General features: G+C 43.4%; 2 protein-coding genes across 5 annotated transcripts; one reads left to right on the top strand and one right to left on the bottom strand.

The window, feature by feature from the left end:
• Positions 1-12,614: 12,614 nt before the first annotated feature.
• Positions 12,615-72,306, top strand: pla2g15 (phospholipase A2, group XV). Of its 2 annotated transcripts, XM_072279426.1 has the most exons (7): positions 12,615-13,180; positions 34,656-34,812; positions 45,790-45,908; positions 61,223-61,321; positions 66,824-67,048; positions 69,434-69,546; positions 69,643-72,306. In XM_072279426.1, exons 1-7 carry the CDS (start codon positions 12,886-12,888, stop codon positions 69,952-69,954), a joined length of 1,320 nt encoding a protein of 439 aa, XP_072135527.1. In that variant the 5' UTR covers positions 12,615-12,885; the 3' UTR covers positions 69,955-72,306. The 2 variants fall into 2 exon arrangements, with proteins under 2 accessions (XP_072135527.1, XP_072135526.1); XM_072279425.1 differs by having other exon boundaries at positions 12,619-13,180; positions 69,434-72,306.
• An 8,138-nt stretch (positions 72,307-80,444) lies between these two features.
• Positions 80,445-116,797, bottom strand: usb1 (U6 snRNA biogenesis 1). 3 transcript variants are annotated; one of them, XR_011889237.1, is made up of 9 exons: positions 116,614-116,797; positions 116,234-116,385; positions 108,335-108,518; positions 107,003-107,056; positions 103,677-103,782; positions 98,209-98,289; positions 88,604-88,814; positions 82,960-83,425; positions 80,445-80,663 (listed from the first exon to the last, which is right to left on the bottom strand). XR_011889237.1 is itself a non-coding variant. In XM_072279427.1 (7 exons), the coding sequence occupies exons 1-7, from the start codon at positions 116,724-116,726 to the stop codon at positions 88,710-88,712; spliced, it is 795 nt and encodes a 264-aa protein (XP_072135528.1). In that variant the 5' UTR covers positions 116,727-116,797; the 3' UTR covers positions 87,804-88,709. The 3 variants fall into 3 exon arrangements, 1 of the variants encoding a protein (XP_072135528.1); XR_011889236.1 differs by lacking the exon at positions 80,445-80,663 and having other exon boundaries at positions 82,295-83,425; XM_072279427.1 differs by lacking the exons at positions 80,445-80,663; positions 82,960-83,425 and having other exon boundaries at positions 87,804-88,814.
• Positions 116,798-121,896: the final 5,099 nt, after the last annotated feature.

Here is a 121,896-nt window from a genome sequence, read left to right as displayed (position 1 = left end):
AGAGGGGATCAGGGATCCTTCCCTCAGAAGGGAGCTCCACAGATTCGTGCGGGACTACCCTGAGTCCTCAATGATAGAAGTGAGAGGGGAGGCTCGTCTGTGGCTCGTAGAAGAGCCCCTGGGAAATAAAAAGTCTGGAAAGTCAAAGTGCAGCAGAGGTCAGGCACAGTGCTCGATTCTTAAAGCTCAGGAATCAGAGTCTGTCACTCTAGATGACGTCCTTAAAGTGGTCACAGAGCAGGGCAAAGCCCTTTGTGAATTTTCAAAGGCTCATACAGGCAACCATGAATGATTTAGTCTTCCAAATCATGCTTGTGTACTTGGATGATATTCTGGTGTATTCACAGACCTTCCAGGAACACTTGGAGAGGCTCAACACTGTGCTTAAGTGCCTCCAGGAGACTGGTCTGAAGGCAAAATTGGAGAAGTGTCATTTTCTGCAGTCAGAGGTTGAGTTCTTAGGATACCAGATATCAGCCAAGAGGACAGGCACCGATCCTGAGAAGGTCTCAGCTGTTCAGCAGTGGCCAGTACCCTCGACAGTTAAGGACTTAAGATCGTTTCTTGGCTTTTGCGGTGATCATCGACGATTCATTCAGGGATTCTCAAAGGTTGCAGGTCCATCGCATGATGTAGTGAATTTGTGTACTAATGTAGGGAGTCCCAGTAAAACAAACCGGCTGTTACAACAGTCTTGGACGGAAGAATGTCAAACTGCCTTTGACTTGCTCAAAGAGAAACTGACCAGTCCCCCCATCCTTGGCTTTGCCGATTTCTCCCAGCCCTTTATAGTGAAGACAGATGCCAGCAATCATGGGCTAGGAGCTGTGTTCTACCAACAGCAGGGAGGAGGAAAGAGGGCTATTGCCTATGCAAGCCGGCGATTAAGGAATGCCGAAAAGAATGATAGGAATTATAGCAGCATGAAATTGGAGCTGCTTGCACTTAAGTGGGCTGTAGTGGAGAAGTTTTGTGGATACTTGTTGGGTCCTAAATTCACTGTAATCACTGACAATAACCCCCTATGCCACTTGAAAACTGCCAAGTTGGGAGCAGTGGAACAGAGTTGGATCTCACAGCTGTCAGTGTTTGACTTCGATGTCCAGTATCGTCCGGGTCGTAGCAATACTGTGGCTGATGCACTCTCTAGGCAGCCATTTGCAGGCGAGCCTGAGCCTGTCTCAGAGGATACGGAGTTTGATGGGGCTGTGGCGATCTGTAGTTTGATCAATCGCGGCACTGCCCTTGACCCGGCACTGGTTACCGCTGGTTCTAACAGCTGTGGGGTTAAGCAGATTCAAGCCTGGGAAGCTGGTACTACTGAGGTAAGTGGTCTGACGCAAGGGAACACTCCAACCCTCCCAGGTTACTCTAATGGGGACTTGTGTACTTTTCAGCAGCAAGACCCTGTGTTAGGTGTCCTAAGAGACTTATGGGATCAGGAAAGAAAGCTCAGTGGCCAGGAGCGTAAAACTCTGCCTAAGCCTGTTTTGTCTCTGTTAAAGCACTGGGACAGTATCAGGGAGCGTAAAGGGTTACTCTATAGGGTAGTTGAGGATGAGAAGCTTGGGGAGTGTTACCAGCTTCTGGTACCTAACAGTTTGAGGAGCAAAGTGTTAGAGTATGTACATGACTCTATGGGCCATCAAGGCATAGAATGTACTCTGCAGTTGTTGAGAAGCCGATGTTTTTGGGTGGGCATGCACGAGGATGTGGCACAGTGGGTCAAAAATTGTCCACGTTGTGTACTAACTAAGATGCCGCAGCCCAGGATCCGCCCCCCCATGAAGTAATTTCCAGTTTCTAGGCCGCTTGAAGTTGTAGCGGTAGATTTCACGGTGTTGGAGCCGGCAAGTGATGGGCGTGAGATTGTCTTAGTAGTCTCGGACGTTTTCACTAAATTCACCCAAGCATTTCCGACTCGGGATCAAAAGGCGGATACCACAGCAAGGGTGCTCTTGAGGGAATGGTTCATGAAGTACGGTCTTCCTGAGAGGTTGCATCCTGACCAGGGCCGTAACTTCGAAAGTGAGATCATAGCGAAGCTGTGCAAGCTGTACGGGGTAAAGAAAAGCCGTACCACACCTCATCATCCTACTGGAAACGCGCAGTGTGAGCGTTTCAACAGGACGGTGCATGATTTGTTGCGTACGTTGCCTCCAGAAAAGAAGTACAGATGGCCAGAACATCTACCCGAGTTGGTGTATGCATATAATGCGACACCTCACGCCACCACCGGGTACTCACCTTACTATCTGTTGTTTGGGGTGGATCCCCACTTGCCCGTGGATGCTCTGCTGGGGCAAGAACAGATGGTGGACCGGAAACATGACTGGCTAGCTGTACACCAGAGCCGACTGAGGGATGCGCACACCAGAGCAAAAGAATACTCTGAACAGAAGGCGGCAGAACGCATTGCCTGGAAGGAGGACAAAGTGTACTGTCCCAAAGTTGATGTCGATGCGCTGATTTACTTGAGGAACAGACCATTAGGCCATAATAAGATCCAGGATGCTTGGAACTCAACCGTCTACAGGTTGGTAGAGGACTGGGCAACACATACACTGTGGAACCTTGGGAGGGTGGGCCTAGCAAGAGGGTGAACAGGGTAGACATCAGGCCCTGTGAGAACCATCCCACTCCAGCTACCCAAAGGATACTGCAAACTCCAGTAACTCAGGCCAGCTCACCCCTGGGGCATGAATCAGATTCTGAGGATTCAGAGAATGGTGTGATAGTGGTAGGAGATATGTCAGAACAGGGTGTACAGAGTCTTGACCCTAGCCTAGACAGCACATCTTCCGAAAATATGACACCTTCTCGAACTGAGACGGGGGAGCCGACGACGGCTAATGCAGGGGCAGAGGTCGGTAGCCCTCTTGTAGCAGCACCCCACAGGAGTAAACGAGTAAATGCTGGGCAGCACCCCAACCCACATCGTGAACCAAGATCAGTCCTTGATGAGGTCTCCATAAGACCGGCAGCAGTGTCTGAGATACTGGCTGGTCTCAGTTCAGTTCTCTTTAGAGAATCAGTTAAGAAGGTTAAAAGTACCCTTGTAGTGAGCCAGTAATCGAGGATGATTACTGGAATGCAGGGGACAATGTAACCTGGTGACCGTTGGATCTTATTCAGTATTGTTAAAAGTGTACTTAGGCATCCATCCGGGTAATGCTAGAATAGTTGTCTGTGTCTTTAAGGGGAGACGGTGATGTCATTATGCATGGGTGGGATAGTGGGGAGACCATTTTGTTTCTGCTGAAGACGTGGTAGGGCGTTAGAATTGGGTTCCTCCCAGAGTGTGCTGGGCATGGTGAGGAAAGGTGAGCATTAATTGACAGTATCCATGTGAATTCGTCTATGCTTGTTGGCGGATCGAGAATATCGGTAGTTTGACATGTTTTACATGTGGATGCTTTAGATTTTCTCGAGTAAATGACTCAATGCTGGATCGCGTGGCTTTTGCAAATTTCCTTACCGGTCAAGTAGGTCAGTCTTCCTGTAATTTAACTACCAGGCAATACCTTGTAAAAGTTGTGCCAAAGTGTACCTTTTGTCTAACTTTATTGTATGGGGACTGATTGTGCATGTAACCACGTAACGTGAATGTTTAGTCTCTGTTCGGAAGTTCAGCACGTGTGTACGTCTTAGATGAGATGTATTCGCTTACATTTTTCACTGCTATGTATAAGATGCAGGGTGGGTGGGATTCTAATGTTGTTTGTATTGTGTTCCTTCGGAATTGCCACTACCATATTAGTACCGTATTAGTTCTGGTATTTTTATACTGCATATGCAATCCTGTCCATACACAAGGGTGTGAATCGGAAGTTAAAACTGAGATTGTAACGGCAAGAACTGGTTGTAAATTCGTTTGTTTTGTTTCGCGACCCTCTTCTGGCACTTAAACATCTAAAACAGATAAAGGAATTATAACACGAAAGAAGTCTTTCTTGTCCTGAGTGTGTACTTTTCCCCAGGCTAGATCCGCCAACAATCATAAACGAATTCACATGGATATTGTCAATTAATGCTCACCTTTCCTCACCATGCCCAGCACACTCTGGGAGGAACCCAATTCCAACATCTTACCACATCTTTAGCAGAAAGTAAAATGGTCTCCCCACTATCCCACGCGTGCGTAATGACATCACAGTCTCCCCTTAAAGGCACAGAAAACTATTCTAGCATTACCTGGCTGGATGCCTAAGTACACTTTTAACAATACTGAATAAGATCCAATGGTCACCCGGTTACATTTATAAAAGTTGAATGCTTACTTTCTACATACAGTCAAACCCTTATATTTGCAAGTTATTTATGTTTACTACATTTGTTAATTGCTACATATTACTGTATAGCCTGAATTGAGATGTTGCGATTTTCAAATCTTGGCCTTCGATGGCTTCATGTGTTTTAGATTCAGAAATGGATACTTAGCAGCACTGCAGAGATTAAAAAGTATGGGACCTCATTTGATTGATATTGTAAGCAATCATATTCTTTCAATTCTCCTATCAACCAAAACAACTATAGGGAAGAGAAAAAGTAAGCCAGCCCCAACACAACAAATTCATCCTTCAGTCATATGCTGTTCTACAAATCGAAGCTTACGGTAAAGTCTGTGAAATCCCACAGATGAATAAATTGTACAGATTTGAGTTATTTTATTACCTGACATCACAAATTACTTGTTTACTTCAGTCTATAAAATTTGCACTAGGGAAAAAATTTCAAGCTGTTGATAGCAGCTCCATTTAACATCACTGCCATAAGGTGGGCGTTGGAGTAGACTCAAATGCAAGACACAGACACTGAAGTACTAGGAACAGGACTTGACTAGAGAACTAGAGTTAGGGATGGGACTGGATGCAGACTAGGAGCTGGAACAAGAACACAGACTTGGGCTAGGACTGGACTAGGAAAGCGGGACCTGGACGAGGAACTAGGAACTTGGAACCTGGACAAGGACTCCAAGCCAGAGAATGGACAAGAGCCTGATACCTGGGTCTCTTGACTCAGGCCCGGACCACGGATCTAGGCGAGGACATGACAAGGCTTGGGTTCCTCGAGGCGAGGACAAGACGAGGCTTGGGTTCCTCGAGGCGAGGACATGATGAGGCTTGGGTTCGGACTCCGAGCCAGAGACTGGACAAGGACCCAGAACCTGGGTCTTGACTCAGGCTTGGACTCCAGAACTAGGCGAAGGCATGACGTGGTCTTGGGAAACAGGAACCTCGGACCACAAAGCTGGAAGCCTTGACTTGGTCGAGGGAGAGACAGGAACGCAGAGCCTTGGTCAAGGGAGAGACGGGAACGCAGGGACATGGAACACAGAGCCGGGACCCCTCCTTGGGAACAGGACGTAGGGCCGTGATTCATACACAGAATGCTGAACACGACGAGACAGTTCCCAACAGTAGGTAGCGGCAAACGGTTGGACCTACCTAGTGAAGGCGTGGACACAGAGACAGTTCAAAACAACGATAGACAGTTCCTTATCTTGCTCCGGCAGTTGAACTTGACAGCAGTGCAGGTGGGACTTGAGGCAGAACTTGGCTTGGCTACAATCTGCCAAGAACATTCCTATAAGGAATGACAGTGAGGTACATTGAAAATATGCCTTACATTTAAGCAAATATCTTAAAATCAGTAGTATTACATGGCCCTGGTGCTTTTTTATGGATGTCAAAATCTATACAATATAGGAAAGCATATTAATTTTAATATTAGTGAAGATAAGCAAGGATCTGAAATCAATTTTAATTGTTTGGCTTTTGCCAAGTCAACCACCTATGTGAAACCCTTTTCAAAGCTTTACTGTATTTCCCTTAGCTGTGTCCAGATCAAGGAGATTGGTAATTAGGTCACACAATTAAATATCTGTTTAGCCCAAGCGGGCAGTTCAGCATCACATCCCCTTGCATCTCTTTCTCCAGGTTCAAATAATCAATAAAAGCCACTTTATTCTCATTTTTGACTAAATATTGAAGCGATCTACTTTCCCAAAACTTCTGTTAGGAAACAGCACTTACTGTAGGTTAGGGGTTGGGAGTGAAGAAGGGCTTTGTTCGTGGATGTTGACAGAAGACAACAAATAAACAAGACACAGCTGAGAAGGCAGAAACTCACACCACTGAACTGATCAGACAAAGGTTAAGTGGTCCAGATAACATGGACTCAATTAAGCAGATTTCGCTATTTTTTTTGCTGAAACTGATTTGTAATTGCTAATCAATTTTAAATATAAGCTTTATCAGGAAAATGAATCATATCCAGTGTGTTCATTGCTGATGTAGACCTTCTTGTTCTCTGCTTATGACTTTACACCACTAACAATGCCAGTCAGCTTCTGCTGGTGAATTCACAGGCATTGAAGACCTGGCAAAGCAGTATCAGGTGTGGTGATATGCCACATCCAGGGGTGATCTGAGATAGTCCCCACCAAGAAAATGTTTAATTTTGTCACTTCACTTGGTTTATTTTGAATAAATTTTAATAAACTTATTTTCTTCATAAAGGGTAGCACAGTGATACTGATAGTTGAGCTGCTAACTACCAGCTCCAGTGACGAGGATTTAATCTGACATAAGACCATAAGATTCAGGAGCAGAATTAGGCCATTTGGCCTATTGAATCTGCCCCACCTTTTCACCATGACTGATCCAATTTCCCTCTCAGCCCCAATCTCCTGCCTTCTCCCCGTATCCCTTCATGCCCTGACCAATCAAGAATCTAGTATGTTAAATATACATAAAGACTTGGCCTCCACAGCTGCCTGTGGCAAAGAATTCCACAGATCCACCACTCTTCTGCTAAAGAGATTCCTCTTCATCTTTGTTCTAAAAGGATGCCCCTTTATTCTGAAGCTGTGTCCTCTAATCTCCCACCATAGGAAATGTCCTCTCCACATCCACTCTAACAAGGCCTTTCATCATTCAATAGGTTCAATGTGGTCATCCCTCAATCTTCTGAATTATAGTGAATACAGGCCCAGAGCCATCAAACGTTCTTCATATAAGCCATTCAATCCTCCTTTGAACCCTCTCCAGTTTCAGCGCATCCTTTCTAAGGGGTCCAAACCTGCTCACAATACTCCAAGTGAGGACTCACCAGTGCTTTATAAAGTCTCAACATTACATCCTTGCTTTTATATTCTAGTCCTCTTGAAATGAATGCGAACATTGCATTTGCCTTCCTTACCGCAGGCTCAACCTGCAAATTAACCCTTAGGGAATCCTGCACAGCTGGTGCAAATTCCACACAAATTGCACATTCTTCCTACTTTCTGTGATTCCTTCCATGTCTCAAAATATGAGAATTGGTTAAGTTAATTATCTGCAGTATAATTGTCCCTACTGTGTGAGTAGGTGGCAGTGTGTGGAATCTAAATTTTGCACCCCCCCCCCCCTTACTGCAATTCTCCAGACTGTCTGTGCCTCTTCAAAATCTAGTACTATCTTCCTTTCAGTTCATTACAGATCTACGTGCAAGCTTGGAAACTGTGTCGTGAACACATGGGTCCATATCATTAAAACATATTAAGAAAATCACTAGCCTGGTACCAGCCCCATTTCCCTTCATCTGAAAATTATCTTCCACTATTAATTTTAAAGCAAAGTCTAATAAAAGATCACTTAAACTCATCATTAATATTTTTTATCTCTCCTGAAATACCATTGAGTATCCACAGTATTTTCTGTTTTCTTTCATTGGTACTCTCAGCTCATATTGTTAGTTACTTACTGCCCATGACACCACTGGAGTTCAGGGCAGTTATGAAGATCCTTCATCTCTGACGGTGTTCAGGGCTTCCTTCATCATGTCAATAGCTTCCTCTTGGTTTTCACTACCGTCAGTCATGCAAGTCCCGGGTAGGGTCTCAGGTATGCCATTGCACTGAGATGTAGGATTCTCCATTGCTGTTTCCATAACAATTTTGTTTCACCAGTCAGGGTTGTTAGAAGCTGGAGGACTGGTGGACCGCTCGTAGTCTGGCCTCTACCCTTTGACCTGTTTGGCATGGGTGACCCTGCCAAGAGCCAAAGTGTAAACCCCCTTGGCTCCAGCCAACATAGCCCTCCAGGTCATTGAGGCACACAACAAAGTTGTGGTCCTCTTGGAGGTCCATTTTTTCATGGCCTCTTTTATTCCATGGTCTTCACGCTCCATATCAAGCCCATTATACGATACTGAAGCAAACAAAAATACTGAAGTAGTTTTGCATTTATAGGAGCCTGTATTTGTATGGCACTTTACTCAATCTAAGGACATCCAACAGCGCTTTACATCACTTTTGTAAGTGGCAATAAATTCTACATAAATTTTCATTGGCTCAAATAGAAATTAGTATTGTTTGCAATGTACATTTTCCGAACATTAACGCAATGGCCCCAGAAAAGTCACAATATAGAAAGAAGTCACGGGGATGGGGGGGGGGTGTTAGCAGGAAATTGAGGGAATTCATGTTTAACTATTCTGTTGGAATCATTAACACGAGGAAATCTGCAGATGCTGGAAATTCAAGCAACACACACAAAAAATGCTGGTGAACGCAGCAGGCCAGGCAGCATCTATGGGAAGAGCTACAGTCGATGTTTTGGGCTGAGACCCTTCATCAGGACTAACTGAAAGAAGAGATAGTAAGGGATTTGAAAGTGGGAGGAGGAAGGGGAGATCCAAAATGACAGGAGAAGACAGGAGGGGGAGGGATGGAGCTAAGAGCTGGAAAGTTGATCGGCAAAAGGGATACGAGGCTGGAGAAGGGAGAGGATCATGGGATGGGAGGCCTAGGGAGAAAGAAAGGCGGGGGGAAGCCCAGAGGATGGGCAAGGAGTATAGTGAGAGGGACAGAGGGAGAAAAAAGAGAGGGAAAAATAAATAAACAAACAAACAAATAAATAAATAAATAAATAAGGGATGGGTACGAAGGGGAGGTGAGGCATTATCAGAACTTAAAGAAGTCAATGATCATGCCATCGGGTTGGAGGCTACCCAGACGGAATATAAGGTGTTGTTCCTCCAACCTGAGTTTACAGTAGAGGAGGCCGTGGATAGACGTATCAGAATGGGAATGGGACGTGGAATTAAAATGTGTGGCCACTGGGAGATCCTGCTTTCTCTGGCGGACAGAGCGTAGGTGTTCAGCAAAACGGTCTCCCAGTCTGTGTTGGGTCTCGCCAATATATAGAAGGCTGCATTGGGAGCACCGGACACAGTATATCACTCCAGCCGTCTTACAGGTGAAGTATCGTCTCACCTGGAAGGACTGTCTGGGACCCTGAATGGTAGTGAGGGAGGAAGTGTACGGGCATGTGTAGCACTTGTTCTGCTTACAAGGATAAGTGCCTGGAGGGAGATCAGTGGGAAGGGATTGGGGGGGGGGGGAGAACGAATGGACAAGGGAGTCGTGTAGGGAGTGATGGAAGGAAAGCTCCTTTCTTTAAAAAAGGAGGACATCTCCTTCGTCCTGGAATGAAAAGCCTCATCCTGAGAGCAGATGCGGCGGAGACAGAGGAATTGTGAGAAGGGGGTGGCATTTTTGCAAGAGACAGGGTGGGAAGAGGGATAGTCCAGATAGCTGTGAGAGGCAGTAGGCTCATAGTAGACATCAGTAGATAAGCTGTCTCCAGAGATCGAGACAGAAAGATCATGAAAGGGGAGGGAGGTGTCGGAAATGGACCAGGTAAACTTGAGGGCAGGGTGAAAGTTGGAGGCAAAGTTAAGGAAGCAGCGCCAATGCAGTCGTCGATTTAGCAAAGGAAAAGTGGGGGACAGATTGGATTGATCCACAAAGCCGGGAAGGAGAAAGGGGCTTCCCTTCCTCCACCATCAACTCTGCTCTCAAACGCATCTCTCCCACTTCACGCATATCTGCTCTCACCCAATCCTCCCACCACCCCATCAGAAATGGGGTTGCCCTTGTCCTCACCTACCACCCCACCAACCTCCGGGTCCAACATATAATTCTCCATAACTTCCGCCACCTCCAACGGGATCCCACCACTAAGCACATCTTTCCTTCCCCCCCTTTCTGCTTTCCGCAGGGATCACTCCCTACGCAACTCCCTTGTCCATTTGTCCGCCCCCATCCCTTCCCACCGATCTCCCTCCCGGCACTTATCCATGTAAGTGGAACAAGTGCTACACATGCCCTTACACTTCCTCCCTCACCACCATTCAGGGCCCCAGACAGTCCTTCCAGGTGAGGCGACATTTCACCTGTGAGTTGGCTGGGGTGATATACTGTGTCCGGTGCTCCCGATGCAGCCTTCTATATATTGGCGAGACCCGGCACAGGCTGGGAAAGAGCTTCGCTGAACACCTATGCTCTGTCCGCTAGAGAAAGCAGGATCTCCCAGTGGCCACACATTTTAATTCCACGTCTCATTCCCATTCTGACATGTCTATCCACGGCCTCCTCTACTGTAAAGATGAAGCCACACTCAGGTTGGAGGAACAACACCTTATATTCCGTCTGGGTAGCCTCCAACCTGATGGCATGAACATTGACTTCTCTAACTTCTGCTAATGCCCCACCTCCCCTTCGTAACCCATCCCTTATTTATTTATTTATTTATTATTATCTTTTTTCCCTCTCTTTTTTCTCCCTCTGTCCCTCTCACTATACTCCTTGCCCACCCTCTGGGCTCCCCCTCCCCCTTTCTTTCTCCCTGGGCCTCCTGTCCCATGATCCTCTCATATCCCTTTTGCCAATCAACTTTCCAGCTCTTGGCTCCATCCCTCCCCCTCCTGTCTTCTCCTGTCATTTTGGATCTCCCCCTCCCCCTCTCAAATCTCTTACAATCTCTTCTTTCAGTTTGCAGATGTCCCACCCTGCAAAAACTCATTTCAGGGAGGTAGCACCATCAATTTGCAGGAGACTCCTGGAACTTCCAGGAGAGGTGGGATGTCTGCACTGTAGCTCCTTAGCAGCTAGCCAGGTAGTTTAAATAGTGTTAGCTATGCTAATTAACAAATGACACCTGTTAAACTCACCTCAACATGTCTTTTACAGTCTTAACCCACCATGGGCAATAGAAAAGTCACTGTTGCGAACAGTGCAGTGAGCAACACTGTCATTATTTTTAACCCCTATTAGGCAGGGGTACACTCTAGTGTAGTCTGGGGTGACGTACATTTTATATTTTCTTTTTTTGGAACACTCTGCCGTGGCACATTCTCGCTCTTTGTCTCTCTCTTGCTCTCTCGTGGTCGCTCTCGCTCTCTCTCGTGCTCTCTCTCTCAAGAAAATTGATTTGCGGGATATTGTATATAATTGCGGGCATCAGAGAGCCACTATTAAGATACAGGAGACTCCCGGAACTTCTGGGAGAGGTGGGATGTCTGAGTTGGTCCTGACGAAGGGTCTTGGCCCAAAACGTGGACTGTACCTCTTCCTATAGATGCTGCCTGGCCTGCTGCGTTCACCAGCATTTTTTATGTGTGTTGTCTGTTGTAATCATTTGAGGTTTTTATTGGAAGAATGGATGACAAACCAGTTAATGTGGTGTGCTTGGACCTTTGGAAGATCTCTAATAAGGTGCCACACAAGATGTGATTAAAGAAGATAACAGTGCACAGTGTTGGAGAGTAATACATTGGACGGATTGAGCAATGGCCTGAAACCAGATAGGATTAAATGTGAGTTAGCAGCTTGTGACCAGTGGGTTGTAAATAAGAACCCAGGTAAAAACCAGCAGCAGAAGGTCACTGGACCCCTCAAGCCTTCCCTGCCATTCAATAGAATCTCAGCTGATCTAGCCCAGGCCTCATCCTATCTGTGCCAGCACCCTCAATTTCCCAACTTCTCAAAAATATAATAATAAAGTTCTGAGAAAGCATCTTTGTTCTGAAGCATTAACTGTGTCTTATTCCGCAGGCTAAGTGTTTCCCTGCATTTTCTACTTCTCAAAGTTATAAATAAATTCTATTATCAACATACATACATGTCACGATATACAGTACAACCCCGAGATTCATCTTCTTGTGGGTCAGCATCCCCAACAAGTCTACAGAATAGTAACTATAATAGAATCAAAGAACGACCTAGAAATTTAAAGTTACTAACCCTCACCACCTCTGATGAGGACTGGCTCATGGATCCTAGTTTTCCTTCTCCTAAAGTCTAAAATCAGCTCCTTGGTCTTGCTGACCAGTGCATATTTTCACTAACCATAAGCCTGTTTGCTCTCTTTTCATTTATGACCAAGATTTTGTCACCAGGAATATTAACTCTTTCTTTCTACAGATCTGTCTGACCAGCATTTTATGGCTTTGTAAGAGATTCAGATTAATTTATTGTCACATACGCCAACGTGCAATGACGTACCTTGCAGGCATGTAACCGTGTACTTTGACCATTTCTACTATTAGTTGTGTTCCTTGGTGAAAGAAGCGTTTCGGTTTACTGTATATTCTGTTCACCGACCAAGCCAGATTCTCAATTTAAGAGACAAGAGGCTGCAGATGCCAGAATCCAGAGCAACACGCAAAACGCTGGAGGTCAGGCAGCATCCAGGAAATGGCCTGCTGACATTTTAGGTTTGGGTGAAGGGTGGTCAGTACCGAAGGCCGGCGGATATGCTAGCTCTTGCCTTCACGGTTTTCGTATTAGCTACCTTCCCCGTGTCTTTGGAGGGTCTCCGCCCGAAACGTGAGCTGCCGGTTTCTCTCCGCAGACGCTGCCTGACCCGCTGAGTTCCTCCCGCGCGTTGAGGGTTGCTCCCGTCTCTTTGTTAGTTTGCTCAGCGCCGACGCCGGCGCCGACACCGACACCGGCCCGGGGGCGGCGCCGGCGCCACGCAGCGCTCCACTTTCGATTGATAAGGCCTGGCGACGTTACACGGCGCCTTGCTGTGTAAGCAGCCAAGCGTGGTGTTTGTGATGGCCGGGCCGGGCCGAGCCACAGAGCGGCCGGAGAGTGGAGCGGCTTCCTCGGAGCTCGGCGTTAGCCCCAGTCTACCTGGCGTGCTCCTCCACCGGCCCGGGCCCCGGCCGCTGCTCGCTCCCTGCTTCAGCTGCCTGAGTGATGAGAGCCGGGCAATGATCCCCAACCTCTGCCTCTTCCTCTCCGTGCTGGCGGCTGCCTTCCCCGCCGTCCTCTCCTCCGCCTTCCGCTACGGGGACAAGTTACCTTCGCGGCGCCTTTTGAATGCGACCCGACCGCCCGTCGTGCTGGGTGAGTGGAGCTTGGACTGCGGCTTCTGAATTTTCAATGTGTCAGGACCGGTCCCTCAAAGTAGCTGAGTTTATCAAATAAAACCAACCGCCGTCTGTTTATTTATTTTTTAAACTTTAGCTCTGAGCTGCTTTTTTCTTTTTTAACGTGTCGCGAGATTGAGTTTGGTAGATAACTTCCCTGGTGTTATTTGGATATTTGAGGCATGGTGTCTGACCGAACGCTCCAGCCTTCAGTGTGTTGTTTTCGTAACACTTACGTTGGATGTTTCTGGAGTTGTGTCACCGTTTCCAGTAATATTGTTGTAGTGCTTTTTCCCCTCGGCTCTGTGCGGACACTGGAGGCTGATCGGGTTGTCTGTACCGTCGTGGGGGCTCGCCTTTCCAAACGTTATGCTGTGATATAACAGCTGGGCTTTTATCGGCACTGGTCCAAGGGAGTAGCGGCTCCCCCGTGCTTGTGATCTCGCTCATTTCCTCAACTCCCTAGTGCGTTTAAAGTTCTAGGTACATTTTATTATCAAAGTACATATGGTACCATATGCAACCCTGAGATTCATTTTCTTGTGGGTATAACGTTTACAAGGGTTTCTAGAAGTACGAACCCTGTGTTTGTTTTATTTACTTTCCCAAGTACTTTACGGGATAGTGTGAGGCGGCGGTGGGGACGAATTTGCACCGAGTATTCTGTCAGACTTGGGTTTTCCCAGTGAGCACCTCTCACCTGTCTGAACACGAGAGTATAGGTCTGGTTTGTGTAATCTCCCCTTTCATAACAAACGTGCCATCCCAGGAATCGACTACATAATTAGTGATGGGGCTCCTCCAGCAGTTTCCAGGTCCCATGACTCGATTTAACGCTGTTTGGATTCTGGATGAGTCCCGACGTGCTTTGCAATCAGTCACCGTGGTAATGGAGCAAAATGGGAATAGTCGCACTAAGGGACTACAGTCATCGATGTACACTTTTGGTGGTCTTTCTCAGGAGATAAATTGGTCATGACATTGAAGTAATGTCCTGAGACTGAAATATGATAGGACAATTGTAATCCTCTATCAACTGATTCACTACCTCTATTTGGGGGAGATAACCTTGTGCCCTTACCCAGACAGCAGTGTCTGGAGCCAGGTATCATGGTCTCAAAACGAGGAGTCAGCCACCTGGGACAGAATTGTGAAGAAACTTCGGCACTGCATAGAAATGCAGTGGAGGCTCTTTTGCTGGGTATATTCTAGAGTTGGGGTGCCCAACCTTTTTTATGCCATGGAGGCTTACCATTAACCAAGGAGACTGAGGACCCAGGCTGGGAGCCCCTGTTCTAGAGAGAACAATAAACAGATCTCTTAGATTGCCAGTGAATCAGCAATGTGAGGTTGGTGCAGGAGAGTAGAACTAAGATTGAAGATTAGATGTGATGCTATTGAATGGACACAGTTGCAATGGGTTTAGTTGCCCAATTCCATTATTTCTTGTGTTTGTAACCATCCTTACCCATGGCTTGACAAGATACTTGTCTTGGGGGCAACTTAAATTGGACAATAAATGCTGATTGAATTGGTGCTGCCCCCATCAGTGATGCCCTGATTACATGGATGTCTTAAGCTAAACTACTAAGCCACATGCCGCTTATTCCAACTGCACTTTCTGTCCATTTATCAAATATTACCTTTGGACACTGTGTACAACGATCTTTAGTCTGCAGCTTATTGAATACATTCTGAAAATCCAAGTAAGTCTTCATCTATTAGCTTGCCATTGTCTACTGTGCTAGCTACGTCCTCAGCAAAATCTCGTATTAGATTTCACTTTCATAGGATTGTGATGACAGTGCACTGGGGATGCATGGAGAAATTAAAACTTGCCAGCTTTTTATGGGGACGTGTATGTGCCTTCATCTTGTAATGTTTGGAAATATAACGTTTGAATATAGGTCCATGATCTTGCATCATAGATTTTATTTAGATGATGCTTCTCCGTGCCTTCTGACTTTCCACACGCTGTTGCTCACACTGATCGCATTGTGACTTCCTTACATCTGTTGTCACTTCCCTACTAATAGATTCCAACTTTTTTCTGACACCTGCTGTCAGGCCAACCTGTTTCTGTGGTTGGATCCTGATACTTTTGTGATTCAAAGGCTCTTCGGAAATCAAGAATGAGGCTTAAGACTTGTTGCTTACAGCTACTTTATTAAATGCGACAAGAATGGAAAAACAAATGAGAGAGCAGAGAGAACAAGGAAAAAAAAACAGCCATCTCAGACCAGAGATAACAAAACCTCCAGTAATAACAATTAACCTCTAAAACAGGGGTAGGCAATCTTAAGCACAAATGATTTTCTAGCATGTGTTATTCATTAATTTGAGGCAAAACATAACTAGATGTATTTAAATGGATAGTTCCCATATTTCAAGTTTTTTATGGCATTTATCTGGCCCACCATCCACTTATTAATATGCGATCCAGCCCACAGAGGCAAAAAGTTTGCTGACCCCTGCTCTAAAAGATCCAGATTCAAGTTGCATGACACCTGGTACTGAAAACTGAGAAGTTTTGAGAAAAGTATAGAAACAACTATACCATAATTATTAGAAAATTCACTGAACAATTATATGTGTATACTTGTAGGTTATATATAAAAATACAAGCAAGCATAGAAAAGCTAAACTCTAAGAAAAATAGTAATTCTACACTGCCATTCCAACAATGTCTTGCCTTGCCTTCTTGAAAAGCAGTAAAATTTTTGTATGCGTGGGATACTCCAACATTTTGGAAGATCATCACTGTGTCCACCATCTCTACTTTTCAATAGTGCAACTTTTTTCTTCATTTTTATGAATTATTTAAAAACCTCCACCTTCATTAGACCCCCGGTTAAAGTTCTTTAACCATGATGTATTCCATAAAAGCACCTCGGCTGGCCACTTCCCTATTTCCTATTTTGAGTGATACTGCCAACATATCCACAAGTACTTTTTCAACTTCATGTTATACTGTGATGCATTATCTAATGGACAAGTGCCAGGTGCTTACTGTAAGCTTGGCTGGGCAATCAGTGGACTTTATCTCATGAGGCAGAAGCTTGTGGGTAGAGTTTGTATACTTATTTAAGTTTGACTGTTGGTGCAAGTCATCTGCTAAATATAAACAGAAATTAGTGAAAAATCGGTAAGTGCAGAACTATCTTGAAGTCATCTGTTTTGTGTCAGTGACCCAGCAGGACTGGAGCACCTCATTCAGAATGACATGCCAACTTGGGCAGTGTCATGTAGACTGATACCTCATCTTTCTGATGAGATTTTAATTGCTTCTCTAAAGACGCCTGGGTGAATGTTAAAAAAATTGTAGTCCCCTTTTTTCCTTTTTTTTTTTGAAGAGCAGCAACAAACTTTTCTTGTTGCAACACATTTGTCTTTTGAACTGGGCCAGAGAGAGCATAGAAACTGGCCAAAGTTGCTGAATGTGGGGACTGGTATGCAGATTGACCAGAATATCCGGCTGCATTGCAAGAGTAGTTATATGTTTCAGAAATGATTAATTAGTTCTAAATCAGAATTAATATCACTGGCATATATTGTGGAATTTTTTAACTTTATAGCAGCAGTACAATGAAATACATGATGAATAAATACCAGGAAAAGCTGTGTTACATATATATAATAGCTAAGTTAAAATAAGTGCAAAAAAGCAGAAATAAAATGTAGTAGGGTAGTGTTCATGGGTTCGATGTCCATTTAGAAACCAAATGGCAGAGGGGAAGAAACTACTCCTGAATCTCTGAGAGTGTGCCTTCAGGCTTCTGTACCTCCTTCACAGCGGTGACGGTGTGAAGAGAGCATGTTCTGGGTGGTGGGGATCTTTAATGATGGACGCTGCCTTCCTAAAGCACTGCTCCTTGAAGATGTCTTGGATATCACAGAGGCTGGTACCCATGATGGAGCTGACTAATTTTATAAGTTTCTGCAACTTATTTTTGATCTTGTGCAGAAGATCCCACCCTATACCAGACAGTGATGGAGCCAGTCAGAATGCTCTCCACAGTACCTTTTTGTAGAAGTTTTTGAGCGTTTTAGTTAACAAACCAAATCTCATCAAACCCCTAATGAAACATAGCCGTTGGCTTGCTGCCTTTGTAGCTGCATCAATATGTTACGTCCAGATTAGGTCGTCAGAGGTATTAGAACATAGAATAGTACAGCACAGTACAGGCCCTTTGGCCCACAATGTTGTGCCGACCTTCAAACCCTGCCTCCCATATAAGCCTCCACCTTAAATTCCTCCATATACCTATCTAGTAATCTCTTAAACTTCACTAGTGTATCTGCCTCCACCACTGATTCAGGCAGTGCATTCCATGCACCCACCAACCACTCTCTGAGTAAAAAACCTTCCTCTAATATCACCCTTGAACTTCCCATCCCTTACCTTAAAGCCATGCCCTCTTGTATTGAGCAGTGGTGCCCTAGGGAAGAGACGCTGGCTATCCACTCTTATTATCTCTCTTATTCCTCTTATTATCTTGTACACCTCTATCATGTCTCCTCTCATCCTCCTCCTCTCCAAAGAGTAAAGCCCAAGCTCCCTTAATCTCTGATCATAATGCATACTCTCTAAACCAGGCAGCATCCTGGTAAATCTCCTCTGTACCCCTTCCAATGCTTCCACATCCTTCCTATAGTGAGGCGACCAGAACTGGACACAGTACTCCAAGTGTGGCCGAACCAGATTTTTATAGAGCTGCATCATTACGTCGCGACTCTTCAACTCTAGCCCTCGACCTATGAAAGCTAACATCCCATAAGCTTTCTTAACTACCCTATCTACCTGTGAGGCAACTTTCAGGGATCTGTGGACATGTACCCCCAGATCCCTCTGCTCCTCCACACTACCAAGTATCCTGCCATTTACTTTGTACTCTGCCTTGGAGTTTGTCCTTCCAAAGTGTACCACCTCACACTTCTCCGGGTTGAACTCCATCTGCCACTTCTCAGCCCACTTCTGCATCCTATCAATGTTTCTCTGCAATCTTCAACAATCCTCTACACTATCTACAGCACCACCAACCTTTGTGTTGTCTGCAAACTTGCCGACCCACCCTTCTACCCTCACATCCAGGTCGTTAATAAAAATCACGAAAGGTAGAGGTCCCAGAACAGATCCTTGTGGGACACCACTAGTCACAATCCTCCAATCTAAATGTACTCCCTCCACCACCACCCTCTGCCTTCTGCGGGCAAGCCAATTCTGAATCTACCTGGCCAAACTTCCCTGGATCCCACGCCTTCTGACTTTCTGAATAAACCTACTGTGTGGAACCTTGTCAAATGCCTTACTAAAATCCATATAGATCACATCCACTGCACTACCCTCATCTATATGCCTGGTCACTTCCTCAAAGAACTCTATCAGGCTTGTTAGACACAATCTGCCCTTCACAAAGCCATGCTGACCGTCCCTGATCAGACCATGATTCTCTAAATGCCTAGAGATCCTATCTCTAAGAATCTTTTCCAACAGCTTTCCCACCACAGACGTAAGGCTCACTGGTGTATAATTACGCGGACTATCCCTACTACCTTTTTTGAACAAGGAGACAACATTCGCCTCCCTCCAATCCTCCGGTACCATTCCCGTGGAAAACGAGGACATAAAGATCCCAGCCAGAGGCTCAGCAATCTCTTCCCTCGCCTCATGGAGTAGCCTGGGGAATATTCTGTCAGGCCCCGGGGACTTATCTGTCCTAATGTATTTTAATAACTCCAACACCTCCTCTCCCTTAATATCAACATGCTCCAGAACATCAACCTCACTCATATTGTCCTCACCATCATCAAGTTCCCTCTCATTGGTGAATACCAAAGAGAAGTATTCATTGAGGACCTCGCTCACTTCCACAGCCTCCAGGCACATCTTCCCACCTTTATCTCTAATCGGTCCTACCTTCACTCCTGTCATCCTTTTGTTCTTCACATAATTGAAGAATGCCTTGGGGTTTTCCTTTACCCTACTCACCAAGGCCCTCTCATGCCCCCTTCTTGCTCTTCTCAGCCCCTTCCTAAGCTCCTTTCTTGCTTCCCTATATTCCTCAATAGTCCCATCTGATCCTTGCTTCCTAAACCTCATGTATGCTGCCTTCTTCCACCTGACTAGATTTTCCACCTCACTTGTCACCCATGGTTCCTTCACCCTACCATTCTTTATCTTCCTCACCGGGACAAATTTATCCCTAACATCCTGCAAGAGATCCCTAAACATCGACATGTCCATAGTACATTTCCCTGCGAAAACATCATCCCAATTCACACCCGCAAGTTCTAGCCTTATAGCCTCATAATTTACCCTTCCCCAATTAAAAATTTTCCTGTTCTCTCTGATTCTATCCTTTTCCATGATAATGCTAAAGGCCAGGGAGCGGTGGTCACTATCCCCCAGATGCTCACCCACTGAGAGATCTGTGACCTGACCCGGTTCATTACCTAGTATTAGATCTAGTATGGCATTCCCCCTAGTCGACCTGTCCACATACTGTGACAGGAATCCGTCCTGGACACACTTAACAAACTCTGCCCCATCTAAACCCTTGGAACTAATCAGGTGCCAATCAATATTAGGGAAGTTAAAGTCACCCATGATAGCAACCCTGTTATTTTTGCACCTTTCCAAAATCTGCCTCCCAATCTGCTCCTCGGTATCTCTGCTGCTACCAAGGGGCCTATAGAATACCCCCAATAGAGTAACTGCTCCCTTCCTGTTCCTGACTTCCACCCATACTGACTCAAAAGAGGATTCTGCTACATTACCCACCCTTTCTGTGGCTGTAATAGTATCCCTGACAGTAATGCCACCCCTCCTCCCCTTTCCCCCCCCTATCCCTTTTAGAGCACTGAAATCCAGGAATATTGAGAATCCATTCCTGCCCTGGTGCCAGCCAAGTCTCTGTAATGGCCACTACATCATAATTCCATGTATGTATCCAAGCTCTCAGTTCATCACCTTTGTTCCTGATGCTTCTTGCATTGAGGTACACACATTTCAGCCCTTCTACCTTACTACCTTTACACCGTTTATTCTGCTTCTCTTTCCTCAAAGTCTCTCTATATGTTAGATCTGGCTTTACTCCATGCACTTCTTTCACTGCTCTATCGCTCCGGGTCCCAGAAACTTGAAATTGCTCACTCTCTCCACTTCTGATCCCTCTGAGGATTGGTTTGTGTTCCCTCATCTTGCCATTCCAGAAGGCCAAACTTTATGACACAATTTGGCACACAGTGATTCTGATGACAAGCCAAGTGGATCAAGTCTTGCTTAGATTTAATGGTGTTTGGAGAAAGGCTATTTCATTAAGAGAAAGGACTAATATTGATGTTTTTCACGTTAGGATAACAGCTGGGTATTTTTCACTGAATTGTCAGCAGAATATATTTAAAAAGAATTTTGAATATGAAACATCTTGCTGTGTGAAATTTGTGGTCATATTGTGGATGAAGTGCTGTTACTTTGTCCTCTTGCAGCTTTGCTACATTTATAAGTGCCAGGAAGAAGTGGAGAAAGCATTTTACATTTCCTTTTGAATTATTCTCAAGCAGGTTGACTTGTGTTGCTGCCTTTCTGTTTCCCAGTTTCTGCTACCCTTTGCAAATTTAACATTCCTTTTTTTTTTTGTTGCCGTGAGGGGGATTAGTTCTGGGAATTAAATGTCTCTGCTACATAGGTGTCCAGTGCCACTGTCAATCAGAAAGCATGTACTCACCAGAGAGGAAGTGGTTTCAAGGATGCTGGGTATGCTCTGAGGAGAGAGTTGAGTAGACTAGGGCAGTACGCTCCAGAGGTTAGTCTTAAGAGTTATACAACACGCTCCCAGATCCTTTGGCTCAACTTGTCCCCGCTGATCAAGTGACCCACAAAGATCATATCAAAAAATTCTTAAAGGGTGTGAGGAGCTCATTGTCTTTGCTGCCTGAGAGCTGAGGATAAGAGACCACAGTGAGAAGATGTAGGCTGTTTAGGATTGAGATGAGAGAAGCATCTTCAGTTGAAGGGTTTTTGAATTTGGACTCCTCTACCCTGGAGCTCAGTGGGAATTGACACTGAGGTGGAAGAACAGACAGGATCTGTTCTTGCAGGCTGGCATGAAAGACAGAGATGGCTGACTATTGCCCCATGTCCTTAAATAGTCTTGCTTTAATGGCAAGTAATACTACGACGTTATTATACTTGAACAGCAAAGAAATCCCAGTTTGCTCCCTTTTTTATTAAAAAAAAGTTAACCTTGATGAATTGGCACAAAAGAAGATGGCTTCAATGTCTTACAGCTTGTTCATCATAAAATAGTGTCAATGAGCTAATCCTCCTGCCATTCCTGCCATACAAAATCCTTTGCAGGGATTTTGTACCCTAGCTGAGTGAAGTTGCAAATTAGTATTGAATCAAATTTATGAATACTGTTAATATAATTTCGGCATCCATTAGTTTTGGAGAGTCTTCACTCTCCAGGGTGCAGGCCTGGGCAGGGTTGTATGGAAGACCGGCAGTTGCCCATGCTGCAAGTCTCTCCTCTCCACGACACCAACGTTGTCCAAGGGAAGGGCAAGGGCCGATACAGCTTGGTACCAGTGTCATCGCAGAGCACTGTGTGGTTAAGTGCCTTGCTCAAGGACACAACACGCTGTCTTGGCTGGGGCTTGAACTCATGACCTTCAGATCACTAGTCAAATGCTTTAACCGTTTGGCCACGTGTCCAATATAATATTGTTGGATTTATCAGGGATCTTGCATCCTAATTGGGTAGGTGGGAGCAAAGCCAATATATACCTGTTGAGTAAAATAGTGAGGTGAAGGATGGGTGGAAGCCAGTAATGTGGAGTGAGGCAATTAAATGGATGTTTAGAGAAACGATTTGATATAACAGCAGGAAACTGCTGTTGATCCAGCTAAAGGAGAAAAGGACTTGTTAGGTGGAATGTTATATCCAAACCTTTTGCAAAATCTTTGTATGCAACTTTGGATTGTGAGACCATAAGACATAGAAGCAGAATTAGGCCATTCAGCTCATCGAGTCTGCCCTGCCATTCCCTCAGGGCTGATTTGTTATCCCGCTCAACATCTAGCCTGTCCAATCCCTTTAGGATTTTATACGTTTCAATCAGATCCCCCCTCAATCTTCTAAATTCCAATGAGTATAAGCGTAGTTCATCCAGTCTTTCATCATATGAAAGTCTTGCCATCCCAGGAATCAATCTGGTGAACCTTTGTACTCCCTCTATGGCAAGGATGTCTTTCCTCAGATTAGGGGACCAAATCTGCACACAATACTCCAGGTGTGGTCTCACCAAGGCCTTGTACAACTGCAGTAGTACCTCCCTGCTCCTGTACTCGAATCCTCTTGCTATAAATGCCAGCATAGCATTCGCCTTTTTCACCGCCTGCTGTACCTGCATGCCCACTTTCAATGACTGGTGTATAATGACACCCAGGTCTTGTTACACCTCCCCTTTTCCTAATCGGCCACCATTCAGATAATAATCTGTTTTCCTGTTTTTGCCACCAAAGTGGATAACTTCACATTTATCCACATTAAATTGCATCTGCTATGAATTTGCCCACTCACCTAACCTATCTAAGTCACCCTGCATCCTCTTAGCATCCTCCTCACAGCTAACACTGCCACCCAGCTTTGTGTAATCTGCAAACTCGGAGATGCTGCATTTAATTCCCTCATCCAAGTCATTAATATATATTGTAAACAACTGGGGTCCCAGCACTGAGCCTTGCGGTACCCCACTAGTCACTGCCTGCCATTCTGAAAAGGTCCCGTTTATTCCCACTCTTTGCTTCCTGTCTGCCAACCAATTCTCTATCCACATCAATACCTTACCCCCAATACCGTGTGCTTTAAGTTTGCACACCAATCTCCTGTGTGGGACCTTGTCAAAAGCCTTTTGAAAATCCAAATATACCACATCCACTGGTTTCCCCCTATCCACTCTACTAGTTACGTCCTCAAAAAATTCTATGAGATTCGTCAGACATGATTTTCCTTTCACAAATCCATGCTGACTTTGTCCGATGATTTCACCGCTTTCCAAATGTGCTGTTATCACATCTTTGATAACTGACTCTAGCAGTTTCCCTACCACCGATGTTAGGCTAACCAGTCTATAATTCCCTGGTTTCTCTCTCCCTCCTTTTTTTAAAAAGTGGGGTTACATTAGCCACCCCTGGTGAGAGAAAGAGAGAGATATAGAGCACGAGGTATATATAGACAGAGATTTGCTAGCTAAATCATAAAGACAAGAGATTCTGCAGATGCTGGAAATCCAGAACAACACACACAAAATACTGGAAGAACTCAACAGACCAGGTAGCATCTATGAAGAGGAATAAATATTCGACATTTTGGGCCAAGTCCTGATGAAGGGTCTGTTTATTCCTCTCCATAGATAATGCCTGACCTACTGAGGTCCTCCAGCATTTTGTGTGTGATGCCAGCTAAGTTGCTGCTTCTTGCCTATTCAGAAGTTGATGTAAGCCATCCAATTTTTTGGAGAAGAAAATTGCTATTTATCTTGGTACCTTTATAGATGATGGATAACCCAAACATTGTCCAGCTCGTCATTCGCTCTTCCAGGAAACTGAGCAGATTGTTGCAAGTTAACTTTGCTAACAATTTGTTGGGAAGTATGGCAGTTCCACAGGGAATTTCTGTCATATACCCTAATGTCGAGAAGTTCCAGATTCCCAAGTCTCTGACTTGCCGGGTAGGCTTCAATGATTTCTAGGATACTTGTATCACATAGCATTGCTTGCTATTCCCCACATTTAGCAGAACGCCTTGCTGCTGTACCTGTGTCTAGTCTGCGCTGATGTTGTATAGCGAATCCTCTCCTCTGAAGTCATGGGGAGATGTGTTTGCATCAGTGATTTAATTCTTTAAAATTTTTCCATTTGGTTAAGAAATTTTTTAATAAGTTCCAAATGTTTTTCAAAGTTCTGATGGTGAGCAAAGTCTGGGGTGGGGCTTTGCCTACAATTTCCCAGCTATTGCGTTTGTGGAGTGGTTTCGAAAGTGATTGCTGTACATCACACAGTGTCAGGAGGGTGGGGCTTCTCTACTTTGTATTTAGTATCCAAGTTTTCAGTCTGCAACAGGCAAGTTCTGCATTTTCCTGTGTGTCTGCTGCAAGCCTGGGTACTTCAGTAAACTGTTAACCAGAAATTTATTTTTACTGGTGTTGATTGGGGAGTGAATAACAGCCAGGATGCCCAGAGCAATCCTTCCCTCTCTATCAGGAAGTCTTTTACTTCCACTCAAGAGGCCAGGCAGAGTCTTGGTTTAGAGTTCCATTCCAGAGATGGCTGCACCCACAGTACATGTGATGGTCACTCCTTACTGCCCTGAGGTGGGAGTCTGGAATGGAATCTTGTGCTCAGAGTCCGCGGCCTTTCTGCTCCACTGAAAGTGAACTGGGCCCCAACTATAGTTGACCTTGGGTACAAAGTTAACTTCCCAGCAGATCTGCAAGTGATATTTTGCATAAAATGGAAATACGTAAGAGATTTTTTGTTATAAGGACTAGACTGAAGCACAGGGGGATGAGGCCTCCTCTGCCTACCACCTTGTTAGTGAGTGTACCGTCAGTTGGAAATAAGATCGACGATCTCCGGGGAAGACTGTTATATCAGAGGCCGATCTCAATTGTTCATTGCATTGAGACTTGGTTAGCATTAAACATGCGGATGCAGCTATCCAACCAGAAGGCTTTAATATTTTCAGAGCGGCTCAAACCTCGAATTCTGGTAAGGAAAGGGGTGATGGCGTATGCTTTTTAGTCAATTCTCGTTGGTGCACAGACACTGGGGTTATGTCGAATTCTTGATCCCCTGACTTGTAACAACTAACGATTAAATGTAGACCATTCTGTTTGCCTCAGGAGTTCTCATCCGTTGTCCTGACTGCAGTTTACATACCACCAGCGGTTGATTATAAGCAAGCACTTGTGAAAATGCACGATGCTATCTATAAACAAGAAACAGCCATCCCGGTGCATTTCAAATTATAGTCGATGACTTTAACCTGGCCTGTCGGAAGAAAAGGCTGCCCAATTATCACCAGCATGGAACCTGTTCACCAGAGGTCCCTGCACACCAGGCCACTGCTACACTACGATAAGGAATGCCTATCGTTCCTCCTCGAGACTGCACTTTGGCAAGTTGGGTCATTTAGCTGTACTCCTGCTACCTGCATTCAGACAGAGCCCAAACAGCAAAGCTCCAGAGATGAAGGCAAGCAGAGGTGGTGGTGGGAGGCCGAGGAACGGTGACAGGACAGTGGACGGGACCATGTTCACAGACTCGTCTGAGGACTTGAATGACCACACCAGGGTCCTTACAGACTTTATTAAAACAGCTGTAGATGAGTGTGACCCCATAAAATCACTCGGGGTTTTCCCCAATCAGAAGACCTGGATGAACAATGAAATCCGAAACCTGCTGAGAGCGAGATTAGAGGCATTCAAGTCTGCAGATCAAGAATACTACAAGAGGTGCAGGTGTGATCTCCAGAAAGCCATCTCTCGGGCAAAGTGGAGTTTCCAGACTAGACTGGAATCAATGAGGGATGCTGGACAGCTGTGACAGGGTTTGAATGCCAAAACCTCCTACAAAGCTAAGTCTTGTGACATAGCGGATAGCAGAGCTTTGCTTCCAGATGAGCTCAATGCCTTCTATGCTCACTTTGACCACCAGAACAGGGAAGAACCACTGTGCACCCCAGTGTTTCCCGAAGACCCTTTGGTCTCAGTATCTGAAGGTGATGTGCGGAATGCCTTTAAGAGAGTGAATCCAAGGAAAGCATCTGTTCAGGACGTAATACCTGGCTGAGTATTCAAGACCTGTGTCGACTAACTGGCTGGTGTGTTCACAGATATCTTCAGCCTCTCGCTCCAGTGGTGTGTGGTACCCGTCTGCTTCAAGCAGGCTTCAATAGTATCAGTACCCAAGAAGAGCATTGTAACGTATCTAAACGTCTATCGCCCTGTGGCACTTGCATCCGCAGTGTTGAATAGTTTTGAGAGTCTGGTGTTGAATCATATCAGCTTCTGTCTGAATGGTGTCTGGGATTCCATTCCAGTTCACCTACTGAAGCAACAAATCCACAGCAGATGCTTTCTCATTGGCTCTTTGCACAACCCTGGAGCATCTGAACAGCAAAGATGCATACATCAGAATGTTCTTTATTGATTACAGCTTGGCATTTAACACCATCATCCCCTCAAAACTTATCAGTAAACTCCCAAGACCTGGGCCTCAATACCCCCTTGTGCAATTATATCCTGGACTTCCTCACTTGTAGACCCCAGTCAGTTCGGATTGGCAAACACCTTCTCCACAATCTCCATCAGCACAGGTGCACCAGAGGGCTGTGTGCTTAGCTCCCTGCTCTAATTGCTTTACACCTATGACTGTGGCCAAGTACAGATCCAACACCATACAAGTTTGCTGACAACACCACTGCTGTGGGCTGTATCAAAGGGGGTGATGAATCAGCATACGTGAGGGAGATTGAAAACTTGACTGAGTGATATAATAATAACAACAACCTCTCACTCAGTGTCAATAAGACCAAGGAACTAATTGTAGACTTCAGGAGAGGGAAACCAGAGGTCCATGAGTAATCAACAGAGGATCAGAGGTGGAGAGGGTCAGTAACTCTAAATATTTAGGTATCACCATATCTGAGGAATTGTCCTGGACCCATCATATAAATATTATTGCAAAGAAAGCACAACAGCGCCTCTACTTCCTCAGGAGTCTGCAGAGGTTCAGCATATCATCAAAAACCTTGGCAAACTTCTATAGATATGTGATAGAAGGTGTGCTGACTGGCTGCATTATGGGCTGGTATGGGAACACCAATCCCTTGTGAGTGGAAAATCATACAAAAGGTAGTGGATTCAGCCCAGTACATCACGGGCAAAACCCTTCCAACTATTGAGCACACCCGCATGAAATGTTGCCATGGAAAAGCAGCATCCATCATCAAAGATCCTCACCACTCAGGCCATGCTCTTTTCTTGCTGCTGTCATCAGGTAGAAGGTAGAAGTGTCTCAGGACTCACACCACCATGTTCAAGAATGTTTACAACCCCTCAATCATCAGGCTCTTGAACAAAAGGAGATAACTACGCTCATTTAAGAACTCTGTTATATTGTTATTTCATGCTCGTAATTTATTGCTATTTGTTTATATCTGCATTTGCAGTGTGTTTACAGTTCCTGATGTTTACAGTTATTGTTCTATAGATTTGATAAGTATGCTCGCAGAAGAATCACCTCAGGGTTGTATGTGGTGATATGGATGTACTCTGATAATAAATTTTACTTTGAACTTTGAACAAATTGAGGTAAAGGTCCAAAAGGAGTTGAAATGCCTTTCCTGCTCTGTGTACAAACTCATCATCAGTAATGGTTGAGGAGCATAATTAAAGGAACATGGGGAAAAATGATTCTTAGCTTAGCCCACTGAGGCTGGGTGTTGATTTCTGTGTGGAAATCTCTAGCAGGGGCTTTAAGAGACTTCCTTTGTGAACTGTGTTAATACTGAGACTTAATTACTTTCAGTCATTTATACCCCAGAATTACCAGAAGCCAATGAACTTATCCAGACTTTTTCTCGATTTGACCTTTGCCAGCAATGCAACTCAAACATTCACTTAGTTTCAATAACACAGATGTCAATACCTTGCCTAGTCTGTAGAAGCTGGCCAGCTGAGTCGTTCCAATCCACCCTGGTTTGTGAAGCAAGTGGTTTGTTTTGAGATGGAGTCAGAACGGAGGAGTTTCTGTGCCCGTCCCACCTAAACTGGGAGCGAGGTCTGATCGATCCAGGCATGGGACCAATTTAGAAGGGTCGGGTACGAGCTGGAATGTGGCAGTGGGGTGCGGGCCCATAGCATATCGATGTGACAGGGCCCAGGTCCTAGTGCAAGGGAAGTAACCCATCAAATGCTGGACCAGATGGATTGAAAAGGCATTCTGTTGGGACGGAAGGTGTGGGTCGGGCCAGTTCTGTTCATTGCTCCATGACGCTTTCTGCGCTCTTCACAGCACTGAACCTGTGAGCCTGCTCCAGGCCTCACGTCTGCGAGCTTCCCAGTGATTTGCTGTGCTTTGTGATGATCTGAAGCTGAGGCTGTGGGCTTCGCGTCTCTGGACTCACTTTCGTTCTCAATGCTGCTGCTTGCTTTTATTGTTTGCATGATTTGTGGGTTTCTTCCCTCTCTCTGTGCACTGCGTGTTTGTTGGTCTTTTTTAAATGGGTTCTTTCAGCTTTCTTGTGGCTGTCTGTTGGGAGCTGAAACTCAAGGTTGTATAATTTATACATACTGTGATAATAAATGTACTTTAAACTTTAAACCACTTCAAGAAGCTCCATTTTGTCTGCTGACTCGTCGTTCGACTTTTGTCTGATCAAACTGAAGAATTCCTGGGATCTGTGCTTTTGAGATTAGAGTCAGAAGGGGTTGCTCAAACATTGAACCTCTGGAAAATGTAGACGGATCTCTCTGATTGACTGTGATTTAGGCAGAATATTTTTAAATTTGCAAGATTAAGACTGTATGTCTTTAAATATTTCAATTTTAATCCACAAAATTAGGATTGGGTGAGTCAGCTATCAAAAACTTTATAAAATTTAATGTCAGAATATGAATTATAAATGTGGGTAAAAGGTAATACAACCCTGGTCTGACTCCTTTCTGACAAAGTATTAATGAATTATGGTTACTTGCATTGGGAATATTGTATTGTCACCTGTGAAGTACAAGGTAAAGTGATTTTAATGATTGCATTCTGCCAAAAATACATCGAGTCTGTAGTGGTTACTTGAAAACAAACCAAAACCGCTGAGAGACTGAGTACGACAGCTGACACTGTGTGACCCACCCAAAGTAACTAAGTTCCAAGTCAAAAAAAGTGCATTTGATCCTTTATTACGAACCCAGCAAAGACAGACAATCTTGTAGAGATAAAAAGCTAACAAAACTAAATTAGCGATATACTGAAAATAACGTAGTTAGGGTTCTTATTAGCATAACTAAGTGGACAACAAAAAATTACCATTCCCCCGGCTCATCCTCTTTCAACTAGGCTAAACTAAGACAAAGTGTGAATATGTAACTGTACTCGTTTGCTTCTACCATACCCCAACGCACGTGACAAATTACCCATGATAAACACACAACGCAAAGTACAATCCAGATAGGAAATAAATGTGCGGCTCCAGCAGGCTCATTGTCTGGTAACGTGCCAGCTTTATGCACTGCATGACCAGTGAGCCGAGGTTCAGTTAGAAGCACTAATTCCTCTGAGGTATTCAAGTTCCATAATCTCCAGCAGTGTTGAGAGTGCCATTTATTGCATGAAATAATGGACCATCAGCTCTCTTGGCAGATGGAGAAGATACCATGATTCTGTTGAAGGAAAGGGCAGGGGAGCTTCAGCAAGTGATCCTTCAGTGTCACAAACAACAGGAATTCTGCAGATGCTGGAAATTCAAGCAACACACACAGCAACTTTGTGTGCCTGGCGTGCTGCGTTCACCAGCAACTTTGATATGTGCATCCCATTCCCATTCTGACATGTCCATCCACGGCCTCCTCTACTGTAAAGATGAAGCCACACTCAGGTTGGAGGAACAACACCTTATATTCTGTCTGGGTAGCCTCCAACCTGATGGCATGATCATCGACTTCTCTAACTTCCGCTAAGGCCCCACCTCCCCCTCGTACCCCATCTGTTATGTATTTTTATACACACATTCTTTCTCTCACTCTCCTTTTTCTCCCTCTGTCCCTCTGACTATACCCCTTGCCCATCCTCTGGTTCCCCCCCACCTTGTCTTTCTCCCTGGGCCTCCTGTTCCATGATCCTCTCATATCCCTTTTGCCAATCACCGGTCCAGCTCTTGGCTCTGTCCCTCCCCCTCCTGTCTTCTCCTATCGTTTTGGATCTCCCCCTCCCCCTCCCACTTTCAAATCTCTTACTAACTCTTCCTTCAGTTAGTCCTGACGAAGGGTCTCAGCCTGGAATGTCGACTGTACCTCTTCCTAGAGATGCTGCCTGGCCTGCTGCGTTCACCAGCAACTTTGATGTGTGTTGCTTCAGTGTCACAGACAGATTACACTGGCCAAAGAAGACTTTGCTTCCTGAATACTTTTGGGTATAACTAATGGGGTTTTGGACTGCTGATCATGAAAATCACCATGAAATTTCCCTATTATGCACCATTTTTTAAAAAAATCAACTATATTTGTTATTTCAATTCATAATTCCAGTCGGCATATGTGATGCCAAGATTAAGGAAGGCAATTTTGTTGGTCTTCAAATCAAATAGGTCATTATTGGCAGGCAATTTGAAGAATTTTTAGTGGGACTGGGGAAAATCGCATGGAAGACATTCAAGGATGTTGTTGAAAATGTTCTTGGCAATGACAGAGTGCCAAACTACGTGCAGTTGGTTGACAATGTGCTTCAAGCATACAAAACCATGAAGTGCAACATGTCACCAAAGATTCAGTTTCTACATTTCCATTTAGACTTTTGCCCTGCAAATCTTGGCACCATCAGTGACGAGCAGGGTGAAAAGTTTCACCAGGACATTGCAGTCATGTAGAAACGGTATCAGGGCAACCAAAATACATCAATGCTGGCTGATTATTGTTGGACACTTAAGTGAGAAGCCTCAAACACCAAGTACAAACAAAAATTATCAACAAAACATTTTTGCTTAGTTGAACTTTTGCCAAGTGTCAGTGCCATTATGCAATCAAACGCATTATATTGAATAAAAGTTAATTGTTTCTCCAAATTCCTAGGTCATACAAGTAGTCTGAAATTATATTTGTGCTCAGCTTCACATGGTCGATCATAAACAAAAAAAAAAATTCTGTGGAAGCAACATTTTCCAAAAAAAACTCTGTAGTCCAGTGTTATTGGGTCTTCATCGCATTGCAATTGAGTGCTGTTCCCTCACGATTCAAGATGATATGCTGTCATTCTTCAGTACATAAGTGTAAAGAAGACTGAAATGATTGTTACTTCAGATCAGATGCAACATTAAAAACAAAATAAACATAAAGAACACAATAAAAAACAAAAAAACTATAAAAGTGAATCCTATAAAACTGTTGTATATCACAGTTATGACTGCTGTGTACAATGTACATAAAGTGACATTGTATGAAGGGAAGTTTTGGGGTGGGGGGGAAATTAATGGGTGGAGGTGTTAATCAGCCTGCCAGCTTGGGGGAAGTAACTTTTTGTCTAGTGGTCCTGGTGGCTCAATTACAATAGTGACTTATCTTTAAATTTAAATTACAAACGTAGATTAGATTCAACTTTCTTGTCATTGTGCCGAGTATAGATACAAAGCCAATGAAATGCAGTTAGCATCTAACCAGAAATGCAAAGAATATTGTTATTTACAAAATAACTGTGAATAAAAAGTAAGTGCTACAGCACACAAATATAAAAGTACTGAGACAGTACAATATGGGTGCAATACTGCTTAGCGCTGTGATGAGAGGTTCAGCAGGGTCACAGCCTCAGGGAAGAAGCTCTTCCTGTGCCTGCTGGAGCGGGAGCGGAGGCTCCTGTAGCACCTACCAGATGGGAGGAGAGTAAAAAGTCCATGGTTAGGGTAAGATGCATCTGTGATAATGCTTTTCGCCCTGCCCAGGCAGCGTTTATGGTAGATGTTCTCGATAGTGGGCAAGTGGGTGCTGATAATCCGCTGGGCAGTTTTCACCACACGCTGGAGCGCTTTGCGGTCCGATACGGGACAGTTGCCATACCACACTGAGATGCAGTTGGTGAGTATGCCGTTAGTGGTACAGCGGTAAAAGTCCGTCAGTATCCTGGGACAGAGGTGAGCTTTCTTGATGCTCCGCTGGAAATAAAGGCGCTGTTGCGCCTTTTTGACTAAGATGGAGGAGTTCAGGGACCAAGTGAGATCCTCGGAAATGTGGACACCAAGGAATTTGAAGCTTGATACGTGCTCCACTACAGCTCCGTTGATGTACATGGGGATGTGAGTGTGGCTCCTAGCATGCCTGAAGTCCACAGTGATCTCCTTGGTTTTCCGGGTGTTGAGGGCCAGGTTGTTGTCGGAACACCAAGCGGCCAGATGCTGGACCTTGTCCCTGTAAGCCATCTTCATTGACTGAAATGTGCTTTGAGAAATCCTGAAGTTGTAAAAGGCACTGTATATGATTTTTTTACTTCCAGGATATTTAAATGAAACTAATTTTAAGTTCTCCAAGTAAGAATTTGAAATTGGGATTGTAAGGTTTTCCATCCCTGAGTGTTGTTTGTTTAGTGACATAATCAGCATCGCGCTATCTACCTGTGGCCACAAGAACAGGTAGCTGCCCTGCTGGAGCACTGTTGTGACTCAGCTATCCAACTCCACCATTCTGTCCACCTGCTGCACCAGCTTAGCCATAGTCATACTTTATTGATCCCGGGGGAAATGGGTTTTCATTACAGTTGCACCATAAATAATAAATAGTAATAAAACCATAAATAGTTAAATTGTAATATGTAAATTATGCCAGGAAGTAAGTCCAGGACCAGCCTATAGGCTCAGGGTGTCTGACCCTCCAAGGGAGGAGTTGTAAAGTTTGATGGCCACAGGCAGGAATGACTTCCTATGACGCTCTGTGTTGCATCTCGGTGGAATGAGTCTCTGGCTGAATGTACTCCTGTGCCCACCCAGTACGTTATGTAGTGGATGGGAGACATTGTACAAGATGGTATGCAACTTGGACAGCATCGTCTTTTCAGACACCACTGAGAGAGTCCAGTTCCATCCCCACAACATCACTGGCCTTATGAATGAGTTTGTTGATTCTGTTGGTGTCTGCCACCCTCAGCCTGCTGCCCCAGCACACAACAGCAAACATGATAGCACTGGCCAACACAGATTCGTAGAACATCCTCAGCATCGTCCGGCAGATGTTAAAGGACCTCAGTCTCCTCAGGAAATAGAGATGGCTCTGACCCTTCTTGTAGACAGCCTCTGTGTTCTTAGACCAGTCCAGTTTATTGTCAACTCGTATCCCCAGGTATTTGTAATCCTCCTCCATGTCCACACTGGCCCCCTGGATGGAAACAGGGGTCACTGGTACCTTAGCTCTCCTCAGGTCTATCACCAGCTCCTTAGTCTTTTTCATACTAAGCTGCAGATAATTCTGCTCACACCATGTGACAAATTTTCCTACTGTAGACCTGTACTTAGCCTCATCTCCCTTGCTGATGCATCCAACTATGGCAGAGTCATCAGAAAACTTCTGAAGATGACAAGACTGTGCAGTAGTTGAAGTCCAAGGTGTAAATGGTGAAGAGAAGGGGAGACAAGACAGTCCCCTGTGGAGCCCCAGTGCCACTTGCCAACTTGCCAACATGTTTGTGACAGTTCGTCCTGAACCTGGACCCTGGTCTCTCCAGCGGCTCCCAAAACACACTGGCATGTATAAGTAGCACATGGAGCTGGAGAAATTCAGTGGTGAGGGGTCCCTTCACTGAGATCCCAGACGCATCCTTACAATGCTAAAATCTCAACCAGAACTCTTATTATTAATTATTATTATTATTATTATTATTATCTTAGCTCAAGCTGGTAAAGCCTGGGGTATGGGCACAGTCATTTCTCAATTGTTGGTAACTTTCGGACTATTCTAGCATACTGTTCATAGAGATGAATTCATTACAACAGTGCATTGAGGTAGTTCAAGTTAAAACAGTGCAGAATGAAGTATATAAGTTACGGGGAAAGTGCAAGGTCAGAATGAGGTAGATTGTGAGCTATTCCAGTACTCTGGAGAAAGGGTGACGAAGACACCTTCCCAAGCAGCCAGTTCAAGATGGTGCTGCTGAAGCCCAGCGACTATCATCTTCGGCCAATAACACAAAAGAAACAACTAAACACGATCACAGCAAACTATAGCCTGTAACTTCCCTTTGGACTTGGATGCTGCAGAATTGAGTGGAGGCACATCCCGGGCCTGACCCCGACAGCGGGGAAAGACCCGAGGTTCAATCAATTTAAGCGCCTGGTTGAATTGGAAAGGTTGGATGAGGCCATGTTAAATCCAAAATGGATAAAAATTTGTGTTTATAATCACTATCAGTGGTCTCCCAATTGTACGTCAGCACATGCTGAGGTTGCCTCACGTGGCTCTATAATGAGTAGACCAAAGTGAGAATGATTTTGCTACAACAGTGGGCTCTGGGTGCTGTGATCGGAGGAGGCAGGGAAAGCTGGCCTCTGAAGACTTGAGGTGTTGGCTGTGAGTCTCGGGCAGGTTCCCCTTCCACTCTGTGTCAGTGTCTTTGCACTTTTGGGCAGAGTGAGTGAGCTGATTGCTGTGCAATTGATTCGATTCTTGGGTTGTAACTTTGTCTTGGAATTCGGCAGTTCCAGGTGACCTGGGAAACCAGCTGGAGGCCAAGCTGAACAAGCCTAGCGTGGTTCACTACCTGTGTGCAAAGAAAACCGAGGATTACTTCACTCTGTGGCTGAACCTTGAGCTGCTTCTGCCTTACGCCATTGACTGCTGGATCGACAATATGAGGTAAGGGGTCAAAAAGTACTCCGCATAATCAGAATGTGCTCCGTGCTGCCAAATTCACAAGGCTGGCCAGACATGGTATCATTTTCAGTTCCTCCTGGGAAGAATGATACTGTCTAGGAAGCTGGTTTCTTATTGACCACAAGACATGGGAGGCGTTTGGCCCGTCGCATCTGCTCCATCATTTCATCGTGACTGATTTATTATCTGTCTTTACCCCATTCTCCTGCCCTCTCCCTGTAACCTCTGATATCCTTACTAAACAAGAACCTATCAACTCATTGACTGGACCTCCACTGCCATCTATGGCAATAAATTCCACAGATTCAGCAGCTTCTGGTTAAAGAAATCTCTCTTCATCCCTGTTCTGAAGGGTCGTCCTTCCCTTCGGAGGCTGTGCCCTCTGGTCCCAGACTCTCCCATTACAGGAAACATCCTCTCCATGTCCACTCCATCTCGGCCTTTCAATATTCAGTAGATTTCAATAAGATCTCTCCTCATTCTTCTAAGCTTCAGCGAATACGGGCCCAAAGCCTTTACACACTCCTCATTCATTAACCCTTTCATTCCCAGGAATTTTCTTGTAAACCTCCTTTGGACTCTCCAATACTTCCTTAGATAAGAGACCCAAGACTGCTCACAGCTGGTTTAGTGTGTGACTAATCTCAGGTTAACTGAGGTGCTTCTTCAAAGAAGCAACATGCTTGGGCAAATAAAATAAACGAGCTGCTGGAGGAGTGTAGCATTTGTGGAGGGAAATGGACAGTCGACATTTCGGATCAAGACCCTGGAAGGGAATAGGGAGATGGCCAGTATATAGACGTGATGGGGAGGAATGGGGCAAGAAATGGCAAGCGAGGGGTGGTAGATTGGCAGGTGGGGGAGGAACGGGTGGAGGTAGCCACAGGCTGGGCAGTGAGGGATAGAGGTGATAAAGGGCTGCAGATTCTAGAATCTGGTAAGAAAGGAAAGTGAGGAGCGACCTTATAGGGGGATGGTTAGGTGAGCAGGGAAACAGTGACGGGAGTGGAATTCATGGGAATTTGAGGAACAGATTTGCAGAGCGATCACAGACTGTCACAAGAAACACAAGAGCGTGATAGCAACGCACACAATGCTGGAGGAACTCGGCAGGCCACGCAGCATCGATGGGGGATAAAAGTAAACAAGTCGAAGTTTCGGGCCGAGACTTCATCAGGGATGGGGGGGAGAAAGATGAAGAAGATGGGGGAGGGGAGGAGAAGTAGAAGGTGGTAGCTACCTATCACCTACCACCTTGTGCTTCTTCCTCCCCTCCCCTCCCCTCCTTCTTTATTCCAGTCCTGCCCAAGGATCTCAGCCCAAAACGTCAACTGTACTCATTTCCATAGATGCTGCCTGATTTGCGAGTTCCTCCAGCATTTTGTGTGTTTTGCTCAGACTTCCGGCATCTGCAGATTTTCTCAAGACTGGGATAGTAGGTGATTTTAACTTTCGCGTATTGACTGGGACTCCAATACTATAAGTAGGGCGGATGGGAAAGAGTTTGTCAAATGTATTCACGAAAGTTTCCTTAGAAGTTCCAAATAGAGGGCGTGTGATACTAGATCTCCTATTAGGAAATGAGACGGGACAGGTGACACAGGTTTGTGTAGGGGAACACTCTAGTGATCATATTGCTATTAGTTTCAAGGTTACTATGGAAAAAGATAGATTTGATCCATAAGATATAGCCGCAGAATTAGGCCATTTGGCCCATCAAGTCTGCTTCGCCATTTCATCATGGCTGATCCATTTTTCCTCTCAGCCCCAGTCTCCTGCCTCCCCCGTCTCCCCCCCACCCCCGTATCCCTTCATGCCCTGACCAATCCAGAATCTATCAACCTCTACCTTAAATATACATAAAGCCTAGGCCTCCACAGCTGCCTGTGACGAAGAATTCCACAGGCAGAGTATGGAGTTGTATGTTCCTGTCAGAATAAAAGGCAAGGGTAATGGGTTTTATGGAACCTTGGGTTTTCAGGAGGCATTAAGACCCTGGTTAAGAAAAAGAAGTTGCAAGCAGGAACAAAGGAGTTTCTTAAGGAGTATAAGAAATGCAAGAGAACACTTATTTTTTAAAAAAAGGAAATCAGGAGGGCTAGAAGAAGGCATGAAGTTGCCCTAGCAGACAAGGTAAAGTTGAATCCTAACGGCTTCTACAGATATATTAAGAGCAAAAGGATAGCAAGGGACAAAGGTCCTCTAGAAGAGCAGTGTGGTAATCTATGCATGGAGCTGAAAGAGATGGGGGAGATCTTAAATGGATTTTGTGCATCTGTATTTGCTCAGGAGTCTGTAGATGTGAGGCAAAGCAGCAGCCAACAGTGAGGTCATGGACCCTTTACAGATGTCAGTGGAGGGGGTGTTTTCTCTCTTGAGGCAAATTGGGATGAATAATTCCTCAGGGCTTGACAAGGTGTTGCCTTGGACTCTTTGGGAGGCAAGTGCAGAATTTGCAAGGGCACTAGCAGAGATATCACCTTTTAGGACAGAATATGGATTGTTTTGTTTCTTGCTTTTCCTCACCAGCAGTCTCCTGCTACACCCTGTCTGGGTGTACTTGCCCATGTAGGTTTGGTTCACAATAGCCTCAATCATTCAGCCCAAACTGGGGCTATCCATCTGTCATCTCCCAGACCACCTCAACAGGACATAGCTGGAACAACCCAGTATCGTTAACCTGATTAATGCTGGTACATTTCATTGCTGTGGCCATTAACCTCTAAATTTGTTTTTGTGTTTATATTTGATTAATTGGCACTAACTGGACAAACATGCTTCCTTCTGTCTATTTTCCTTTTGGATCTTGAGTCTGGGTCAGACCCCAGATCTTCTGAGGCGCTTCCCCCAGTACAGCTAATTGCAAGAATACACCTTACTTAACTAGTACTTTTCATGACCTTAGGAGAACCAAACCAGTTGAGAATTGTTTCTGAGAGGTGAGAATTTTCCCTCTCTAAATGCCGTCGAGAAGGTGCAGGGAGCTGCTGCCTAAATCTGCTGCAGTCCTTTGAACGAAGGTAGCCCCACAGCGCTGTAGGACTTCCAGAAATGATGGGCTGAGGGGAAGCTGTAGGTGGTGGTGTTCCCATGTGCCTGGATTTTTTTTCTTTCTTGGCTGGAGAGGTCGTGGGTTTGGGAGGTGCGTGGTGTCAGGGGAGCAAACTGCAGTGCATTTTGTAGCGGAAGATGGCAGCATTGCAGTTAGCATCTTGCTGTTACAACATCAGCTGTAAGATCAGGGTTCAGATCCCACCGCTGTCCGTAAACAGTTGTATGTACTCCCCATGACCACAGAGATTTCCTCCAGGTGCTTCAGTTTCCTCCCACATTCAAAGGGCGTACTGTTCAGGTGGGTGAGTTGTGAGCATGCTATGTTAGTGCTGGAAGTGTGGCGACTCAGCACAATTCTCACTGATCTGATTTGTCGAAGATGATGCATTTCACTAATTGCAAGCTGAACTTCAATCTTTAAAGGGATTAGCTTTATTTGTCACATACTGTGTAATATTGAAACACACAGTGACAAATTGGCGACAAATCAGATCAGTAAGGATTGTGCTGGGCAGCCTGCAAGCTTCACAACACTTCAGGCGCCACAATAGCATGCCCACAAGAGACTGCATTCACTGAAATCTGGAGCAAAAAGCAATTTTCTGGGAGCATTCAGCTGGTGAGATGAGGGTTGGTCAGTGCTTTGGGTCAGCTTAGCAACCAACGTGTACACAACAAGGTCCCATATCAAAAATATGGTAATAATCAGTTAACTGGGATTGCACAGGAATCTTGCTGTGTCATAGTCATAGTCATACTTTATTGATCCCAGGGGAAATTGGTTTTCGTTACAGTTGCACCATAAATAATAAATAGTAATAAAACCATAAATAGTTAAATAGTAATATGTAAATTATGCCAGTAAATTATGAAATAAATCCAGGACCAGCCTATCGGCTCAGGGTGTCTGACCCTCCAAGGGAGGAGTTGTAAAGTTTGATGGCCACAGGCAGGAATGACTTCCTATGACGCTCTGTGTTGCATCTCGGTGGAATGAGTCTCTGGCTGAATGTACTCCTGTGCCCACCCAGTACGTTATGTAGTGGATGGGAGACATTGTCCAAGATGGCATGCAACTGAGACAGCATCCTCTTTTCAGACACCACCGTCAGAGAGTCCAGTTCCATCCCCACAACATCACTGGCCTTATGAATGAGTTTGTTGATTCTGTTGGTGTCTGCTACCCTCAGCCTGCTGCCCCAGCACACAACAGCAAACATGATAGCACTGGCCACCACAGACTCGTAGAACATCCTCAGCATCGTCCGGCAAATGTTAAAGGACCTCAGTCTCCTCAGGAAATAGAGGTGGCTCTGATCCTTCTTGTAGACAGCCTCAGTGTTCTTTGATCAGTCCAGTTTATTGTCAATTCGTATCCCCAGGTATTTGTAATCCTCCACCATGTCCACACTGACCCCCTGGATGGAAGCAGGGGTCACCGGTACCTTAGCTCTCCTCAGGTCTACCACCAGCTCCTTAGTCTTTTTCACATTAAGCTGCAGATAAGCTGTGGCATAATTGCTCACCCAAATGTCACCATGCGCTTGGGGAAAGCAACTTATTGACTGTGAGGGTTTTATAATTAGTGATGTGGCCCATCCACAGTGTTAATGTTAGGGCAGACCACCACTGTCGTCAGTTATCAAAATTAGGGATTGGCACCTTGCTGATTCGCATAGATGTGGTGTGTCTTCACCATTGTCTATCTTAAAATCTGTTGCTATGCTGTGGAGATGTACTCAGTGGCCACTTAGATAGATATACCTTGTACATCTTGGCCACACACACAAAATGCTGGAGGAATTCAGCAGGCCAGGCAGCATCTACGGAAAAGAGTACAGTCGATCTTTTGGGCCGAGACCCTCCATCAGGACTGGAAGAGGGGAAGTCAGAGTGAGAGGGGAAGTCAGAGTCAGTGGTGAGAGGGAGAGGAAGAAGTACAAGGTGGTGGGCGATAGGTGAAACCGGGAGGGGGGGAGTGGTAAAGTAAAAAGCTGGGAAATTGATTGGTGAAAGAGAGAGAGCTGGAGAAAGCGGGGGAGCTCTGATGTGAAAGGATAGAAGACCATGGAAGAGGAAGTAGGAGGAGCACCAGAGGGAGGTGATGGGCAGATAAGGAAATAAGGTGAGGCGGGGGGGAAGAAACAGAAATGGGGAATGGTGAAGGAGAGGAGGGTGTGCAGTTACCGGAAGTCTGAAAAATTGATGTTCATGCAATCAGGTTGAGATCCCCACCTTAAAAATTAATATTTTGCTTCTGCATCATTTACAAGTGAGTTTTGTTCAGTGAAGCTTACAGAGCAGCCAGCTGCCTTACTGCTGTGATTCTCCGGGGCGACCTTCTCCTGCAGCTCCGACTGCACGATTAGTGTACACCTGCTCATCCATGCAAGTATCTCATCAGCCAATCATGTGGCAGCAACTCAATGCATAAAAGCATGCAGACACGGTCAAGAGTTTCAGTTGATGTTCGGACCAAACTTCAGAATGGGGAATGGGGAAGAAATGTGATCTAAGTGACTTTCTCCATGGAATGATTATTGGTGCCGGATGGGGTGCTTTGAGTATCTCAAACTGCTGATCTCCCTGGAATTTTCACGCACAACAGTCTCTGGAGTTTACAGGCAGTGGTGCGGATAAACAAAACAGCCATTGAGCAGCAGTTCTGTGGGTGAAAATGCCTTGTTATGAGAGGTCAGAGGTGAATGGATAGACTGATTCACGCTGCCAGGAAAACAACAGTAACTCACGTGATCGCGCATTACAACAGTGGTGTGCAGTAGAGTACCTCTTAATGCAGAATAGGTCGATTCCTGAAGTGGATGGGCAGCAGTAGAAGACAATGAACATGCACTCAGTGTATACAACATCCTCCTGAGTGTAGTCACTGTGTAAATGCATCTCAAGCACAGTTCTTCAAGTATGAGCAGCACTTAACATAAGTAAGTGTTTTAATTTACACTTATAAACACCCACTGATGCTTTGCTAATGAATATTAACAAACTATTTTCCACTCTTACTCGAATTAAGCCAGTTTTCTCTCTTTACATCAAAGGAATGTGTACTTTATGAAACCAGATTCTTGGCATATATTAAATTTCTTCTCCATAGGAACCAGAATAATAGACATTCTACAGCAGAGGGAATCTGAATGTGTAATGCAGTCAATCCCTTAATGTGCCCCTGTCATAAAAATTAATATTTTGATTCTGCATTATTTACGAGTGGGTTGTGTTCAGTGAAGCTTACAGAGCAGCCAGCTGCCATACTGCTCTGATTCTCCAAAGTGACCTTCTCCCATAGCTCCGACTGCACGATTAGTGTACACCATTATCGATAGGCCAGGTCTTCCCAGTTGGAGCTAATAGGGTAATGAAACCAGTCATGCTATTGCTAGGTTTATCTTTCGAAGTCATGGTAAAGATATAAAACAAGACTGTTTATTCACAAGACCTGTATTGATATAACTCCTGATTGTCATGTGGCTTGTCACATGCTTCAGTGATAAGCAAGTTTTGCAAAGGAAGTTGAGGCTTATCCGGCCACGAACATACCAAATGTTTATCATCTGTCAAATAGAGAAACTGAATGGAATTAACAGGCTGAACATTGACACAAAGAGTTTCTTGGCAGTAACAAAGTAAGGGAAGGCCCTGGGTTACGGTTCATGGAGCACTAAAACACAGAAACAGGCCCTTCAGCATGTCTAATCTATGCCAAACTATTAATCTACCTAGTCCCAGCGACCTGCGCCCAGACCATGGGCCTCCATACCTCTACAATCCATGTACCAATCCTAATTTCTGTTAAACGGTGAACTCAACCCCACATGCACCATTTGCACTAGGAGCTCGTTCCACACTCTCACCGTCCTCTGTGTAAAGAAGTTCTCCTTCATATTCTCCTTAAACATTTCACCTTTCACTCTTAACCCATGACCTCTAGTTCTGGTCTCACCCATGCTCAGTGGATAAAGCCTGCTTGCATTTACCCCATCTGTACCCTTCATAATTTTGTATATCTCTGTCAGATCTTCCTCATTCTCCTACACTCCAGGGAATAAAGTTCTAAGCTATTCAAACTTTCCCTATAACTCAGGTCCTCAAGTCCCGGTAGCATCTTTGTAAATTTTCTCTGAACCTTGTCAATCTTACTGGTATTGTTCCTATAGGTAGATGACCAGAACTGTACACAATATTCCAAGTTGGGCCTCACTAATGTCTTGTACAACTTCAACACAGCATCCCAACTCCTGTACTCAGTACTTTGGTGTATGAAGGCCAATGTGCCAAAAGCTCTTTTTATGGTTTGAGCAAGGTTGTGAGATTCTCTAGGTATTTTTTTTACCCCGGAGGCAGTCAGTGTTAGGCGGATATTGTTTTCTCTCTGTTTCCCTAAGTAAGTGAGACCTGGTTGCAAATACTGGTCTGGCAAAATAAAACTTGTTTTGGAAAAATGGAAAAAATTGTGACTACAATTTTACAAATGATAAAGGAAGGCCTGGTTGCAACAAGGCTCAGGCAATAGTCATTGTTACCAAGGGAGAGTCCCAGCAGTCCATTGATACTCATGATCAAATTTCCCACCTTTGACCAGTCGTGGAAACAATGTGGTTAACATAATATATAGTCAGCAAATGACTCATCTCTTCACTCCCAGCAGTGTTCACACCAAACCACAAGACACCAACCAATGTGTTAGAACTTCCTATACTTACAGCTGGATAAGTGCAGCCCTGTTATTATGTGAGGCTCGACACTATCAAAACAGGCAGTTTGCTTGTTTCAGGATTCACCCCATTACACAAGTGGCCACTCTGCAACCACCAGTGCAGTAAACATCTCCAACCACCCAGACTCTGCACCCTGAAGGACATAGCTGGCAGCCTCGTGAGAAGGGCTCAGCACAAAAGTCTCTAAATCATCGACTATCCTGGCATTGAATTCTTGTCCCTTCATCACCAGAGACAAAAAGAAGAGGAGTTTGGAGAGGGTTACTTTCATTATTCTGGGACTTTCTATTTAATATCACTTTGAGAGGACCTTGGCCATGTGTACTTGAGCAGTTCAAGGCAGTATCAGCACCATCTTCCCTAGGCAGTGAGGGAGATGCAGTCGATGTTAGCCATTGGTCTGTGCCTTTCTGGTTAGTAATATGGGGAGGAGGGACCACATGCGCATTTGAAGTGGGTTTTAAAGAGCAGCTTTGCATCAGAGACTTTGGTGGCAGAGTTTCTGGGGAATTGGACCAAGGCTGCCAAAGTTGGAAGAAAGTGTGGATTATTCAGAAACCAGAGTCGGAGGGGTGCAGGGTCATAGATGAAGTGCTGGGGTAAGTTAGTTATAGGGAAGTGGCATCACCATGGTGAGGTTTAAATACCAACAAGGCACCAAAATGAGTGGTGGACTAGGTTTCCATGTAGGTTGGTGGGGAGGGACACGGTGGGCAAACTGGGTTTGGTACAAGGCACCTGCCCGTAATGGCCTGACCAGAGTGACTGATGAACCAGCTGCATAAAGAATAACTGCTGGGGAAAATATCAGATGGTTTAGGGCTCTGCAGAGGTGAGATTTGTTGGGAACAGGAAATGAGCTCTGTAACCAGTTCCTCTAAGTGAGCATATGAGGAGATCAGAGGAAATGATGAAAGACAATAGTTACCACTCGGCATCAGAGTTCTGCACTGTTGTTTATGTGATTAAGGGTAGCGATATTGCATTATCTGGTAAAGGATATAAGGAAACATCCCTACGAGGAAGAGGAATAACTCATTCTTTTCTTGCTCTATTGAAGCCTTGATGTGATTGAGCCCATTGTATCAACCCACAGGAAGGGTGAATGAACGATACGTTAACAGCCAAGCTGATGATTGTGCAGAGCCAAAGGGAAAGGGGTGATCTACTAAAAGTTGCCCAGATGTCTTGGGCCAAGTATCTGTAGAACAGTCCGTAGAAACTAGCAAACAGTGAGAATTTGGAATTTAAACAGGGAGAAAAGAAATGATGTTTAGGGCTGTCGAGTTTAAAAGATAAATCTGGATTTGTGGAGCACGTTCCACTATTTCTGGGCATCCCAGGTATGTCTGCCAGGCTACAGTGGTACTCTCCTTGTCTGGGGGTCTGATGGTGGGATTGAAGTTGGAGCTCTAGATTTCTAGCATCTGCAGGGTCTCTTTTGTCCAGAAATTAATTTCCTCTTTGATGCAGGTTTCATGGGCTGGCTGACATGTTCTCTGTATTAATTTTGTAGCCAGTAAAGGTGGAAATTTGGTGAAAGAAGCTGCTGAGTTACTGTGAAGCAAGCAAGAGTGGGGTTTTGTGACAAACTGTGGCTTAACATTCATTGAGCAACCCAATGATGCCTTTTGTTTCAAAATAAGTTACTAGTTAGGTTGGAACAGTTAACTGTAAGTGATTTACTGCAATTATTGCACATTTAAAAACTGCAGTGTGTGGCAAACCAAGCTCATTTTTTTAAAAATATAAGACCTACCTGTATATGGATTTTTCAAATTTATGCTTGATGTCAATGCAACATGATGTGAACTTTTACTCCTGGGCTGTGACAACCACGCAGAAGATTTTGCCAGTGGTAGGGCCTCAACTGGATAAACTTGCAACCTGATGAGAAGTTCCAAATCATAAAGACATCACCACATAAATCTTGTGTACTGCACCAAACCGTGTAAATAAGATGCAAGTTTCAAGCTTCTCACTGGGAGAATGACTTGGGTGTCGTAGAACATAATTTCTGAAAGTTTTTGACTTGTAAATTGAGTTTCTCACAAAAGCAGGTACAGAGACGTTCGGCAGGGTAGCACAGTAGTCAGCACAAAGCTTTACGGTGACAGCGACCCAGGTTCAATTACCGCAGCTCCTATAAAGAGTTTGTACGTTCTCCCCGTGACGACATGGGTTTCCTCTGGGTGCTCCAGTTTCCTCCCACAGTCTAAAGACCTACTATTTGGTAGGTTAATTGGTCATTGTAAATTGCCTTGTGATCGAGCTAGGGTTAAATCGGGGGTTGCTGAGTGACATGACTCAAAAGGCTGTGTTGTAGCTCAAGATAAATAAAGAAATGATCAAATATAAAGTTGTTCACTGTCCCATGTTGCTCTCTGCTTAAACTTCACTAAACTGAGAAGATAGAGTAAACAGGTTTTTGAGGCTATTTGAATGAAGTATTTTGAGGCAAATTATTCCACAGTCTTTTTTAAAATTGATCCTTTAAGTTCAGATGGCTTAATTACAAACTCTACTGGAGGCAGCTTCCAGGGAGTGTTAGTTTACCAATAATATTATCTCCCTTAATGTGTTTTTGACACATTAAACCAATCTCCATAGGGGTAGAATATGATGGTGTCAGTAAGGATATCCTGTCTTCTGCTTGTTAATGCCCTCTTCCAGGCGTCAGAAGATGTTAGCTTATGTAACTGCCAAATGAATGTAACCATGTATCCTTTGATATGCAGTTTTCAAGTACAATATCGCATTTTTGATGAGGGGCAAGTTCTGATAGAGCTATTGTGATAAAGGCCAAAAGGATGAAATTCTGTCTGACTGAATCCTGAAGCTTACTGCTCAAAAGAACTGAAGGTGACTTTTAAATTGAAATGGCTGACAGTTCATGCTGACTGACATTTAATGGCTAACATGCACCTTTAGCAGTTTAGCTCCATTAGCGTGAGAATTTGCCTTCTAAAGCGAGTGAGCCAATGCCCTTAATGTCAACCCGAGTCTTGGGTGGTGACAGGTTTTCCATCTGCATGTTGGGCAAAGGTCCAACTCTGACAGTCTGAGTGTCAAAGCAGGGTTTAAAGGCTTCAGAACTATTGGTGTCTGCAGGCAGGGGTTAAGTGAGGAGGCAACTGGAAAAAGCAAATAATTTTTTTTTTTTGGTTTGTAGGCTTGTTTACAACACAACAACAAAAAAAACAGAAACGCCACCTGGAGTTGACGTGAGAATTCCCGGATTCGGGAAAACCTACCCACTGGAATTCCTGGATCCCAGCAAAAGAACTGTGGGTAAGTCCAGTTCAATGTGGATTGAGGGATCGATGCATCAGCCATTAATGTTTCAGACAGGGGTTCTAAATTACCCATTCAGGATCTATTGGAGAGCATAATTTGCCAGGGTTTGTAGAAAGCAAAAGGCCTGGAACAAGATTTTCTCAGTAAGTACGTTTAATGTCAGAAATGTATACAACTATACATCCTGAAATTCTTTTTCTTCGTAAACATCCACGAAAACAGAGGAGTGCCCCAAAGAATGAATGACAGTTAAACGTTAGAATCCCAAACGCCCCCCCAGCTCCTCCCTCCCGCACACAAGCAGCAGCAAGGCAACAACTACCCTCCACCAGCATAAAAGCATTAGCGCCCTCCACCGAGCACTCAAACATGTAGCAAAGCATCAGTAAAGACACAGATTTGCAGTACCCCAAAAACTACTCATTCACCTGATAACTCAACATACCACAGGCTCTCTCTCCCCCGAAGGAGGGAAAAAGGGGTGTCCTTGTTTCGCAGTTGGGGGGGGGGGGGCATGACAAACAACGACGTTAAAAGTTTGTTGCGTTGCTTTTTTCCAAGTTCTGTGCCCAGAGAGTCAACCCCAAGGCTCCGGTCTCTGGACACATAACCTGCTACTCCCAATGTTCCATGTTCTCCCGTGATGCCTCGGTCAGGGGCACTGGCTTCAAATCAGCATGTCTCCAGAGCCAGGAAAATCTGGCACCCTGATGGCATGCTAGTCTTCCAGGCTGCATCCTTGGGATATCAAAAAGCAGCCAGCCATGAGGCCCTGAGAGCAGGTCCCATTCTGTAAAGAACAGGAGTCAGAGTGTAACTCCAGGTCAGGGTCTTCAAAGGAAGCTTGAAAAGAGATATCAAAGATGGAAATAGAACTGTTTCCGAAGATGCAAGCAAATGAGTCGCCGTTTAGCGCCATCTTAACTTTGCTCCGCCCTCCAATGACACATTTTCTTAAAGCTTTTCTACAATATCATTTTGGCCAGATGTTGGCATTAGTTGGGATTTCTCAAGGACAAAAAGGGTAAGCTATAGTTGGAGCAGCAAATGGATTTATCGTTGCCCAGTGGAGTGCTCAGGTTAACTTGTACACGGACACATCTTTGCTCATGTGCTTGTGTGTTAGATGTGAATGAAAGGTGTCAGGAAGCAGCCAAAATCCTTGCATGCTGCAAAACTTTTCTCTGGAAGAGGCTGCGTAACTTCAAAACTTTCCACTGTCGTTTCCAAGTTCTGTTTCTTGCTGCTGCTTTAGGGGAATGTGTGACACCCCGTAGAATTGTTTGCAGCATTGTCCCAGAGGTCACAGAAATCGCCATATGGTGTTCTAGTACGTTTTGTGGATAGACTGAGAGAGGCAGAAAAAATGGCCCCAAGGTACAGGGAAGGAGGGGAACACGAAGCTATTGTGAATGCAGAGTAGCATTTAAAAATAGTTCCTCTCAAAGCCAGGGAAATACTTGAAAGGTCACTCCGGTTTAAGATGGCGCTGGTGAGATATGGTGACACTTTACTGGCAGCAAACAGATCTACTACTCAACTACTCACATCATTTCTGGACAACAGCCACTGCGTTCAGTAGCCTGTATCTTCCCTTGCAGACTTGTGCTTTTGAACCACTTGGCAGTTTTGCGGTGTTCTGAGGGAATTCAGTGAACTGGAGTCTTGAAGGTGCAGCAGTGAGGCGGGTGTGGGCCAAATCGAGGTGGCACGGCCTGGGTTCGAGCGAAGAGTGAGCCAGTGTTTGGCAGGGTTAGATTGAAAAGGGTTTGGAAGTGAGGGACAGGCTAGCTACTCCATGAGCTTTACTCATCTTTGTGCTGAATTGATGCTCTGAGGTTGCCCACAGCAATGAACAGGCTTCGTGGCTATGGACTCACTTTCATAAACTTTAGTTCTGAGTTTTATTTGTTCGCTTTTTATTGTTTGCATGATTTGTTCCTTTTTCCGCACATTGAGTGTTTGACAGTCTTTTTTTTTATGGGTTCTATTGGGTTTCTTTGATTTCTGGCTGCCTGAAAGAAAACACATTTCAAGGTTGTAGATATACTTTAAATTTTGAGCTTTGAACTTTGAAATTAAGACAATTAACCTAGACCACATGGTTCTCAAACGGCAGTGATCTGTTTGGTCATTCTTGAGGAAATCGATATTGGTCAAGTTTCGCAAAAGCCGTTGATGCTTATCTTTTAATAGTGCCACAATCGTTCATCTACTGTATCTGCTGTTCCTAATGTGGCCTCCTCTACATCAATGAGATCCAATGTAGATTGGGGACCACTTCATCCAGTGCCTTCACTTTGTCTGCCATAAGGCCATTCTCAGGTTGGGGGGGCAGCCCCTCATATTCCATCTGGGTAGCCTCCAATCTGATAGCATGAAGGTCAATTTCTCTAACTCTGGGTAATTGCCTCCCTCTCCCCTTTTTCTACACATCTCTTATCCTTCTCATCACTTGCCTATCATCACATAACAGCACATTTGGAAAGCGGTGAAATCATCGGACAAAGTCAGCATGGATTTGTGAAAGGAAAATCATGTCTGACGAATCTCATAGAATTTTTTGAGGATGTAACTAGTAGAGTGGATAGGGGAGAACCAGTGGATGTGGTATATTTGGATTTTCAAAAGGCTTTTGACAAGGTCCCACACAGGAGATTAGTGTGCAAACCTAAAGCACACGGTATTGGGGGTAAGGTATTGATGTGGATGGAGGATTGGTTAGCAGACAGGAAGCAAAGAGTGGGAATAAACAGGACCTTTTCAGAATAGCAGGCGGTGACTAGTGGGGTACCGCAAGGCTCAGTGTTGAGACCCCAGTTGTTTACAATATATATTAATGACTTGGATGAGGGAATTAAATGCAGCATCTCCAAGTTTGCGGATGACACGAAACTGGGTGGCAGTGTTAGCTGTGAGGAGGATGCTAAGAGGATGCAGAGTGACTTGGATAGGTTGGGTGAGTGGGCAAATTCATGGCAGATGCAATTTAATGTGGATAAATGTGAAGTTATCTACCTTGGTGGCAAAAATAGGAAAACAGATTATTATCTGAATGGTGGCCGATTAGGAAAAGGGGAGGTGCAACGAGACCTGGGTGTCATTATACACCAGTCGTTGAAAGTGGGCATGCAGGTACAGCAGGCGGTGAAAAAGGCGAATGCTATGCTGGCATTTATAGCAAGAAGATTCGAGTACAGGAGCAGGGAGGTACTACTGCAGTTGTACAAGGCCTTGGTGAGACCACACCTGGAGTATTGTGTGCAGTTTTGGTCCCCTAATCTGAGGAAAGACAGCCTTGCCATAGAGGGAGTACAAAGAACGTTCACCAGATTGATTCCTGGGATGGCAGGACTTTCATATGAAGAAAGACTGGATGAACTAGGCTTGTACTCATTGGAATTTAGAAGATTGAGGGGGGATCTGATTGAAACGTATGAAATCCTAAAGGGATTGGACAGGCTAGATGCAGGAAGATTGTTCCCGATGTTGGGGAAGTCCAGAACAAGGGGTCACAGTTTGAGGATAAAGGGGAAGCCTTTTAGGACCGAGATTAGGAAAAACTTCTTCACACAGAGAATGGTGAATCTGTGGAATTCTCTGCCACAGGAAACAGTTGAGGCCAGTTCATTGGCTATATTTAAGAGGGAGTTAGATATGGCCCTTGTGACTACGGGGATCAGGGGGTATGGAGGGAAGGCTGGGGCGGGGTTCTGAGTTGGATGATCAGCCATGATCATAATAAATGGCGGTGCAGGCTCGAAGGGCCGAATGGCCTACTCCTGCACCTATTTTCTATGTTTCTATGTTTCTATTTCCCTCTGCTCCTCCTCCTTCCCCTTCTCCCATAGTCCACTCTCCAATCAGATTCCTCCTTCATTCCTTTGCCACTTCCCCCTCCCACACCTATTCACCTTCCCCCTCACTTGATCTCACCTATCACCTGCCAGTTTGTACTCCTTCCCCTCCCCCTTCTTTTCCAGTCCTGATGAAAGGTCCTGGCCCAAAACGTCAACTGTTTATTCCAGCGGTCCCCAACCACCAGGCCACGGACCGGTACCGGGCCGCAGAGCATGCGCTACCAGGCCGCGAGGAAGCGATATGATTTGGCGCTATGAGTCACCTGCACTTTTCCTCATTCCCTGTCACGCGCACTGTTGAGCTTGAATGCACGCGAGGTCATTACCCTCACGTCATCCATGTCAACACAGGAAGAAGATCAACTCCTCGAGCTTGCAAATGACGGTGGGTTGAAAAGTATGTTTGACATACCATCTCTGCTGGCATTCTGGATCAAAGTCGAGGCTAAATATCCTGAGATAGCCACGAAAGCACTGAAAACGTTGCTTCCATTTCCAACATATCTCTGCAATGAATGCAACGAAAACTAAATTGCAGAATAGACTGGACATAAGGAATCCCCTTCGAGTATCACTGTCTCCCATCACCCCTCGATGGCACCGTCTTGTTGCAGGAAAACAAGCCCAGGGCTCCCACTGATTCAGAATATTGGTGTGTTGCAATGATCTTATAGGTTCATACGGAGAAAATTTGCACTGGTGTGTTTAATATCCAAACGTTACTTAAAATGCTATGATGCTATTGACTGGTAAGTGACTTATATAACCATATAACAATTACAGCACTGAAACAGGCCATCTCGGCCGTTCTAGTCTGTGCCGAACGCTACTCTCACCTAGTTCCACCGACCTGCACTCAGCCCATAGCCCTCCATTCCTTTCCTGTCCATATACCTATCCAATTTTTCTTTAAATGATAATATCGAACCTGCCTGTACCACTCTTACTGGAAGTTCGTTCAACATTTACTTCAAGCTCCCCTGGCCTCCGCTGATAATTGACTTATCGCTGTATTCATGCGAGGAAAATATGCGCTGTGTGTTTAATATTAAATTCGTTAGATAAACCCTTTTAGAAACGAAATGTGAGTGCACTAGCCACTTATCACCTAAATTCCGGTGGTGATTAACAGTGCCGCCCCCCCCCCCCGAACAGAATCGCCAGAAACGATTTGTAGAAAAAAATCGGCAGGTACACGCATGTGCACTGGTGCCCGCGCAAGGCTTCATGGTCATTGTAGTCTTTCTCGGGGTAAACACAACGTATTTGACTGTTACTCTTGTCCGTTGGCAACCCTACCCACCACCACATTCCACCCCCCCCCCCCCCCCCCACTGGTCAGCCGGTCCGCAAGAATATTGTCAATATTAAACCGGTCCGCAGTGCAAAAAAGGTTGGGGACCCCGGGTTTATTCCCCTCCACAGATGCTGCCTGACCTGCTGAATTCCTCTAGCATTTTGTGTGTTGCTCACCTTCCCCTTCACTGAGGGGGCAGGGGCTTAGTTCAATGATCTTGTTTGAAAATTGGACCTTTATTAACATGGTAGTTAAGTTACTGGATCAGCAATCCATTGGCCGGGTCTGATAATATAGGAACATCAAACCTCAACGTATTCTGGGAGTGGGTGGGAGGGGAAAAGGTCACCATTAATCAACATTAATGGTGCAACATTAATCAGCCAGGTCATAACAAAAAACCCACCTGACTCACTTACGTTTTTAGTGCTACCTGTACTTAGCCTGATCTGTTGAGGACTTCCGATTTGCAGCTCAATGCCTTTGGAATGTGGGAGGGAATGAGAGCCACCCAGTCACAGGGAAGAACCTGCTGTCCTCACAGATAGCAATGGCGCTGTAATAGTGTTACGGTGACCACTACCTAACTGTGCTGCCCTATGACAGTGGGGCCAAGCAAACCTGGGTTTACACACATTTACCTGTTTAGAAAGAGTAACTTGTATTTCACATCCCTGGGGGTTATTAATGAACTCAAGCAGGCTGACTGCTGAAGAACCAGGCGGGAGTGCCAACAGCATCAGTGTGCCATTAAATCCAGTAGTTTCACTTTTAAAAATTATTTCAAAAATGTACTTTATTCATATTATAATAGATAGGATTGGTAAACACATTTCTCTACATGCAATGAAATGTTCAGTAGGGCCCTAGACTATGCTCATTCCCCACAGAGTTTCTGTAGTGGCTACACCAAACTTTAGTCCCCCTCTCAGCATGGACGCCTGCCCTCTGGAGTATGCCAGCTGGCAGCATTCACTGGCACTGGAAAGCCAGTGGGCTTCGGGCAGACCGAAGCGTGCCTTGTGCCAAGCTGCTGATCTTCCAGCGACAGACGTTTGTCTCGGTGTGTATCCCAGGTCCCAGCACCGTCTGTTATGCAGCTGCTCAGGGCGAGTCTCAAGTAGAACCATTACATTCTTTTCCAGACCTCCTTGCTAAATGTACCATCTACAAGGAGGGGGACGATCCACAGCCATCTCAAAGGCAGCATCCTTCAAGAGCGAGGCTCGTGAAAGATCTGATAGGGAGGGCCACTTTCACTAACAGCCCGTCTCCCAGTGAGGTTATGGTGCCTGTTTGAGTTCTGGTAACAGGAATTCTGCCAAATGCCTGTTCAGGGAACCATCCCACAGGATTCACCAACTCTTCTTCCTTTTCATACTGACTACTGCCTGGTGCCTTTAAAATGTTTTGCGTATATAAATTGTCCCTATGCGTACTTTTGGTCAGTGACCCAATCTCCCAGTCTGAGCCAGATTTAGCCTGCTGATACTCTTGTGAGGAGCACGGAGTTATTTTGCCACACTGGCATCACTGTGTAAATGCACAATATATCCATGCAAACCGTTGGAAGAATTGATTTGACAACCGTTGGTGTTTAGCCAGTGTAGTTGCTTTCCTATTGAAATAATTTCCTAGCCGAGATGCCTGGAGCGCCATGATGTGGAGGAAAAATCCTGAGCTTCTGATGAGTCATGAGCTTGTGACAAGTTAAGCTTTCCTGGGACGTGACCCACAGCTCCAGCAAGCCTGCAAATTAACATCAAAAAGGCAGCTGAGCCCATGAGTCCTGTCAGAAGGCATCAAAGACTTTGTTTCCAGTTGAATGAGATAAAAGGGCTGTATCAACACCAATCTTTGCACATTGATTCGACCCACTGAAGAACAGGCTGCCCTTTCTCCCAAGTGCTAACTCATTGAAGCTGCTACTCAGATAGGTATTTTGGAGCCAGTGATAGATGGTATGGATGGATTGAAGGGAAAGCTGGATAGTACGAGGGAGAGGGAAATGGTGTTATGCCAAGTAAAGTGAAGCACAAATACAACATTGATCAGGATATACGGGTTGCTTCAGTGTTGTATATTCCATGTGGTCATGCTCTCTCTGCGTTCCTACGATAGATCCTTAGACTGTGCATTTCCTGGCCTTGCTTGTGGGTTTGTTCAATGTGGGGTTTGCACCAGCTCGAGAATTCAGTAGTTACCAGTTGGTATAAATCAAGCACTACACTTGTCATCTTGTAAACACTCTCTAGTCTTGGATCAAGTTTCTGAGAAAGGAGAAGTCCTTTTTCATGCTTGGGGTGTGAAAGTGTTGTGCAGGCAAGGAAGAACTTCTGAAATGCAGCCATTGTCATCACGTAGGAAATGCAGCAACCACCTGAAGAGCAAGCTGCTGGAACTGATAATCTGAGGTCCACATTTTTCTTTTAAAACATTATTGGCAGAAGGATCTATGTTGTCCATGACACAGAGAATAATTCTCTTCTGTTTTATAGAACCCTGGGATCTTACACCCACATGAAAATGTATTGAGCCACTTTTTAATGCGTTATTTGGGAGGTGGCATGTGGAAATGAAGTAATTCTTAGTATTGCATCATAATAATCCCTTGGGCACTCGGCAAAAGCCTATTAAAAAGAAGCAAGGTGTAAGAGGAATGGCCACACTTCTGCTCAACAGGCTTGGGCAAGCGCAGGCAGAGGTTGTAAGTAAGTTCCTAGTAAGTATTTTTTCTCACTCTCTGTTTGTCTGCTGGTACCTGCCTTGTGCACTGAGAATGGGTCCAGAGTTAGTGGTATATTCTTTATGTGGGAACTCTGTCCAGTCTCCTTAATAACTACATCTGCGTGGAGCTTATCAAGCTGCAGATCCTTAGACACCATGCTAAGGAGCTGAGCTGCAGCTTGATGACCTTTGGCTCACTGGAGAATGAGGAGGTGTTGGACTGGAGCTCGCGGGAACGTAGTCAACCCTGTGTTGTAGGAGGCCAGGTACCAAGGTGGCAGTCAGGAGGGGGAAAGGGAATAGACAAGTAGTGCAGAGTACCCCTGTGGGCGTTCCCCTCAATAATAATAAACCAATTTGGATGCTGTTGGGGAGGATGACCTGCTGGAGGAAGTCTCAGTAACTGGGTCTCTGGCACTGAGTTTGCCTCTGTGGCTTGGAAGGGAGGGCTGAGAAGCAGAGTACAGTAGTGATAGGGATTCTGTAGTTAAGGGAGTGGACTGGAGGAGACACCCAGACGGTGTGGTGCCTCCCAGGTGCCAGGGTCAGGGATGTCTCAGATCAGGTCCACAGCATTTTAAGGTGGAGGGTGAGCAGCCAGATGTCACAGTACATATTGGTACCAATGACATGGGTAGGAAATGGGAGGAGGTCCTGAAGAGAGAATATAGGGAGTTGGGTAGAAAGCCGAAAAGCAGGACTTCCAGAGTAGTAATCTCTGGATTGCCGTCTGTATCATGTGCCAGGGAGGATAAGAATAGAATGATTTGGCAGATGAATGTGTGGCTGAGGGGTTGGCGCAGGCAGTAGGGTTTCAGATTTCTGGATCATTGGGATCTCTTCTGGGAAAGGTATGACCTGTACAAAAAGGACTGGTTAAACCTGAACCCAAGGGGGACCAATATCCTTATAGTCATATTTTCTAGAGCTGTTGGCGAGAGTTTAAACTAATTTAGCGGGGGGGGCGGGGGTGGGAACCAGAGTGATAGGGTGGAGGATGGGGCAGTTGGTATACAAGTAGTTGCAGTGTGTACCGAGACTGTGAGGAAGGACAGGCAGATAATAGAGAACAATTCCAGTCAATGGGATAAGTTGAAGTGTGGCATGGGGTCAAAATCAAAAAGGGTGACGAATACAGAACTAAAGGTGTGGTATTTGAATGCACACAGTATACGGAATAAGGTGGATGATCTTGTAGCGCATAGAAACTGGCAGATAAAATGTTGTGGCCGTCACTGAGTTGTAGCTGAAAAAAGAGTTGGAGCTTAATGTCCAAGGATACGCATTGGATCAAAAGGACAGGTTTCAATACAGGGGGTGAGGTGGCTGTTGGTTAAAAATTAAACCAAATCCTTAGAAAGAGGTGACACAGGGTAGGAAGATGTAGAATCCTTGCGGGTACAGTTAAGAAACTGCAAGGGTAAAAAGACCTTGATGGGAGTTGTATACAGCCTGCAAACTGCAACCAAGATGTGAGATACAAGTTACAACAGGAGATAGAAATGGGCAATATTATAGTCATGGGGGATTCCAGTATCCAGATACATTGGTAAAATCAGGTTGGTCTGGATTCCAGAAGAAAGAATTTGTAGAACACCCACAAAATGCCATTTTAGAGCAGCTTGTGGTTGAATTCCACAATTGTGGTTGAAAGGCAATTCTGGATTGGATGGTGTGTAATGAACCAGATTTGATTAAGGAGCTTAAGGTAGAAGAAGCCTTAGGAAGCAGTGATCATAATATGATAGAATTCACCTTGCAGTTTGAGAGGAAGTCAGGTGTAACAGTGTTATAATGGAGTAAAGGGAATTACAGAGGCATGAGAGAGGAGCTTTCAAAGTTGATTGTCAGAGGACATTAGCAGGAATGATGGCAGCTGGAGTTTCTGGGGGCAATTGAGAAGGTGCAGGATTGCTAGATCCCAAAGAAAAACATATTCTAAAGGTAGGATGATACTATGGCTGACTAGAGAAGTCAAAGGCAGCATAAAAGGAAGAGGGGCGTATAATATAATAAAAATTAGTAACAAGGTAGAGGATTGGGAAGCTTTTTAGGAAAAAAAAACACAACAAAAGGCAACTTTAAAATAAGAAGCCATAGAGAGAGAAAACATGAAATGTGAAGGTGCTGAGATACATCCTAGGATGCGCTGGGATGTATTATCAGATACTCTAGCCGTGGCTGGGTCACCTGGGCAAATCAGGCTTTGGCTTGTTTCCCAGCAGCATTGGTCCATGGGTCACATCTCTTGATCCATAGCCAGCTGGAGGCTCGCTCAGCAGCCTCTATGACAGTCCTGATATCTCTTCTCTTTGCAGCCCCCTGCCCCATGTCGCCAAGGAGAGAGTAGGTTCTGCACAGCGAGCAACCAGCAAAACCTCTATTTCCCACCTTTAAAGCTTGCATCATGCCCTCCACCCCTCTCTCTGGCATTGCTCTACCAACTCTCTTATGCTCAAACACCTCTTCAATTCAGTCCTCCCAAGAAACTCAGCTCTGCCATAACCACCTGCTTTGAAGTTTCTATCAGAATGCCTTGGGGATGATGAAGCAAAGAAGTCAGGGACTTTGACTCTTGCCAAGGTCGAATTTCAGTTGCCAGTCTGACGCCATGGCGAACAAGCCTGCTGGTGATCTGGGCTGAACTTGATGTGCTGGGATTCTGCCTACCAGATGTCGAACCAGGAGATCTTCTGCTTCAGTATACCTTCCCACCTTGTCCAAGCTCCCTGCTGCCCCATTGCTACCATCCTGGTGGTACATGACAGCTACTTGCACCTCTTCCTGGATCATTTTGTGTCTGTCCCTGCCCAAGGCCCTGTCAAAGTGGGTTGAAGGGAACTGCCCAGCCCTGCCTGATCAGACATTACTGTCCCTACCAGATCCCTGTACCTCTGACATGATTCATCCATCTCCACTGTGCCCTTGGCCTTCCACTTCCTACCTGCTCAGACCTCACTGCCTGCTGACGAGACTTTGGGGTCGCTGGAATCTGTACCGGGGCAATTCCTTTGTGTTGGAAACCATAAACTCCTCATTCAGGCTGCTGAACGGAAGCTACAGTTTGTACCTCTTCCCGGAGACAGCAGTACTGCTCGGGCTACATGGGCGGTCCAGCCATCTTCGAAGGCGGCCATTGACTTTTCTTTCAAAAGCCTCAACTGTTGACATGACTACATCATGTACCAGCATGGGCCAGAGGAATTCGAGGAGGATTCCGTGCTGGTAAATCCAGGCCTTGAATTTGCCAGGTAGGCTTGACTTGTCCATTCTGGTGAGCCAGACTTCTAACTAGGTGGTTTTCTGGATGGCAGCCGCATCTCTTAGGCTGCAGTCAAAGACCTTCCCCAGGCTCTTGACTGGTTTCTCAGAGATGGATGGGATTGCTATACCGTTCAAGGAGAAATGGAACTTGCCTGTGAGTCTGCCTTTCTTCAACACCGGAGACATGGATTTCTCTGGCCTAAAGCTCACCCTTGCCCATGCGATGAGCCTCTGGAGGATCCACCTACAGCCTACGGCTGATGTAGTTGTCACCGTGAGGTCATCCATGAAGGCTCTGATTGGGGGCTGCCTCATGCCACTTAGACCCTCTACACTCCACTTCAGCTACCTAAACCAGCTTAATCATGGTCAGGGAGAAGACAGTCACTGAAGTTGTACATCTGATTATAATACCCTTCTTGAGCCAGTTCCTGAGGAGACTCTAAACCTGAGGTTCCTGTAGTGGTCCAGGATGAGGTCCTTTCTCTTTCACAGAACATGAAGTTGGTTCAGCATGATCTCTATGAGCTTATGTGGTAATGACCCATACCTGTTGGCAAGTCCTAGCCATAGTACAACTCAGTCTCCCTTTCCTTTGTGCACTTCCCTGATCAGCTGGGAATCCACCCCTGTGTGTTTCAGGCACCCCGGCACTCCGGGAGTCCCTCCTTTCTGTACAGATGTATCAATGTAGGCTGTTTTGAGGAGAAATTCAGTCAGGTGATGGAAACAATACTGAAAAATATCTTCCCTCCCACACTGAGCAGCGAGATAGATTTAAACTGCTCAGTGCCCTTGAAGTTCTCCTCAGTGGGGATCCAGACTCCTTCTGCACTGGGCTGTGAACTTTCCCCAATGCCAGATAACACCAAGGAGTTTCCAAAGTAGCTGGAAGATCTTAGGGTAAACTAACAAATAATATAAAAGAGGATACCAACAGATTTTTTTCCAGATATATAAAGACCAAGAAGAAAAGTGAGAGTGGATATCAAACCACTGGAAAATGATACTGGAGAGGTAGTAGTGGGAGAAAAAGAAACGGCAGGTGAACTTGCTGAGTATTTTGCATCCGTTTTCGTTGTGGATGACACTAGCAGTATGCCAGAATTGAGAGTATTGGAGGCAGAAGTGAGTGTGGTTGCTATCACAAAGGAGAGGGTGCTCAAGAAGCTGAAAGGTCTCAAGGTAAATAAGTCAGATGAACTACACCCCAGGGTTTTGAAAGAGGTGGCTGAAGAGATTATAGACGTATTAGTCCTGATCTTTCAACACTCATTGGATTCTGGAACGGTTCTGGAGGACTGGAAAATTGCAAATGTCACTCCATTCTTTAAGAAGGGAGGGAGGCAGACAACACAACAGCAAACATGATAGCACTGGCCATCACAGACTCATAGAACATCCTCAGCATCGTTTGGCAGATGTTAAAGGACCTCAGTCTCCTCAGGAAATAGAGATGGCTCCGACCCTTCTTGTAGACAGCCTCAGTGTTCTTTGACCAGTCCAGTTTATTGTCAATTCGTATCCCCAGGTATTTCTAATCCTCCACCATGTCCACACTGACCCCCTGGATGGAAACAGGGGTCACCGGTACCTTAGCTCTCCTCAGGTCTACCACCAGCTCCTTAGTCTTTTTCACATTAAGCTGCAGATAATTCTGCTCACACCATGTGACAAAGTTTCCTACCGTAGCCCAAGACCAAGGAGAGTCCGTGGATGTTGTGTACTTGGATTTTCAGAAGTCCTTTGAGAGCACATAAGGCTGCTTAACGAGATGATAATGCATGGTATTCCAAGGAATAAAGGTGTAGACTATTTTCTAAAAGGGGATAAAATTTAAAAATCAGAGGTGCAAATGGGCTTGGGGGTTCTTGTGCAGGATTCCCTAAAGGTTAACTTGCAGGTTGAGTCAGTAGTAAGGAAGGTAAATGCAATGTCAACATTGATTTTGAGAGGACTAGAGTACGAGGGGTGACTGATAAGTTCATGGCCTAAGGTAGAAGGAGAAAAGTTATTAACTTCAAATTTTCTGCATAATCACTCAAAGAGTTGAACTGCACGTGCATCTAACGAGAGCGGTATAACTCATCTCCTTCTACCTTAGGCCACGAGCTTATCAATTGCCCCTGCTGTGGACCACCTGGAGGTCCAAGACGTTCTCGTTACATGCACGTACAGTTCAACTCTTTGAGTGATAATGCAGAAAGTTTGAAGTTAATAACTCATCTCCGTCTACCTTAGGCTATGAACTTATCAATCACCCCTGCTGTGGCCCACTTCTACAAAGAAGGGATCCGTATGCTCCACGACCGCTGGACTAAGTGTGTACATGTAGGAGAGGACTATGTTGAAAAATTAATGTGCTAGGTTTCCTTCTACCTTAGGCCACAAACTTATCAATCACCCCTCGTACAAGAGCAAGGATGTCATACTGAGGCTACATAATACATTAGTCAGACCGCACCTGGAGTACTGTAAGCAGTTTTGTCCACTTATCTAAGAAAAGATGTGCTGGCATTGGAGAGGATCCGGAGGAGGCTTACGAGAATGATTCTGGAAATGAAAGGCTTAACAACTGAGGATTGTTTCATGGCTCTGGGTTTGTACTCACTGGAGTTGAGAAGAATAAGGTGGAATCTTTTGAAACAAAAGTATTGAAGGACCTAGCTAGAGTGGATGTGGAGAAGATGTTTCCTATACTGGGTAAGTCTAGGACCAGAGGGCACAGCCTCAGAATAGAGGGACATCTACTAAGAACAGAGATGGGGAGGAATTTCTTTAGTTAGTGGGTGGTGAATCTGAGGAATTAATTGCCACAGATGGCTGTGGAGGCCAAGTCACTGGCTATATGTAAAGCAGAGGTTGATAGGTTCTTGATTCGTCAGAGCATCAAAGGTTACAAGGGGAAAGCAGGAGAATGGGGTTGAGGGGGATAGTAAATCTGCACGAAGGAATGACAGACCAGACTCAGTGGGCTGTATGGCCTAATTCTATTCCCCTGTCTTATGGTCTTGAGTGACTAATAGCAATGGTTTATTTGGAGATTGAGACTATGGGGATATTTAAGAAGCAGCGAAGGCCCTTGCAGCAAATTCTTCCCTTTTACTATGTTTCCCATCCTCCCTCGTGCCATTGGATGTCTCCATCATAACTGCACTAAGTGGTTTGAAATCATCTTTATCCTTTCCCACCCTGACTATCCCTCCCTTGCCTGATCTCTCAGCATCAGACTTAAAGATTTCCTTTATTTGTCACATGTACATCAAAATATTGAAACATGCAATGAAATGGGTCATTAGCATCCCATCAAATCAGTGAGAATGTGCTGGGAGGAAAACAGTAAGTGTCACCACGCTTCTAGTGCCAACATAGCAAAACCACAACTGTGTGTCTTTGGAATGCGGGAGGGAACCCATGCAGTCATGGGGAAAATGTACAAACTCCTTCCAGGCTAGCGTGGGAATTGAACCCCGACTGGTGATTGCTGGTGCTGTGTAGGTAGTGGTCTAGTATTGGAGGGCAAAGATTCAACATCAGTGGAAAAAATTTAAAGGGCATCTGATGGACAACCTTTTCCCACTGGAACTATCTGACAGAGGAAGTGGTAGAGTTTGGGACAACTAGTTGAAAGACATTTGGCAGCAAAGTTTTAGTGGAAAATAGCCAAATGCAGACAAGTTTGGACTAGTGCCGGCAGGCACCGGGGTCGGCATGGACAAGTTGGGCTCAAAGGCCCATTTCTGTGCTGTATAATTCTGACTCTGAAATTTGGGAAGTTTGTAATCCCCTACTGGACTCGATGAAGAGCCCATCTGCACCCTGGGATCAGCATTTTGCTGACAGAAAGGAAGGACTTCAGCTTGCAGTTCGGAGTCCCAAGGTTCCACAGAGTTCTTTGGGTTCAAGGAGGCCTGCTGGCTTTTGAGCAGAAGACAGAGATCCATGATGGGGCCCTTATCGGATCGCCATCTTCAGCTGTTTAATTCTGTGTTAAAACTGGTTTATCTTTTTGTGTTCCACAATTAATTTTATCTTCTCGTTCTTGCTGAGCTTCTACTTTGTGGGCAAGAAGAGAGAGAACTGCACGGAAGTCACTGTGCACTGCAGAGGACGTTCATTCTTCTCAGCTCAGCCTAACGTTATTTTTCACTTGTCTGCAGGGATTTATTTCTATACTCTGGTGAAGTACATGGTAGATTGGGGCTACCTCAGAGATGAAAAAGTCCGTGGCGCTCCATATGACTGGCGACGAGCACCCAGTAAGTGAAACCTTTGAATTCAGATTATTATATATTCTGGGGGGAGGGATGTTCATTACTGCTATGGCCTCGCTTCATAGTCATACTTTATTGATCCCGGGGGAAATTGGTTTTTGTTACAGTTGCACCATAAATAATTAAATAGTAATAAAACCATAAATAGTTAAGTAGCAATATGTAAATTATGCCAGGAAATAAGCTTGAGTGGGAAATGTCCCATGTGATCAGAGTGGTGGCTCAGTGATGAGTAGATGTGTGATTTATCCAAACCTGATCTTGGTGATTTCTTCCAGAGCTATGCTGGATGAATAACAAGCACTTCCCTGACCCTTGAGCAGCATTAGTGGTCTGATTTATTTAAAAAAATTACAAAAAAACCTAGGACAGGTTTTATTGGCTGTGTGTTGGAGATAGAAAAGAGCAAGATTAAAAAAATACTGGGGTATAATTTGAAAGAAGGCAGCTTCTGCAATTTTGCCTCTCCCTTTGCATAGAGCTGAAGCTAGCACAATTGGATAATGGAGGTCCTAAACAGTCACTGGATAAGAGGGACTTGTCTTGGGCACTACAGTCCACAATCTGCTTAGAGCAGAGATCAGACTCATTTTTCACTGCAGGAACACATGAGATTTTTATGTACTGATAATTATAATAAATAATGTCATACCTGACTTGAGCCCCTCTCTAATGGTCTTTCTTTTTTGTTATTTGCATCTTTAACTAGATTTTTGTTTTTCCACCTCTTCTCTGTCTCCCTCTCCAGCAGCAGCCCCTGTTTCTCAGTTCTGTTCCAGCAAATGAGTTCATTGCATCAGTCTTTATGCACTCTGTGTAGATGTGCTCGGTGGTGGAGAGGGCTTTACCCATGATGGACTGGGCCATATCCACTCTTTGTAGACATTTTTGTTCAAGGGCATTGGTGATTCCATACCAGGCCATGATGCAATCAATCAATAAACTCTCCACCACACATCTATAGAAGTTGGTCAAAGTTTAAGATGTCATACCGATTCTTGCAAACTTCTAAAGATGTAGAGGCACTGCTGTGTCATGTTTATAATTGCATTGAAGTGTTGGGCCTAGGACAAATCCTCGGAAGTGATAACACCAAGCATTTGAAGTTGCTGATGCTCTCCACCTCTGATTGGCTCATAGACCACCAGTTTGCTCTGAGTACTCCTCCTGATGTCAATAATCTGCTGCTTGGTCTTGCTGACATTGAGTGAGAGGTTGTTGTTGTGGCACCACTCAGCCAGATTCTCAATCTCCCTCCTACATGCTGATTCGTCACCACCTTCGATTGATTTAGCCAACGAGGATGGTGTCATCAGCAAACTTAAACATTGCCCTGTAGCTGTGCTTCACATCACAGTCATAAGTATGAAGTGAGTAGAGCAGGGAGCGAAACACACAGCCGTGTGGGGCACCTTTGCTGATGGATATTTATTGCTTACCTTTCTACTAATCTTTGCTATATATTCTTTTGCTTTTATGCTTCTTTGACTTCCCTTGTCAGCCACGGTTGCTTCCTCCTCCCTTTGGAATACTTCATCTTTGGGATGTATATTTCTTGCATCTTTGATCTATGTACTTTGATAGTAAAGTTACTCTGAGGTTGGTACAGCATTGTTCTAAGGAAATGCTGCCAGACCCAATAGCATAACTTCTCCTCACCTAGGAGTTGTCCTCAGCTCCTCTACTTGTTAATCTTGTAAATGATATCCAGCTGACCACTATTCCTGATCCCAGAGGCTTTCTAATGTTAAGATGTGGATGTCTAGTTTTCTCCAAGTGACCAACAGCAGACTCAATTGCCTTTGTATTGGGTCCTGCTCCATCCCTTGCCCAGTCAACTGAGCTGAATTTGGCTCAGTTGAAAATTCAATTAGCCACAATCTATTCTGCTAAGAGCTGGATACAGGGTTTTCTCGTTAAGGCATTGTAGCCTCACCCCTTCAGTGCCCTGTGTGCTCTCTCATATTGGCATACCTCCATCCATTTCACTGTTGCTGAACAACAGGCACCTTGCTACCTTGATCCCATCCACTGGAAAGTCAGTTTTTCATTAAACACTTTTTAATCAAGTTTTTTAAGCTCTTAAGCCATATGGTCATTAATAATTTTATTCATATTTTTCTTCACATTTACTCTCCACCCTTTCTCTAGCGCCCTCTCATGCTCTAAAACCCAGCATATAAGAGCAGTTACAAAGAAAGCACAGCAACACCTCTACCTCCTTAGGAGTTTGTGAAGATTCGGCATGGCATCTAAAACTTTGACAAGCCTCTATCAATGAGTGATGGAGAGCATATAGAGTGGTTGCATCACAGGCTGGTATGGAAGCACCAATACCCTTGAACGGAAAATCCTACAAAAATGAGTGAATAGGGCCCAGTCCATCATGAGTAAAGTGCTCCCCACTTGAGCACATCTCAATGAAGTGTTTTTGCAGGAATGCAACAATCGTCATCAGGGCCACTCACCATCCAGATCGTGCTCTCTACTCACTGCTGCCATCAGGAAGAAGGTGTAGGATTCTCAGGACTCACACCACGTGGTTCAGGAACAGTTATTACCCTTCAGCCATTAGGCTCCTGAACCAATGGGGATAACTTCACTCAGTTTTATTTGCCCCATCATTGAAACATTCCCACAATCTATGGACTCACTTTCAAGGACCCTTCATCTCATATTGCTTATTTCTTGCCCCTGACATCTCCCCTGTACCTACTTTTTAGCACCTTAAAACTGTGCCCTCTCGTGATAGCCATTTCAGCCCTGGGAAAAAGCCTCTGACTATCCACACGATCAATGCCTCTCATCATCTTATACACCTCTATCAGGTCACCTCTCATGCTCCATCGCTCCAAGGAGAAAAGGCAAGTTCACTCAACCTGTTTTCATAAGGTATGCTCCCCAATCCAGACAACATCCTTGTAAGCCTCCTCTGCACCCTTTCTATAGTTTTCACATCCTTCCTGTAGTGAGGCGACCAGAACTGAGCACAGTACTCCAGTCCTATATAGCTGCAACATTACCTCTCAGCTCTTAAACTCAATCACACAGTTGATAAAGGCCAATGCACCATATGCCTTCTTAACCACAGAGTCAACCTGCGCAGTAGCTTTGAGTGTCCTATGGACTTGGACCACAAGATCCCTCGGATCTTCCACGCTGCCAAGAGTCTTACCATTAATACTATATTCTGCCGTCATAATTGACTTACCAAAATGAACTACTTCACACTTATCTGGGTTGAATTCCATCTGCCACTTCTCAGCCCAGTTTTGCATCCTATCGATGTCCTACAATAAACTCTGACAGCCCTTCACATTATCCACAACACCCCCAACCTTTGTGTCATTAGCAAATTTACAAACTCATCCCTTCACTTCCTCATCCAGGTCATTTATAAAGATTGAAGGGGCCCCAGAACAGATCCCTGAGGCACACCACAAGTCACCGACCTCCATGCAGAATATGACCCATCTACAACCACTCTTTGCCTTCTGTGGGCAAGCCAGTTCTGGATCTGCAAAGCAAGGTCCCCTTTGATCCCATGCCTCTTTACTTTCTCAATAAGCCTTGCATGGGGTACCTTGTCCAATGCCTTGCTGAAATCGATATACGCTACACCTAGTGCTCTACCTTCATCAATGTGTTTAGTCACATCCTCAAAAAATTCAATCAGACTCATAAGGCACGCTCTGCCTTTGACGAAGCCATGCTGACTATACCTAATCATATTATGCCTCTCCAATTGTTCATAAATCCTGCCTCTCAAGATCTTTTCCATCAACTTACCAACCACTGAAGTAAGACTCACTTGTCTATAATTTCCTGGGCTTTCTCTACTCCCGTTCTTGAATAAAGGAACAATATCTGCAACCCTCCAATCTTCCAGAACCTCTCCCGTCTCCACTGATGATGCAAAGATCATTACAGTAGCCTGGGGTACATCTCATCCAGTCCAGGAGACTTATCCAAATTGATGCTTTCCAAAAGCTCCAGCACATCCTCTTTCTTAATGTCTATATGCTCAAGCTTTTCAATCTACTGTAAGTCATCCCTACAATCATCAAGATCCTTTTCCATAATGAATGCTTTGATTCAGTATTCACTATGTACCTCTGCTATCTCGTCAGGTTCCATACACACTTTTCCACTGTCACACTTGATTGGTCCTATTCTCTCACGCCTTATCCTCTTGCTCTTCATATACTTGTAGAATGCCTTGGGGTTTTCCTTAATCCTGCTCGCCAATGCCTTCTCATGGCCCCTTCTGGCTCTCCTAATTTCACTCTTAAGCTCCTTCTGCTAGCCTTATAATCTTCTAGATCTCTATCATTATCTAGTGTTTTTTTTTAAACCTTTCATAAGCTTTTCTTCTTGACTAGATTTACAACAGCCTTTGTATACCAGGGTTCCTGTACCCTACTATCCTTTCCCTGTTTCATTGGAACATACCTATGCAGAAATCCACGCAAATATCCCCTGAACATTTGCCACATTTCTGCCGTACATTTCCCTGAGAACATCTGTTCCCAATTTATGCTTCCAGGTTCCTGCTTGATAGCTTCAAATTTCCCCTTACTCCAGTTAAACGCTTTCCTAACTTGTCTGTTCCTATCTCTCTCCAGTGCTGTGATAAAGGAGATAGTGATCACAATTCTATCTCCAAAATGCTCTCCCACTGAGAGACCTGACACCTGACCAGGTTCATTTCCCAATACCAGATCAAGTACAGCCTCTCCTCTTGTAGGCTTATCTACATATTGTGACAGGAAACCTTCCTGAATGCACCTAACAAACTTCATCCCATCTAAACCAATCAATATTTGGGAAATTAAAATTTCCCACCACGACAAATCCTGTTATTATTACCTTTCCAGAATCTGTCTCTATCTGCTCTTCGATGTCGCTGCTACTATTGGGTGGTCTATATAAAAAAAAACACCCAGTAGAGTTATTGACCCATTCCTGTTTCTAACTTCCACCCACAGAGACTCAGTAGACAATCCATGACTTTTCTCCTTTTCTGCAGCCGTGACACTATCTCTGATCAGCAGTACACAGTTTGTCTTTTGTATAGTGGTTGAATGCTCAGATTGGCATGGTCTTTCATTGATTCTATTATGGTTATGCTATCATGGATTTATTGAGCATGCCCACAACAAAATGAGCTCAGAATTGTATATGGTGATATGTACATACTTTGATCATTTACTTTGAACTAGTAGAATGTTTTTCTTTTGTTAAATGTAGCTATTTACTCATACTGCATCAAAAACGTAGGTGTACAGATTAATTTTTGTATTTTTTTAATCAGAGAGCTAATTTAACTTATCAAATAGTTATTACCTTGGTTTTAGAAAGCTTCATGGTTGAACCACTTTAGATCTAAAGGCTACGTCTTTTTCTATTGGGTCTTACATGAGGGAAATGTAAAATTTATTCTGTTCCACAGCAACAGTGAAATCCTCTTCATTCTTTTATTTTCAGATGAAAATGTTCAGTTTTTCAAGGATCTGCAGGCAATGATTGAATCCATGTACAAGCAATATGGTAGTCCTGTCGTTCTGATTGCACACAGTATGGGAAACCTGTACACACTCTATTTCTTGAACCATCAGCCCCAGGAGTGGAAAGACAAGTACATTAAATCCTACATCGCACTGGGGGCTCCTTGGGGAGGTGTGTCGAAGACTTTGCGAGTACTGGCTACAGGTTGGTCATAGTAGCATGACAATATGAAGCATCGAGAGTGCTCTTCACCAATGAGAAATACTGTAAATGAAACGTGAATTTCATTCACACTATTAAATTGCTGAATAATTTAGCAGCTTGGTACGTAAAGGCAGTGTGGTAGAGAGTTGTAGGATGCAGGTCTGGAGATGAGATCCCTTTTGTGTGGTTATCAGTGTGTCATCCTCCAGGGGAGTTAAGAGGGCAATTTGCCTTCTGCCCCTCATCTCCAGAGGTTAAGTGACCAGTAACATGGTGATAAGTTGGAATGGACATTAAGTTATTTGTTTTGGGTCCAGAAATGAACAAGGTTCACTTGGTGTAATTTCCCTTACACCTTTAAACTTAATTACTTCACAACTTCCAACTTGCCCCAGTCCTATTATAATGACACTACTCAATGACATGATTCTAGTTTGGGCAGATGGGGCTCGTCAGTTGAGGTTGGCAGCCCATCGAGAAGAAGGAAAACTCTGATCTCAAGCTTCCACTGCCCCACAGCTACACCAACTCATGGGGAAGGCTTTGAGAGTAAGCCCCATGGGGAAAAGTCTAGAGCTGGAGTCCCTAAAGTAGCTCTACATTGAGTTCATTGCTGACTGGCAACTCCTGTGACTCCCCTGGTGCCAAACTGTATCGATCTGTGCCATTCCTTTGGATTCATCAGCTGTGTGGAGAGCGAGAGTCTGCTGCATGGGCAACAGCTTGCTCACCATTATCGTACTGCCCTGGCTTGCATATAGTACAGTATTCAGCTAGGCCACAACCCCATGGTTAACTCCAACCAACAGAGGGCCACTAGATCCTAAGTATTTACCAAAAGAATTAACTACAATTGACATTGCCTCTTAAAGTGATTAAAAGACAATTGAATGAAAGTTGCCAGATAAACAACTCCAGGGCAGGGCCAAAAACCTCCTTAATCCATAGCCAATTGTACTGACTAGGTGGTGATCTTCAATCCCCTGGAGATTTTGATCTGGATATGATATTATTTTAAAAGTCCTGAAGTAACTGAACTCCTGGAGCAGGAAAACGAGCCCCCAAAACCTGGTATTAAAGATCAGAATGCCCATGATACAACATAAACACCTTCCTATTTAGCAAGTTGCTATCATAAGATTCTGCAGTGTAATAACAGTGCCTCTTCAAACCTTTTAATAGATATTAAAAGGTTCACCACATCTGTGCATAATTAGTTGAGTGAGGTAATGAAATCATCCTTAGAGGTAAGCATTTCAAGAATCTGTTTAGATAGAGAGATTTAAGAGGCCTACACAAACGGTTACAGATTAGATGTGAAGGGTACAAGTCTAACAGAGTTTGCTATCCTGATTGGGATGCTGGGTTAGAGAACGCTATTGTGGAGGCTTTGTAAAATACTGTCCATGTGTATACTGTTGGTAAAGGTGAAAGTATTGTGTTTCGCTTGGCTGCAGGAAATCCAGGCTCAATGTTTTTTGAAATGGGGAAAATGAATGAACGTGAGAATGGATTGAATGTAGTAGCTGAAATAGGATGATTATTCAAAAGAGAAACAATGCACTTTATCTTTTCCCATTTTAAATGCTTACGTCCTTAACTCTCTTCACAATTTGTCTGGATATGATTCTGTGTTCCTTGAGTATCCCAGCAGCTGATAATACACCCAGAAGAGATTGGGTTTTCATCTTATTTCGGCAGAAAGAAAATTGAAAGACAATTTGTGGATTATTAATTTTACATTGAGAAGAAGTGAGAACATTCCCACTTGCTGGAGTGTGCAGTACCTTATTGTAAAAGAAAGAATTCATTGCATCTTTTAAAAGGTGATGGTAAAGTACTTAAATCTGAAGTTGGTGAGATAGACACACTTAACCACATTGAAGGGCCTCTGCTTCAGCTACTCCATAGGAAAATATTCCATTCTGTAACTGAAAAAGGACAATTCCCACCCACCTCTTAAAGATTTAAACTGGTAATCCCAAGTTTTCAGTTTGCTTTACTGGAATCAGGGCTCTGGAAAAGCTGTTTTAAAAACATGACCTACCAAATGGTGAAATGAACTAGGATTAACAGCTTTTGAAGTAAGAAACGGAAAATTTAAAAGTTCCCTTTAAATGGGAATTTTGAACTGTATTTAGGAACGTTCCGCTAACAGGAATGTGAAATTTGGTATCACAAAATGCAAATGATAGTAATAGTATAGTTGTATTTTGGAAGCATTATAAATACAGAAGGGAGAGGTGACAAGAAGATTGATGCAGGAGAATATTCCAGCAAAATACCCCATCAGACAAGTTATTTCTCATGAACTGTTCCAGTGCTATAATTTTATGAATAAGCACCATTGCTATGGTTTAAATCTTTCTTTCTGTAACTTTATAGGAGACAATGATCGAATTCCAGTTATCAGCCCACTGAAAATTCGTGAACAGCAGCGGACTGCAGTGTCCACCAACTGGCTTCTCCCTTACAATAACACCTGGTCAGTGGACAAGGTATTCATCACCACGCCCACATACAATTACACCATTAAAGATTATCAGAAATTCTACCAGGACATCAACTTTAAAGTAGGCTGGTTTATTCGGCAGGACACTGAAGCACTGGTGTACAATTTAACTGCCCCTGGAGTTACAATTTATTGCCTGTATGGAACTGGGATACCAACACCTGAGTCCTTTAACTATGATGTCTTCCCTGATCAGGATCCCAAAGTCGTCAATGGCGAAGGTGACGGAACAGTCAACCTGGTGAGTGCCCTCAAGTGCAAGGAGTGGATGGGAAAGCAGGAAGGCAAAGTCTATATGAAGGAACTACCAGGAAATGAACATGTAGACATGCTGTCCAACCTTTCTACAATTTCCTACATCAAAAGAGTCCTATTTAATTTGCCTCCACTATGAATTTACGCTGACCGTGCTGGAAGTCAGAGGATTCTTTTGTTTTGCTAAATCTTGACAGTCTTGTAATGAGTTGAGGCACTCCATTGACTGAATTCATGTGTGTTAACTGTCATTGCTGTCTGGCTTCACTGAAGGGTGAGCTGTAAAGCAATCCAACTATTCTTTGCCTAAAGAGGGAGCTGCAGTAGTTAAGTGAAGTCTTCACTCCTGATGGTGCATAGGCCCCAACTAATTTCTTGAATCAGTTGTTCATGATAATGGAATATTGAGATGGATGATAGAGGTTAGTGTAGAGAGGGGTTATTGTATTTGATGCGATCTGGCCATAAAATAGAAATAAGAAGAATTTAAAAAGTACACATAACCAAATCCCTGCAACCTTTAAATAGAAAAATAAGTATCTAACTGCTCCTCAATTTCATGAAGGTAGGTTCAAATGCAGGTCAAAAGAGTGTGCATTAATTCTGCAACACAGTGGGATCTAAACTGATCAATCTCTGCTTCCTCATAGGCCGAAATTCACCGATCAGTTAACTCCATCCTGCAAAAAAAAAATGCAGAATGGGCAACAGTGTTACATTGATGTACTTTTGCGAAACTGGAATTGAAGTACTTTGGTAAGGAAATATAGGGTAGGGGAACCTTAATATGGCAATTGACAATATATTGAAGCATGTTTCTTTACATTTAATCTTATCCATCTAGTAATATTAATTCTTTACAATTTTATTATAAAACTTTTTTTGAAAACCTCTTCCATATCTTTACCTCTTAACTTGTTTGACAAATTATGCTAAAAAGTATGAAACTTCCTCATTTCAAACACACTTTCCACCAGTTTAAAAAATATCAACAACCTTGAGTTGATGCTGATCAAAATGAAAGGGTAAGTAAAAGTTCCCCAGAGCTTAAATCCTATCATTTGAGTTCAATTCCAGAAATATTTTTTCAAAAAGTTAAAACAATTATCTTTTGCCATTAGCTTCTGTGGTTATGGCTGTTTGTCTTTAAGTTTTCCGGCCAAAATGTATAGCGAAATTATGTAGTATCTTTACTAGATATATTAGATCTGTTGTTTTGTGCCTTTTACACTGTATTGAAGTAAACCTATGTGATTGCCAATGATAACAGTTAAAATATTTGGATCTAGGTATTTAGACTTTGCACAAACAAGTTTGATTTGGGTGGGAAAGAGCACAATTTATGGTTTAACACCAGTGAATTGGCTTGTACTTGTAAAAAGAGATTGAATGTTAGTAACATTAAATGCGTGGCACTTTGTCAGTTTGAAGTTGGGGGACAATATCAAAGGTTTTTCATTACTCCATTATCCTTTGGCCAGGTGAATCACCAAAGCTTGCTTCCTTAGCTTTGCCGCCACCACAACTAAAGAAGTGCTCATTAGGAGGAGAACTGACACTTTTGCCAGGTCTGGGGCTAATATCCTGGCTTCAGATTTGGGGGTTTCTTAACACCCTCCAGTAATTTATAAATATTTGTAAGCAAATAGATCTGTAGTAGAACAGGTACTTGGGATATAGTAAGATCTAGTTCTTGCAAGGCAGGGAAAAGCCATGTTCAGTATACACTTCCAAAAGTTTCCAGGCAATTCAAAGCCTAGATAAGTATTATCAATTAAAATTTGGTATAAATGTTTAATGTTAACTGTTTCGTATATAGAATTCAATACTGTAGAATATTTTAAAATTTGGGACATTAGATATAGTGGAGAATTCCAAATATTTGGTTGGTGCATATGACCAGTGATATCTTTATGGGCATGTTTTCTTAAGGCAGTTATATTTTTGATACGGGCCACTTTATTCAAGATAGCAAAGTCCAGGTGTAGTCATGAGGCAGGTTATAGTGGAGATATGAACTATTTCCACAAGCTCTGCTTCCTAGTCCTCTTATTCTGATTGGGTTGTGACTGCTGATAACTGATGGGAAAGCTAACATTTTTTCTATTTCTGGTGGGGGGGGAAGAGAGAGTCAGCAATTTAACAGCCCTCTTGTACCTGCTGCTTTTGAAGGCCGTGCCAAAAGAGGTGTGGAAAATGCCCACTGGTGTGGATGAAGGCTCAGCTTTCCCATGCCCTCATCCAGCCCTTGGCATCGGTGTTGGGCGCGATGAGGTGGAGAGGAAAATGCAATATTTGCCACTCGGAAGTGAAACATTGAAGTTAGCGTTAGATCACAGTTGTATCTTTCATGCTGTCATCTGTGCCTCTGCAGTTCCCATACCCAATTCCTGTTGCTGGTAATACTTGAGGTGCACTCCTGTAACCACTGCTCTGTTTCTACTAGAATGTTATATTTTTCACTGGAAAATAAATAAATTGTATCTGGAAAGCTGGTGTACTAGCATGTATATGAAATCCACTTCTCTAGCAGCTCTTGGAAGTACAATGCCAAGTACTTGGGCTTGGAAGTACAACAGCAAGATTGCAACAGTATGCACGTATCCGCTAAGAGTGACCTCGTCTTTACTCAACTCGCTATATTTTCCCTAAACTGCATCATGGACATCAAGCAGATAGGATGATTACACACCACAGCACAAGCACTGTTTGTGCTTTGAAGTGGTTTCTGATTGGCATTCATCACAAGAGTAACTACCAACTACAAAATAAACAATCAGATGGTTTTGATGGAGCCAAGGTGCATTGCTGTAAAGGGCCTCTGTGCAATACTTTAGAGAAACAATCCCAGCCATTAGCATTAGCACCAGAAGCTGTGTCAAATGTATCACTCTCTCTGATACATGGTGCCTACTACCATTATGCACTTATTTTCAATTGGGATGAACTTGCTTCATTTTCTTGAACTAATTTGTTTCGGATTAGTTTTCTGATTGGTCTCATTGGGAATGGCCTGCTTTACAGCTGCTTTTCTAATCCCCAGCTACATTCAGTGATGGAGTCAAACGAGAAAATACTTGAATCTAATTCCTGAAAGCCTCGTGCTCTCCAAATCCTGTGTGTATTTTCAGAAATGCTTTTGATCACATTTTTCTTAGATAAATTTGTAAAGCTAAAGCAACCACTTAGTCCCAGTCTCCATATACAAGGAACACCACTTTTGCTCCTTACTCTTAAATCTGGGTAAGTGTTTGTGCATACTACCACAGTGTCTTACACATCAGTTTATGAAAAATAACTCGTTAATGTAGCGGCCAGATTAGAAAAATGTTTGCTTTTGTTGGTGCAAGGCCCGTTTGTACACAGTAAAATTTATGTAAAGTGACTACTTTGTATAATCGAAGCACTCAACAGTTTGGTGGTTGAGAGAAAGAGGTTGCAATCCACCCCACCCCCATTAACAGTGGATGATTATATTAAAATGAATTTCCTAGCTTTCTCACCACCACCTTCCTACAATTGATGTGAAGGATTGAAAAAAATAAACTTTGGTCCCTTGAGTAAAAGCCACCCACTTCTTGGCTGCCTGTTCTTATAGAAGCCAAATTGAAATGTGGTCTTTGCACTGCTGATATGCGATATGAGGGACTAGCTATTGGTTTCAAAATACTGAGAAACCTAACTAAATGACCACACACTTCATCCTGTGTTCAAGGAATTCCAGCAAAGCTAGACCTTGTTTTATTTCACACACATCAGACACTTCTTTTTTCTTCAGATATGTGAACCAGATAAACCAAAATAACACATCAGTTGGAGGAAAGACTGCGTAAGCTTATTAGAGACCTCAGTAAGTACGTCACTTTAACCTTACTTTGATCAAGTTCAAGTAAATTTATTATCAAAGTACACGTACGTCACCGTGTACAACCCTGAGATTCATTTCCCTGCAGGCAGACTCAGCTGGTCTATAGAATAGTAACTCTGGTTGATCTTCATTGGTCCCATACAAAAGACAACAGACTATGCAAGTGCACGTATAAATAAAAAGCAATTAAGTAATTAGAACATGAGATGAAGAGTCCTTAAAATGAGATCATTGGTTGTGGGAAACATCTCAATGGATGGGGCAAGTGAGTATAATTATCCCCTTTTGTTCAAGAGCCTGATGGTTGTGGGGTAGGAACTGTTCTTGAACCTGGTGGTGAGCCCTGAGGATCTTGTACCTTCTACCTGATGGCAGCAGCGAGAAAAGAGCCTAGCTTTTGCATAGGTGGTGAGGATCTCTGATGGATGCTGCTTTCCTACAACAGTGAGTGCATCTATATGAAACAATAGTTGGGAGGACTTTACCTGTGATGCACTGAGCTACCTCCTGTAGGATTTTCCATTCAAAGGCTGTGGTGTTTTCATACCAGGCTGGTGATGCCTGACCCAAGTCTATCTGCTTCTCCCTATCAGAATACAGTTCGTTACCTAAATGAGAGTCGCATGTGCTGACTTGTTGAATGGTAGCAGCCTGACATCTTCTCACTCACAAACAAGTAATGCTTTTCTGGATTTGTGTACTAACCAAGTCTCCTACTGTCACTGTACAGTCACTCCTACTTGGCTCATAATAATTATAGCAGGCTACCCATTGCCATTAAGTTGCATTTATTGATATAAATATTATATTTTCACTGGGAACTGTCTTGACCATGCCTGAATGTTCACAACCTCAGTCACCAATATGGCCACAAACAGGATGTTACCTCAAATATCCTCTGTATCACAACCATTTCTCTTAATGCCTGCCTAGACCTCAGTTCAGATGTACAAACTTCCTGTCTAAATTTGCAGCATATTCAGTTCTGTTTCTGTTCTGGCCAACTGACTCCATTGGTAGTAAGTGAACCAAGTCACTGGAGGCACTGAAGCCAGTGGCTGCTTTAATAAAAGTGTTTTACTCAGCAAAGTGGAACACTCGTGGAGAAAGAGGCCTGGTTGACCCAATATTACAGGACATTTTATACGCTAAAGATCAAAGGTAACAGCTGCATCTACAATGCTTCCTTTGAATTACATGTATTTCACACACCTTCTCTGCACCCACACTGCGGACACCCAGATTGAATGTTAATCAGCAATGTCTGGTTTCCAATCAACTGGTGTCCACAGCTCCAGGTAAGCTATCGTTCAGTGCTGCATCTTAAATTTAATCTACAATCCATGTTCATGTCTGAAGAATGGCTGTAATTGAACATATTTGTTATACATCCTAACTCTGGAATATGCCCTAACACCATCAAATTTTAAAGTTCAAAGTTCAAGTACGTGTATGTCACAATATTCTACTTCGAGATGCATTTTCTTGCAGACATTGACAGCAGAATAGATACAATAGAATCAATGAAAAACGACACACCAAAAAAGACTGACAACCAATGCGCAAAAATTCTCCAAGATGTTCAAACCTCCATCCCTCCCTCACCCCACTCCAACCATCCTCGTCTTCCACAAATGGGCTCTTGTACAATGTCACTGTCACCTGGAAATGGTGATACCATAGGATTTAAGTTACTGGATCCAGAGTCACAAGACTAACAATCCTGGGATCTGAGTTGCCATGACACCACAGGTTACTAAGGACTCATCCAGACAATTAATGATAACCACAAACTATTGGATTGTTGTGAAAAGTTAATCCCCTTCAATAGAAGAAAGCTGTCATCCTGATTTGGTCTGGAGCCAATGTAATTCAAAGCCCATTAAGGTGATCATCTCCTAAATGTGCACTGAATTAGCCTAACAAACCATTTGACCGCTACGTTCAAATCAACAATAAAACTCAACAGGCAACACCACTGACACAAGCCGGTTACAAGCATCTGCATTGATGTTTTGAGGAAGCTGTTCAGAGTCTTAATGTAGCCTTTGTATAATTATCCCATACAGATAAGAGCCAGTCTGTTCCAACACTCTCCCTGGATTTGCCCCAGCCCACTAGCTGGTGTCACCACAGTGGATGCTGATCGAAGCAGTCCTAGAGTCCTCTCATTGGTTGTTTCTTCACAGACTCTCCGTGAAATCTTCATAGAAATCTGATTTATCAATACCTATCCTCCCTCAGCTGATGAAGCTGTGAGGAATCTACGTCCCACCTTGTTGAGCAACAATTAGAAGCAGCATTGAAATGAACACAAAATGTTCTCTGATGGAATTTTCAATGGCCAACAGCAGACCAAAGAGCCTAATTCTGGAGGATAGTTGTGGTGAGAGTGACAGACCTTAACTTCAATACAGTATTTGGTTGCGTATATCAAAGATAGAACAGTCATTGGGCATCAAGAAGAAAATGGGTTGAAATCATACCTTAACAAAGGAAGGTGGTTACAGGTTTTGGAGATGAATCATCCCAGCTGGAGCTGCTCGGGCAGTGTCTGAACTGGCTGATGAATCATCCCAGCTGCAGCTCCTCGGGCAGTGTCTGAACTGGCTGATGAATCATCCCAGCTGCAGCTCCTCGGGCAGTGTCTGAACTGGCTGATGAATCATCCCAGCTGGAACTCCTCGGGCAGTGTCTGGAACTGGCTGATGAATCATCCCAGCTGGAGCTGCTCAGGCAGTGTCTGAACTGGCTGATGAATCATCCCAGCTGGAGCTGCTCGGGCAGTGTCTGAACTGGCTGATGAATCATCCCAGCTGCAGCTCCTCGGGCAGTGTCTGAACTGGCTGATGAATCATCCCAGCTGGAGCTGCTCGGGCAGTGTCTGAACTGGCTGATGAATCATCCCAGCTGCAGCTCCTCGGGCAGTGTCTGAACTGGCTGATGAATCATCCCAGCTGGAGCTCCTCGGGCAGTGTCTGAACTGGCTGCTTCGTCAGTGACCTACCTTCCTTCGCAAAGTTAGAAGCAGGATCTTCCATAGGCAATCGCACAACGTTCAATCCCATTTGCAAATCCTCTGCAAATTTAGCAGCCCACACCCTACATGCAGCAAAACAAATATCGCTCAGGGAACCACTAAGCAAATACCATTATCTAACATGCTGTTGCATCAATGACCATTTCATCAATAGGCAGAAGGCAGATGTCACCACTGACCAGAAATGCACTGGACAAACCTATGTCAGTAGTTACTAGAGCAGATCAGAGGCTGAGTAGAATATAGAACATTACAGCACAGTCCAGACCATATGGCCCACGATGTTAGGCCGACCTTTCAACTTACTCTAAGATCAATCAAACTCTTACATAGTCCTCCATTCTTTCTATCATCCATATGCCTATCAAACAGTTTCTTACCACCACCCCAACATAACATTCTATGCACCCACCACTCTACGTTAAAAACAGAGTAACATCCCCTCCCCCATACTTTCCTCCAATCATTATAAAATTATGACCCATGGTATTAGCCATTTCTGCCCTGCAAAAAAGTCTGTGGTGATCCACTCAATCTATGCCTCTTATCATTTCATGCATCTCTAACAAGTCACCTGTCATCCTCTTTCAGTCCAAAGAGAAAAGCACAATCTCACTCAGTATATTCTCATAAGACATTCTCTCCAGTATGCTGCAGCATTTCCTGATACTCCACAGTCTCACCCCATCTACAAGGTACGAGTCAAGTGTGTGATGAAATGCTTGCCCTGACAATTTTGATAATTGCAGGTGAATCTTTGCTGAAGCTCAACAGTAACCATTTCAAAGTTCACCCGTCTGCTACCTTGAACCTTCACTCTTTTCACCAACAGCACAATGTTGCAATGTTTACTACCTACGAACACATGACAGTTATTCACTTGCTCCTCCCAGAGCTGTGACCTCTACCACCAAGGAGGAAGAGGCAGAGATTAAGAACCCCACCACCCACACACTCCTCTCCAAGGCACAACATTTCAACTTGGAAATATATAATCATTGGCTCTAAATCCTGGAATAACATACAACCTGGTGGAGACGCTCGGCAAGTCGAGCAGCAATTGGAAGGACTCAGCAAGTCAAGACCCTGCATGAAGACCGAAAGTGAAGAGAGGAGAGGGAATATCACCGGTATATAAAGGACAGGAAGATGAGTGAGAAGGGGTCCAGTAGGTGATTGGGAGAGTGAGTAGTAGTGAAGATGATGAGCAGATGGAAGAAAGAGAGAAGTGGAGTTGGTAGTCAGGAGAGTGATAGACAGAAGCAGACACTGAAAAGAGTAACTGGAACCAGTTGGAAGGGAGAGAGGGAGGGTGGTAGTGGGGATAGTTGCTGGAGGTTGACAAGTGGTGATACAAAAGCTAGCAGTACCAGAACCCGATAGGAAGGTGATAACAGGAACCATTAGGTCAGGGATTCCCAACCTATTTTATGCAATGGACCTCTACCATTAAGCAACGGGTCCATGGGCCCTAGGTTGGGAACCCCAGCTAGGGGATAAGTAGAGAACAGCTGGGAGAGGGATTAAATGTGTGGTTAGTGGGTGGATGGACAAGGAAGCAAGGGTTCAGAATGAGAGAGAGGAGGATGTGGGGAAAAACACAGTAAGTAAATTGATGGAAAGTATACATAATTATCTGGATAGACAGGGTCTGATTAGGAACAGTCAACATGGATTTGTGCGTGGAAGGTCATGTTTGACAAATCTTATTGAATTTTTTGATGAGGTTACTAGGAAAGTTGATGAGGGTAAAGCGGTGGATATTGTCTATATGAACTTCAGTAAGGCCTTTGACAAGGTTCCACACAGAAGGTTAGTTAGGAAGGTTCAATTATTAGGCATTAATATCTAAGTAGTAAAATGGATTCAGCAGTGGCTGGATAGGAGACGCCAGAGAGTAGTGGTGGATAACTGTCAGATTGGAGGCCGGTGTCTAGTGGTGTGCCTCAGGGATCTGTACTGGGTCCAATGTTGTTTGTCATATATATTAATGATCTGGATGATGGAGTTGTAAATTAGATTAGTAAGTATGCAAATAATACTAAGATAGGTGGAGTTGTGGATAATGAAGTAGGTTTTAAAGCTTGCAGAGAGATTTAGACCACTTAGAAGAGTGGGCTGAAAGATGGCAGATGGAGTTTAATGCTGATAAATGTGAGGTGCTACATTTTGGTAGGACTAATCAAAATAGGACATACATGGTAAATGGTAGGGCATTGAAGAATGCAATAGAGCAGAGGGATCTAGGAATAGTTTCCTGAAGGTGGAATCTCATGTGGATAGGGTGGTGAAGAAAGCTTTTGGTATGCTGGCCTTTATAAATCAGAGCGTTGAGTATAGGAGTTGGGATGTAATGTACTTTATACTTTATGCTTTACTTTATTGTCCCCAAACAATTGATACTAGAACGTACAATCATCACAGCGATATTTGATTCTGTGCTGCCCGCTCCCTGGATTACAAATATTAAATATTAAAAATAGTAAAAATTTAGTAAATATTAAAAATTTAAATTATAAATCATAAATAAAAAATAGAAAAATGGAAAGTGAGGTAGTGCAAAAAACCGAGAGGCAGGAGGGTATGGCCCAGATCCGGGTCAGGATGCGTTCAGCAGTCTTATCACAGTTGGAAAGAAGCTGTTCCCAAATCTGGCCATACGAGTCTTCAAGCTCCTGAGCCTTCTCCTGGAGGGAAGAGGGACGAAAAGTGTGTTGGCTGGGTGGGTTGTGTCCTTGATTATCCTGGCAGCACTGCTCCAACAGCACGCGATGTAAAGTGAGTCCAAGGATGGAAGATTGGTTTGTGTGATGTGCTGCGCCGTGTTCACGATCTTCTGCAGCTTCTTTCCGTCTTGGACAGGACAACTTCCATACCAGGTTGTGATGCACCCTAGAAGAATGCTTTCTACGGTGCATATATAAAAATTAGTGAGGGTTTTAGAGGACAGGCCAAATTTCTTTAGCTTTCTTGGGAAAATGTTGAAATTGTATAAGGCATTGGTAAGGGCAAATTTGAAGTATTGTGTACAGTTCTGGTCACCGAATTATAGGAAAGATGTCAATAAAATTGAAAGTACAGAGGAGATTTACTAAAATGTTGCCTGGGTTTCACCCACCTAAGTTACAGAGAAAGGTTGAACAAGTTAAGTCTTTATTCTTTGGAGTGTAAAAGGTTGAGCGGGGACTTGATAGAGGTATTTAAAATTATGAGGGGGATAGATAGAGTTGACGTGGATAGGCTTTTTCCTTTGAGAGTGGGGGAGATTCAAACAAGAGGACATGAGTTGAGAGTTAAAGGGCAAAAGTTTAGGGGTAACATGAGGGGGAACTTCTTTACTCAGAGAGTGGTAGCTGTGTGGAACGAGCTTCCAGCAGAAGTGGTTGAGGCAAGTTCAATGTTGTCATTTAAATTTAAATTGGATAGATATATGGACAGGAAAGGAATGGAGGGTTATGGACTGAGTGCAGGTCAGTGGGACTAGATGAGAATAAGAGTTCAGCATGGACTAGAAGGGCCAAGATGGCCTGTTTCCGTGCTGTAATTGTTATATGGTTATAAGTAAGAGTAACCTGAAATTGGAAATGTGATGACACAGACAGAGTAACTGCTGATTGGTTAGAGTCCATGAAGCACCCTGCAACATTTTCCTATGAAAATATAAATTGTCATTGTTAACTCTGATCACAAACAAAATCTCATTTCTGCTTTTTTATTTCATTGACATCTAGTTTGGAGATGGAAGCATGATACGTCCAGTAAAAACGTACATAATGTTCAGTTCTCATTGAATTCCGGTTACTCACAAGACAAATTGAGCCTGGTAGTTGAAGCAGCCTTGTAACTTATTAAGGCTAATTTATCCCGATGTTTCTGCAGGCATTGTGTCCAGAGAAAGATGAAGTATGTGAAAAAGCAAAATCCCAGGCGTGTTGGAAACCTGAAATGGACACAGAAAATGCTGGAAATTTTGAAGTTAGGTGGCATCAGTGCAAAGAAAAACAATTCAAATTTCAGATTAGTGGCTCTTCATTGTAATTGATCCAGCTATACGCCATTTGATATTTCACAATTGTTCAGAGCGTCAGCAAGACCAAACCCAGCTGTGTCCTCTCTCTGCTCATTTAAAGTACTGCATGGTAAAGAATTAGAAGTGCGACCATGCTTTCTTTGTAACTGCACTTCCATGCTGGGTCCAGGACAAGTCCACTGAAATGATAACACTGAGGAATTTGAAGTTGCTGACCCTCTCCAACTCTGATCTCTCAATGAGGGCTGGCTCATGGACTTCCAGTTTCCTCTTCCTGAAGTCAATAATCATCTTCTTGGTCTTGCTGACATTGAGTGAGAGGTTGTGGTGGAACCATTTCCCTTCCCTTGTTTTGGTTCTCCACAATAATTGCAAGAACTCCTTACCACAATAGTCCAAGCAAACTCCTTCAGCATAAGCACAAGAAATTGTCGGTAGACTCTATGAATGATCCAGTATTGATTCCTAATCACAGCTCTTCCCTTACTGACAAACCTTTAAAGCAGATCTACGAGTATTCATAGAAACTCTACTACAGTTTTCAAACTGTCACTATCACAGAAACTCTACTATGGTTTTCAAACCATAACTATCAGTTTTCAATCCACATCAACTTATATTTATAGAAATGGTTCAGTCCCAGTTTTTAAGGGTTAAAATACGGATTTAACAGAAGGAATTTCTGATGTATATGTAAGGGGGTTTCATCTCTTATGTTACTGTGTAGGCTAATTAAAATGTCTTCTTTGTTATGTTATACTTGAGAATGCTTCTTCGTTATGTTAAACACTGAGAAAATCCTTCCCGCTAGCAGTTTGTTGAATCACATTACTGATAAGAAGATGTTATGAACCAATTGGGATAGTTCTTATGTTTTTGATGTATTTGAAGATACTCTATGCGCGGGGTTTTGGGGGAGAAGGCGGGAGAGAGGGACAGAGGATGAACCAGGTGCTGTGAGTCCGCCAACGGGGTCCGACCCTGAGGAGGGCGTTTGGTGAAGAGACGGAGATGGAGACGGACTCGTGTGGAGTGTCTGGTTGACCACCGTTGTTGGTCCCAGGCGACCGGTCGAGGTAGTCCAAGGGGTCACAGGGTGAAGAAGAAGGGTCCTGAGCTCCAACTGTTTTGTGCACGAAGAGATTGAACTTTGATAAGTGTGGCGCCTTTCATTTTCCTTTTATATTTTATTCTCTATTAATTATATAGTTCCAGTAATATCTATAAACTGTAAATCATTTAATTGCATTTGGTGTGTTGTCTGTTATTTGGGCAGGGTGGGGTACCTCACACAGCATCCACACAAACTAATTACCCAGTTTGGCGGGGCCGAGGGCTGTTTCCCTCGACGACAGCGAGCTGAGCGACCCTGAGGGTGGCCAGGGGGGCTACATATATAAAATCTAATTTTAGTAGTTATATACAGTATGTATGATATTTGAAACTCAACCTCACTTTTTTGCTTTTAAGTGCATTGGTATGCTATGCTGATGCTGAAGGAATTTTTTGTAGGGAGGACTAAATTTGCAATCAAAAGCATAACAATGGGCTACCAGTTTGAAGTATGTAGATTTTGATATTTTAGTCACATATATGAAGATTACATCATAACATTTCTGTTCAAATTTCTGTTTTACTTAAAATGCAATCAATAAAGTTTGATGTTTATTTTGTGCTTGGCAATGTAGATTTATTTCCAGCCCTCATCCTTAGGGATTCAGTAAACGTTTCCATGAATTGATCAACCAACATTTTATCAGCAGTCTTTGAATATTCACCACTTTACATTACATTTTATGAACACACCACTACTTTACCAATTTGGATTGAAAAAATCAACTGATTATCAGTTATCAGTAATTGTACTGCAACTTGTATCCATTCATTGGTTAAGCTGTAATTTATTGCACTTCCTTCTGGTCTACCTTAGGACTTTAGCTCAAACCTCATACTATTGACTGTGTCAAACAAAACCTTCTGCTCGAAGTTTATGACCCTACCACAAAGAACAGCCCCTGACACCCCCACCTGCCACTGCTGTGGTTCAAGCCATAACAAGAAAATCTTGTCATAACAGTCTTAGAGTTGTACAGTATAGAAACAGGCCCTTCTGCTCATGACATCTACTCTAACCATCATGCCTATTTATACTCATCCCACTAGTCTTTATTAACTCCATATTCCTCTGTACAATGATGGTACTTACCCATCTTAAACGTTATTACTGCTTCTGCCTCCATCACCTCCTCTGGAGTTCATTCCAGACACCAATAACTCGGTGTGAAAGATTTACCTCCTCAGATGCCCTTTGAGCCTCCACCTTCTCAGCTTAATCTAGTTTTTAGACACCCCTACAAGGGAAAAACAGACTCTGGCAATCCAACCTTGTTATCTCTCAATTTTATACAGTTCTATCATGTTCATAAACACAAGATACTCTGCTAAAGGTGAAAATCCAGAGTCCTGATGAAGAGTCTTGGCCTGAAATGCTGACTGGTTATTCCTCTCCAATGATGTTGCCTGAGCTGCTGAGTTGCTCCAGTATTCTGTGCGTGTTACCTCTCAGTCTCTTTTGTTGCAGGAAAAGCAGATCTAGCCAATCCAATCTGTCTTGATAACTCAAGCCGTCAAACCCGAGAAACATTCTTGTGAATCGTTCATACTGCTTCTTCCTATAGTGTGATGGCCAGAAATGTACACATTACTCCCAGTGTATTATCTGTTAATCAGATTAAATTCTTCTGTTCCAGGTGCAACATGTGAGCCAAGCAAATCCATTGTATCACAAAATCCATCACTAGGCAATTGAGAGCCAGTCAGTTACCATGTATAAAGTCTTCTTGTGACATTCCGGGCACACATTCCTGTGCCATAAAATTATTAAACCACTTCTCTAAAACTCCTGAAAAGTCCCCTGATGTTTGAACATTACTGCTCTATTTACTATTCATAAACAAGTCTAGATTTTGCAAAATAATTCCAATATTTTCACTATTATCTGAATTTATTGTCAAGTAAGAAAGTAGCATCACACTGGGTCACAAAGGTTACAGGCACTCTCCAGGATAGCAAGGGTTCCATTTATAAGAATTGTCCATAAGCTGAATATTCCACAAGTCAGAAAACCTATTTTCTATAGCTGCTAATATGCACTTGCTATTATTCTCATCTCATTCAATAATCATCCAAAACTACCCAAAATTAAACTAATGGAATACCATTTTGGATACTCTTTTGGCGGGGGGAGGGGGGGTGGTTGGAATGACACAGCGGTCGGGTCTCTGGGACTGAGTCTGGCTCTGTGGCTCAGAAGGGAAAGGGGGAGAAGAGGTGAACTGTGGTGATAGGGGATTCGTTAGTCAAGGTAAAAGAAAAGAAGTTCTGTGGACAAGAATGAGATTCCCGGATGGTATGACGCCTCCTGTGTGCCAGGGTCTGAACATCTCGGAACGAGTCTTTAGCTTTCTTAAGTGGGAGGGTGAGCAGCCAGAGGCTGTGGTCCATATAGGTACCAATGACATAGGTGGGAAGAGGGATGAGGTTCTGCAAAGTGAGTTCAGGGAGTTAGCTACGTTGAAGGACAGGACCTTCAGAGTTGTGATCTCAGGATCGCTACACATGCCACATGCTAGTGAGGCCAGAAATAGGAAGACCATACAGTTTAACATGTGGCTAAGGAGTTGGTGTAAGAGGGAGGGCTTCCAATTTTTGGATCACTGGGCTCGCTTCCAGGAGAGTAGTACCTGTACAGAAAAGATGCTTTGCACCTGAACTGGGAGGGGACTAATATCCAAGTGGGAAGATATGCTGGTGCTGCACGGGGTGGTTTAAACTAGGGTTCCAGGGGATAGGAACTAGTGCCAGGACAGATAGTGGAGATCGATGTTGGTAAGACCTCAGACAAAGTCAGGAATCAAAAGGTTGAGCCGAGTGCGACTCATATCCTGAGCTGCATATATTTCAATGCAGGAAGTATTGTAGGAAGGGCAGATGAGCTCAGGCCATGGATCAACACCTGGAATTATGATGTTGTAGCCATTAGTGAGACTTGGATGCAGGAGGGGCAGGACCAGCTCAATATTTTGGGGCTTCATTGTTTATTAAAGGGAGAAGGGTGGCATTACTAGTCAGCAAAATTGTCACAGCAGTGCTCAGTCAGGACAGACTGGAGAACTTGTCAAGTGAGGCTTCATGGGTGGAACTGAGGAATAAAAAAGGTATGACCACAATAATGCGGCTATATTATAGACCACTCAACAGTCCAGGGATTTACAGGAACAAATTTGTAGAGATCACAAGAAACATAAGGTTGTGATAATAGGCGATTTTAACTTTCCACATACTGTAAAAGGATAGATGGATAAAATTTGTCAAATATGTTTAGGAAAGTTTTCTTAATCAGTACATAAAAGTCTCAATGAGGGAGTGTGTAATACTTGAACTCCTGTTTGGAAATGAGACAGGGCAGGTGACAGAAGTTTGTGTAGAGGAACACTTTGCATCTAGTGATCATAATGCCATTAATTTCAAGGCAGTTATGGAAAAGGACAGGTCTGGTCCTCAGATTAAGATTCTAAATTGGATAAAGGCCAATTCTGATGGTATACGAAAGGATCTGGCAAGTGTGTATTGGGACAGGCTATTTTCTGGCAAAGGAGTACTTGGTAAGTGGAAGGCCTTCAAAAGTGAAATTTTGAGAGGACAAAGCTTATATGTGCCTGGCAGAATAATGGGTAAAATAACAAGATTAGGGAACTTTGGTTTTCAAGAGATATTGAGGCCCTGGTTAAGAAAAAAAAAGGAGTTACATAGCAGGTAAAAGCAGGCAGGAAAAATGAGGTACTTGAATATAAGAAATGCAAGAAAACACTTAAAGAAATGAAGAAAGCTAAAATAAGGCACGAGTTTGCGATAACAGGCAAGGTGAATGAGAATCCTAAGGGCTTCTGGGCCTGAGCCCTGCAGCTTGCCATAGAGCGTTAAACTTGTAGGGTTTTTGAGCACCTGTACTTTCTAATCAATATCTTAACTAGAGTTGTTAAGCCCTTGTATTTTCAGTTTAATCTTGTCAAGTTAATTGTGGCTGGCATATTTCCTGTATTCTATGATTATTTAAAGAGGACTCTCATTCAGTGCCTTAGGGGGTCATTGTGTCGGAGAGAATGAACTGTCTCGTGGTGATGCTCAGTTGCTCCTCTGAGGATCTATTGGTATTCTGATGTCTACATCTTGTTTCCGACTCTTCCTGGGGAAAGTTGATGAAGGCAAAGTCAGGCAGTGGATGGTGTCTACATGGATTTCAACAAAACATTTGACAAGGTCCCACCTGGGAGGTTGATCAGGAAGGTTCATCTGTATCAATGATCTGGATGATAATGTGGTTAACTAGATCAGCAAATCTGCAGATGACACCAAGATTGTGGGTGTAAAGGACTATCAAAGCTTGCCACAGGATCAGGACCAGCTAGAAAAATGGCAGATGGAATTTAGCGCAAACAAGTGCAATTATGTTGCACTTGGGGAGGACATCGTGAGCAGTAGGGCACTGAGGAATGAAGTATAATAAAGGGATCTGGGAATACAGATCCATAATTCATTGCAGGTGGATCACAAAGTTGATAGGGTTGTAAAAAAAAGTTTTTGGCACATTGGCCCTCAAAGATTGAGTATAGGAGTTAGGATGCTATGTTGAAGTTGTGTCAGACATTGATGAGGCCTAATTTGGAGTATTGTGTGCAGTTTTAGTCACCTAGCTACAGGAAAGATGCAAATAAGACTGAAAGAGTACAGAGAAAATGTACAAAGATGTTGCTGGGTCTAGAGGACCTGAGTTCTAGGGAAAGGGTATAACTTCATTCCTTAGAACATAGAAGATTGAGGGGAGATTTGGTAGGGGTATACAAAATTATGAAGGTTATGGATAAGGTAAATGCAAGCTGGCTTTTTTCACTGAAATTGGGTGAGACCACAACTAGAGGGCATGGTTTAAGGGTGCAAGATGAAATGTTTAAGGGGAACATGGGGGAAAACTTCACCCCTGGGAGGGTTGTGAGAGTGTGGAACCTGAGCTGCTAGCACAAGTGCATGCAAGCTCAATTTCAACGTTTAAGTTGGGATAGGTACATGGAGGGGTACAGAGGGCTAAGGTGTGGGTGCAGGTCGATGGGATTAGGCAGTTAAATAGTTCAGCATGGACCAGCTAGGCCAGAGGGCCTGTCTCTCCATTGTGGCTTTCTATGACTATATACTGCATTCAGTCACTAATGAAAAACATGAAACTTGTTAGCTTTAAAAATGTCTGGGAGAATTTGCGTCAAACTGGATTGCCATGCGTCTAGCAATTTATAACCTAGGGAGCTTCTGTAATTGGGAAAATACTTTATGCTGTGATGCTTTATTAGGAAGCTACTTATAGCTCAGCGTTTTAACAAGTGCCATAAAGCAGGACTACCATTCTAAGTGACAGCCAGTGGAAATGTTTGTGATCTTGTGTTCTAACGTTATGGTGTATGGAAGTTGAAATTAACATATATACAATTCTAATTGCATATTTTTGGGTTTTGCATTTATTATTGCATATAATTACAGGGTATCATTAGTGCAATCCTTTGCCTGAACAATGTTCCCAGCAGTAAGCACGAGGACTACAGACTGAAGTGAAAGCTTTGGGAATGGTATGGCTCTAGTCTGAATTTGTTAAGTGAGTAAAGAAAGGATACTTCAAAGTCAGGACGTGGAGATCAACTCTTCTCTCCAAATTTAAAGGATGAAATAAAAGTACTGAGAGTTCTAATGCTAGAACTCTGTATAGGGACTCAGTCAGGGCTTCTCCAAAGTCTCTCAGCTCACATGAGAGACTTTGGGGTAGCCCAGAAATAACATCTACCAATCTGTATGCAATATTCTGTTGCTTTAAAGAAATAAGCATAGCAAAGGTGGACAAACACATTCATTATAGAACATGATTTTATGCTCTTGTAAAGATAATACTTTGTTTCTTCGAGCAAAAAATTTTATTATTCAAGAACAACATTGAGAAGACTGCAACACTAACCAATTCAAACCATTTATTTTGATTTAGTATCAAAATCATTAGAATAGTTTTTAAAAAGCCAACAATGAATAGAAATTAGAAAAATAGAAATTACTGTAAAGCTCAGCTACCTTGCAGCTCTTTTTTTAAAGTTCATTCTTTGAATGAGATCAACATTCAAAAAGCTAGTCATTGGTAACTTCACAACCTTAGCTGCCCTTGGAAAGGCAACATTGAGTCAGTTTGTTAAACAACTGTAGTTCATTTGCTGAAAATAGTATAAATGAACTTAAACTTAATTTAGCAATAGGCTTAGTCGTATTATGTACATAAAGACAGTTCTGCTTTTAGAGTAATACCGCAAAGAAACAGGCCATTCGGTCCAACTAGTTCATGCTAACCATGACTGCAATCTAATCTTGTCCCATTTGCCATTGTTTGATCCATATCCACCACCCCCGCCGAAACCTTTTGTATCTGACGCTCTGCAAGTGTCTTTAAATATGGTTTATGTCCTGTATCTACTTCAAGCACTTTCATTGTCAGCTCATTCCATATCAAGGTCAAAACTGTGCCCCTCGGGTTCATATGAAATCTCTGCACCCTCACCTTAAACCCATTATATAATGGATTTTAAATTAATATTCATCCATTTCACTTCAGCTTTGAGTTCAAAACTATCTTATTTTCAAACTTCTTTGTTCCATTAAAAACCGCAGTGGTCTTTATTTTAACAAAGGACTAGTTTATGCACTGATGAATTAGACACTGTGCATGATCCATGAAAGGTAAAGAGGTGACATCATTGTTACATAACTGAACAGTTGACTGGAACAGAACAGGGCCATTTTCAGAGCTTGTTGTCATAATTCTGTTTCAACCTGCCATCCACTTCAGTCTTATCGTCCAGCCCTCATCAGCAGCTATCGCAGGGGAAAGGAGAAAATCTTGTTTCCTGTTTTGCACCGAACTTGATCTGCGAACATTTGAAGGATCCTGGCACTGTTTTCAAATGTACCCACCAATTCCTGCAGAGAACAACAGTTCAGACTTAGGTGCACTTCCATAATATTGCAATTGGAATATGTTAATCTAGAAGCATCAGAATCAGGTTTATTATCAGTAAACCTCGTCTTCAAGTTTGTCGTTTTGTGACAGCAGTACAGTGCAATACATAACATATACTATAAATTACAATAACATATATATAGATATAAAATATATAAACAGCACAAAAAGAGCTAAAATAGTAAGATTGTGTTCATGGGTTCGTTGACCATTTAGAAATCTGATGGCAGAGGTAAAGAAGCTATTCTTTATACATTGATTGTGTGCCTCCTCTCTGATTGTGTAATGAGAAGAGAGCAGTAATTGTTTGTGCTTTATACGTTGCAAAGTTTTATATATTTAATTTAAAGATAGCTTGATTCTTAATAAGAGTACCCACCAAATGGCATAATAGCACTTTTTTTTTGTGTTCCCTTAAATAACAGCACTAGGTCATCCCAAAGATCATCCTATTTTGAGTGTAGAAGCTCAATACAAAGAGAAAAAAAAATTGCAACTACATTTAAGAATCAGGTTAAGGAACAGCTGAGGCTACACAGATGGGAAGTTCAAGATTTCAGTCTTTAGTGTCTGGACAGCTATAAGCCTGTTAAAATATGCCATAGTATGGACTGCCCAGCAATAGCCACTGTATTTGTAACAAGGAAGACATTAAAATCAACAGAATCAGCCTCAAGTGTCACACAGAGTGCAATCAAACACTTTGCTAGCATTCAATGTCAAGGTTCAGGTAGAAAGACTGACAACTTCAAAGAACTGGAAAGCTCAGCCAACATTTCAGGATTTTGGAAGAGGAGATGATATTCATGAGAAAGAAATATCAATGCAAAAAGCTTTTATTTTTAAATAAATGTTAAAAAAAATATACACACACACACACTACTGATGCCACAGTCATAGACCACTTGAGAATTAAAAGGTGTTGTCATCAACGCAATGGTACAATGGAAATACCTCACATATTTTGCTCATTATTACTCATTTAAAACATGTCATACTAACTATGCATTGATGAAGGCTTTCTGGAGTGACTAAGAAAACCATTCTGATAAAGCTAGGCAGATGTGGCTTAAGTATTCTGCCTTCTCTCCTCACATCAGTGAATGTCCAAGATCACAAACACGAGAAATTCTGCAGATACCAGAAATCCAAAGCAAACACACACAAATGCTGGAGGAACTCAGCAGGCCAGGCAGTATCCATGGAAATGATTAAACAGTCAACATTTCAGTCCGAGACCCTTCTTCAGGACTGGAAAGGAAGGGGGAAGGCAACAGAATAAACAGGTGGGTGGGGAGGGGGAGGAGGAGGAGGAGGATAGCTAGAAGGTGACAGCTGAAGTCAGGTGAGTAGGAAAGGTAAAGGGCTGAAGAGGAAGGAATCAGATAAAGGAGAGTGGACCATGGGAGAAAGGAAAGGAGGAGGTGATAGGCGGGTGAAAAGGCCAGAGTGGGAATAAAAAAAGCGGAGAGGGGAAGGTAATTTTTTGTTTAAATCAGAAGGAAAAATCGATATCAAGTTTATTGTTATTTAACTACATACATGTATATAGAAATGAGACAACATTCCTTCGAACCAGGATGTAAAGCACAGTAGTACACATAACACATTATAACTTATGAAGGTAAGGATAAATTCTACAGATGAATCGCACATAAATAAAAAGCTAAAATTCATTAATATTAAATATTGTAAGGTACAGAACAGATTAACCAGTGAGACTTCGATTATGATGCGACCCAGAATTCAGAAGCCTAAAGGCCTGGGGGAAGAAACTGTTTGTCATCTTGACCATTCTTGTTTTTATGCATCGGCGTCTCCTGCCTGATGGTAGAAAGTCAAAGAGGATGTTGGATGGATGAGTGGGATCTTTAACAAAACTAAGGGCCCTGTGTTCACGGCGCTCCTGATAAATGTCCTTGATAGATGATCGGGAGATTCCCATATCCTCTCAGCTGTTCTCACAATCCTTTCAAAGGTCTTCTGGTCCAATGTTCAACTGCTGCCATACCAGCTGGAGATGTAACTTGTCAGGATACTCTCAGTGGTGCTCCTGTAAGATGCAGTTATGATGGGGGAGGTGAGCCTTGCTTGTGTCAATCTTCTCTGGAAGGGGAGGTGCTGCAGTGCCTCCTTGTTCAGGGAGGTGATATTAAGGGACCAGGTGAGGTCATCCATGATGGGAACTCCCAGGGACTTGGTGCACCTAACTCTCGCTCTCTATGGAGGAGCCATGCATTGTAGAGGGGGATGGTTTGTCTGTGCCTTTCTGAAGTTCACAGTGATTTCCACGTTCAGGCTTAGGTTGTTCTTCTCACACCAATCTACCAGCCACTCCACTTCCTCTCTATACTCCATCTCATCATCGTTATTGATGAGGCCAACCACTTGTGTCATCCGGAAACTTGATGACACGGTTTGAGCTGGATGCTGCAATAGTCATGCATCAGCAGTGTGAACAGCAGGGGGTTGAGCACACAGCCTTGGGGAGTGCCATTGCTCAACATAATGACAGAAATTGCTGCCCACACGGACTGACTGTGGCCTTACTGTTAGAAAGTCCAGTATCCAATTGCAGAGAGAGGTGTTGAGATCCAGCGAGGACCTCCCACCCCACCCCCAATTTCTAGGAATGATGGCGATGAATGCCAAGCTGAAGTCTATAAACAGCAGTCTGACATATGAGATACCATTTTCTAGGTGGGACAGGACAGTGGAGGGCAAACCCCATTGCATCTTCAGTGGATCATTCTGAGGGGTAAGTGAACTGGAAAGGGTTCATTATAGCTGAGAGAAAGGCTTTAACGTGCTCCATGACCAGCCATATTCATGCCATCAGGGTGGAGTTTACCCAGACAGAATATGAGGCATTGCTCCTCGACCCTGAGGGTGCTCTCATTGTGATGTAAGAGGAGGCAATGGACCAACATATGAGAATGAAAATTGAAATTAAAATGTTTAGCCACCAGGAAGTCCCGTCTTTGGTGAATGGAGACGAGGTGCTCGACAAAGCCATCCCTCAATTTATGACAGGTATCACCAATATAGACGAGGCTACATTGGGAGCACCAGGTGCAATGGAAAACTCCAGCACATTCACAGGTGAAGTGTTTTCTCATCTGGAGGAACTGTTTGGGGCTTAGAATGCAGTTGAGGGAGGAAGTGGATAGACAGGTGTATAACTTTGGCCACTTGCAGGGATAAGTGCCGGTAGGGAGATTAGTGGGGAGGGACAAATGGACAAAGTTTTCACAAAGGGAGCCACCCCTGCAGATAGCATGTGGGGGGGGGGGGGGGGGAGGTTAAAGTGACATTTGGTGCTAGGATGGTAGGATCCCTTGGAGATGTGTTAGATTCTCTTCTATTTTGCAACAAGTGACAGAGACGATTATCAGGAATGATTCTGACATGGACAATACAAAATGTTATCAGGAAGAGATGAAAAATACTTCTTGATACAACTCAGCAATCCTAAGGACTGTGAGCATCTGTGGTAATATTTTCATAATATTATTAACACAATAATATATGGCAATATATTTTTAAAGAATATGCAACTTTTTGAAATTATACAAGCCAGTTAAGAGCATTCTTATGAGACTGCCAAATATAGTGATAATATAATACAGCTGCAAGAAGTTTATGAACCTTTTGCAATTAACTGGTTTTCTGCATTAAATACTCATAAAATGCAGACTGATCTTCATCCAAGTCATAATAATAGACAAACACAATTTGCACAAACTAATAACACACAAACATTTGTATTTCTCATCACTAGTAAGTACACAGTTTAAACAATCACAGTCTAGGTTCAAAAAAGTATGTGAACCTCTGGGATAATGCCTTCTACAAAATCTATTTGGAGTTTGGTGTTCCAATCAATGAGATGAGATTGGAGGTGTTGGGCTGTAGAGGTGTCCTGCCCTATATATTAAAAAAAGACACAAAAACTCAGGTTACAGACGAAGCCCACTCTTCTCAAGAAGATCTGTTAATGTGCACCATGCCTCGAACAAAACAATTTTCAGGAGACCTTAAAGCAGACAAGCCCAATAGGCGGACGGTGAGAATCAAATGTCTGGACCATGCTGACCCATTGGCACTTACGTGAATGCACCTGTCATAACATGTAAATAAAGCGCGCGCTGCTCTTATTTATTTTAATCTCGTCCCACACCGTACACTTGACTTACGCCCCATAGAGCACGTGATGCCGAGTTGATTAAAACGTGTGCAATTGATATGGTTGGCAAAGTTTTAAGTCGTGATGAGAAAACCAAGAAAACGGTTGTGGAGCTATTAAAGACACCCATTGTCGGCTACCACGGCAACAAGGAGAGTAGAAGTTTTAGCGGAGGAGTGATTTTCCAATCTACTCACCAATTTGGAGAAAGCAGAAGCCATATCACCAGCCATAGACTTGTCCTGTGACCGAACTGATAAGGAAGAGCTATCTGTGTTCGCAAGATTTTCTAATGGGAAGACCTTTCGGGAAGAGCTACTTTGTTTGCTTCCTCTGCCTGGGAGCAACAACTGGGGAAATTATTTTTAACAAATTGACACAGTTCTTTGAGAAGAATGGCTTGGATGTGAGCAAAATTATGTCCGTTGTCACCGATGGGGCTCCGTCGACGGTGGGGCAACACAAGGGCTTGGTAAGCAGGTTTGCCGCTGTTAACCCAGCACTCTTGGCATTTCATTGCATTATTCACAAATCAGTGTTGTGCGCTAAACTGTGTGGGGAAATGAAAGAGGTGATGGATACTGTGTTACGTACCCCGTAACTGGGTTGCCAAACCAGCAGAAATGGATCACTCAGTTGGAGTCTGGATTACTGGAACTAAGAAAGTTTTATTAAAGAAATAAGCAACACAGTACTCTAATCAAAAGGATAATAAATGCAACAGTTCAGCAATGATAAACACACATGTACACAGAACTAGGATAATAGGATCAATCAAGCTCTATCGTTGTCTAGGGGTAAATGACCAGTTTCAAAGTGACACAAAGTTCAGTTCAATTGAGTTCAGTTCAGTTCACAGTAATCACTGCCGTGCCGGTGGATGGGGGGCGGGGGAGGAGGGGAGAGAGAGAGAGAGAGAGAGAGAGAGAGAAAAAGAGAGAGAGCGAAAGCGAATGAATATTCAAAACGGCTTCCACACAGACCTTCGATATTCCTCGCAGTCAGCTTTCGGGCCAGCCCTTTGTAATATCTTCTGAGGTCACCGACTGTGACCCCTCCGTTTCAGATACGATCGTTCCTCTGCAGTGAACCTGGCACCCAGGCAAGGGCGGACACACACCAGGTTCCCGCCGATCGTACCTTTCCACCCTGTTTGTCTATGGCTTGGTCCCGCGACCAGCCCACCAAAAACTCCCATCGACTTGTGGGAGGCGCACCGCTTCCAGGGTCTCGTTACCTCGTGGTGTCATGTGCGTTGCCTTAGCGAACCTGTCCCTTTTTATCCCCCTGCTGGGGTATCGCCTGTCCATCACACTTCAAACAGTTCAGGGTTCAAAAAGGAGCCGATCTTGACAGCTCTCAGACCGTGTTTCCTTCCGTTAAACTCTCCTGTCTCTTCATTAACATTTCCAAATGCTGCTCCATTGTCTTCCTTATCTCTCTTTCTCCTGAAGACAGATGGCAGATCAACTGTTGATCCCACTGGTACCAGCACAGGACAGTTAACATCTTAGTCTATGTGTACTTTTTGTAACCCTCTTTCGTCACAACTGTGACGAGACTGGTAAATTTCGTTCGTGAGAGTTCTAGTCTGCAACATCGTCTTTTCAGAGCATTGCTGGAGGAAATGTCAGCGGAACACAAAGATCTTTTGCCGCATAATGATGTTCGCTGGCTGAGCAAAGGCCGTGTATTGGAGAGGGTGTGCAACCTTATGTCACTTTTATGCAGCCTGCAGAGTTAAAAAGCCCAAGGATTTAAGAGGTTTTTAAGTGACAACAAGGTGAGGCACATGTTCTTTTTTTGTGTGACATCATGTCTCATCTAAATCAACTTAATCTGCAATTACAAGGCAACAACCACGCTGTTGCGGATATGTACGAGGCCATTGAAGCTTTCCGGTCAAAGCTGAATCTTTTGGAGAGAGACAATCATGGGTGAAAGTTGCACTTTCCACGTCTGCGGGAGCATTGTGAGAAGAACGAAATGCAGGAGGATACAGTGATGAAGGATTTCATGACGAGCCCGGCCGAAAACGATTTGAAAGCTCCCCTAAACTCTCAGGTGACACCCTCCTCTTCCTGAGACAGCCGTTCTCCGTTTTGGCTGACGGCCAGTGGACTGCAGAGGCCAAAAGGCTGGTGCCTTCCATAGATGAGGCAACTCTCCAGATGGAGGTCTTGGAAATGGGAACATATGACTTGCTCTAAGCACAACACAAGGACGTTGGGGTGAGTGACTTTTGGATCAACGTGGTTCCCCAAGCTCAAATCAAAAACACAAGAGCTATTGTAATGCTCCTACTCACACTGTTCCCCTTCACGTACGTAAGTCATCGTTTTCTTCAATGAACTCTATCAAGAACCAGGACAGAAACACTCTCCAATGCACATCTTGGCCAGTGCCTCAGGATTGTCACAACAGAAAGCAGGCCTGACATCAGAAGGATTGCCTCATCCTGTCACTGTCACTTCTCTCACTGATTGGTAAGTGGATCAATTTATTTTTGTCCATTTGTCAATCTTATTGTGGTATAATAATATTACAACAACAATAATACTGATAATTTCATTTATAGCTACACTTCATACTTCAAATGCTACATAACTTAATTAAAAAGAATAAATAGATTAAGCGTGGAAGAGGAGTGGTGAAGACTACCATGAGAGTCACAATTAAATGGCTGGTTTTGGACTTATTTTGTTTGAAGTGTCACGTGACCAGCAACAATGAATATACAATTGAATTGAGTCAGATTTTATAAAAACCAAACATTTATTAAACTCCACTCAATATAAAAAAAAAATGAAGAAACAAAAATCTTAACCGGAAGTAAACTGCTATGCGGCCATTTAACAAACCGCCACTCAGTACTAGTTCTTAAAGCGATAAATGCAAAAACAGTTCTTAAAGTGGTAAATTCAAACACAGTTCTTAGAATGGCAAATTCAAAAGTCCAAGAGATTTATACAGTCAATTAGGAGACACTTTCCTGAAGTAAAGAATTCCTTGACGCGACGTCATGCCAGTCCCAGCTGGATCCTGCCTCGTCCACAGGATTCACGACGATGGAAATAAAACGGTTTAAAGGCACTGACCTTTCCCTTTTAGATACTAGATCCTGCACAACCTTTTCTGCCACTTTTAGCAGAGGCTATCTCATGCAGATCACTCTTTCTTGAATGAATTCAATAATGGTCGATTCTTTCAACCATCGAACGACTCCTTCAGGTTCCTGTCTTCACTCTCCAATACTACTGAAAAGGTACATCAACAAACCTGGCAGAAATTGGTTAAACTGCCGGTCCAGCACTTTTGTACCTTACAATAGAATGTAAAACTCCGTTTTAAATCGAAACTGCGTTATAAGGCAAATACGCAGCGGAGCAGAGTCTCTGGCTAATGTTCTAACTGGAAAACCAACTGTGTCACCAGGGGTCTATACTTATATACCTGCTGAGAACAGGTCATCACATGACCTCACATCGGTGGGAAAATTACATCAGGTGACCTCCAACAGACCATTACATCATCCTCATAAGATAGTCACAAGATATCCATGAGGTATGTAACACAAGAGTGCATTTTTTTTTCCTTGTGTGACCCACAACACAGGCTTTGAGAATCCCAGGCCTAAATTATTACTACTACCACCAATAATAATAATGGTAATAGTAGCAACAACAACATCTGCCCATAAAACAACTTACTGGCGCAATGAAAAAAAAACCCTGGACGTTTTGGCCCTTGGCTTGGCATACTTGACATAATTTGGCCCTTGCAGAAAACTAATTGGGGAACCCTGCCCTAGAGGAACAATTGTAGAGTTGCATGAAGCTGGAAAAAGCTACAACAGCATCTCTAAAGACCTGAATGTTCATCAGCCTACAGTAAGAGAAATTGTCTGCAAATGGAGGAAACTCAATACTGTTACTACTCTCCCTAGGAGTGGGCATCCTGCAAAGAATATGCCAAGAGCACAACGTGCAAAGCTGAAGGAAATGAAAAAGCACCCGGGTAACAGCAAAAGATCTGCAGAAATCTCTAGAATTTGCAGACGTCTCTGTTCATGTGTCCACTATAATAAAAACACTGAACAAGAATAGTGTTCATGGAAGGACACCACGGAGGAAACCACTGCTCTCCAAAAAAACATTGCTGCATGTTGTTTGCAAAAGACCACCTGAATGTTCCACAACACTCTGGGACAGCTTTCTGTGGACTGATGAGACAAAAGTTGAACTTCGTCAGACAAAAGCAGCTATGTTTGGAGGGAAAAGGGCACTGCACACCAACACCAAAACCTCATCCCAACTGTGAAGCATGGTGGATGGAGCATCATGGTTTGGGACTGCTTTACTGCCTTCGAGCCTGGACAGCTTGCGATCGTTGAGGTAACAATGAATACAAAATTGTATCCAGACATTTTATAGGAGTATGTCAGGGTAGCGGTTCGTCTCCTGAAGCTTATTAGAAGTTGGATGATGCAACAAGGCAATGATCCCAAATATGGATACATCAACAACAGAATGGTTTAAAAAGAAGAAAATTTTTGTTTTGGAATGGCCAAGTCAGAATCCAAACCTCAACCCAATTGAGATACAGCGGCATGACCTGAAGAGGGTGGTCCATGCAAGGGATTCCTGAAATATTGATGAACTGAAACAGTTTTGTACGGCAGAATGGTCTAAACTCCCTCCTTGCTGTTGTACAAGTCTGATCAGCAGCTGCAGGAAATGTTTGGTGGAGGTTGTTGCTGCTAAAGGAGGTTCTACCAGTTATTAAATACAAGGGTTCACGTACTCTTCTCAGCCTGGATTGTGAATGATTAAACAATCTGTTCGATAAAGACATGGAAAGTACTATTGTTAATATGTTCTTAGCTTAGGCAGATTGTGTTCGTCTATTATTGCAACTTAGATCAAGATCAGACCACGTTTTATAAAACTGCAAAGGGTTCACAACTTTTTCCTGCAACTGTACATTTCCTAGAGTAAAGGCTTGAATATTCGGTAAATTTACCACTTCAAACCTGGCTGGTTAAAGAATATTTCCAACCAGAAAATGCAACTAATTGATAAAGAACAGAAATTTGACTTGAATTATAAGATTAGAAAAAAATCAAAAGGCTGTAATACAGTCATTTGCTTTTTTATTTCAAGTCCTACCTGCAACTCCTGTAGGTGTTTCTCAAGCTCAGCAGTAGAATCCCCCAAACACCAAGCCACACTAATGTGAAAGGAAGGGTTCTGTTAAAATTAAAGTGAGTTTAATACATATGAAAGAGTACTTGTGTTTTATAAAAATATCAAAACAAAACAACCAAGGTAATTTCACAAAAGCATGATCGGACACACTCTGGTCAATAGCTTTTATTTTGATTGCATTGACGGAGTGCTGAAGATGCTGTACAAAATTATAAGACTAAGCCAGTGTAAAAATTATGAAAACAAATAGTGGAATTCAGTGTGCCCCTACTGTAAAGAAGAAAACAGATAGGTTATGTTAGAGGTATACAAAAGTATTTAGTTTTAGTTGCAAGAGTCAACTTCAAGAAATGAAGATTTAAAATAGAAAAGATACCAGAAAATTCTACAGGTATTCTACAAGATTTCTGTCTCTCCATGACCCTCTTAAAATACTGAAACACATTAACTTCTCTAACTTCCGCTAATGCCCCCCCTCCCCCTCGTACCCCATCCGTTATTTATTTTTATACACACATTCTTTCTCTCACTCTCCTTTTTCTCCCTCTGTCCCTCTGACTATACCCCTTGCCCATTCTCTGGGTTCCCCCCCCCCCACCTTGTCTTTCTCCCCGGACCTCCTGTCCCATGATCCTCTCATATCCCTTTTGCCAATCACCTGTCCAGCTCTTGGCTCCATCCCTCCCTCTCCTGTCTTCTCCTATCATTTTGGATCTCCCCTTCCCACTTTCAAATCTCTTACTAATTCTTCCTTCAGTTAGTCCTGACGAAGGGTCTCGGCCTGAAACGTCGACTGTACCTCTTCCTAGAGATGCTGCCTGGCCTGCTGCGTTCACCAGCAACTTTGATGTGTGTTGCTTAAATTCTCATTGATATCTTTGTTTTGTTTGGATTCAACTACATTCCAGATTTAGTTTGGAATAATTCTGCATATGAAAGGATATTCTAAAATGCCTACTTGAAACAGTTGTTACATGCAATTTTAGAGAGAAATGGTACCAAGAATCCTGGAATGATACGCAAAATATTGACCAAAGCTATGGTAAATTGTGGAATCTCCCTTTATGATTAAACAAATCAAATGTCCTGTTATATCTCATTTCAAAAATGAAATCACATGATGTAATAGGTTTACACAATTTAATTTCACATACATAGCATAGCCAACATTAGCAGCACACAAACTACAAACATAAGGGATTCTGTAGACGCTGGAAATCCAGAGTAACATATACAAAATGCTAGGAGGAAGTCAGTAGGCCAGGCAGCATCAATGGAAAGGAACAAACAATTGATGCTTTGGAGCAAGACTCTTCTTCAGGAAGGGGGAAGAAGCCGGAATAAGAAGGTGGGGGAGGGAAAGAAGTACAAGATGGTAGGTGAAGCCAGGTGGGTGGAGGAGTGAGGATGACATGAAGAGCTGGGAGGTGAGAGGTAGAAAAGGTAAAGAGCTGAAGAAGGAATCTGATAGGAGGGGAGAGTGGACCATAGGAGAAGTGGAAGGAGGAGCACCAGTGGGAAGTGATAGGTGAGAAGAGAAGAGGTTGGGGGGGGGGGGGGAGAGATAGAGTCGGAAATGGAAGTACAGGAAAGGGGGAGGGGGATAAATTACCAGAAGTTAGAGAAAGCAACATTCATGCCATCAGGTTGGAGGCGACGCAGATGAAATATGTGGTGTGCTCCTCCAACCTGAGCGTAGCCTCATCGTAGCAGTAGAGGCGGCTATGGACCAACACGTCAGAATGGGAATTGTTGTTGTAGCAGCAGCAACAATGTGAAAACTGACCCTGCATCTCAGACAATTTTAAGAATTACGTTCCACAGTTTAGGAATATAGTGTAAAAAGCTGACCTGCCAATTTTGTTTTGAGGGAGATTGTTTAAATTTAAGATACTGACAGAAGATGACCTGAGAGGTTGAACAGGGTTATAAAACTGAAGTGATTCTGTGATGTACTCTGGTCCCAGATTAAAATCAATTCTAAAAGTTACAGTGGCTGGCCACCGGGAAATCCTGCTTGTTAAAGATTCAGGGTCGTTTAACGTCATTTCCTGTACACAAGTGTAAAGGAGAATGAAATAATCGTTCTCCAGATCCAATATTACACAAAAAAACTCAATAATCATAAAAAACACAATAAATATAAATACACATTAGCTTATATACAGAGATTGATTATATGTCCATAAAGTGACACTACGTTATACATAAGGTGGCTGATGGAAAATAATAGCGGTAGAGGTCATGGGAGGGGTGTTGATCACCTTACTGCTTGAGGAAAGTAACAGATTTTGAGTCTGGTGATCCGGGCGTGGATGCTACATAATCTCCTCCCAGATGGGAATTGGACAAACATTCCATGAGCAAGGTGGGGGCATGTTCATTATGTTACTGAGCCTGTTCTGATACCCTTCTGTCCTTGATGGCAACTAGGCTGGTGCTGGTGATGATTGGGCAGTTTTGACTACCCGCTGTAGAGTCCTCCTGTCCATTGCAGTGCAGTTTCTGTACCAAGCAGAATCGCTTGTCAGGATACTCTCTGTTGTGCACCTTTACAATGACATGAGTACGGATGTGCAAAGACCAGCTTTCTCCAGCCTCCTCAGAAAACAGAAGCATTGGTGAGCTTTCCTGTCTGTACAGGATGCGTTCCGGAACCATAAGAGGTTGAGTGTGATGTGCACTCCCAGTTCTCCTGAAGGTGATAACCTTCTCCTTTGTCTTGTTGACATTAAGGAAGAGGTTATTTACCTGGAACCAGGCCTCGAGCTCTTCCACCTCATCTCTGTAGGCCATCTGATCATTATTGTTGATGAGCCTCACCACCACTGTGTCAATTGCGAACTTGACAATGTGACTGCTTGGGTTTTTGGCTGTGCAGTCATGTGTGAGTAGAGTGTACAGCAGTGGGCTCAGTGCACAGCCCTGGGGGACAGCCGTATTGTGAACGATGGCTGGGAGGAGCGGTCATGCATTCTCACTATCTGAAGTCTGCTGGTTAGGAAGTCCAATGCCCAGTTGCACAGTGGTGTATTTAGACTGAGGAGTAGGAGTTTGTTCACCAAGGTCTGTGGGACAATAATGCTGAATGCCAAACTGAAATCCAGAAACAGCATTCTAACACGAGTGTCCTTGTTTCCTAGGTGTGTCAGGGGCAGGTGCATGACATATGCTACGGCATCTGTCTTAGAGCGGTTCTATTGGAAAGTATATTGGTGAGTGTTCAATGTGGCAGGAATGGATGTTTTGATACAGTATGTGCCATTATCGGCTGTTCAAAGCACTTCATGATGATTGGCCTCAGTGCCACTGGATGGTAGTTGCTTAGTTCTGAAGGTGCAGAGTTCTTTGGTACTGGGATGATGGTGGCTGATTTGAAGCATGTAGAGATATCAGCCTGGATGAATGAAGTGTTGAAGATGTCGGTGAGCTGGTGTGCATACTTCCTGAGTACTTACTTAGTCAGGAATGTTGCCTGGCCAGTCTGCCTTATGGGCGTTGACTCTCTGCTGTTCACGTCTGCTGCTGTTAGACAGTGGTTGCTCACCTTGAAGGAGGGTAGCTTTCATGGCCAGAGTTGTGTTGCATTGCGTGCCTCGAAGCGTGCATAAAAGTTGTTTAGAGCATCAGAGTGGGAGGAGTCACTGGTACAGTTAATGTTGTTTTTTCTTGTGTAGTCGAGTAATGCCCTTGTAATGCCACATAAACCAGGGATCATCAGGCAGGTGTTCCTAAATTTTTTGTGCATAGGCAACCTTTGCCCTCTTCATGCCCAAGATGAGGTTTCTACTGGCTGTTCTGAGATGTCCTGTCACCAGAGTTGAAGGCAGTGTCCTGGGTTTTTAGTGGGGAGCACATCTCTGCATTCAGCCAGTGCTTCTGGTTGGGACGTGAGATGACTATTCTTGGGTACGAATGTTGTCAATGCATTTATTGATCTAACCGATGACAGTTGAGGCATATTCCTCAAGGTCTGTGTCTACTCATTAGTGGTGGCCTCCATGAACATCTGCCAGTTAGTCCATTCAAAGCAGTACTGAAGCATAGAGACTGCTTCATCAGGCCATACAGTGATGGTCCTCTTGACTGGTTTCTCCATTTACAGCAGTGGTCCGTATGCTGGGATTAACATGATGGAGATGTAGTAAGAGAGGTCAAGATGAGGGTGTGGGGTGGCTTTGTAAGTACTGTGTCTGTTGTACAAACAGGGTCCAGTCTGTTTGTTCCCTAAGTAGCCATGATGACATGTTGTGGAATTTGTGCAAACTGTAGGTTAATACGATTGAAGTCTCCTGCAATTATGAAGAGATCATCTAGATTCTTGTTTCGTTGAGAGCTAATGGCACTATAAATCTCTTCCAGTGCACCCTTGTGTTCGCACTCAGTTGGTGGGGGGTGTAGACAGTGGTGATGAACAACAGTAAATTCCCTGAGCAGGTACTGATGTAGATGCACAACTTCCCCAGACCAGTGACCACTAACTACAAATGAATTTCTGCACCAACCTTTGTTAATGTATACTCATATTCTACCTCCTTTGGATTTCTGCAACAGGGAGTTCCTGTCTCCACGTTGTTTAACCACAATTCAGTGAAAACCGGAATTCAGCAGATTTTTCATCTCTTTCATGATCCATAGGTGCTGAACAAAATGGTCTCACGATCTAAGTCAAGTCTCACCAATGTAGAGAAGGCCACATCAGGAGCACCAGACACAGTAGACAATGCCAACAGATTCACAGTCACCCAGAATGCCTGCTTGAGGCCCTGAATGGAGGTGAGGGAGGAGGTAAATGACGAACTGTAGCACTTCTTCCATTTGCCAGGCGTGATGAATGGACAAGGGAATAACAGATCCCTGCAGAAAGCAGAGAATGGGAGGGATGGAACAATGTGTTTATTGGCAGGATCCTGTTGAAAATAGTTGAAGCTATGAAGAATGATGTTCCAGATGCAGAGGCTCATGAGGTGGTAGATAAGGACAAGAGAAACTCTATTCCTGTCCCTGTTAAAATGGTGCAAAGACGGGTGAGTGCGGATGTCCAGGAAATGGAGGAGATGATGGTAATAGCAACACCAATGGTGAAGGATGGGAAACCCTGCTCTTTGAAGAAGGGTGGGGCATCTCTGATATTCCAGAACTACAGAACATCAGAGTTCTAGAACCAATTACAGCTTGCTTTTACTTTTGATCTGCATAAGATGCATTTTATTTATTTGCCTCTTGCAATTACTTACTGTGGAAGGCGATAAATCTTAACCAACTGGGCTAGGAGAAGTGACTGTAAGTGGTACAAACTAAAAATTCATTTTATTTTTTGAGGCAAATAAAAATCACTGAATAAAACTTTGCAGAACAGTTAGTGTGTTATATAATAAGGAATGATGACAATGTACTTCATGACACAAAATGGATAAAGGAGCTCCAACCTTATAATAAGTTTTCAGATTGAACTCCTCCAGGGACTTGTCCACTTCTTTGACCATTTCCAGGAGATGGTCACTGCCAGCTGAAACCTCTAGACCAAGGAAGGTCCTGTCCAAGAAGTAAAAGAAATACATTCTATAATCTCATGAATTAAGTGTAGGCTAAATGATAAACCACAAGACAAGACCAAAACAAAAGACCTGTGTCAATGGTCCTTCCTGTGTTGTGACAAACTCTAACACACCCATCATCCGAAAGATCAAAGCCACCAGATCACCCCAGTGGATATCACAATCTTGTGGACAATCCCATATGAAGTTAACTTACACCAAACTCAGCTTGTGATTTCTAAAGTCAAACTATGACAGTCCAATGAAACAAAATCAGAATTCTTGAAGCAATAAATTAACATTTATTTCAGTAAAACCAAAATTATTTGCTGCAATTAACATTGAAAAATGTTGCAGAACATGAAACTATACCAGCCTTATCTTTCGTTGGTTTCCCCCCCCCCGAGAGGATATCTGATTTATGATAGATGCAATCTTTACAGAAGAATGAATCATCTCAAAATTATCCAAGGTCACCATTGGCTCCAAATAGTTAATCTTTAATAATCCAATGGACAGGAAGGGTATTGAAAACTGATTAAGAGACAAAGAGTTGAGTCTCTATTAATCAGCAAATCTTGAAAGGTGTGTTTAAAAAGGCATGAACAATTTAAATGTTTGATGTAAAAAGGAACTGAAATGTTTAAGTCGAAGCACCTCAGATTAATTGCTTTATACAAACTACTTAATGGCACAAGTGTCATCAGCAAATCTAAATTTGAAAATCTGATGCCCTCACAACTAAGAACAATTAGTTTTCATAGAATTTTACAAAGTAGTCCCATTGCTCAAAATAGAACACTTTATTCCAGGATACTTTCAGAATGCTGTGCAAGTTGTTGATCGCCGAAGTAAGAGGAAACATCTTCACTAAAAATATACAAGGCCTCAGGAATATATAGTATCCCTGCTTAAGTTCCAAAGCTCACCTGCAAAGAGTTTCTATCACAAATCCACAAACTCATCTTCAAAATGTGGAAAGAGCATAGCAAAATCATAAGCATGGTCAAGAAAGAAGACGTCCAATTGTGTCAACCAAAGTGGTGTTTCCCTGCCGTATGCCATAGAGAAAGTCATTGCCAGGGTGCTCCTCATACACCCCCACCCAGTGGTTGAATAGCTGCTCCACAAACCACAGCATTCATTCCATCCTTCCAGAGACAGAGTGGATATAATCTTCTTGCAGTTCTTAAGGGAATTGTAGGACGCAGCACCAATCACAATGTGCCATTTTTCAAAACCCCTAATACCTTTGATTCCAACTGGGAGTGACTATGAAACATTCTCCTCAAACTCAGCGCCAAAATATATTTGCCTGCATCTGACTTTTGCATTATAATGGCACACAAGCCATAACCCTAATCAATGGATCTGCAACTGGCCAATCTTAGTGAACATCAATCTCAATCAAGGCCATTTCATCACCCTGACACTCCCTTTGTCAATTTCCTTTTCACAATCCTGAACCACAGCTCCAATAAACAGTCTGTGACAGTGACGCTGATCTTCATTTGTAACGAGGAACTGTTCAATCTATGGTGAGTGCACCCCAAAATCAGGGTCACCTGAACCTCAGTGGTCAAATTGTTATGACATCCACACTTGCACTTGCCCAGAGGTTAAACTCCCAAGCATGAGACGATGATCTTACACTCATCATTTACAAGCATAAAGTTCCTCCACTAACCTGTTGCCACTGAAAAATAGGAATCACAGACAATTAAGGCTCACAGCAAGATCCTGGAAAATGAAGACCATTTCCTTAGGCCACCTTCAGTTCACCAGCATAGCCTCCGGTTGACTGAGGGAAAGGTGTCCGAGGACCAAGACCTCAGTCCTGACAAAAAAACACTCAATCTACCAAGCAGCAAGGATCTCCACTATCCCACAAACTACTGAAATCCGGACTAACTACAACAGTCATCTCAAGGCACTGGAAACCACTCTGTGCAACACTCTCCAAATTCACTGGATTTATAAGTTAGCTAACTTCAGTACCCCCTTGCAGCCAGCACTACATAACCCTATTTACATATAATTAGCTCTGCTGGACAGGACACGTTGTTCATAGCCCAACACCGGACACACAAGACAGACATGCTGTTCGAAGCCATGTCAAATTATAAGAGTATCAGGCAGGCAGAGAATTATGTTCAAAGTCTCCTCAGATCTGACTCCTGCCTGAGTCATTACTCAAAGTGAAGAACAAGCAGACAGGATTTTCCTGAGAACCTAGAGACCATGCATCAGTAATGAACAAGAACTAAATGGCAGGAGGAGCACATTCCCTCACAACCTACCCAACCACCGATCTTGCCAGACACTCGTCATCTCACGTGTGAAAGAACCTGTGGCCTATCGGTCACCCAAGAACCAGAGTGGAATCATAGTAGTCATAGTCATACTTTATTGATCCCGAGGGAAATTGGTTTTCATTACAGTTGCACCAACCAAGAATAGAGTATAAATATAGCAATATAAAATCATAAATAATTAAATAGCAATATGTAAATTATGCCAGGAAATAAGTCCAGGACCAGCCTACTGGCTCAGGGTGTCTGATCCTCCCAAGGGAGGAGTTGTAAAGTTTGATGGCCACAGGCAGGAATGACTTCCTATGACGCTCAGTGTTGCATCTCGGTGGAATGAGTCTCTGGCTGAATGTACTCCTGTGCCCAACCAGTACATTATGTAGTGGATGGGAGACATTGCCCAAGATGGCATGCAACTGAGACAGCATCCTCTTTTCAGACACCACCATCGGAGAGTCCAGTTCCATCCCCACAACATCACTGGCCTTACGAATGAGTTTGTTGATCCTGTTGGTGTCTGCTACCCTCAGCCTGCTGCCCCAGAACACAACAGCAAACATGATAGCACTAGCCACCACAGACTCGTAGAACATCCTCAGCATCGTCCGACAGATGTTAAAGGACCTCAGTCTCCTCAGGAAATAGAGTTGGCTGTGATCCTTCTTGTAGACAGCCTCAGTGTTCTCACATTATCCTCCATCCCAAGAGACTGTCTGATTTACGGAATAATTGCATTGAGTACATTTCTGTGATGAAAGAAGAGCTGACTCAAATTTTTTTTGAGCTCAAATAAATTGCTGGAAATCTAAATTAAAAATAGGTTTTCATTATTTTAATTTCCTTTTTGGACACACTGTACATTGATGTTCTGATCAAATTTTTTAAAATTGAAAGGTGACATTGTACCTGGTCTTCTCTTGATTACAGTAGATCTTCACTTTGTCTGAAAGGCAGTAAAACCTGCAGTACAAAGGAGAAATTCCAAATAATTACTGAGTCTCATTGGATCAAGGTATATCAGTTTGTGATGTGGGCTGTAAGAGGAAGTGCAAGTTCACTATTTTGTCCCTTGTCATATTTGCCCATTTATCCAACATCAACTTTACATATTCTGACACTATTGCAACCAAATTCTAACCATACAGTAATACATTACAAGATCAACAACACAAAATGACTGCTATATCTGGTCTCTGAAAAGAAATTGCAATAGGCTTCATTCCTCTCTCATTCCTCATAGCCCAGCAAGTTTCTCTTCAAATATTTATCTACTCCTCTTCAGAAAGTCATCATTAAATATTCCCACTGCTCTCCCAAGCAGAGCATTCTAGATCATTACAACTCAATGCATAATACTCCTCAGGTTATGAAATACTGTGCTGATCATCATAATCTGTATTCTTTGGTTACAAACACTTCTGTCAGTGGACCAAACTCTTATGTGATTTTAAACACTTCAAGCAAAACTCCTTTTTACTTTCAGTAGGGAAAACAATCTAATGTCTCCACATAAATAAGGAAAATATATTATAGATATATATTTGTACCATTTCTGATGCCTTAGCATCCTTCAAGTTGTGGTGTCCAGGATTACTGCTGGATAAGTACACCCCACATGAAGTATCATACACCTAACTACAGCACAAAAACAAACCCTCTTATTCTTCCTCATTTCATTTTTATCAAGAAATCCTTCTATTCCTTTCTCCTTATGTGTTTTTTGCTGCAGCTAGTTCCACACTCTACACTTGCTAGGTAATTTCATTCTTTCCATTTTTTGCGTGTATATTTCAGGTCTCTTTGTTCCAGTAATCTCTTTAAATTTGCACAAATTTTTTTAGCTATCTCTCATCCTTTTAACCAAAATATATCACTTTACAGTTTTCTGCATTAAATTCCAACTGCCATACGTTGCCCACTTCAGCAATCCAGGCCTTTTGTGAGGTTTGTTATTATACCCTTTCTTAAAGTTCAAAAGTGTAGCAAACAAAAAAAGTTTGGTGAAGTCCAGTAGTCAGTGGGTTGCAGTCACACCAGATCCCAACGGACACAAGAAGCTGTTTAAATAATACCATCAATAAATACTGCCAAAAGTGCCCAAAACATTATTTTAATAACATTACTCGTATACTTCTGTTGCTGTATAAATAATCAGTCATGATCATTTAAAATAGAAACAAATTTGATTTATTGTGGAAATAGGCTCTTGCACCAAGTTTTCAGAAACTTCAAATGTACCTGTCAAAGAAGGTCATCCTATCCTTTAAGGATTCCACAAAGCTGCTTATCCAGTGATGGCGTAGCACCACTGTATGTGATAGACTTATATGGAACTCCGTCATCTGAGTCAGAAGCAGCCTGTGTGTTTGTAGGTGCGTCAGTAACAGATCAACAAGTTCTAGAAACTCCGCCTCAGGATAATCTGTTGGAAATCAGGTACATATGGATTTTAAATGCACTGTGCAGAATACAGTTTTGTATCCCCCCAAAAAAATGCTGCATTACTAAAAACTAGAGGTTCCCAAAGTGTGCAACATCACCCCACCCCCGGGGGCAGTGGGAATTTCTAAGGGAGCGATGGGGGGTACGCGGTAGCAAGGGGGGCAGCTGAGAGATTACAGGGTTAACTTAAGAAGCATTTGATCCTCAGTACCTCATAATTAATTACAGAGATCACGTAATCACCTCATCTCTTGCTAACCCCTGTTCTCTTTTACGATTTTGCTCAAAGTATGTGATAGTTGTTTGAAAAGTAATGTGACCCTTCTGTATTTGGCATATCATGAAATATCAGGACTGAAGAAATAGTGTTATTTCTGGGCCTGGCCCACACATGATTGCCTTTCACTACAATAGTATTGTGTTAGCTAATACGATTCCCATACTCTAATGATACAGTGATGCAATTCCTATGAATTAGGATACGGTGTTCAATGGAGTAAAGTTCAGATTCTGCCATTTCTCTAGCTGATGGCCTAACCGAGATATCGCTGCCCCACTTTATGTATCCTTAGGCAGAGAGCCAGGTTTTGCCTGAGCTACCATATCTCAACTTTATTGATCACAACCTTTGAGGTTGGACGGAAAATACCTCAGGACGTGTTTGCTGGCATTTCACAATGAAACAACGATGGTTTGCATGCATCATACAGCGTTTCATCGCTCACTGCTTCATTTGGAAAGCCCCATATAATTGGAGAAGATACATTCTGCCAGCAGTAAGGAAAAATCTGTACCTAACATATTTACCATTCACTATGTAATTCACAGACAACATCTTGTCACAAAAAACTTAAGTAATTGGCTGTACAAATCAGTAAGTACTGTTATCACACTGGTAGATAAAATCAAGTTCCGTGCTCTCAATTCTCGACTACTTCAAGAACTTTGTATTGAGAATGACACTTGCTGTTGCACACAGAAGCCAGCTGGCTCTCAAAAGGAAACTACCTGAGATGCTTTTATGTGCTTTTTGAATGATAAAGTTCTTGGAATAGATTACTTCATTCAGTAATCTACTCAAAAATTAGGCATGACACTGCTTATTTGTCAGAATTATTCAAAATATTCAATGACATCAATCTTCAATTGCAAGGCAAAGACTTATCAAAGTCAAATTAGTCATTTCCAAGTTTCTGTCCAAGTTAACCCTATTTAAATGCAACATTGGCCATCATGACCTTTTCCAATTTCTGAGCCTCTCTGAATTAGAAGAGAAGAATACCAGACGATGATCTTCAAGTATACTGTGGCCACCTGGGTGAGCTGCATAAAGATATATCAGACATATTTCAGGATTTGCTCTTGATCCAAATTCCAGATTGGTAATTAGTCATTCCCTGAACACTTTTAAAGAAGAATTAACAGGAAAGATGGAGGAAGAACTGATCTCACTGCAAAACGACTGAACTGAAGCTGGAGTTCAAAACTTCATATCAAGCCATTAGTTTCAAAGTAATTATGGAAAAAGATAGGTCTGTTCTGTAGTTTGAGATTCTAAATTGGAGAAAAGCCAATTTTGATGGTTAAGGTTTCCCCCGCCATCCGAAGGTACAGCGTTCCTATGAAACGGTTCGTAAGCCGGAATGTCGTAAGAAGCAATTACCATTAATTTATATGGGAAAAATTCGTGTGCGTTCGCAGACCCAAAAAATAACCTACCGAATCATGCCAAACATCACATAAAACCTAAAATAACAGTAACATATAGTACAAGCAGGAACGATATAAATACACAAAATCACGTTCAGTTCCTGGACAACTTCATTTTCGGTCCATTCGCTACTGCATTCGGTTTCAATTGTTATCCTTTCCTCTTCCAATTGCATCAGCTCTTCATCTATCAGTTCTTGATCATGGGATTGCAAAACCTCTTCAACATCATCTTTGTCAACTTCCACAAGCCAAACTCAATTTGTCCTTATTTTGTTCACCACGATCGAAACGCTTAATTATGTCTAATTTTACGCTAAGTGTAACACCCTTACGAGCTCTTTTAGGCTTTTCCGATACCTTACAACTCATCTTGCTAACGGCTGCTCACAGGCACGTGTTTAAGCAATGCCAGCTAGAATGCAGTTCCGGGGGAGGAGTTTGGCTGCTCGGGGCGCGCGCTGCTTTTTTTCGTAACAGTGAAAACACCTTCTATTAGCAAAAGTTCAAAAAGCGGGGGACACCTGTATCAGAAATAATCTGCCAAGTGTGGATTGGGACAGACTGTTTTCTGGCAAAGGTGTACTTGGCAAGTGGGAGATCTTCAAAGGTGAAATTTTGAGAGCACGAAGCTTGTATGTGCCTGTAGTAATAAAAATTAAAGACATCAGGTTTAGGGAACATTGGTTTTCAAGAGATATCGAGGCCTTGTTTAAGACAAAAAAAAAAGAGGTACATAGCATCTATAGGCAGGCAGGAACAAACAAGATACTTATGGAATATAAGAAATACAGAAGAATGCTTAAGAAATACGGAGGGCTAAAAGGCTGCATGAGTTTGCCCAAGCAGACAAAGTGAAGGAGAAACACAAGGGATTTGACAGATATAGTACATTAAGGATTGCAAGAGACAAAATTGGTTCTCTGTAAGATCAGAATAGTAATCTATGCATGGAGCCAAGAGAGTTGGGGGAGATCTTAAATAGATTCTCTGCATCTGCATTCACTCAGAAGACGGACGCAGAGAAGTGAGGCACAGCAGCGATGAGATCACTGACCCCAACAGAGGAGGAGGTGTTTGCTGTCTTGAGGCAAACTAGGGTGGATAGTTGCCAAGGGCCTGACAAGGTGTTCCCTCAGACCCTGTGGGAGGCACCTGCAGATGCCCGAGCAGAGATCCTTAAATCATTCTCAGTGACAGGTGAGGTACTGGAGGATTGGAGGATAGCTAAGGTTGTTCTGTTGTTTATGAAACGTGGTAAAATAAAAACCAGGAAATCATAGGCCAGTGAGCCTGACTCAGTAGTGGAAAAATTATTGGAAGGTATATGAGTTATATGAGTATTCGGAAAGAAAGGGACTAATTTGGGATAATCAGCATGGCTCTGTACCCGAAAAGTCATGCTTAACCAATCTTTGTTTTGTGACAAAGTTACCAGGAAACTTGATGTAGTGCATGCTGTTTACGTGGACTTCAGAAAGGCCTTTCAAAAGGTCCTGCATGGGACGTTTGCCAGGAAGGCTCAGTCACTCGGCATTCATGATGAGGTAGTAAATTGGATTAGGCATTGGCTTTGGAAGCCAGAGAGTGCTAGTAGATGGTTACTTCTCTGACTGGAGGCCTGCGACGAGTGGAGTGCTGTAGGGATCTGTGCTGGGTCTATTGTCGTTTGGCATCTATGTCAACCATCTGGATGATCATGTAGTGAGCTGGATCAGCAATTTTGCGGATGACACTAAGATTGAAGGTGTTAGTGGGCAGCGAGGAATTGTCAGAGCTTGCAGCGGGATTTGGACCAGCTGGAAAAATGGCAGATGAAACTTGATGCAGACAAGTGCAAGTCTGTTGGACTTCGTTAAGACCAACCAGGGTAGGTCCTACACAGTGAACGGTAAGGCACTGAATGAGGTATACAGTAGAACAAAGGGATTTGGGGATACTGGTCCATAATTCATTGGCAGTGATGGCACAGGTAGACAGTGCCATAAAGAAAGCTTTTGGCACATTGGCCTTGGATAAATCAAAGTACCGAGTACAGGAGATGGGATATTATATTGAAGTTGTATAAGACATTGGTGAGGTCTAACTTGAAGTATTGAGAGCAGTTTTAGTCACCTACCTACAGAAAAGGTATAAATATGGTTGAAAGAATACAGAGAAAATTTACAAGGATGTTACCGGGACTAGAGGACGGAGTTGAAAGGAAAGAATGAATAGGTTAGACTTTACTCCTTGGAGCATAGAAGACTGAGGGGATATTTGATAGAGGTAAACAAAATTATGAGAGGTATAGATAGGGTAAATACAAGCAGGCTTTTTCCACTGAGGTTGGGCAGAACTACAGCTAGAGGTCATGTGTTAAGGGTGAAAGGTGAAATGTTTAATGTTTAAGGGGAACATCAGGGGAAACTGCTTCACTCAAAGGGTCATGACAGTGTGGAGCGAGCTGCCAGTGCAAGCGGTGCATGCGAGCCCGATTTCAATGTTTAAAAGTTTGGATAGGTCCATGAATGGAAGGGGTATGGAGGGCTATGGTCCAGGTGCAGGTCAATGAAACGAGGCAGTTTAAATGGTTCAGCATGGACTAGATGGGCTGAAGGGCCTGTTACTGTGCTGTACTTTTCTATGACTCTAAGACTTTTGATTGCAGAAAGAAATCTCTGAATGCTGTCCTGCACTGTGAAGAAAGGTCCTGATGTTCCTTATTGCTTTTCTAATATCATATTTAATAGTCATAGTCATACTTTATTGATCCCAGGGGGAAGATGGAGCGTGGTTTCAGTACAGTTGTCCAAATGCTTTCAAAGCAGTGAAACAGACTGCAAATTACTGAATGTGGGAATCCGAGACTCCTTCTGAGTGACATTCAGCCTGATATCACTGCACCATGCCCATCCATCTCATTGAAAGGTGAAAAAGCAATGAAGTTGTGAATAGTTGGAGTAATATATGTTCTAAATTCGAAGAAAATTATTTTATAGGAATTAAAGAAATAATTTAATTTGTAACTTTAGATAGATTTGAATAAACGTAGAATTATTCATTACTGCTTTGAATATGTAGTTCCTATGTTCTTTCACTATGCATCGCAAATCAAAATTTTTTATAGTTTTTATGTAATAGCCAGAAAGGGAGCAGGGAATGCTGGGAATGTGGGCTGGGAGCCAAGGAGACTGTAATCCAAAAAAGTTTGGGAATTTCTGCTGTAAACCCACTTACTGGTTAATATTTTACAGGTTAAATTATTCAGACTTTGTTACATTTACCATCCTTGTTATTTTCTATAGTTCTTATAAATACTTAACTTCTGAGAGCAAAAAAAAGCAACAGAACTAACAAATCCTTCAATAAAGCTATAGCCTTACGCATATCATTATATTTTCATCTTACACAGTTTAAAACTTAACACCAAATAAAACAATCTCAATGCTTTTTTTTCCACAAGAATTAACATCTATAAATTGGTTTGGAAGGACATATCATTAAGAGTTAATTTAGTGTTACTAAAAAAATTTCTAAATTTGGAGAAAACTGTAAAATACCTGGAAGCATCCTGAGACAGAAAAATTGGCAATATGAAGCTATTCAGCCCTTCCAACCCACTTTGCATACAACATGATCAATGCTGGTCCTCCATCATATTACCCCTTGGTGCATTTTGTGTCTAAAAATCTGCCTATATGCATCCAACTTAAATATATTCAGCGACTTGGATTTCACAGGCTTCTTTTCCTAAAGACTTCTTTACAGCTTGATAAATTTACTGAAAATAATTTGGGGAAACAAAAAAAAGTGTTGGTACTTTTAATACATTTTGGTCAGACACCTTATTAGGTCAAGTATGTACTCTATTCAGATAGTCACTGCAGTTAAATATTTTTACAGCTTTCTTTACAGCTGATTTTCTTTACACGTTGATACCACCAGGGAGCAGCAGTTGTACACAATACACACACAGGTGAATTATGTCCAAATTGTCAGGCCGAAATTCAGGAAATTCTGGAAAAGCTAAACGAAACAGAAACAGGCCCTATGATCCAACTCATTCATGCCCACCAAGTTGTCTACTTAAGCTCGGCCCATTTCCTTATGTTTGTCCCATATCCCTCTAAATCACTTTAAACCACATACTTGTATAAATGTCTTTTAAACATTGCAATTGTACCCACCTCTATCACTTCATCTAACAGCTCGTTCCATACACCCTCCCCTAATCTGGAAAAAAGATTGTGATCATGCACCCTATCTACACCTCTCACGATTTTATAAACCTGAGTAAATTCATCCCTCAGCTACCTACTGAGAGATGAAAGCCCCATCCTATCAAGTTTCTCCTTAAAACTCAAGCCCTCCTATTAACATCCTTGTGAACCTTTTCCATCTTAATGGCATCCTTCCTTTACCCATGCAAGCAGAACTACAAAGAGTATTCCATATCCAAACATAATAATGCCTCATACAGCTGTAACGTGACGTCAAAGTCTTGTATTCAATGCCCACGGCAATTGTGTCAAATGCCTTCTCCACCAGTGCCACCTGTCTCCACGTTATGTTGCTGCACCCTAGATACCTGTCCAGGGATCTATTGCTTCGTGTGCAAGTCGGACATTGGTTTGGCTTACCAAGTGCCGCACTTTGCATCTGCCATTTGCCATTCTCTGACTCATTTCCCAAGTTGGTCGAGTTAATCTCAGATAACCATCTTCACAGTCCATTACAACACTAACTTTGGTGTTTACGCACTAACCACACTAGTGACATCGTCAATCAAATCATTAATATGGATGACAAACAACACTGGACCCAGCACCAATCACTGTAGCACACTGCTGGTCACCAGCCTCTAGACTGAAAAACAGCATTCCACTTCCTCTTTCCACCAAGTCAATTTTATACCTAGTTGGCTAGCTCGTCCTAGATTCCATGTGAACTAACCTTCCATATTCGATAATGAGGCAGAACCTTGTCAAAAGTATTTTTAAAGTCCATGAAGATTATCCCTTGTGTCTCCAAACATACGTGACCACACAAATAGATCTTTAAGGGAACCTATTCCCCACCTAGTTACTTTTTAGCTCTTATAGAATTTCTTACGATTCTCCTTTTACTTTATCTGCCAAAGCCATCTCATGTCTTCTTATTGCCCTACAGATCTCCTTAAATTCCTAAAGCTCTCATTTCTCAATGCACTGTAACAAGAACATGCTTCCTTGAATTTTTAAAAGCTTCCTACTTGCCAGCTGGCACTTTGCCTGCAAAATGCCTCTGCCAATCAATCTTTGTATGTTCCAGTCTAACATGCGCCTTTGTCTCAATCGAGGACATTATGTTGCGGAGTGATCCTATCTTTTTCCATAACTATTTGGTCACTGGTCCCAAAGTGGTTGCCCAACCATGGACAGTTCTATCACTTGGCCTGCCTCAGTTCCCAGCAGGAGGTCCAGTGTCACCTGCTCTCTAGTAGGACCATTTCCACAATGTTGAAGAAAACTTTGCTGGGCACATTTAACAAATTCTGCCCTTTCTCTTTTGGTAATCCTGGTCAATATCAGGGAAGTTGAAAACAACCTACTATTGGAACATAATTATTCTTACAGCTTCTTGCATTCCCTTTACATGCTTGATCCTCTAATTGCCACTAGCCCTTGATCCTCTAATTGCCTGTTATACAATCCCACCAAAGTCATCATTCCCTTATTTCTAAGTTCCACTTACATAACTTTACTAGATGATTCTCTAAGAATATCCTCCATTAGCTTTGCTGTGGTAGACATCTTAAATCAAAGTCACAGCTCCCTCTCCTCTCTTAACTCGATCATTGCAGTGGTGTGTACACCCTGGAACACTGACCTGCTCGTCCTGCCCTTCCCACAGCATGTTTCTGTTCCAGCTAGATAGGATATACAGCCTGTTCCTGTGGCCGTACCATGAGGCTAGTCGCAATGAATTTTACCAATAATATATCAATTTGCCCGGGTAACTCACATTCCAAGTACACAAGGGTTGACCAGTTCCCTCGTTGGTGCGGAAAGCTGCGGATTCGACCATCATGTTTACTGCTGTGGTCCACATGCTCCTCCAGCTGCTCGAACATACCCATTACACTGTCTGGTATGGGCAGTCGCTGGGGTTTCGTACTGTGTACCAGCCATCATTTGAAAAATAAAGCAACTGACATTTAGAATCAACACAAACATCCCCAACACACATTTCTGATGTTACGCTTAGTAGCTGTTAGTTTCGTGTTTCGCTTCCTTTTTGAAACAGTGGGATTGCATTTATCAGTAGAAATGCTGCGGATTGAGCGGGGGACTCTTTCGGAGTTACACAGCCACTCTGTACCCGATGAACTCAGATTTACTCACTCGGGCCCGGCAGCTCCGCCATCCCCAAGGACCCCCGGCCGCAGTAGTGATGGAGGGTGTTGTTCTTTCTGCTCCTCCTCGTCCTCGCTGCTGCTATAATTCACCAGAAACATCCCACTTCGGGTGTCCTCACTTCAGTTGCTGTGTGACTGCCGCCGTGGCCATCTTAAACCAGGAGACACACGCTGTGTTCCGGTCGAAAACGCAGCATCGAGTAGGAGGTTCCGTATAATTGCCCTCCCCCGCTGCCCAGAACGGTTCCTGTTGTAACTTCTGCCCAGTAGTAAAAGCGATTACAGAGCTTGTTCCGATGGGGTGCCTTTTTGGTTTATGTGAACTATCTTGGTGCCTCACAACCAATGAATTAGCCTTATAGCGTGACCGATCTTATTTTGCAAATAAATAGCAACGATAGTTTTTCTCTGCAATAAATGTACATAATGCACATCCCGTCTCCCTTTTATGATGTTGGATGAAGACTAGTCAGGACACGGGACATTTCAAACTACAGCAGCAATAGTCTCAGTATGTTCTTCAATACTGCTGCTTCCAAAGAGAAATAGCAAAAATAAAACAATCAACGACGCAGAGAGAATTTCACGTAACCACGGCGCCTGCACTCATTGCAGGAGGCTCAATACATAAAGGTGCATTTGGATTTATATACAGTACAATCAGACACCTCCTAACGCCAAGGATGCATTCCTGGGAGGCAGAGCGCTACGTAAATCAGCGCCATGCGGACTCTGACTGTACACTGCTCCGCGTCGCCTATGTTTTCACACCCACAGGACGCAACCCAAGGCCCCGACTGGAAAGATGTACCAATGGTGATTCTGTGAAGTACCTAGGACCTACAGGAAGGATAAGCAAATGATATCAGTGGCCGTGATGTCTGACTCTGGAAACCCCAGTCAGAGGAACCATCAACCCTGTATTTCATCACGGGTTGTTTGTTATGTCTCCCCTCTCGCTGTGAAACAGAGACATCTCTTTCTCCCTTATTAGGGAGAGAGAGAGAGAGAGCCTGTGGTATCTCAAGTACCAGGTGAACGCGTAGTCTTTGGGGTACTGCAAGTCTGTGTCTTTGCTGTTGCTTTGCTGCATTCTTGAGTGCCAATGCTTTTTTTTTGCTGATGGGGGGAGGGAGAATCGTTGCTTGCTGCCACTTATGCGCAGGAGGGAGGGGAGCTGTGGGGGGGACTTTGGGGTTCTAATATTTAACTGTCATTCATTCTTTGGGGCACTCCTCTGTTTTTGTGGATGCTTGTGAAGAAAAAGCATTTCAGGATGTATATTGTATACATTTCTCTAACATTAAATGTACCTATTGAAACCATTGGAAATCTCTTCACTCAGTGGGTGGTGAGAGTGTGGAACGGGCTGTTGGCAGAAGTGGTCGATTTCAACATCTAAGAGAAACTTGGGTCGGTACATGGATGAGAGGAGTATTGAGGGCTATGGTCCCAGGGAATATCAATGGGACAATGCAGAATAATAGTTCAGCATCGACTAGATTGACTGAAAGGCCAGATTCTGTGCTGTAGTCTCTATAACACCAATAGCTGTAAACAGGGAGGAGAGAGCAAAGACTGAAGTTGGTAACAATGGATCAGATCATCAATTCACAGTCCTCCCTCCTGCAGACTTTCCTATTACAGCACCGAGATCCCCCCAGTGTACTAGATGGAATCATACCCAGCAAAGAGGACTAAAGTCAGCACAATAGAGTACTTCACTCAGTCACCCTTCAGTTGCCCCAATTACTGTGCTGAGCTCCTCTGTGGTAAATCCATCGCTCATATATCCCTAGTAACCTGTACAAAGCTCCATCTGACAATCTGCCAGTGGCCGCACTTGTGGTGAGATTTGGTATCTGGGGGTGTGTTTGTTGTTCAGCTCTTCAGCAGATCACTTCACACCAATTACTTTAATGTGTCGCCATTAAGGGGGGGGGGGTAAACATTTCTGTGAGCGCCATTAAATATGCACTTCCTCCAGTCAGAGATTGGCACCATTTCTCCCTCTGTGGCACATCCTGCGATGTGAGTTTCTGTAACACAAGAAATTCTGGTTGCGGCTGCAAATCCTAAATGAGAGATGTCCTAATCAGAAGTATAAAAATTAGTTTATTTCCATCAAGACAGAGGTACAGAAGCCTGAAGACCCACACCCAACGTTTCTGGAACAGCTTCTTCCCCTCCACCATCAGATTTCTGAACACATAGACATTACCTCAGTATTCCCCTTCTGCCCAATCTGTCTGTCTAATTATTCGTCCATTTATTTGCTTTCTCTTTTCTTTATCTATTTATTTATTTGTTGTAACTCACAGTAATTTGTTATGCCTGCACTATACTGCTGCCAAACAACAAGAAATCTCATGACTAATGTCAGTGACGGTAAACCTGATTCTGATCTGTCAGAAGCAGGCTTTCTCGTGGGATCAGGGAATGATGTGAATACTTTTGTATCTGACATAGATTGAGAGACCGTTTCGCTGAGCATCTGTGCTCCGTCCTCCAGAACAGGTGGGATCTCCCAGTGGCCACCCATTTTAATTCCACTTCCCATTCCCATTCCGATATATCCATCCATGGCCTCCTCCACTGTCGTGATAAGGCCACGCTTAGATTGGAGGAACAACACCTTATATTCTGTTTGGGTAGCCTCCAACCTGATAGTATGAACATCGATTCTCGAACTTCTGGTAATGCCTCTCAATCCCCCTCCCCTTCACCATTTCCCATTCCCTTTTCCCAATCTCACCTCAATCTCCTTGCCCGCCCATCGCCTCCCTCTGGTGCTCCTCTCCTCTTTTCTTTCTTCCATGACCTTCTGTCTCTTTTACCAATCAACTTCCCAGCTCATTACTTCATCCTTCCCCCTCCAAATTTCACCTATCACCTTGTGTTTCTCTTTCCCCTCCCCCATCTTTTAAATCTACTCTTCAGCTTTCTTTTCCAGTCCTGCCGAAGGGTTTCGGCCCAAAGCGTCGACTGTGCTCTTTTTCCATAGATGCTGCCTGGCCTGCTGAGCTCTTCCAGCATTTTGTGTGTGTCGCTCGGATTTCCAGCATCTGCAGACCTTCTCTTGTTTGTGATTGAATGTTTTTGTAATTCTAATATTATTTGGAATAACCTGAGAATAAGGGCAAAGAGCAAGTCCATAATCTCCATCTACACTTCTCGCTGCCTTAGTAAAGCAGCCAAGATAATCAAAGACCCCATACACCTTGGGTGTTCTCTCTTCTCCCTTCCCTCCCACTGGGCATTAGATACAAAAGCCTGAAAGAATGCAGACCAGGCTCAAGGACAGCTTCCAGCCTGTTGTAATAAATTGACTGATTGGACGTACATTATGTTAAGATGGCCTCACAATTGACCTCGTCGTGGCCTGGCACCTTATTGGCTGCTGGCATGGCCCTCTCTCTGTTTCTGTGACTCTGTGTTCTGCATTCGGTTACTGCTCTTCCCTTGGATTACCTGAGTGATGAAATGAACTGTATGGATGGCATGCAGACATCCCGCCCTGCAAAAACTCATTTCAGGGAGGTCTCAACCTCATAGCAGTCTGTGTTAATGAATTTGTTAATTTTGCAAGACATCAGATTCACAAGTGTTTTGTGAGACAGCTGACTTCTGAATTCTGTCCTAATGTGACGCACCATGCTGAATGCCTTTTCCACATCACAGTTAGAATTTGGCAGCACCAAAAGCAGCTTCATCAACTGGCAGAGCTCTTTGAATCTCAACTGCCCTGTGCTCACAGATTTTACTTTGGACAGCTTCCCCCAGAACTCATCAACTGGCAAACTTTTGTAGTTTGGCACCAGTCCTTCAAGGTTAGTTGAGACATAAACAGGACTCACCTCAACATGTCTTTTACAGTCATTTAACCCACCATGGGCAATAGAAAAGTCACTGTTGCAAACAGTGCAGCAAGCAACACTGTCATTATTTTTGACCCCTATTAGGCAGGGGTACACATTAGTGTAGTCTGGGGTGACGTATGTTTTATATTTTCTTTCTTTGGAACACTCTGCCATGGCGCTGCAGGACACTAATCTGAACTGATGGACAATGAAAGAGAGAGCGAGGTCAACTGTAAAGCCCGCCCACAGAGAAAACTGATAAGTCTACTTAGCAGAAGGAGAGACCAATCAGGATGCTCTCCCTGTCACTCTCTTGCTACATCTGTCACTGGCTCTCTCTGTCTGTCTCTCTCCCTCTCACTCGCTCGCTCTCAAAAAAATCGATTTCCAGAGTATTGTATATAATTTGCGGGCGTTAGGGAGCCACTATCAATATGCAGGGAGACTCATGGAACTTGCGGGAGAGGTGGGATGTCTGGGCATACAAGATGAAGATTTTGGTTCTACCTCAGTACGTGTCTTCATTTTCCATTGAGCTAATACCTTCAGGAAGCCAAGTCCTCAGCACGCTCAGCTCTGAAGGATGTGGGACTGCTTACGGTAGTGTTCAGGCTGGGGCTGCAGCCACAGAGGAAGGTGGAAAATGAAGGAGAGGGAGAGGACAGAAAGGTGTCGAGAGGGACAAGCTTTAACCATTCCCACTCTGGCAGTTGGACACCCACAAGAGCACCATCCTGAGAGCAGGAGGAGTGACACTCAGCTGATCTTAGTATATATACAGTAGAATAAGACCTTTAGGAATGAGATGAGGAGATATGTTTTCACTCAAAGGGCCCCTGAATTCTCGAATTCTCACCACAGAGACAATGGAGGCTGAGTCTTTGAATATTACTAAGAAGCAGATACATATCTGGACACAAAAGATATTACAGGATAGGGGAAGAAGGTCTTGGGTTAGAAAATGATTATGAAATTTTTTTAAGATGGTGCTGATGAAGCCCCGTGACTAATTATCACTGGCAAACATAAAAGAAGAATAAAACTAACTACTTTAATAACAAGACATTTTCTGGTGAAATTTGTGGGGAGCGATCACCACAAACAATGGAGAAGCAAACGAAGGTGAGCTGAGTCGAGGGTCGAAGCAAACGGGTGTGAGACAAAGTTGAGGCGAGGTCGGCATGGCAGAATTGAGGCCTGTCCACCTAAACAGAGGTTTGATTGATCTAAGTGCCAGGCTTCTTTGGAAAGATCATGAATGGGCCAAAACATGGTGGAAAGGACCAGGCCCAGAGCGACAGAGCCTGGAACCTGCCGATTGAAATGGCAGGGTGTCGAGACCAGTGGAAAGTGTCGGGTCGGATCTGCTCACTGCTCCGTGTCATTTACTCGGCTCTCCACTGAACCGA

This window comes from Mobula birostris, chromosome 15, assembly GCF_030028105.1.
Source record: "Mobula birostris isolate sMobBir1 chromosome 15, sMobBir1.hap1, whole genome shotgun sequence".
Classification (NCBI taxonomy): domain Eukaryota; kingdom Metazoa; phylum Chordata; class Chondrichthyes; order Myliobatiformes; family Myliobatidae; genus Mobula; species Mobula birostris.
This window is presented reverse-complemented; position numbering and strand designations above follow the sequence as displayed.

Excerpts from the sequence above, each read along its gene's own strand:
- pla2g15 (XM_072279425.1), top strand. The coding sequence starts at position 12,886 with ATGGCCGGGCCGGGCCGAGCCACAGAGCGGCCGGAGAGTGGAGCGGCT. Across the intron at positions 13,181-34,655 it reads CCGACCGCCCGTCGTGCTGG|TTCCAGGTGACCTGGGAAAC; the intron begins GTGAGTGGAGCT and ends GGAATTCGGCAG. Across the intron at positions 34,813-45,789 it reads TGCTGGATCGACAATATGAG|GCTTGTTTACAACACAACAA; the intron begins GTAAGGGGTCAA and ends TTTGGTTTGTAG.
- usb1 (XM_072279427.1), bottom strand. The coding sequence starts at position 116,726 with ATGTTTCTGGTGAATTATAGCAGCAGCGAGGACGAGGAGGAGCAGAAA. Across the intron at positions 108,519-116,233 it reads AACCCTTGTGTACTTGGAAT|ATTATCCTGAGGCGGAGTTT; the intron begins GTGAGTTACCCG and ends GATTTCCAACAG. Across the intron at positions 103,783-107,002 it reads TGTAATCAAGAGAAGACCAG|GACCTTCCTTGGTCTAGAGG; the intron begins GTACAATGTCAC and ends CTTCTTGGACAG.